The sequence below is a fragment of the Micromys minutus genome, assembly GCF_963924665.1.
Source record: "Micromys minutus genome assembly, chromosome: 29".
Taxonomy (NCBI): Eukaryota; Metazoa; Chordata; class Mammalia; order Rodentia; family Muridae; genus Micromys; species Micromys minutus.
Genome location: NC_137964.1, coordinates 23,180,751 through 23,302,646, shown reverse-complemented (window position 1 = coordinate 23,302,646; position 121,896 = coordinate 23,180,751). Strand labels below are relative to the sequence as shown.

Below are 121,896 nucleotides of genomic sequence, written 5' to 3'. Positions count from 1 at the left end.
CACATTTAAGACTTAAGTTCAGTTGCCAACATTAGCATGGTGGTTCAATTACCAGGGCACTAAACACCCTCTGTTGGACTCCTTCATAGCTACATATAGGTTAAATACTAACATCAAGGTAACAACTTGAAGAGAAAACAAAAAAAAAAAAAAACTTTAAAAATCTTAGAATAGCCAGGGTAGTGGTGGCAAATGCCTTTTGTCCCAGCACTTGAGAGGCAGGTAATTCTGAGTTTGAGGCCAGACAGGTGTATAGAGGAAGATCCAGGAAGGACAAGGCTACACACTGAGAAATATGTTTCTTGGAAAGGGGAGGGGAAGGAGATACTTTTATACTCTAATACTTACCATACAGTCCCTACTCAAAAACTGTCCTACACTGAAGTTACACTGAGGACACAAACTAGAGAGTCTTCACAATACACTAGAAGAAACAAAACAAACATAAAACTTTTGGGAATGCAAGAACTTTATTAAAAGTGCAATGAAACTTGTTAACAGCTTAAAAGATAGGGAAAACTAAGACACCTCCCCATCAAACCCAAGAACAACCACAAGAAGGGCTCTTTCTAGAAACTGTGGTGAGGAAGGTACGTTTATCTTCCTGTTTGACCTTCTTGGTGTTAACACTGGGTTCCACATCCAGGGTGATGGTCTTGCCTGTCAGGGTCTTCACAAAGATCTGCATCCCACCTCGGAGTCGAAGGACCAGGTGCAGGGTGGACTCTTTCTGGATGTTGTAGTCTGACAGGGTGCGGCCATCTTCCAGCTGCTTGCCTGCAAAGATCAGCCTCTGCTGGTCAGGGGGGATGCCCTCCTTGTCCTGGATCTTTGCCTTGACATTCTCAATGGTGTCACTGGGCTCGACCTCCAGGGTGATGGTCTTGCCTGTCAGGGTCTTCACAAAGATCTGCATCCCACCTCGGAGGCGAAGGACCAGGTGCAGGGTGGACTCTTTCTGGATGTTGTAGTCTGACAGGGTGCGGCCATCTTCCAGCTGCTTGCCTGCAAAGATCAGCCTCTGCTGGTCTGGGGGGATGCCCTCCTTGTCCTGGATCTTTGCCTTGACATTCTCAATGGTGTCACTGGGCTCGACCTCCAGGGTGATGGTCTTGCCTGTCAGGGTCTTCACAAAGATCTGCATCCCACCTCGGAGGCGAAGGACCAGGTGCAGGGTGGACTCTTTCTGGATGTTGTAGTCTGACAGGGTGCGGCCATCTTCCAGCTGCTTGCCTGCAAAGATCAGCCTCTGCTGGTCAGGGGGGATGCCCTCCTTGTCCTGGATCTTTGCCTTGACATTCTCAATGGTGTCACTGGGCTCGACCTCCAGGGTGATGGTCTTGCCTGTCAGGGTCTTCACAAAGATCTGCATCCCACCTCGGAGGCGAAGGACCAGGTGCAGGGTGGACTCTTTCTGGATGTTGTAGTCTGACAGGGTGCGGCCATCTTCCAGCTGCTTGCCTGCAAAGATCAGCCTCTGCTGGTCAGGGGGGATGCCCTCCTTGTCCTGGATCTTTGCCTTGACATTCTCAATGGTGTCACTGGGCTCGACCTCCAGGGTGATGGTCTTGCCTGTCAGGGTCTTCACAAAGATCTGCATCCCACCTCGGAGGCGAAGGACCAGGTGCAGGGTGGACTCTTTCTGGATGTTGTAGTCTGACAGGGTGCGGCCATCTTCCAGCTGCTTGCCTGCAAAAATCAGCCTCTGCTGGTCAGGGGGGATGCCTTCCTTGTCCTGGATCTTTGCCTTGACATTCTCAATGGTGTCACTGGGCTCAACCTCCAGGGTGATGGTCTTGCCTGTCAGGGTCTTCACAAAGATCTGCATCCCACCTCGGAGGCGAAGGACCAGGTGCAGGGTGGACTCTTTCTGGATGTTGTAGTCTGACAGGGTGCGGCCATCTTCCAGCTGCTTGCCTGCAAAGATCAGCCTCTGCTGGTCTGGGGGGATGCCCTCCTTGTCCTGGATCTTTGCCTTGACATTCTCAATGGTGTCACTGGGCTCGACCTCCAGGGTGATGGTCTTGCCTGTCAGGGTCTTCACAAAGATCTGCATCCCACCTCGGAGGCGAAGGACCAGGTGCAGGGTGGACTCTTTCTGGATGTTGTAGTCTGACAGGGTGCGGCCATCTTCCAGCTGCTTGCCTGCAAAGATCAGCCTCTGCTGGTCAGGGGGGATGCCCTCCTTGTCCTGGATCTTTGCCTTGACATTCTCAATGGTGTCACTGGGCTCGACCTCCAGGGTGATGGTCTTGCCTGTCAGGGTCTTCACAAAGATCTGCATCCCACCTCGGAGGCGAAGGACCAGGTGCAGGGTGGACTCTTTCTGGATGTTGTAGTCTGACAGGGTGCGGCCATCTTCCAGCTGCTTGCCTGCAAAGATCAGCCTCTGCTGGTCAGGGGGGATGCCTTCCTTGTCCTGGATCTTTGCCTTGACATTCTCAATGGTGTCACTGGGCTCGACCTCCAAGGTGATGGTCTTACCAGTTAAGGTTTTCACAAAGATCTGCATTGTCTATTACAAAAACACAGAACAAAATAGTACATAGGTCAGGAATGACACAAAGGTCTGTAGTGTTGTTCCAACACTAGATCTGTGAAGTGGATTGTAGTTTAGTCTAAATAGCAAATTCTAGCTACAGACTTACTGGATTTTACTCCCTAAATGTAGCAAAAAAAAGTATAATTTTTGACTCAACAAAGTTAAGAAACTTAGGCATAGCGGGCCTAGTTTGCATTACCAAGCTGGCAGGGTGGAGACTTCAGTACCCAGAAGCTGAAAGTCAGTTCTTATATGCACAGTTTGGACCAAATCTTGATCCTAGTTACCCCTTTGGAGGGTTAAAAGGAACCACTCTAAAAAAGTCAGAAACCACAGAACTTAAGGTGCAAAATAGGAAATCCGGGATTCAGGTCCAGACTTGTAAATATAGTCAGCTACTACTACAAAACTTAAGTCTGAGTCTGTGCCCATCTTTGTTCCCAGCACTGGGGATATGGAGGTGGGCAGATCTCTTGAAGGGACAGGTCAGCCAGAGACCATGAGATCCTGCCTCAACCCTCCTTCCCCTCAAAAGAACACCAAACTAATGTCTGAACAATTCATCTGGGGTGGTGGCACTGCCCTTGGATCTCATTCCATGGGTGGTAGAGGCAAAGGTTTTTCGACACCCTTTTCTAAATAGTTCCAGCAGCCATAGCTGTGCAATCTCAAAGCGAAAACAGTAAAAGAACTAATAAAACTCAAAGCAAGGCTCACTTTTCCTCTCTGGATTTCCGGTTTCTGTTTTCTGTGGAGAGGCTACCGGAGGCCGAGACCCAAACCCTGTCCTTCAACTGAGGGAAAGCTCAAGTCAGGGAAACGGCGTCACTATACGTTATGAGCCCACACACAATCCGCGACGTCATAGGGGCGGCAGCACGCCAGGCTGAACCGCCACCGTCCCCTTTCCTGTCACAGTCGCACTTCTGTATTCAGCAACGGAAGTACACCGGACCAACTGACCTCTCCCGCCACTCTAATCCCCACAACTCTCACATCAGAGGCTCCTACGGCGGGCTAACCGAACCCAGTTCCCAACCCACAGCTTCAGACGTCCCCGGCTTAACCGGCGGCAGCGGCCTCGTGGGCCTGCTTCCCCCCCACAACCTCGTCCAGCGCGTCAGGGCCGCGCGTCTTCCCCCTCCGGCTTCCACTTGGCCGCCATCTTGCCGCCGGGTCCTCGGCCCCAGGACAGCCGCGGTCCTCGCGGGCCACGGAAACCAAACGTCCGGGCCACGGGCAGTCTCTCGCCCCCTCCCGACTCCCACCCCCACAGGGTGTGGCGGCTTTCTCCTCACCAGCGGTCGTGGCAGCAATCCTCACAAAAGAGTAGAGACGGAACTCGCAGTCTCAACGGAACTAGCTCCCGCAGGCCGGGCGTCTCCTTATATAATCATCGGAAGCCCCGCCCCCCCCCTCAGGATCCCTCCGCGGAAATGCGGTTAGGGACTACTTTTTAATGCCGTATCCGGTCTCTGCAGCGGAAGCAACAGGCTAAAACCATCAAGATCCCTCATGGGGTCTTTGATTGTGGAGGACAGAGAGTGAGGGGCTTTGTGTGGCGGGGCAAGGCTGAGACCTTGTGCGACCCCGCGGAGGGATCATTGCCTATGACATGATCGGCGCAAAAGCACGGCTGGGATCACTGCATCCGGAGCGGACCTCGGCGCAGGCGCACTGTGGCTACGCCGCCCGGACCCCCACCAGCTGCGCCTGTCAGGGGTCCCCGTCGCCTCTTTCTGTTAGGGCGACCCAGGGTTTTGGATCAGGTCACACTGGGATCCCATTGGTGACCTGTCTCCTCAGTTCCCTCAACCCCAGCAGGTCACTGAGCCCAGCCCTCATTGCCTTGGCATGGTGACAGGGTGGATGACTCTGCAAATGTCCTAACAAGGGAAATAACGAAGGGTTTTTAGTAATTAAAAAAAAAAAAAAAAAAAAAAAGAGGGGGAAAATCTCTCCCCGATTTGGGAAAACGAATCTGAATTAGTCAAGGAAAGCAGGCAGCCCACATAGTTCTTGAAAACTGTTGACATTAGATCTGAAGCCCAGCAGAACTAGATCTTAGCAGATTCTTCCTAAGCTTGTTTATGCCTGGTGTCCTTGGATTCGGGAAGGTTCTGTTTTCTATGTGGTTGTCACTAAGGAAAGGTTAAAATATCAAAATGTTGTTCATATTTGGTTTTCATATTCTGAAACTGAATCCATCAAAGTCCTAATTTTTAAATATTTGTTGTTCAGACAGAGTTTCTCTGTGTAGCCCTGGCTGTCCTGGAATATGCTATGTAGACCAGGCTAGCCTCAAGTTTACAGAGATCTCTTTCTGCCTCTGCCTCCCAAGTGCTGGTCTACAAATCAAGTTCCAGAATAGTTAGGGCTACACAGTGAAACCTTGTCTTGAAAAAAACAAACCAAAACCAACCAAACAAACCCCCCCCCACAAAACCGAAAAAAAAATGTATGTGTGTGTGTATGTATATATAGTACAATGTTTCAGATTACAGCAAATTTACAAGATTCAAAATATTCAGGTTTTTGAAATGTAAGGCCTAAAACGTTAGAAAGTAAGAATTGAATCCCTGGGATGGAGAGATGGCTCAGCAGTAAGAGCAGGTCCTCTTCCAGAGTACAGTACCCAGAGTTCAGTACCCAGCAACCCTGTCAAGCATCTAGCTTACAAAGGCCTTTGACTAGCTAGCTTCAGGTGGGTGGGTCCAATGTCCCTAGGGGCACTCACATACATGTGGCATACACTTACACACACACACACACACACACACACATTATTAAATGCCTTTAATCTCAGCCTTTTATGAGATTATTTTGAGACAGAGTTTCCATATGTAGCCCTGGCTGCCCTGGGACTCATGACAGACATCAGGCTAGACTCTAACTTGCAGTGACCCTCCTGCCTCTCCCACCCACATACTGAGATTTCAGGCATGTCTGGCTCCCTGGTTAGGAATTCATAAGCATTCAAGATCAGAGGTATTGTTCTAAATCCACTTTAATTTCAGGTATTGTTCAGAATAGACTTTACTTTCTGTGATTTTTTTTTTTCTCTCCTATGTATTGAAGTCACGTGCTACTGTGACATTAAAATGTCATCCTGGGGGTTTCTGGGAAGCCTCGGAGGTTTCCAAGGTAGATTTCTGTGCAGGTCAGTTCTTTCTAGAATTCATACAAAAGTGTGAAGAAGTGAACAAAACACTGAAGTTGGTTCTAAAGTGATACTGGCTTCCAGCCGCACCAGGCTATATTTGGCTGTTGCTTTGCCTCAGCCTCGTGATTTCTTGGCTGAGTCACTAGCTCTGTGGCATCAGCTTTTTTCAGCGGCTAGAAGATTCAGGGCCAAGCAGCCTTGATTTCAGAAGTGGGGGAGGGTGAGGAAAAACAAAGCTTGAGGGCCGGACCTGGCCAAGGTTACCTTGAAAGGAAGAAATCATCAGGGTCTGGGGTAAGGAAGAAAGTAAGAAGTGTAAATGTGTAAGAGATACATGACCTAATTTCCCACAACCAGGAAAAAAATGCATTACATTATGAACATATCCTGAAACCCATTTTCATGTATCATTAACATATGCTACTTTCTGTCAAAGAAGAAAATATTTGAAAATTGACACATGGATTTCGTTTGGTTGGTTGGTTTGGTTTGAGACAGGTTTTCTGTGTAACCCTGGCTATTTTGGAACTGACCAGGCTGGGCCTTGAACTCACAGAGCTCCTTCTGCCTCTGTTTCCTGAGTGCTGCACTAAAGGTGGGGTGCCCCACCACCCCTGACTCCAGCCTCCCATTTTCAAATATATATGTTAAAATAGTCTTTGAGAATTTCATACATACGATGTATTTTTAATACCTCCCCACTTCCTGCAACTCTTTTTAGACACCCCTACCTAATCCCCCTCTTAATTTCACAACCAAACCATTTTTGTTTTGTTTTTAATTCTTTCTTTTTAATATTTATTTATTCACTTTACATCCCAATGTCAGCTCCTTGTTTTGTTTTTAATAACCCAGTGTGTTCTTACAACAGAGGTGACCTACTTCTAAAAGGCACAGGCAAGCAGGGACAGAGGAAATGGCTTCCCCTCAGAGCTGGCTGCTGCTCACCAGCATAGCAGCTTCCAGACAGGAGCCACCCAGCAAGTTTGTTACAACCCTTAAGTGTTAAGGAGGGGATAACATTAGTCACAGATGCCAGAGACACTCATAGACAAGTCATAGTGACAGGCACTTGCCACCCATATGGAATTCTGTGTCCTCAGATATCCCTTACAGAGAACCTAGGAGCAGATTAGTTGCAGTGGCTGGTTTCTTTTCTGAAAGGGACTCCAATGTCTCCATGTCCTACTTGGCCTCAGGGACTTAGGTATCAAGTCACAGCCCTAAAGTCCCAAACCTCCTGACCTAGAACGGGAAATGCTAGAATGTGCCAGAAGCCCTGTGACTCACTAGATTCCTCTTGCAGTTCGTTCCTCATCCAGATCCGTCCTTTGCAGGCTACCAAGGACGATTGCTTCAGAGTTGGCACCAATGGGGACAGAGAAAGAGCCCCAGCAACAGGGAGGGATTGGCTGAGGACGCCTACGTGTGATGGCCTGTTCAGGGCTAGGCCCCCAGCTGCGCGATGGGTGTGGGGGAGGGGTGGCTGCCGCCTACGTGTCCCTGCTGCTGGGTCATCTTGGTCGGAAGGTCACACCTGGTGTGTGACTGGATTCAGTGTAATAGGGGACGGGACAAAGCACAAGGGTTAGTTGGTGTTTTTCTCCTCAGAAGGAAGTGTACGGCCAGAATTCTGTTTTGTCACGGGTTATCCAACCAGAAAAGGTTACCAAGGCCAAGGGCAGGCCTCAGCTTGTAGAGCAAAGGGAGAAAAACAAGGTGCAATGTTCTGCTTCCTGTTTATGAACAAGCATTGAAAGGCTGGACTTGGCCCAGCCACGGCCCACCCTAAGATCAGACATTAGCTCTGTTTTCTTTTCTTTTTTCTTTTTGTCTACCCCCCCAACCTGCCCCAGAGATAAGGTTTCTTTGTGTGTAGCCCCCAAACAGATAAACAAGAATAACAAAAACCTGAACCCAAACCAAGTAATTCTTCCAATTTACCATAATTAGAAACAAGTAGATCCCAGGCTGGGCCCCGTGTGAGCTGAGGCTCACTGAATCCAGCCTTTCTACCCATGTTCATAAACAGGAAGTATTTTTCTAGGTTTGCTTTCCGACCTGAGGCCTGACCTTAGCCAGTAAAATCAAATACATAAATGAGATCCAATACAGTTAATAGCTTTTTTGTTGTTATTGCTGTAAAGGCTGGCTCTACAGAGATTATATTGCCTTTATATTTATTCGGATACTTTGTTAGAGCAACAGTGAACCACACTTAAGGCCTGATGCTGAAGATCTTGGGCGTGGCCTCCTTCCGGCACACTTCACACACACATTTTTATGTTAAAGGTACCCTACCTCTCGTACTTGTAATGGGCTTGACTAGGCCTTTAGCAACTGCAGCCCTGTCAGGGGCCCTCAGGAACCACATAGTCGACTCACTGAGGTTTCCTAGCAACCCTGTAGAGAAGATAACTTCAAATCCCACCTCAATTCTATTCCACCAACACAAAACAACAGCAAAAACAGCAGAGTCCTTACCCACATTCTGTGCACCCCAATACCACGAATAAAATAAGCCTATATTAATATCTTTTTTTCTGTCCCCCGCCACCCCAGGATGGGGAGTGGGGGTTCTTTGTGTAGCCCTGGCTCTCCTGGAACTCAGAGACCCACCAGCTTCTGGAATTTAAGGTGTTGGGATTAAAAATGTGCCCCACCACCCCACCACTGCCTGGCAAAAGTTAAAAAACGTGTGTGTGTGTGTGTGTGTGTGTGTGTGTGTGTGTGTGTATTATTGGGGGTGGTGCTGTGGGCTTCGTGTTATGACGTACATATGGAGGCTGAAGAACAACAGCGTAAAGGGGGATGAACTTGTAGGTACCATGGTATTCACTAAACCACTTCAATGTTCCTGTTTGTCTAGAGGTTTAATTCTTTTTGTTCTCTGTGTACGGGTGTTTGCCTGCATAGGCACGGTTATGCAGTGCCCAATAGAGGGAGCTTAGGAATTCAGTAGCACTGGATTATATATAATCTCGAGCTGCCCTGTGGGAGCTGGGAACCAAACTCTGGTCTTCTCTAAAAACCAAATATTTGTAGCTGTTGGGCCATTTCTCCAGACCCCTCTGCTCTCCTGAGGAAGAGTTTCATATCATGTAAGGGTCCGAAAATCGCTGAAGGAAGACCCTGGACTCAGATTGTATGCAAAGACAAAGAACATTTATTCTGCAGAAACACCCAGCATGTGAGGGACAGCCATCAGCATGTGGGGGACAGCCATCAGCATGTGGGAGACAGACATTCTCTAAAATGGAGACCCCAGGCAAAGTCACACAGGCCTTCTTAGAGGGAACTGGGGGAACTTTAGGTCATCTAAAATTCCATTGGTGGGTGCTAGAGGAGGTCACAGGTGATCAGTGGTCTGCATTCCTACGCCAGGAACTTTCAGACATGTCTGGACAGCGGTCTGTATCCCTCTGTCAGGAACATTTAACAGCAGGATGAAATAGGGCTGTCTAGCACAGATGGCCCATCCTGAGATTAGAGATTTCCCCATTTCTGTGGTTATCACAGGCTGTTCTTTGGGAGGGGGTTTTATGATCTCATTTTTGGGTTTTATGAGAGCCTGTGTCTTATGACTTGGATTCTGGGACTTAAGGTCTGTTCCTGAAGCTAGCGTCTTATGGCCTTTTTTGAAATCAGGTCTGGTTCTTAAAATGGAGACAAATGGGCTTTATGCTGCCCTTTCACTATACAGCTCAGGCTGATCACAGACTCCAGGTAATCCTCCTGCAGCAGTTTTCCAAGTGCTGGGATACAAAACTGAGCCATGACACCATCTTTCAGAACTGAAACCACCCAATTAAACATTTAGCTCACCCCTCTCCCAGTCCCTGCCATCTGTCCTTCTTCTTTCTACCATTCATGGACATCAAATAGATTATTTTACAGCGTAAAAAAAATATATACATGGGTTTTGGAAGCAGGGTTTCTGTATAGCCCTGGCTGTCCTTGAACTCTCTCTGTTTAAAGACCTGTGCCAGTGCTGCTGCTACCTCAGCCACCACCACCACTGCCACCACTGTCACCACTGCCACTGTCACTGTCACTACTGCTGCCATCACCACCTGGCACAGACATGCTTTTTAACTGCTGGATTTTATTTTAAGCTGGGAGAAGTGGTTCATGCCTGTATTTCTAGAATTTGGGAGGCTGAGCTATAATGATGAGTTCCAGGCCACTGTGAACTAAGAGATCTTGGAGACAGACAGACAGACAGACAGACAGAGAGACAGAGACAGACAAACAGAGAGCGAGACAGAGACAGACAGACAAGGAGAGAGAGAGAGAAAGAGACAGGGGCAAGTGGAGCTCAGAGTAGGGAGTAGGCCAGCCTGTTCTACAGGGCTACATAGAGAAACCCTATTGCAATAAAATAAAAAGAAATTAAGTAAAATAAAGGGGGAGGGGTGTGAGAACAGCATATAATGACACATGTGTGGATGTGCCTTCATGAAACCAGACAGTTCACATGCTAACCAAAAATATTAATTTAAAAATTATTTTACTGATTAAAAAATGCCCATTAGATGGGATAAACAAACTAAAGAATGGAAAGAAAGAAAGAAAGAATAGTTGCAAAGATTCATGCCTTCTGGAGAAACCTCACTCCTACCTAGCACTAGCCCTTGGCAATGATGGCCCCCCCTGGTGGTTTTCCTTGTCCTGACTATCCGTAAGGTGAAGACAAAGATAGAACAAAAGCAGGTCATTACTTTCCTGTCAGACTGGACAGTCCATTTTAAAAATAACCATCAACTTCTTTTAAACCTTGTTGACTTTAAAGAGACGGCATCTTCGTCAGTGAGTGAGCACTTTCATGCTGAGTCATGTCAGCCATCTTGTCTCAGAAATAAAAATTTTGCCACGGGCACTCAGGAGGCAAAGGCGGCTCTCTGAGCTTGAGGCTAGCCTGGTCTACACAGTGAGGTCCGGGCCAGGGCTAGAGTTGAGACCCTGTCTCAGATACGATAATAATAAGTCATAGAAATGGTTCAAGGAATATTGGAGTAAAAACCAAGTTAAAAAAAATGCCTGAAAGAAATCTGTTTTGCCCCACCACACACCGTGCGTGTCACACACACACACACACACACACACACACACTCACACCCAAAGACTGGTCGATCAGGATCACAGAGGGCTCTGGAGCCAAAGTGTGACATTGCTTTGCTCCCAGGGCAGGCTTTTTATAGAAAAAGTCAAGTTCAGACATCAAGAGGGTAGGGGCAGGAGCAGTATTATTGGCTAACTAGACAAAGTATTATCTGGTGAGGTATGTGAGGGGGTTATGGGTGGGAGGGTCTGGAGTACTAAGGTAACAGACCGTGAGAATCACAACCATAGCCTTATGACCTTTGATGAGAAAATTTCAGTGTCACCTATAAATGATCACTTCAGGGAAGTGGAGTCTGAGAACCTGATTTCACCTTTTGAGCAAAATGGAGCCGGAATATAAAGATGGCTGCCGTTATGTTAGTAAGAGCAAGCCTCAAGGCACACCTCCTTTCTGAGCACTTGTGAGGCAGAGAGGCAGGTGGATCCGTGCGAGTGCAAAACTAGTCGATTCTACAGTGAATTTCAAACCAGATGTAGCTGTATGGTGAAACCCTGTTTTGCAACAATAGCCAGTTAACATTCTGGCATTGATGTTGGAGGAGGAGGAGGAGGGGATGGGGGGAGGAAGAAGGAGGGGAGGAGGAGGAGGGGGAGGAGGAAGAGGAGGGGAGGAGGAAGGGGAAGAAGAGGTGGAGGGGGGAAGGGGAGGAGGAAGAGAAGAGGGAGCCAGGGATAATTAATTAATCACTGCTAGGAAGGTGCGTGGCGGACCGTGAGAGGAAGCCTCGTAAGGTCCAGCTAAGGCTAGAAGCCTCGGAGACCCTGCAGGGACAGTAGGAGCTTTGCCTACAACAGCAGGGACAGCGGCGGAGGTGGCGGAAGCAATACCCCCTCCCTGCTCTCACCTTTCCCCTTCCCACCAGTACGGGCCAGAGATCTCTGCGGATAGCCTCCGGTACACAGGCCCACGGGAAGGGAGGGTCCCTGTAGGTAACAGTTCTCCAGTGAATGCCGTTCAATAATCCAACCCATCCGGCCATCGGTCACCACTTTGCCTCGCTGCCGGTTCGCTCTCTTTTGACCGTTCCAGAGACGCACGTTTACATCTGTACAGGTTTCAGAGTAAGAATGAATGTAAAATTCTCAGTCCCAGGAGGTCGTCGCAATAGCGATGTCTTTTGTCTTTTCTGGCGATAGTCTGTCGCAAAAACAAAACAAAAAAAAAACAAATACAAAAAAGTGGAGATGCCGGGGATCGAACCCGGGGCCTCATACATGCAAAGCATGCGCTCTACCACTGAGCTACATCCCCTAACTGCTGTCTACAGCTTTAAAGAAGTCTCCCTATCTGTATCAATAACGTTTGCGGGGTTTTTTTGTTTGTTTGTTTGTTTGTTTGTTATTTTTCTCCATAGCTTTTCCTAAATTAAAATTGTGTGTATTTAAGGGGGACTTAAGAACTTAGCAACATAAATTCCCTCTCCTTTTAAATAAAAGTGTTCATTATTGCCTTGATATAAGGTAAACTTTTACCCGCTTCAAAGAACAAACAGAAAGTAAAATTAAATTTAAAAATACATAAATTCCCCAATAAACGAGGACGTGACCCCTGTGGTCCTCCCCCAGAATTCTCTGCTTCCTCAGACTTGAGACGCTTTCCAACTTCGGGGACTGAGTTTTTTTTTTTTTTTAAAGCTCGTTTGAAACCGCAACCCCCAGCACGCCTTCCCCACTTCTGGATTTTTCTGGATACGAAAATGGCCAGACAGTTTGAGACCTCGCCATCACGGCTTAAACTTGGAGCAAGAATGCAAACTTTTGTTTTTGTTTGTTTGTTGTTTTGACTGGAGGTCGTGAGGAGAGACCCTCAAGCCTCCGGGGCTGCACCCGGGGATTGCCTATCATTTCCAGTGTGGATGCTGTACCCTCAAATGACCCGCTCGCTACTCCTACCCAGTAGCGCGCTCACAGCAACTGGGGCCGGAGGTCGTCTGTGAGAATGCTGGGCCTAGCAGCTGACCTCTCTGAGCTTCGTGTGGAGCTTGGTGACAATCGACAGACCCAACCTGAGACCGTCAACAAGGACAGAACCTGTAGGCTCGAGCACGAGATGTGGCAGCAGTAGCAAAGGGTTGCTGCATCCTACACCGTCATGCCCCTGCCCCGTGAGTGAAGTCCCACAGCATCTTGCCTCTGGGTCTCAGGTCGTTGGAGGCTGCGTTGCTCACGTGGTATAGAGATGACCGGTGTGGTCCTTTTACGGGCTCTGAGGCCCAGGGAGAGAGCTTGGAACACGATTTTGGCAAGGCTGAAGCCGAGGTTGCTCCTGTTCCGCCCCGCGGCGTCTCTGCCCTCAGCGTGGAATGATGTTCCCAGTTCTTGTGATTAGTTTCTTGTTACTGACCACCAGTCTCTCTAAAGGGGACCACGAGGGGATAAATGGACGCAATGTTAGTGGCAATTCGGAAAGATGTGCAGTTGTGTGGGAAACGAGAAAATGTCCCAAATTCATAGCTATTAGGAAGGAGACCGCAGTGCGCGCCGCAGAGCGAGCCGGGTCGGGGTCTCCATCTTGTTACTGTGGGGACCAGGGAGGCGACAGTGACGTTCCTGCGATCTGCTACCTTGGTTGAGATCCTGTACAGCAGGCAGAATGTACTCGTGGGAGTTAAAGAATTTAAATACGTTGGAAGATAAATGAAAAAACAAAAAAAAAAAACCAAAAAAAACATACGAGTTGGTAACAAAAGTTAACTAGCCTCCCCGTCGGGGAATCGAACCCCGGTCTCCCGCGTGACAGGCGGGGATACTCACCACTATACTAACGAGGAAGAGAGCTGAGTAGGAGCTTGGCAAGAAGCTCCTTTAAGATTCTTTGAATTCCGTAACAAATTTGATTTGATCGAATCACGTTCTTGAAATGTCCCTTTCCTACTTAGGCGTTTATTTTGTCAGCTGGATTTAGACTGCAACATTAAGGACGCCATACATACACCAGCATACAACAAACATCTCAGAGACTAATTCGCGCATGAGCAGAAGGTGCGTATTTACTTTAGGGACACGTCCATTCACTCTTATAGGGAACAGGGTGGCAAATTTCTTGAGCCTTGTGCGTTTGTGTACGGTGGCTCCAGAATTTCATGTAGAAAGAAAACGAAAACATTTCAATAAATTGGAACTGAGTGGAGGAAAAGCAGAAGCTGCCGAAACCCGGGATCGAACCAGGGACCTTTAGATCTTCAGTCTAACGCTCTCCCAACTGAGCTATTTCGGCGGCTGCTAGCTCGTGCTCGGTTTGGTTCTCCTCCTTGTTGTTTCTAAGGCTTTGAGTGCTTGGCTTTTCTAAGTTTCGATACTTAGAAATTCATTTTCATTCTTTGTCTCATTTTGTAGTCAATGTGTTGCGGTCCCTGCGCACCCCCTAAGGCCACTATCTACGAAGGTCCTTCAGGAATCCCCGGGACCTTATTGCCCACTGCAACTTTATTTCGCATTTTCCCTATTAACTGGAAGGACACACCTAAGCTGCAGCCACTGCTGAAGGTCCCAGTCCTGACACCGCTCAGTAGATGCTTTATAAGTATTTGCTGAGCGAGTACCAAACGCTCCAATGAGCTCTTCTTGGCTCAGGGATCTCTGCTCCTTCTGTTCCCCACTCTACTCTCGGAGAAGGAACGGGGTCATTTCTGAATGCAGTCAGCTGTCGGGCGGTAACAGCAAATAATCCCTGCCGCGAGGTTCCGCCTGGGCAGGGCCACGCCTGATTCATATCCGGCCTCCAAGCGTGGTCTTCATATCTGTGCACACAGGCTCAGCGGCGAAGCATGGGGAAACAAAGCAGGCGACCAGAGGGGTGGACGCGGACTGCTTCCTTCTCTTAGGGGAGCAGGATGCGGAAGGCTTGTACTGGGGAGCAAGGGAAGGAAGCGAAGTCCCGGAGGTGGGTTGCTGAGAGCGTTGGAGCAGTGAGCTAGGGAGGCAGCCGCACGCGGGAGGGCTGGTGTGGTGGTCCAACCTGGAGCTGTAGTGTTTGGGCCATACCTGCAAGAGAGGACCTGGAAAAGTGACGCGGAGAGGGATCCGAAGGAGGAAGGAGGCTTGATGATGACCTTGTTCTGGGATGGCGGCGGGGGGCGGGGTGTGATGCCCAAACGTTGGCATGATGGTTTGGTGGAAAGTCGAAGTATCGTCACCTTTCCGCGTGCAAAATTTAGCAAACCAAAGTCCCCCAGTGTGTCTCAGCCCTGACGATATTTAATATGTCAGAATGTGATTTTAAAAGAATGGCTACAAGTTATCCTGCCTACAAGATGTGCAGGGACAAAGATGGAACAGAGATGTGAGGACGGCCAACGAATGGCTGACCCAAGTTGAGACCCATTCCATGGGTGAGAACCACTCCCGGACACTGTTAATGGTACTCTGCTATGTTTGGAGACAGGACCCTAGCATAACTGTTCTCTGAGAGGCTCCACCCAGCAGCAGATTGAAACGGATGCAGAGACCCACAGCCAAATGTTAGACAGAGAAGGGGAGTCTTGTGGAAGAGTTAGGGGAAGGATTGAGGAACCTGAGGGGAGACTCCACAAGAAGACCAACAGTCAAGTAACCTGGCCCCTTCCGGGCTCACAGGGACTGAACCACCAACCAAAGAATATACGTAGGCCAGACCTACCTACCCACCTATGTAGATGTGCGGCTTGGTCTTCATCTGGGTCTCCCAACAATTGGAGCGGAGGGCTGTTCCTGACTCTGTTGCCTGCCTGTGGGTCCGGTTCCCCTAACTGGACTGCCTTCTCTGGCCCTCAGTGGGAAAGAATGCCCCTAGTCCTGCAGTGACTTGATGTATTTGTTGGTATGGGGAGGGTGGGCAGAATCTTCCCTTTCTCTGAAAAGGGGAAGGAGGGAAGGGGAGAGGGGCTGTCCGAAGTGGGGGAATTGGGAAGATAGAAGAGACAGAACTGTAAAGTGAGTGAGTAAGTAAGTGAGTGAGTGAGTGAGTGAGTGAATGAATGAATGAATGAATATCTAGATAGATCTGTGCTGGAGAGATGGCTCAGCTGTTAGGAGCACCAGTTGATCTTTCTAGAGGTCCTGAGTTGATCTCCCACTAACCACATGGTGACTCACAACCATCTATGATATCTTAGAGGACCACATAAAATAAATCTTTTTTAAAAAGCTGTGTGTGGGGGGTGACTACAACCGTGTGGAGTCATTGGGATGGGTCCTTGGAGAAGGAGAGTTTGGGAGAGGAAATGTACGCGTGCACGCGTGCGCACACACACACACACACACACACACACACAGAGTCCCCAGTCCTGAAGGACTTCCCAGCTCTTGGGATTTTGTCATGGCTTGACAGCTGGAGCACACACCACATGGCCAGGCTACAGGATCCCTGCCTGCCCGCCCGCCCATTTTCCTGGACTGGACCCAGGCTGAGTTCAGTTACCACGTTTGGGGATGATGTAGAGAAAGCAGGAGGGCTTGATTCCTTCTGAAATGCAGTCCCTGTCTGAACCCCACCTCACATAGTCAATGTGCTAACACTCTACACCCAGAGTTTTTAAATGGTTAGTTTCAAACGGTCTTACTAAGTTAACTGCTCAGGACCGCCTTGACCTCAGTAGTAGTTCAGGCTAGCTCCCAGCCATCAACTCCAGGTTCAGGGGATCTCATTTCTCTGCTGACATTTACAAGCAGCAGGCACATCTGTAGTACACATACAAGCAGGCAAAACACTGCTATATATAAAACAATACGAATCTAAACTCAACAACAACAAAAACCAAAATAAAAAAACAATCAGTTTGGATACATAAAGTCTTGTCTCAAAACACAAACCCAAACCAAAATGGCAGTGGAGGACATAAAGTTCTGAACGCCACGCACTGGGAAGCTGAGGCAGGAGGATTGTTCCTGGAGTTGAAGGCCTGCTGGAGTTACAGGCTTACCAGGAATTAAACAAAACCCAGCGCCTGCTTGTATTTGGCTTTTAAAAATAAAGAAAGAAAATAGAAACCGATCTTCAGGGCAAAAATGGAATAAGGTGGTTAAGAAAAATGGGAGAAAATGGGGGAAGGGGGCCTCTTGGGGGAGGCTGCCCTGTCAGCCCGCAGGGGCGCATTCTTGGGAGTTTATATTAGCCAAATATCCATGGTCAGACAACCAGGGTGATCTGTATCAAATTCGTGAAAGTGGGGTGAAGATCTACTCCATGATGTCCTTTCAGAGCCTCTTGGACCCAACTCATGACGTCCTTAAAATACAAAACCTTGTGTGCAGCCTCCCCGTCGGGGAATCGAACCCCGGTCTCCCGCGTGACAGGCGGGGATACTCACCACTATACTAACGAGGACAAGCCATGCTTAACCCTAACCTGATAAGCTGCTATAGAAGGACTCAGGCAGCGACGGGCGCACGCGTCCTTCGCCTACGTTCTTTCTCTTTGGCTCTTAACCTCTCTTCTTCTTCTTCTTCTTCTTCTTTCTTTGAGACCTTAGTTTGTGACACCAACATTATAAATCGAAATTAAACAAAACAAGAAAAAGCCTTAGAACAGCAAGCATTTCATCTCCATTACCTAGTCTGGAAAACATGCATCTTCATCAGGGGATGTAGCTCAGTGGTAGAGCGCATGCTTTGCATGTATGAGGCCCCGGGTTCAATCCCCGGCATCTCCAAGTTTTATTCTGTTTTATTTTTTTGGGGTGGGGGAAGGGAAGGTCCTACGTGGCCGATCTGCCTAGTACCTGTGGCAGGAATCTAGTTTGTAAACCAACGTCCACAGTTTACTTGGAATAAGAAACACTGCATTTCCAAGGAGGTCCTTAACAGATGGCTCCTGAGCAACTATTGCGGTGTTATGTGCGCCCACTGAACACCTCATCTTTTCTGGAACTCAAATTTCAGCTGGAAGCTAACACTAGAAATCCCAGGGATGTTTTCATCTGGAAGTCAACACTAGCAATCCCAGGGATGTTCTATGTTGGACGCACCGAACTGCGGGGACTCTGACACCCAAGAGATGTGCAGGAACAGGAGCCGGAAGGCTCTTATTATCTGAGCGTGGAGCTGAGCTTTCATATGAAAGGGCCAGAAAGTAGCCCGGCGCCTGGACTTTAGTGGCTGGGAACAGAACTGGGTGGAACTGATGTTTGGAAGTCCCCAGAATGCCAGAGGGTAAGGACTTGGCACTACCGGCATGATTTTAAAGGTTTTTTTTTTTTTTTTTTTCTAGCGGTCACATGCTGTTCTGCAGACTGGCACTGGAGGTGCAGCGTGGTGGGGAGGGGGTGGGGCAGTTCTGGTAGATTCTGTAGGCATCTATGTAACATTGCCTAACTCGGGGGTCTTATTTGACCATTCCCCTTAGGTTTGTTCTGCTACTCTGAAGCTTGTCACCAAGGGATAGCACGCGTAAGGCCTGCGATTTTCCTCTACTTCGACGCCATGGATGCCTACACAGGAGTGCCATCGAGCTGGAAAACGTCTACTTAAACTGTTTGAAAGTTGAAGGATAGCTTAGTTTGTAGAATGCTTACCTAGAATGCATAACAGACAGTGGTGCCTAAGCCAGGCATGGATGTGCATGCCTGTCATTCCAGCACCTGAGGGGGTCGGGGCGTTGAGGCTAGCCTGGGCTATATGAGACCCTTTCTCATTTTCACACGTGGAGGTGCTCCTGGCTCTTTCTGCTCACCAGCCACAGGGATTGCCTTGATCCTTCACATTCTTCATCCCCATCAAGGATGAGGTTACGGCCCCAGTCTGAGGGTGAGGATGGTACCCTGGGCTATACAGCCTAGCCCTTCAAAGTGTACGAAAAACGATTGCTTTTTATTTCCTGCTTGATTGAGAGGGTGAGCGTCTCTCTGGTTACCAAAGCAGGCCTGTAAAACCACCTAGCATTGCTGAACGCTGGAGAAGGTTTGGAGAAGGATAGTTCATTCACTGATGTCAATTGCGGAGGCATGTATGAGGAGCAGATCTTCCAGCTGCCTCTCCAACAGCATCGGGGTATTCCTGGATAAAGCACAGTGATCCAAGGGAGGGATGCTCTGAAGTATCAGAGCTGCTAGCACACATCCCTTGCTGCTTAGAGGGTGGAGACAGGATCAGAGCACCAGGTTACCTGAGCCCCAGCTCCACCCAGGAGGTAGAGGCGGGATTATGAGTAGCTCCATAGTATGTTCGTAGACGATCTGGACTACAGGAGACCCTACATCAAAATACAAAACGATGAAGCAACGGCCTTTGAGATGGCTCACTGGATAAAGTGATCCAAGTTCAGTTCCCAGGACTTGAGAGACAGAGGCAGTCAATTCCAAGGAATCTGAGGTCACCCTTACCTACACAGAGTTCCAGACCCTGTCTCAAAAAAAAAAAAAAAAAAAAAAAAAAAAAAAAAAAAAACCAAACCCAGACTTCCTCATCTCATCGTTTTAAAACTACACTGGATTTCATAACACAATTTTCATTTTAATGTATTGGGCACGCACCCCCTCTCCACCTTCCTCTTTGCCTATTAACCCCTTTTGTTCCCCAGTTTTACTTTCATGCCATCCATCCAATATATGGTTTTATGTATTTATAGATTCGAGGATTCACAAATAAAAGAAAATATAGTATTTGCCTTCTTAGTGTGTTTGGGTATGTTACATTGGAGTCCTCTGGTAAATGCCCAGCAGTGCATTGTCTATTCTAGAGTTCTGAGGTGCCTCCATATTGATTTCCATAGTGCCTGGACTGGCTTCCATTCCCAGCACCCATATGTGTAAGGAATCCCTTTTTCCTAAATTATGCTGGAACTCAGAGGTCCGCCTACCTCCTGCTGCCTCCCAGCGCTGGGATTAAATGTATCCACCATCACATCTGGCTCATTTGTCATTTTTCTTGTAGAATGCCATTTTAATAGGGGTAAAATCGCATGTAGTTACAGATGGTTGTGAGCCACCATGTGGGAGCTGAGAACCAAAACTAGGTCCTCTGCAAAAGTGCTCTTAACTGCTGAGCTATCTTTCCAACCACTCATAGTTTTGATCGGTATTTCTCTGATGACTAGTAAGGTTGGGTTTGACTTTTAGTTACTTGCCAGTAGACAATGTGTGCGGTGCCTAGGCAGGCCAGAAGAGGGCACTGGAGTCTCTGGAACTGGAGTTATACTTGTTATTCGACATGTGGGTGCTGGGAATCAAATATGTCCTGGCTAAATATTTTTGTTGTTTTACTATTGGCCACTTCCACTTCATCTTTTGAAAACGATTTCATTGGCCATTTGGAGACTAGGTTGTTTAGGTTTTGAGTTTTTCTGTGTTTGTTTTTGTTGTTTTTCAAGACAGCCCTGACTGTCTTAGAACTCACTCTGTAGACCAAGAAAGATGGAAGCTGCTACCACCTCTGGGTTGGTTATTGAGTTTAAGATTTTTTTTTTTAAATAAAAAGCTTGATTTATTCTGCAAGACGACTCAAAAGTACTTCTGTCAAAAAAAAAAAAAAAAAAAAAAAAAAAAAAAAAAAAAAACCCCACAAAATACAGGTTTAAACCACCAGTGTAATATTTTAACTTAAAGGATAAAGGAACTAAACTGTGGAACCATGGTGCCTGCCCGGGTGCACTCAGCCTTGTGGATAGGTGATTCAGATCCTCCCGGGGATATCTGAGTACCTTCAGAAATCCCCAGGCTTGGATTCACTCACAGAAAGCAGACCTTGGGTTCTTAAAGATTAAAAGAAAAATATTTATTTTATGTATGAGTATAATGCCATTGTCTTCAGACGCACCAGAATTCCATTACAGATGGTTGTGGGCCACCATGTCGTTGCTGAAAACTGAACTCAGGACCTCTGGATGAGTAGTCAATGCTTCTAACCACTGAGCCATCTCACCAACCTGGTTTTTGAGTTATTTGTTGATTCAAACTTTTATTTATTGAGTAAAAATTAGGAGTGTGAGGATTCCCCTTGGTTTTCCAGTTTCACAGCTATAGACCATGGTGGGGCTGTGGGCATTGAGTTTCATAGTTTATCTGGAATCTTTTTGTACGGCAGCTTGTTCTATAGGGCAATATGAAGTGGAAACTTTAGTTCTTTGGAAAGTTAGTTATGTCAAATGCTGGGGCACACAGGTGAAAGGATGCTTGATGGAGTGTAAACATGACCCCACAGAGAGTGGGAGACATGCTCTGAGCATTGGTTTGCTCCACCGTGCTAATCTGAGCCATCATTGTGATAAAGACACGATTCTATTGGTTCGTCTTATATAGCATTGTTGAGCTCAACTTGAGAAACTCGACCAAGAACTGTGAACTGTGGCATCTTGCCTCTTCTGTAGCCTTGTCTCAAGGCCAGGATTTTCAAAATTAAAGTTGCCGTCTCATGCCAGTTGTCTGCCTGCCTACAGGACAGGTCTGCAGCTGCTGAAACGTATTTGGTGTTTACTACAGAACTGAACTGCTGCCAAGAAGATGGAGCTAACGCCCAAAGAACTATTGCTGAACAGGTCCACTTCCCCACATCCTACTAACTTTTCTCTTCCGCTACCTCTGCTGGGTGGTGGGCTAGGAGAGGTTGAGCCTTTACTGAAAGTAGGTTGCAAAAAAATGTATGCCTACAGCAAGGTCTCCCTCTTGGAGTTTCCCACATGCCACAATGATTGGAGTCAAACCCTTGTCTCTTCCAGTTGTCAATTTTCCTATTTCAAAGTCAGATATGGTGACGCTGGCCTGTCATCTCAGTGTTTAGGAGAGTCATGAGTTCAAGTCTAGCTTTTCAAATTTCTTATCATTTGCATCAGCAGCCAAGCTAAGCTCCTTGGGGACAGCTCAGGACTTAACGCTGAGACAAATCCGCTACAGGGAGCATCAGAAGACACAGGCCTGGAGAGGAAGCTGAACCTGTGAAGGGCTGTCAGACATGGGGCGTCTGACCCAGAGTTAGAGACATGGTCTGTTCTTGGTCCTGAAGGCCGCATACCAGGTAAGTTTTCTACCATTCTGAGCCTGGCCTGGGCCCAGCTTTTCACGTCCCATGCCCAAATCAAAACAAACTCATGGCAGACTGCCTGTCTTGTAGATATTCACACATGAGGTGGGCTGAGGGCATCACCCTAGTTCTGCTTTTATCAGCCACCTCATGGCCATGACAGAGTCTGGCTAAAAACTCATGGTAGAAACACCTGCTGTGGAACATGCTATGGTTGTTGAAGGGTGGCTTGGTACACACAGTCCTGGAAGTGCACGGGAAAGGTAAGCATGGGGGTTTCTCCACCTGATACATCTGGTGTCTGAAAAGACAAAGAACACGAGATGGACAGGCAGGTGTCCGGTGGACACCACCTGTTTAGGTCACACAGACCCGGCTACATGGAGACAAAGCAGAGTGTGGTTCAAAGCACATTATCTAGAGCATAAAGTCAGCCCACAGGGAGAAAGCATTTACTAAGCGTTAACTGAAAAGAGCTTGGCTTTGTCCCCAGGACTCTGTAACAAGTGGCCCAAGTGACAAATGATCTGCAGCAGCAGCATTTGCCATCACCCAGAGGTAGACAACTGGCTCCACTCTGCAGATGGACAGATGCAGCCTGACACCTGATGGTGCTGGTTCAGCCATGGGGATGACCACGGGGATAGTCAGGAAGAAAATCAGAAAACCATGTGAGGATGAACGTCCTGGAAACTGACAGGGTGACAGCTGCTCAGCATGGGAATGTTTGATGTGACAGACAAGCTGAAATGAAACTGCACGTCACAAACATTTACTCTTAACAAAGTCGTCCGAGACAGAGTCTTGCTGGACAGTGGTGACACACACCTCCAATCCCAGTACTCAAGGCAGGCAGAGGCAGGGGGATCTCTTGAGTTTGAGGCCAGCCTGGCCTACAGGCCTAGTTCCAGGATGGCCAGGATTACACAGAGAAACCCTGTCTTGAAAAACAAACAGAACATAGGCTTGCTGTATAGCTCAGGCTGGCCTTGCATTTGTGATCCTTACCAGCCAAGGCCACAGGTACACTGGCCATACCTGTGTACCTATTTAAAGACAGAACTTGATGTCTACTGATGCCAAAGCAGGACACTGGAAACCAGTCTCCACCTATGTGAAACAAAGCTCTGGGTCAATATCCATGCCTCAATTGGGGCCAACCTTTCAGGAAAGTCACGGGGTCACAGAATTCTGCAGGGCACCTGCTGACCAAGTTGCTTTGAGGCTGCACAGGTGCTCTGGGACAAGGGTCCACTTTCCTGTCCCAGTGTAGCTCTGTGCATCCACAGGGTCTAATGTCACCTGAAGAGTCTGTTTTAGATAGGGAGGAATGTGGAAGACAAACCATGTCTGTCTTCTTACAACAGACAGATAGAAGGCACTTCTGGTCAGTGTAGCTGCGAGCTTGGATCTAAATTGGGCCGAGGTAAGAAAGGGCTTCCAGAGCCACAGCATGCCTCCTGGTAACAGCCTAGGAGCTGGTTGGCTGTGCAGCTGGGTGGGTGGTCAACTGTCAGTGGTAGGGGGCCAGTTCTTCTCAACATCGCTGTGCATAGCCTTTGGGAGCCACTCACAGTATTCAGCCAGCAGGTCTGTGAGAAGAGGTGGCCAAGGTTAGAGTATGAGGCCAGGGGCTTGCTTGGTTAGACATACCACCACAGCCCATGGTCTGGTTAAGTCCTTTCACCGAGCAATGTTCCCCAACCCCAGCTGAGTCACACTCACATTTGGGGCTTTTCTTCCATGCAGCCAGCAGGGAATCACGGGAATCAACCTTCTGGGCCACAAGGGCTCTCAATAGGGTCTCTGTCCTGGGCTGCAGCCTGTAGATAGGGGATTGCTGACTCCACCCAGAACCGGGGATGGACAGATGATGAGACTTGTCACTCAGTCATAGGAAGCCTCGTGTATACAGTGGCAGTATGCAGCGTTCCCCAGCACCCCTCCCTACTCATGTCCACCCAGCCCCTTAAAGTACACAGATGTTCCTTATTACAGGGTACATTGGACTAGGTTGGGCCCTACCGTCAAAACTGGGTTCCATATAAGGAGGGGACACAGAAAAGCGGAGGTGGCAAGATTGGAATGATATAGTCACCAGGAGTGAGACAGGTAGAAGAGTCCTCAGTAGGGATGCAGGGTGAAATGCCCAAGGCCCACTGACAGCCACAAATTGAAGGAGGCTCCTGTGACTGTCATATCCCCAGCATACATGACTGACACAGTAGCCCCAGAGAAGCCTCTCTGCCACGGCCCATCTTGATATTTTAGGAATATACTCTTGTACCTGGCCCAAGTCTTCAGCATGGTGTTGGGGCTAGATAGCAGGCAGCTCTTAAATGAAGCCAGCTTTCGGAAGACCTGGCGAGAGAGCACAAGATGGCTGAAGGGGCCTGTAGTTCATGACACTTAGGAGACAGGCCACAGGTAGCCCAAGAACCTACCTGTCCCTCCAGCAGAAACCTCGCAAAGTACTTGTATCGGTCAAGGCCTTCAGGGAAGTCCACCTGGACGGCAGGGAGTGGCCAGCTCACACGGTCTGGGGGATGGGTGGGAACGTGTGATGAAGGGCAGTTGTTCTATCTATCTTCCCAAGCCCATCGGAAGGCAGGAGGGATAGGGTGACCCAGTCAGTCACATGCCCAAGTGGAGTGCATGAGCTGATGAGTCCAAGAAACTCAATGGCTGTAGGTGGTCAGGCCACCGAGGAAGTGGCCCCAACTCACAGAACACGCTGGCCCGGTGGCACAGCACCCGTCCTGACTCTGGACAGTAAGTGGGGGCTGGGTCCTCCAGGGGCGCGTCGAACTGGCAGTAGGAGGGCAGCAGGGAAGGGATCCACTGGATTTCCACGGTGGAGACACCTGAGGCCAGGAGAGGGCAGTCAGGCCTCACATGCTTCCCCAGACATGCTCCCACTCTACAGCCACCCTGTGGTCACTCTGCAGTACCTTTCATGTACATCTTGGTGGTCTCCACAATTTCCTGGTAGACCACAAACTCAGGCAACTCTCTGAAGAGTACAGAGCTGGGGTGGATAAAGACTGGGTCATCTAGAAGAGGGGTCTGCAGAAAGAGGTGGATGGAGGTTCAGGTCAGAGAAAAACCTGAGCTCTCGGGGCTCTTCAAGTCTACCCTTGAGGATCCAACCATTAAGCCAGAGAGCCAATGACCAGGAACTACCCAGGATGCATTGCTCTTTGGCCATCAGCAGAGCTGAAGCCAGGGGCTGAGAAGATGGCTCAGGGAATAAAACACTTGCCATGCCAGTCTAATGACCTCGGATGTCTGCCTGTGCATGTATGGCCGCCCTTCACTGAAACAGAGAGCTAGGGCCCAATGAGATGGCTCAGCAGATAAAAGCACCTGCCACTAAGCTTGGTAATGTGAGTTCAATACCTGGGACCCATATGGTAGAAGGAAATTCCTGAAATCTTCTGATTTCCCTACATGCACCACAGCAGCATACACAAACACACAAAATAAAACACAATCTCCATGTGGGCCTTGACCACTTCAGCACTTAGGAGGCTGAAGCAGGAGGATCAACCTATTTCAAAAGTAGCAGGTGTGGATGGACCCCAGAGATACAATTCTGGGGGAGGGAGGTAGCCCCAGCATACCAAGCACCAAGTGGGTCCCCCTGGTTAACTGGTTAGTACAAGAAGTCAGAGACACTGAGCAATGGGGAGGAATGTGGCTCAGGTTTCTCCAGAAATATCTCAAGTTGACCGTACTGATACTGGCTACACTAAACAGTGAAGCCAGGCGGTTGACCTTATGGTGTAAATGCAGCTCAAGAAAGTAGCCATGAAGCTGAGGGTGATATCCTATGCTCCAACAACCAACAATAGCCTTCACCTGTTCTTTGGTGGGAGCTTTCCCAGAGATTACGTGGTCAGTCACCAAGGGCAGGCCCATGTCCCACCTTGTAGGCGTTCTTCCACTTGGGGTCCAACAAGTCCTCACTCTGAACCCGGCGGGCTAGATGGTCACCCAGACCAGCTGCCATGATTTGCCGCAGGTAGGTCACCTGGCTCTCAGTAGGAGGCTGCATTTTGGGGTCCAGGAAGAGCCCAGCCTCGGGGCACACTGCATTGACTGGAAGGAAAGTGAGAAACGGTTGCAAAAGGTCTAGGTCAAAGGGAGGCTGACAGTCCTTCAGAAATCACCCAGCACTTGGGCCTCAACTACACAGTGCCTGTTTCTGATATAGAGGCCAACAGTGGCTCAGCCCAGAGCTTCTTCCAAGGCCAAAACCTAGAGTCCCATGCCAGCAAAGCCCAGCCAAGGGACAGCCACCCCAGGCTCTCATGGGATAGGACAGTTATAGGAACCTCAGCCCTGTCCATCCCCCTGCTGAAGTGGCTGAGGGGCCTGAGGGACAGCCTTCTAGGTGAGTGCTCAGGGGAACCTGTCTAAGAGCAATGGATGTTGACTTAGGGCTGAGTTCATCTTGGGCAGGCCAATGAGCAAGTGTGGAATCTCTATCACACCAAAGCCACATGGAGAGAGACAGGTAGCTGTCCACACTGTCACCTGGGCTATACCTGCGGTGGTCAGCTGGCCACGCAGGCGCCGGATCTCTAGCATGGCCTTGTAGCGCAGTCCGTTAGCTTGGCAGAACTGGGGCAAGCAGCCGGCGTACTCACAGGCTCCCACGGCACCTGTAGAGCAGGGTAGGGTGTTCTTACTGGTTGGCGCCAATCTGCTCCAAGATACCGACCGCCCTTCTTCATGCCCTAGAGGTGGCACTGACCCAGCAACACCATGAGGTCGCCAAGCTTCAGAGATGCCCCTTGCCCGGCCCAGGTCCTCTTCATCTGGGCCACACGGGCCCGACGGCCCTTCAGCTCTTCAAGCTCCTTTTCACTGGCGGCTGGTCTGTGGACACACATGGCCGGCTGGGCTTCAGCTCACTGCCCTCAGGGATCCTCACTCCTTTGCCCTTCCTTCAGATATGGCAGCTCTGGCTCCCCAGGCCACTACTAATAACAGAGAGCACGGAGGGCTCCGAGGGACAAGGCTGTCACTAACCCACCTGTCCAGCTCCTCAAACAGCTCACGCACAGTCATGGCAGCCACGATGGCAATGGTGTAGGGCAGGCAGCCGTGCTGCTGGCTCAGTGCCAGCATCTTGGCATAGCGGGGTGCCACGGGGAAGGTGGACATGGTCCTCCCCAGCGCAGTGATGGGGCAGCTCAGTTGTGACATCTGTAGCTTCTTCATTCTGGGGACAAGGAAGACAGCAGGTAAGAACCATGAAGCCTGGATTTAGAGGCACTTGGAGGCTCTGTGCTTGCTTGGGTCACCCTCCCCCTCCTACCTTTCCTGTTTTGGAGGTGCCTGCAAGGCCCCCAGGGCAATCAGCAGCTCCTCTGCGGCAACAAGGGCCTCCACAGACGGAGGTGTGGGGAACGGGAAGTTGATAACCTGGGCACAGGAAGGCACAGTGATGCAGAGAAACAGGCCCCATGAGGTCACACTAGCTGCAGCAGGTGCTGCTTCCTTGTCCCTTAGTCTGTTCCCAGGTCACTGGTCTCGCCAAATGGAACGTGGAGCCTGGGTGCCCAGGAAGTTGCCAAGACGTCTGTCTCCAGGTCCACGTGCTAGGATGATCTCAAATTAAACATACTGTGTGCCAGGGGCTATCCTTATCAACTAAAATCTAGATGTTTATAAGCAACAACATGCAAACCATCATGAAATATTTAGGAAAACAGGCATTATGCCTGAAAAATATAACTGGCCATGGGTGTCACAGGATGAACACCAAGTTCTCAGTGATGACCTAAAGTGATTTTTCTTGATTTTGAATCAGTTGTTTCTAACAATGAAAAAAAAAATCACTGGGGATTCCCACCCCTATAAAGGGACAGACATCTTCACTAGAGAAATGGGAGCAACAGCCTGTGCCACTGTGTGCAGTGAGGATACAGTCTTTTTATTTTAAGACCTTGCCAGGTATAAAAGTACACACCTTTAATCCCAGCAGGGAGGCAGCAGCAGGCAGATCTCTGTGAGTACACAGGGAGGTCCAGGACAACCACAGCTACACAGTGAGGCCCTGCCTCAAAATAGATCAGGCGAGAAAGACTCTGGCTGAAACTCATGTTTCAGTCTGGCCTTAAGCCGTAACAATCCTCCTGCTTCAGCCTTCCAGTTGTTGGGGGTATAGATGTGAGCATCTATGCCTAACTTAACCTCCAACTTCTGACCTTCCTATCTCTACCTCCTGTGTGTGTTTGGGTTTCAGGTGTGCACTCCACACCCAGTATATGTGGTGCTGGGTATTAAACTTAGGCCTTCCGGTGTACAAGGCAAGCATTCAACTGATCAAGCTACATCCCCAGCTAAGGGTGTATGTATATTTGTTTGTTAAAATTTTTTGCTGTTGTTGTTACTTTTTTTGTTTGTTTTGAGACAGGGTTTCTCTGTGTAGCCCTGGACCATGCTGGCCTTGAACTTTGAGATCTGCCTCCTCCTCCTGAGTGCTGGGATTAAAGGCATGCACCACCATTCCCTGGTTACACTCCCTACTTTTAAGGCTCTTTTATTTTACATTTATTTATTCTTATGTGTGTGTGGGTGCACACATGCCAAGGAGCAAGTGTGGAGGCCAGAGAACAGCGTGCAGCAGTTGGTTCTCCCCGTCTACCACGCGGTTCCTCCAAACTTAAGTCAGCAGGCGCCTTTACTAGCTGAGTCACCTCTCTGGACCAAGCAAGAGTCTTCATTTTTAACTTTTCTTTTGGGTTCTGGGACAGGACCAGGACTAGATGTGTTTTCAGCCTTTGGGTTCTGTAGCTCACTAGATATGTTCTTGAACAGAGACTGCCTCTTCCCTGCCTTGGTTTCCCTATCTGTTAAGTGGGTATCTGGTTGACAAGGGTTGGGGAACAACGTACAGCATAAGTGGAACCTCTTTACTGGACCATCCCATCCTAGAGTAGAGAGAAAAACCCCAACTCCATCGGAGGACCACACCAGTGAAGCCTGCATTCAGGAATCAGCAGGATCCGAGTGCCCACCAGTTGTGTGAGACCTGGCTATCCATGAGTCTGTCTCCCAGGGGACAGGCAAGCTGTCCTCATTAGCGACTGAAGGCCACCAGGGCACTTTCTGACTGATGGTCCCTCGGGATGCCACTCCAGCTCGTTTTTCCAGCAGGCACAGCTCTGGGGTGATGGAATGCGTCAGGCAGAGGATGGAACGGGAAAGGAGGTGGCTACGGCCAAGACTGACCTTCTCAATGTTGAGTGCTTTCATTTGCAGGATCAGGTCCTCCACTGGTCTGCGGGTTATCTCTGGAGGAGGAAACTGCTCAAAGTCCCCGAAAACCGCTGAGGAATACAACCTGGGAGGAGAGGAGAAGGGACCAGAAAGAAGAAAGTCACCAAGCTTCTGAGCCAACCATGCGTGGCACTCATCATCCCACCTCCAGCTACCCTGACTACATTCTGTTTTTTTTTTTTTTTTAAGTTTTTCATCCTATAAACTGAAGAGGTGTTGGAAGAACAGCAATAAAGCTACTCAAAGCAACAACCTTAGGAGAAAATACTGGCCAGGGACAAAACTACCATGGATCTAACTCTCAGACATCAGAACCCTCTCCTTCAAGCCATCAGCAAATGGACTGAGCCTAACTCAGGAGTGAGGACAGGCCCGAGTTTACAGTTCTGAGAAGGCAGAGGCAGGCGGGCAGTGCAGAAGGCAAGAGGTCAGACCCAAAGTCACCGACACCAGCGCTCGCCTCATGCTGCTGCAAACAGACGATGAGGCGAAGGTGTGAGAGGAGAGCCTGGGTACCTGGCTCATCCCTTGTAATTAAGCCTAGAACTCCACAGGGCCAAAGATGAGGCAGGGACACGTGTGTGCACAACAGGACAAAGGAACAACCACCTCCTTGTCCAGCAGAGATGGACAGTAATAATGTGACGGGGCGGTGGAGCCTGACAGATGGTCACAACTTATAGGGTGTCCTCAGGAAGTAACCACTCACAAGAGCACTGCCCTGATGGTGGGGACAGTGGCCCAGCTATGAAAGTATTTAGAACATGGACTACTTCTGAAGCAGCTGTTGACCGCCGGGCAAAGGCAGGGTAAAGCAGCCGGCAGTGTGGGGAGGGCTGTGGTGCTCCTGAGGACACACGGCCCACTCACTGCAGAGGGGCAACTGCAGTTCTGCTTCTCAACGCCCGTGATGCAGAGACAAGTGGCCTACCTATAGCAGTGGCCTGGCTCTGTCCGGCCTGCACGGCCAGCCCGTTGGTCGGCGGATGCTTGGGAGACCCAGGTGACACGGAAGGAGGACACGCCTGTGACGCGGTCATAGTATCGTTTTTTGACTTTCCCACAGTCCACCACATACTTGATACCAGGGATGGTGAGGGATGTTTCAGCCACATTGGTGGCCACAACGCACAGCCTCGTCCCCTCTGGAGGAGGTTTGAAGACCTGGGAAGTGGGAACAGGTAGGACAACACCTGAATCGGGGAAAATCTATGAGACAGTAGGGGACAGATTGCTGTCAGCTAGGCAAGGTCCACTGCTGCCCACCAAGCTCCAAGCACAAGCATCAAGAGTGGTTTCTATTATTTTCTCCACTATCAGGGGCTGGTTGAAGTAGATGGAAAAGTACCCAAGGCTTGACCCACCCCCATCTTAATGCTCTAAAGAGCTGTCCCATTACCTGTGCCTGCTTCTCAGGGGCCAGCAAAGAGTAGAGCGGGAGCACATGAAGGGGCAGCGAGGCATCTGGCTGCTCACCTGCAGTCAAGCAAAGGACAACAAAGTACAGGCTGAAGAGGTGCCACAGGTATAGACCTGCTTCTAGCTTCCCGGCTGCTCCCAAACCCCTCCCACCCCACACAAGTGAGAGGCTCTACTACCCAGCCCCAGGCTTAAGGGCTCTTGTATAGATATAGTACCAGGGAACTCCTGAAAGCTATTGCTGCTGCCTAGCATGGGCCTGTGATGCCCGCCACACAGCGGCATCCCTTGAGAGTAAGTTGGCCCCAGTCCCTATATGTGTCCAGGCAGTGTGGCAGGCTGTTACTTGTACAGAAAGAACCCCTTTTGGTCACAAAATCCAAAGAAGGCTCTCTTTCTAAAGATATGCAGTCTTATGCTGAGTTCAAGCCAGTATTCTGTACAGCTGAGACCTCAGGTGTGTGCTACCACACCTAGCCTAACCCAAAATGGATAGCAAGGAGTTGCTCATCAACATACTCAGGGGCCCTGAGGATCTAGACACCTTCTCTGTTGCATGAGGACTATGTCAGCCCAGGAAGGACCAGCCTGCGGATAGTGACCCCAGCACTACACTCAAGTATTAAGACCTTAGGAGACACAGCCACGAGAAAGAACCACCTCTGTGCTCACACACCAACAGGAGCCAGGATGTATTGGTCACATCCATGAGGACAGGACTTAGATTCCTCTGGTCCCAACGGCTAACAGGGCCTATCATGCAATAGGGGCTCAGCAGACCCACGCTGACAAAAAACAAGGGACCTGAGGGCAGAGCTCTGCCAGGCCACACCTTCATTTGCCTCATCGTCACCAAGGTCCAGATCCAGGTCAGAGCCCAGGGCCTCCTCTTCGTCATCCATCTCTGCCTCCCTGTCCTCATCGCCTTCGCCGGCTGGCAGCACAGAGTAATTGTCCAGGTTGATCTGGGGCAAGGCCTGAGGAGATGCCAACACCATAGGCTCAGGATGCATTGAACCAAGACACACACAGGAACATATGAGGTCAGGTCAACAAACAATGATCTTCTCTGCCTCATTCCTAATTAATAATTAGGGGAGGAGAGGGTGGCTGGATAGCGGCTGAGCAGTTAATAGCACTTGTTCTTACAGAGGACATGCGTTTGATTCCCAGCACCCACACAGCAATTCACAACCTTCTCTAATTCCAGTTCCAGAGGGTTTGACTCCCTCGTCTGACCTCCCCAGGCATGCACTTGGTGCACACACATAAACACAAACACTCATGTACATAAAATAAAATGAATCTGAAGAAATTTTCAAAATTTAGGTTTGAGTTAGGTGTGGTGGTGCACACCTTTATTCCCAGTGCTCTGGAGACAACGACAAATGGATCTCTGTGAGTTCAAAGCCAGCTTAGTCTACATAGGCCTGCCAGGATTACACAAGAACATTCTGTCTGAATAAGCATATAAATAAATAAATAAGAGCATGGGGGTCATCTCACAAGTTTAACAAGAGTTTAACAAGCTGCCTGGCCCACCTTAAGTGCAGAAGAGTAGAGGCCACCGAGAAGCCACTGACACTGCATCCAGCCATCAAGGTGCCTGGAGTGACCCCACTCCTGGCTGGCCCCTCAGCTTCAGACAGTAGATCTCCCTACTTCAGTGAGCACCTATGGCTCTATTTGTGCTCCAGGATCCTCTCAGGCAGACCCTGTGTTGTAAATTGTAATACGCACCCAACCTTGCAGCCTCTAAAATTGTAATCTACCAGGACTCTGTGCTGTGGGACAGGGCTGGACCAGTCTGACCCCAGAAACCCAACATGGCTCCCAGAGAGCTCATAAGGCTGGCAACTGGAGAGAGCAGGTCTCCACAGACTTCCACGTACCATGGCCTGGGCCTTCCTAGCCCTTGTCCGGGACTTCTTAAACCTCCGCATCCCTTCTGCTGAGTCCTCTTCCTTTTCTGTAAGGAGGAAGAGGGTGGGAAGAGACTCCTGTGGCCAACATAGGCAGCTGGCACTTCGTCTGTCACTCACAGCAAACATGCTGCAATGAGGAGCATACTGTTTTGGGGGCACAAGGGCACAGGCTCTCCTCAAGGACACTGAGGTGGAGGCTGACACCCCAGTCAGTGCACTAGTTCCCAGGCTCAGGGGTAGCAGGCTGAGCGCTCCAACAAAAAGCTATGGGTAGTTAGTTACCTTGTGGCTGGGAGCAACGAATGGGGAAGGCCTTCCTAAGCCGACGGCAAAGTGCATGCACCTCGGCCTGCCCTGTGAGGAACACCAGGATGCCGCCTGCAAAGAGAACCAAGTCAGTCACCTGACAGACTTATCCCTGCAAGCACCTGCTGAGGGGCTGGGAGGAGCTAGGACCCAGGGAAACAGGTTCTGGGTTGTTGAAAGCCCATTACCTGAGGCCAGCAAACTGGTGTGGGGCATCTAACAGCGAACCCAACAGGGCTTGCTACTCCTGGACTCTAACCAGAGGCCATCCATGCTTGCCCTTTTTAAGAGGATGTTTCCACACCTCACCTCTGCCTTAGATATGAAGGGGACTTGGGCTTAGCCTTAGGAAGTCGCTATGCTACTATGGTTTGACTGTTCCCTGTGCTGTCAGAGGGATGAAGGGCAAACCCACGTCCTCAGTGAGGGAGGGATGTGCCAGGCTCCTCAGGTCTCACCTGCAGGCAGCATCCGGTGGATCTTGCAGACCTTCCTGAAGCATTCACCACTGTAGTCATCCAATGGGGTCCGCTTGTTGAAATGTACTGTCACAGGGAACTGCCTAGACTCAACCTGTGACAAGTCCACAAAGTTATGGGAATGCCACAACCCAGAAGTCTGACTTCTGAATTAACCCCTAACACCCCAGTTCTCACATGTTAAGGTCAGGTCGAAGCTGGTTGGGGCTTACCGAAAACTTACCTTGATGACCGGAGGAGGTGTGGTGAAGAGCCGCTGGTTCTGGGTGAAGTCCTCTACCCGAAGCGTGGCAGACATGATGAGCAGCTTGAGGGGCAGGTGCCTCTGTGAAGACAGTGTGGAGACTCAGGCACAGCAAGGACACAGTGCGCATGGAATTATGGACCCTCAGCTCTGTGGTTTCATATAAGCAGCAAATGCACTCCTCAGGTTGCCTCCAGGGGAAATGAAACCCAGCCATGGGGAGCCTTTCTACTTGGGTTCTGCAGGTAACACAGGCTAGAGCCCTGATCATGAAGTCAGCTGAAGGGGCCATGGCAGGATTTCACCTTCATGAGACAGCCAAATAAAGGATGGGAAAAGGAAGGGCTCAACTGATGGCCTCCAGCCCACAATCCTGAATTGGCCTACTGCCTGCCACCTTGAGCAAGGGTGGTTCCAGGAGGGCAGGAATGACATGTCACCCTTTCCTGGTCACTGTCCATCCCCAGTGCCTTGAATGTGGCTGGGCACATGCACCCCCAGGACAACCACCTGTCCACTGAGCTGTCTGTTGAGGAACAGAAACAGGGCTGCTCATCAAGTCCCTTCAGATAGTACGTCCCCAAAACTGGCCCTTGCATCCACTGTCTGAGCACGGCTGGGAAGGAGCAGGCTTGGGGAGGGAGGAGGAAGCCTGGGGAGTAGAGAGCTCAACCCAGCAGTCTATGAACCGCAGAGTCTGACACTGAGAGTACCCTGCAGATGGCTCCAGCAAGGCCTGCTCAGTTTTAGCTTTCCGCCTGAGTCTCTAGGCTGTGGAGAGATCCCTCACTATGCATTGTACTGGACCAAGGCCCGTGAGTTAACAGGGACGGCACAGAATGATACAGCCTGGCAGTGGCAATGACTCATGCCCAGGGAGGCTGTGTCCTCTGGTACCCCTCTCAGCTCAAGCCCCCGACAAGGCGATTTTAGTATGCCGTCCCTGCACACTTCCCACACACCTTGGCACGGAGAGCCACAATTCGGGACAGGAGGCCGAGAAGGATGTCTGTGTAGACGCTCCGCTCATGGGCTTCGTCGATGATCACCACCTTGTATTTCAGCAGCAGGAAGTCCTGCGGAGGAGGGAGAGTTATACCAGAGTGCCACCAAGCCCCCACCATAGGCACTGAACCATGTGACCAAACCCCAGACTGCTTCCACTCCCTCAGCGGTCCTAGAGGCCCATGGGAGAAGCAGCAGGGCATCCTGCCTGCCTGCAGCTACTGTGCATGCCAGGGCTCAGGCTGCCATCGCAAGCTGCAAGCTCTCTTTATTCTTTGCTTTAAAAAACAAACAAACAAACAAAAAAAATTCCTGTCCTTTCTCCCTTAGTTGGACAGTCTCCCATTTATCCCAGGTTAGCTTTGAACTATGTGACCAAGAATGACCTTGAACTTATTCTCCTGACCTTACCTCCTTAAGTGCTTGAGTTACAAGCAGATTTTGTTTTGTTTTGTTTTGGGGTGTGTGTGTGTGTGTGTGTGTGTGTGTGTGTGTGTGCGCGCGTGCGCGCGCGCGTGTGTGTTGCTAGGGCTGGATCTCTTTGGACATGCTAGGAAAACTCCCTACCAACTGAGCTACATCCCCAGTCCCTCTAGCAAAACTGGCTATGCAAAGTAACTTTGCTTACTCATCCCATGGCTTCTCTGCTCACACAGACTCTGTGCGCTCCATCACTGACAATGTCTGCTTTATGATTCTATGAGGCACCACCATATGATCAAGTAACTGAGGTTTCAACACTGTATATGTTCAACACCACATGTGGCAGGAACACTGGTGATCACAACCAAGGTGGCATTCCACTCTCTACCCATGTCCTGTATGAGACCCAGACAGGCAACTGACCTTCTGGATCTCTTTGAGCAGTACACCATCCGTCATGAACTTGATCCTGGTTTCTTCTGTCACATTCCCTTCGTAGCGGATCTGGTAGGAGACAACCCTATGGGGAGAAGATTCATCTCAGGGCTATAGCAATGTCTCCAGAGCTATAGGTGGCTGGGGCTCTGGTTACATGGTCCCTTCAAGGGAGACAGGGGCAGACCCTCCCAGCCATGCCTATCCCAAGCACTGGTCTCTGGGGCCAAGGATAGAGAGAAGCTCCAGATTAAGGAAGCACATCACCAGGCACGCTGTAGATCTTGGACAGAGCATGGCTGAGCTCACTGGGAGACAAGCAGCTCTTTACTCCAGGAGCCATATATGCTGACAATATGGTAGAGATGCTACAGGGTTGGGCACAGGTGGCAGCCACTGACACCCTCAAGTACCTGGGGCTCGTTATCCTCTCTATTTACGGACATATAAAACTTTTACAATTAAAAAAGCCTAAAATTCAAGACTGTCAGGGAGGAGCTTGATAGCAGAGTGGCTGCCTAGTACACACAAGGCCCTGAATTCCATTCCCAGCCCCACGGCGTAAAGAAATTTAAGCCCCAGACAGAGGTTTCAGGATTGGAATTCTGTGCTTACATGGCCTCACCACACTGGCTCACTAACAGGCTGCCACATGCCTCTTATCACTATCAAGCCCCTATCCAGGAGCCCTGTCTTTCAGCAGGCACTGGGTGCCTGGCAACCCCTGCCTCAGGAGGTTAAGAGCTTGGACCATCGCTGGGAGGGAGGCAAATAACTCCCACCTGCACCCTCCTTCCAGCAAGCCTGCAAAGTTCCCTGTATCCCCAGGAGTTGGGCCCTCACCGATGTGACAGGTTCATCTCCTTGGCCACTCGCTGGGACATGGCTACAGCAGCCACTCGGCGGGGTTCTGTGACACCGATGATGCTGTCCTCACTGGGGAAAGAGACTCATTAGTCATGCCTGTCTGTCCTGGAGCCACCTACATATACTTGAACATCACTAGTCACTGAGGGTGAATCCCAGAGACCATGATTCAAACATGGCTTTCCCAGGTCAGTACGGCATAGCCACATGACAGCCAGGGGCAGCCCACATTGCGCAGCACTGATGGAGACCCAGCAGAACTTGGTACACAGCTGGGGCACATCTCCAAGGGCTACTATTGGAATGAGGACATTTCTTCTGGGGGAGGGTCTGAGCATGTCGTTCCCAGACAGTCTAAGTACACGAACTGGTAAGTCCAGAGAAAGCCTGAGCTCAGACAACAGGGACGACAAGTACACCTTGAAACGCTGACAGAGCTGGGGCCCCAGGAGAAGAGAATACTAGAATTCTGCATCACCTTGGCAACTCTTCTGCCAACTGGATTACCTTCGTGGTAATCAGAGTGCACAGAACCTGACAATACTACGAAACATATGACTCTATGTGCCTGGCACTGTGGTGCTTTTGTCGCTAAACCCATGTGACCACTGAGTTTACTGTCATCCCCATCTCTCACGTGACAATACACTAGAAAAAGCTGGAAATTTGTGTGAAGTCACACAGTGCACAAAGTAGAGCCAGAATTGGGTCTGCTGGAGCTAAGGCCCTTATGGCTCTTGGAACATCAGTGCTCAGTGTCCCCAGGGGGTAGAGGGACACCCCTGGCCCAGACCCACCTGCTGTAGCCTGCTTCGTAGAGAAACTGGGGCACCTGTGTAGTCTTCCCACTGCCAGTCTCGCCGCACACAATGACAATGGGGTGCTCAGCCACCGCCTCCATAATGGCTTGCTCTTCAGCGAGGATTGGGAGCTTGAGCCGCTCCTCCTGTGGGAGAAGAAGTTAGTACTAGAGAGACAGGCTGCAGAGAGCAGGCGAGGAGGTATCCCGCTCACACAGAGGCCATGCAGGGTGATACTGTCTAGGAGCACTGACTGCTGCTCATGCAGAGGACCTGACTTGGATTTCCAGCACCCACATGGCAGCTTACAACCACCTCGAGTTCAGTTTCAATGGAACCAATGCCTTCATCTGACCTCTGCAGGGATGCGTGTGGTGCACATGGTATACATATAGGCATGCAAAACACCCATGTACATACAACCATGCCCCCATTCCTAGAAGTGGAGACTGAGGCTCCTTTCCATCAAGAGCTCCCACTAACCCGTCTCTTTAACCACGGAGAGAAGAACAAACCTGCATTTCAGGGGTGCGGTTCACGGGGATGAATACGGCAGGCTTGGCCAGGGGTGGAGGTGGGACAGAAGCTGGTGTTTTGGAAGGTGCAGAGGTCCCAGACGGAAGGGGCTGCGGGGTGGGTGCAGGGTTCTTGATTCCAGAAGGAGCTGGTGGCAGATGCACTAGGTCTGTTCCTGTGCTGGCCTTCGGCTGATCAGCTGTGAGTTCCTCAGGCTCTGAATCTTCTGAAGACTCAGAGTCTTCCTCTGTTGATGATGACCTGTGGCGCTTTCGGTGAGCCCCGGAGAGGCTACTGACTTTCTCCTGGCCCTGGGCAGCAGGCTGGTCAGGCTTCCTCCTGGGAGAGCAGAGACTTGAGGCAGGGACGTTAGGACATCTGACATAGTTATGGGGGCCTCTCGCCAGAGGCCATTCCACGTCTACCTCAGGACCTCTGCACTGGCTGTTTCTACCTTGAGACACATTTCCACAGATTGTCACACTCAAGTGTCTGCTCAAAGTCACCTAACAGGGAGACTGTGTGTCACTGGGTTCAGTCCCAGCTGCTAGTCTTTTAAGTCCTAGATGGCCCCTTGTCTCTGCCTTACCCTTGGGTTCATTTTCTGGGTATAAATATATATGGCTAACAAACACCCGTGCTTTCCAAAGGGAAAGAAATATTCTACTCCTTGTTCTAGCTCATGTCCAGTGAGGCTGGGGCAGTGCACACTCACCCAACAGCAGTTCCCTGAACAGAGAAGTTGTGTGTGTGTGTGTGTGTGTGTGTGTGTGTGTGTACACATGTACGCACAGAGGCTGGTCTGGGGTGCAATGCCCAGCAGGAATGCCAGCCTGGGGTAGATTCAACTGTCAAGCTCAGGTGGGAAGTGGGCTTTCAATGTGAAGCCACTGAATTCCTGCTGTCACACAGAACAGCAAGGGGTGATTTTGTGGCAAGTGGGACCTTTGAGGTGCAAAATTAAGGTCATGACCGATGAGGAACTGACCTACTTGTGACATATAAGATGCCAGGCAGGTGCTCGGCTAGAGGACCATTCAGTATGGATAACCCTCCACTGCCCGCCCCTCCCCTTACAAGACAACATGAGGTATAAGCCCGCTCAGGCTCCGTGACTTACTCTTTGATATGATACATGCGGTCTCCGGTGCCTAGCTTGGCTGTGGTGTAGAACAGACTCATTTCGGCCTCTGACACTTGGACTTCACTCAGTTTCTGGAGCAGTTCGGCACGCTGGGAAAGGTATGAGGGCATTGGCTACCAGGCAGCTACTGACCACTGAACAGGTCCAAGGCCTTCTCCTGGGTAGGCCAGGCTTTCAGGGGATCTTAGCCTTGTTAAAAACAGACTTTAAACTGTAGGGCAAGAAGATGTCACCCAACAGCTATGAGGTGTTCTGAACACACAGGTTAGCTCTTCCTTCGCCATTAACATAACCTCGCATCACGGGCAACAGCTCTATATAGCACTGTGTGCTATAAACACTGGCTGTCCCAATGCACAGCAATCAGACTGAAAAAAGCAGGGTACCCACCGCTGTCTTCAGGATAGATATGATTTCTCATTTGGCCAGTCCCTAGGCTACCCACACGGCCACATGTTTCCTTTCACCCCTCGTGAGCTGTGGCAGTTTTGCCATGTACGTTTATGTTTTATATACACACCTCTTTCATGTCCATGATTTTTAGGCCAGCACACTCAGAGACTCGAAGGGATACCACACGTAGCTAGTGGCTGGCTACTGTGTCACTGGGTAGATAAGAAACACTCCCCTCCTTTCAGGAAGTTCTAGACAATCCTGCTGCAGAGATCACATGGAGGGAAAGACTCCCCTCCAGCCCCCTGATCTGGAGAGCTGGTGCAGACCAGCCACTGGAGGCGTACCTGGCTCTTCTTCTCCTTCTGCTCTAAGACCTTCTGTAGCACCTTCCTCTCCTTCTTCGTCAGGGGCTTCTTCTCTTTCTTTGATGGAGGCGGCGCCTTGGTCTTCTTCTTTCTCTTCCCCGGCAGCACCAATGCATTGCTGGCATCTACTCCTTTCAACACATCCTTGTCTGAAAAGACAGCCACCGTCTCACTTGGAGGCAAAAAGTCACAAGGTGTCCTCGATGCTTACTCATGACAAATATCAGATGAGGTCACCACCTCCTGTAGGTGGCCCATGTCACCTACCAACTCTGAGGGCTAAACAAGGGTCTGTGTGTCACAACTGTTAGCATTGCCAAGCTATGCCATTCTAGAGGTGCTGGGGGATATAGCTCAGGTGGGAGGGAACCTGGCTACCATGCTGGGGGTCCTAGGTTCCAACCCTAGCACCACATTAAAAAAAAGAAAAACTATGGCAGTATGGGACTTTAACCATTTGAGAGGGGACAGCAAGAGGACAGAAGTTCAGTCACCCCTGACTACACAGGCCAACCTGGGATACGTGGAACCCTGAAGAGTACTCAGAACTAGGGTACTGAGCTGTGGGCTGTGCCAGAGGGTGCCCCAAACCTAAGTCTCAGGAGCCAGAAAGACACTTGATTCTACTGGATCAGATCCCTATAGTTCTACTCTCCTCCCGAACCAGCCTGATCCTGACCATACCTTCCACTATTCCAACCAATACCGTCCTCCCTTCAGGACCCCAGGGAGCATCTGAGATGGAGACCTTTTCAGCACCCTCCTCCCAGCTCTCTTCCACTCCCCTCTCCTTCAGGGCTGGACTCCTCTCCGTGAGCAAAAACTTGACTCATCAGACTTAAATTAGTGCCATCTAGATACAAAAGTGTTTATGCACCCCCCCCCCAAACTTTCCCGTCCTGAGAAGCAACGTCAATAGCATGTACTTTTCCTTCAAACATCTGCAGGGACTCTCAAGTACTCACACGCCACATCTGGAGAACCTTCTCCGGCAGCCTGACCAATGCCCACCCTTGTCACCTTGGTGCTTAAGCAAAGGCTCAGTCAGTTAGCAAGTCCAGCCAGCTCACCTTGGGAACACACCAGCATCCAAACACTGGTCCAAGCATCAACTCCAGCCTCCCACCCCATCATCCCTCAATCCATAATGCTTTTCCTTAATGGCACAACCAATATGCCGTGATTACACATTACCCTCCATCTGTCCCTCTTCTGCTAGGTCTTCCATAGCCCCCCCACCCCCACACTCTATTAGAAGCTTGGGATTGAGGCAATGTCCTGCTCTGTAGCCCTATGTACAGGCTACATAGCCCAGCTGCCCTCAGATGCACATCTCTCCCTAGTGCTAGGTTTACAAGACTGTCTGCCTCTCTCAGATACACAGCCTTTTTGCTTGTTTGTTCTCACTGTGTAGGGTTACAGGAATGAACTATCATATTCAGCCATGCCTTCTCTTATAAAGTCCCAATCTATACAACCCCATAAACTCCGATGTCCCCTAGCCCCTGGGTTTCCCCTTTTATCTTCACCCAGGTCTCTTGAAGGTTTTGACATTTTACTATCCATGGGACGCCTTTCCCATCACACCACTCTCTCCCATCTTTGGTTCTATCACTGTGGTACCTATTCCCGTGCCTGCCATTACTCTACATATTTTATCGTTTCTCTGTGCTTGTCTGCTCCGGGTAAGCAGGCATGCCCGGAGTGCCAGGGTTTTCCATTTCCAGTTCTGTCACTACTCTCAAAGACCAGAACAGTGTCCCCGGTGCTTCTGTCACTACTCTCAAAGACCAGAACTAGTGTCCCCGCTAGCCCCAGCCTAGCGCACGGCTAACGGGCCTGGTCTGAAGCACCACATTTACGGGTCTCTGGGAAGGAGAGGAGTATAAAAGGCCTGGGAATGGATGCAATGAACTAATCTGCGCGCCATACTCCGAGCGGTACTCCCACGCCGCTGTAGAGAGAGGCTGTCACGCCCCCTGTTTGGGTCATGTGGAACCCGGCTCCCACTCCAGCGACCATCCCAGTCCTTGGCTTCTCACCCTCCAGCTCCAGCCGCACGGGAGGCGCTTCAGAGCCCTTGGCGGGCCGGGGGTCCGCCTGCAGCCGCCCTTTCACGTTGTAGCGGCGTCGCAGCTTCCCCATGGTTCCTCCGCCACGCGCGTGGCTCCCTCAGGCAAGCTCTCAGGGAACCCAAACCAAAGGGCAAGACTTCCGGGTTGCGCATGCGCAAGAGCAGCACCTCAGCAGCTGAGGGGCGGAGCTAGAGGCCCGACCTGCCGGAAAGGGTGGTCGTAGCGGAAAAGGCGGGCATGCTCTGTCTGTGGGTGGTCCCTATGTAAATAAGGGGGCCGGGCCTAGAAGTGCCTGAGGAGCCCGAGGTTTTAATCTAGCTCTTCTGCCAGATATAATCTAAGTACATTTAAATTGTATTTTAATTGTAATTGTGGGGGCTGGAGAGATGGCTCAGTGGTTAAGAGCACTGACTGCGCTTTCAGAGGTCCTGAGTTCAATTCCCAGCAACCACATGGTGGCTCACAACCATCTATAATGGGATCTGATGCCCTCTTTTGGTGTGTCTGAAGACAGCCAGTGTACTCATAAAATAAACAAATCTTTAAAAAAAATTGCAATTGTAATATTAACTTGGGGCTGGAGAGATGGCTCAGCCGTTAAGAGCAAATGGCACAACCGTTCCAGGTGATCCGTCGCCATCTTCTGGCCTCCATGGGAACTGCGCTAATGTGTATAATACACACATAAAAAATACAGACACACACAGACACACTCACACACTCACACAAGTAAAAATACAATAAACCACCGGGTGTGGGAGCACGTGCCTTTGATCCCAGCCAGTACTCAGAACGTAGAGGTAGGTAGATTTCTGTGAGCTCATGACCAGCCTGGTATGTGTATGTATGTATGTATGTATGTATATATATGTATATATATATATTTCCAGATCAGCCATAGCTACATAATAAGACCTTGACTCAAAAATAGGGGCTGGATGGCTTTAATCCCAGCACTCAGAAGGAAGGGGCAGGTGGATCTCAAAACAGAGCAAGTTCCAGGACCTCCAGGGATACACAAGAGAAACCCTGTCTCAAAAAAGCAAAAATAATAATAAATAAATAATAGGGAGCTGGAGAGATGGCTTAGTAGTTAAGAGCACTTGTTGTTCTTGCAGAGAAGCTGTTTCAGTTCCTAGCCCACACCCTACAGTGGCTCACAAGCATTCCAAACTCCAGAACCTTCTTCTGACCTTTGAGAGCACTAGATACACATATGCTGCATATAATAAATCACCATGGCATGCAGGCAAAGAAAGCAATCACACAGAAAAAGTATGAATTTACTAAACATATAAACTATAACTCTGCCCATAATACGAATGTCCCCTCTCTCCTCGTTTTGTTCATCTCTGTTTTCTGATAGCCCACAGGTCAGATGGATTTGTTCCACAGGAAAAAGTGTAAAATACTTCCACAGTAGGAACAGAAAACATTAAAAGAAGACATCTTCAAACGTGCTTTAAAACTCGCTCTGTCACTTGATCTGAGGCACAGTCGGAAGCATTGCTGAACCCTGTAATTATCTTGCAAATAGAGTAGTTATATTGTACCACATTTTTTTTTCTGTTTAAGAATGAATCTGAAGTGGGTGTGGCAGCACACTGAAATTCCAGATCTTGGAAGGTGGTAGCAGAAAGATAAGGTCAAAGGTGGCCTTGTCTACAGAGTAAAGGGCAGCTTGGCTAACCTGGAACCTTACCGCCAAAAGAAAGGAAAAGGAGAAAGAAAAAGGTAAAAAAGAAGAAGAAGAAGAAGAAGAAGAAGAAGAAGAAGGGGGTGGACAAGTTTGGGTTACATAACAAAACCCTGTCTTTGAGAAAAAAATTACAGGGTCCAATAAGATGGCTTAGTAGGTAATGACAATTGACTCTTAAGCCATAAGTTTGATCATGGATCACACACACACACACACACACACACACACACACACACACACACACACACAGGAAACTTAAGAGGCTTGGAGAGATGGAGAGATGGCTCAGTGGTTAAGAGCACTGACTGCTCTTCCAGACGTCCTGAATTCAATTCCCAGCAACCACATGGTGGCTCACAACCATCTACAATGGAATCCGATGTCCTCTCTTCTGGTGTGTCTGACAACTGCAGTGTACTCAAGTACACAAAATAAATAAATCTAAAAAAAAAAAAAAACTTCGTTCATTTTGGGAACAGGGTTTCAGTATGTAGCTGGGGTTGTCCTGCTACTCATAGAGATCTGCCTGCCTGTTTCCCACTGCTGAGGTTAAAGGTTTATGCTGTTGTTAAATCCTCCTACAATTTTAGCACAATGTGGTGGCACATGGCCTCAAACCCAGACCTTCCAGGACAGAGACATGCTGATCTCTGAGTTCCAGGCCTGCTGCAGCTACAAAGTGAGACTGTGTCTCAAAGGGGGAAAAAGTTTGACACATAAAAATATCAGTAAAAATATACAAAAAGACAACTCATGAAGAAGTAAATCAAGCCCCCAACAATCAAAACTTCTAGAATGCAGAGCAGGTTGAAAGTAATTTTCAATGTTTCTTTTGTGTGGCTGTTGCCAATTTGAACTCAGATTCGCATGCTTGCATAGCAAAAGATCTCACATAGGGAGGGACCTCAGCTTTGATTTCTCTCTTATGTGGTGTTAGGGCTGGACCCAGAGCCTTTGCACTTGTTCAGTGCATGTTCCCACTGTGCTGGGCCCTGACCTCAACGTTCTCTCTCTTTTCTATATTTATTTTTGTTTCACGAGACAGGTTTTCTCTGTGTAGCTTTGGCTGTCCTGAAACCCTCTGTGTAGACCTGGTTGGCCTCAAACTCAAGATCTGTGAGGCTCTGCCTCCCAAGTGCTGGGATTAAAGGAGTTGGCAACAACGACCTGGCTCCAATATTCTCTTTGGACTGGATCAGGATTTATCTTCCTGGTTGTCTTGTTCAACCAGACTCGGTTTGTTTAATTTAGGGTGTAGAGGATAGAGGAAAATTTATCTTCTGAAGGTTCCGTCCTGGAGTCTAGGAAATAGAGAATGTAAAGGGCACAGGAGAAAAGTGACCTGCCATAATGTGTGCACACAAGAGACCCACGGGACAAGACTGAAGAAGGGCCAGGCTGAATTGGGTGAAAGGTGAGCTGTGCTTGGCTGAAGAGAACACTGGTGTGAAGGTTGTCTTGCTGTCCAGATAAAGCTCCTCCTATGGGTAGTGAAAGTCTCTAGAGGGTTTGTTCACAGAGGAGCTGGGTTGGGACAAACTCCATCAGGAGTTTTCAGGAAATGGGCGGGTCCTAGATAGGATACTCAGAGGAAGCCTCTCCCTGCCTGCCAAGTTCCACACTGCTCTCTGTGAGAATAATCCGTAACTGTATGTGCCCGGATGGTATCTCCTAGATGTTTATTTATTAATTTATTTATTAATTTAATTTTTATGGTTCTGGAGCTTGAGCATAGGACCTTCCACACACTACGCAAGTTAAGTATCCTGCAGGTGGACTGCATCTCTGGTCCACTGAAAACAACGTTAATTCATCTTTATGAATGTTCTACCCACGTCAATGTACATGCACCACATGTGTGCCTGGTGTCCACAGAGGTCAGAAGAGGCTGTCAGTTCTGGTGGAGCTAGAGCTAACGGATGGCTGTAAGCCACCACTCGGGTGCTGGGAACTAAACCTGGGTCTCCAGCCCCTCTCCAGGTCTTAATTTCCTTTAAGAACTATTACTGTGGCAGGCTGTGCTGCACACGCCTTTCGTCCCTGCACTTGGAAGGCAGAGGCGGGAAGATCTCTGAGTTCAAGGCTGGCCTGGTCTGTAGAGTACGTTCTAGGACAGCCAGGGCTACACACAGAGAAGCCCTGTCTCAGAAAACAAAACAACAAAAACCCAAACAATTAACTAAATTGTTGTGTGCATGTGAAAGTCAAAGGAGCGTGTGATGTCAGTTTCTGCTTTTCACTACGTAGGTCCCAGGTATGGAAATCAGGCTGTCGGGCTTGGCAGCAATATCTTTACTTGATGAGCCACTTAGCAGCCCCTCTTTAAGTTTCTTTCTTTCTTTCTTTTCTTCCTTCCTTCCTGATTCTCTTTCTCAATCTCATTTTTCTTTTGAGACAGTGTTTTTTCCTATGTAGCCCTGGTTGTCCCAGACCTTACTCCATAGCCTAGTCAGGCCTTGACTTTATTCCTCCCTTCCTACCTCAGCATTTAGTGGCTGGAGTAACAGACCTGAACCATCCCTTAGCTTTTGATTATTATAAATTAAAAATGTTATATGATTTCTGCTCTCCCCTTGCCTGCTTCCAACCACTCAACTGTACCTCATTTAATTAATTAATTAATTATTAATTAATTTTCCCAGACAAGATATCTTTGTGTAGTCTTGGCTGTTCTGGAACTCACTCTGTAGACCAAGCCAGCCTGGAAATCAGAGAGCCACCTGTCTCTGCATCCTGGTGCTGGGATTAAAGGCCTGAACCACCGCCCAGCTCCTTCTCCTCCTCCTCCTCTTATTTGAAACAGTGTCCCACTGTTTAGGAAAGGCTGTACCAGGACTCGGTATAACTTAGGCTGGCTGTCAGTCTAGCCTTTCTCCCTTAGCTTCTCTAGGGATGGAATGCACAACTGATGCCCTGCCGGTAATACGATTATTGTGGCTCTTAAATCTTTCAAGTGCTTACACCTCGGGTCTTCTTGACTGTCATGGAGGTTCATATATAAGCCGCCCGGTAGTTTTTCCTGTAGGAAGCCCTGAATTGTGGATTGTAAATTCCTCTCATCCCTACACACCTGTAAATTTGAACTCTAGGCCTTGGCTCCTTTAAGTCCTTGTAGGTGACGCGGGGTATTTCCTGATACCAGAATTGTCTGGAGTGACCAACTCTAGACACCTTTCCCCTCCCAACCTCTTTTGACAAGTCCTGAGGAACACCCCTGATCCCATCAAATCCTTTATGCGGGACTGCACGAAGCTAAACCGCTGCTCCGGCTCTCCCTCCTCTCACATCATGTCCCATCGCCAAGCTTCTCCTCTCCAAGCACTTGATGGCTCCGAAATGCCATCAATGCAGGAGGGACCAGAGAAAGAAAGAAAACGCGTGCTTCCCGCGGCCTGCTTTTGGGGTGTGGGGAGGTGACACACACCTGCTCTTCGGTTTTTCAAACGCTTGCAAGGAACCGGTCCAGACCCGGAGAGAGCCTTTGCAAACCCGGCTTGCTCTGCAGAAGAATGCAGAAGAGTCGCTACTATCAGCTTCAGGGGTGCAGGGGAGGGGGGCCTCCCGGGGGCAGCGGGCGGGAGGCGGGGCTTAGTACGCGGGGCGGGGCGGGGCTGCAAGGCGGGGCGGGGCGACGGCGCGCCCACGCGGTGCGGCCCGGAGCCCTCGCTGGCCGTGTGCTCCGCCCTCTCCCCTTTTCAGCCCTGCGACCCTCCTCCCGTGGCCGAACATGGGCGCGCGCGCGTCCCAGGAGTCCCGGGCCCGGGCCCGGGTCGGGCTGCGGGTACTGCTGCCGGTTCTACTTCTGGCGTTGCTGCTGCTGGCGCTGGCGGCTCCTGGAGCGCAGGGGGCTCGGGGCCGCGGGGCTGCGGAAAAGAACAGCCACCGGCGCGCGACGAACAGCTTCTCCCAGAGCGTGAGCAGCCTCTTTGGAGAGGACAACGTGCGCGCGGCTCAGAAGGTGGGCGGCGCGCCCGCGGTCACCTTGCCGGGCCCGGAGACCGTTTGTGGGGGGGGGGGGCACCCGGGCTGGGGACGATCGCGGCCTGCTGCAGCCGGGACCGAGCGGGGCCCCCGGGAGCGCGTGACGCCCACGCGCTACCCTCCGCGTCTCAATGGTCGACCACTATGAGCCAAGCACTGGGGACGTCCGGGTCCCCGCGCGGCCCGGCCTCATGCATGGGCCTTCTGCCTTTCACCCCTTGCCTCGGAGATATCTGGGCCGAGTTCTCCTTTCCAGGGAGTGATGGGGTCTGAGCTATTGCTTTGGCAACCCGATAGCCTACTGTGTGTTTGGGGTGGGGATGGGGAACCTTTTGGTTTGGAGCTTTTGGTTTAGCTTGGGAGCCTAGGGTCTCCAGGACTAAGATGGGCCCCTCCACTAAGGAGCTTTCTCCCAGCTCCGCCGTGGCACCTACGTTAGTTACACCGTGCTGAGAAAAGAGAAGTCAAGATGCACGCGGTTCTTTTTGCCTTTCTCTCGTTTCCTTCCTGGTCTCTGGTCTCGGAGTTGTGGAGTCCAGAGAACTTTGGGTCCAAGTTGGGGCCGGATGAGGTTAGGCCGGTAACTTCACTTGGTGTGTGTGAGTGTGGAGTCCAGAGGTCAGCCTCCGGTATTCAACTTAAGGAGCCATCCACCTTTGTATTTTGAGACAAGTTATCTTATTGCCCGGAAGTTTGAAGATTAGGCCACGCTGGCTGGCCAGTGGGCCTCTGGGATCTTCCTACTCCAGTTCCTCAGCACCTGATTTCAGGTATTCTTGGAATTGTACTCGAGTCCTTATACTTGAACCCAGGTCCTCATGGTTCCACCGGAAGCTCTTTATCACCTGGGCTATACCTCCCCAGTCTCAGTGACTTTTAAATATTTTCTTTATATTGTTTATTTGTTGATTGAGTGCGCCTGTGTGCACATGTACGTACAAAATTCAGAAGACAGCTTTAAGGCATCTTTAAAGTTCTCTGCTTCGACCACTGTCGGTCTTGAGAATCTGGTCATCAAGCCTGGGGCAAGCACCTTTCATTTAAGGCAGAGCCATTTGCGGGTCCCTGGCTTCGAAGTTTTAAACCTCAGTTTCTCTTGCCTGTTAACTGGGGATGGAAATAGTTCTTTTATGTGTTGATGCCGCTGGTTCCTTCCTGGCCTCCGAATCCTGGCTCTCAAAGATTGTTCTTGTAGGCCAGGCTGTTCTCTAAATCAGAAGCAATCCACTTGCCTCTGCTTCCCAAGTGCTGCGATTAAAGGTGTATGCAGTCAATCCCGGCTGTATTTTTATTATGTATTGTGTATTTTTATTTATAAAGATTTACTTATTATCTGTACGGTGTTTTGCCTGCATGTGTGCCTGCAGGCCAGAAGAGGGCACCAGATCTCATTACAGATGGTTGTGAGCCACCAAGTGTTCGCTGGGATTGAACTCAGGACCTCTGGAAGAGCAGGCACTCTTAACCTTTGAGCCATCTCTCCATATTTTTAATTATGTGTATTTGTGTGGCTGTGTGTGATTATTCATGAGTGTGCAGTTGCCCACAGAAACCAGAAGAGGGTATTGGATGCCCCAGAGCTGGGAACCAAACCTGAATTTTTAACTACCAAGCCATCTTTCCAGCCTCCTTGGTGGTTTGAAAACTTATAACAAATATTCATGCACTAACTGCTCACTACTTTTATAGCAGCAGTAGTTTTGGATTCTGGGGACTGAACTCTCAATCTCCTGCAGGCTAAGCACTCAGGGTTGGGCTACCACTGGAGTCTTAGTCTACTTAATAATTTACAATGGATGAAGGAGTTATCACTCTACTACATAGCTGGCATTTGCTACTTTGTGGGTTCCTTCCTCTGTTCCACCCCTTTAACTTCTTTCCTTTCAACCCCCAACACTGGATGTTGTGTTTTATAATAGAGCCAGGATAGGCTTTACAGAGCAGGGTATGGTGGAGGTAGGAGGGGTGCCTCTGCTGGCTCATGCTGAGGTATCCCTTCCTCCTGAGGTACCAGCCATAGGACTCAATGGGTACGATGTAGAATCTAGTTTATTTAGGATTTGGGAAGAAAAGGAGAGGGGGAAGAAGAGAGGTGGGGGAGGGAGGAGGAAAGGTGGGTCAGGAACTTGGCTGGGGAGCCAGGCCTATCTGGCTGTTGCCAGGTAACTGTTGGGCGGAGCATAGAAGGAATGCCAATATTAGGGGAAAAAAGGATAGAGAAAAGGGTCTTCATTATCATTAGATCACTTCCTGCTGATTAGGGGCCTTGAGTTCCTTGGGGGCAAGTTTGATTTGATCTTTCAGGATATATAATTTCGTCTCCTCATCTCTTTGTCCACGGCTACTTGACAGATGGCAGCCAACAGTATCCAACCACCAACCAGCCACACACCTATCCGGGCTCTAGCATTTGAAAAGTCCCTAGACTTCCAGATATCACAGACTCACAGAAACTATCTGCGGCTGACTAAACCGCAACCCTGTTAGAGCACAAGGCGAATCATAGTCACCTGCTTCGGAGCAGCCCCATATCCCCACACCTAGGATTAAAACCAAAACATAACTCTGTGTTTTCTAAAGAAACCAAGATTCTCACTACATCATACTGGGCAATGGCCTTTCATATGTAAATATTTCCTGTCTCCCACTGAGCAAGTAAGTATTCAGTTCCTAGTATCTCCAACCCTCTCACACCCAACTCTCCAGATTCTTCTGCCCAAATGAGAGGCTCTCTTGCACACGTGCTCTCTCGCTCTCTCTCTCTCTCTCACACACACACACATGGGTCTCACTGTGTAGCCCTGGCTGGTTTCAAATTCAAACCTCTCTGCCTTATTCCCTCACTTAACCTAGAACCACTCTGGCAACAGCAATCCTCCTGTCTCCACTCTTACAGCGCTGTGGTTACGTGATACATGGCCATACCTGGCTTTTTAGGTGAATGCTGGGGATCGGAACTGAGGTCCTCATGCTTGCTTAGTGAACCTTTCCTAGGCTGGCTTTGAACTCCCAACCCTCCTAAGTGCTGGGTGTTGAGGCATGAGCCACTGTACCCAGCTCGTGGCATACTTAGGATTGATCCCAGGGCTTCTCCGTGAATAAAGGCAAGCACAGTACTAACATAGCTATAACTCTAGCTCCTTCTTTTTTTTTCTAGTTATGGTAATAAAATACACATCGATCCACAATTTCCTGTCTTCATTCAGCTCTGTAGCTGCAAGCATGGGGCAAGGGTTACACACCCATTGCTCCCAAAGGAAACTCAGTATAGACTAAGCAACTGCTGTATCCCCTGCAGCCAGGTACCTACCTGTTCGTCTCCATCTCCACAGATTTTCTTATTTGGGTTTTTCCATAAAGGGGACCAGACCCTGCTTGCCCTGTGAGTCCAGTCTCGGCAGCCTGCTCGGCTGCTTTTGAAGGGTTGCAGGGAGCGAAGGCTGCGTGTGATGGAGTCCACTGGGGTGTGTCCTTTAAGATGGGACCAAAGCAGGACCCTTGTGTGCAAACTCTTGTGTGTGTACACAGACAGCTTCTGCTATACATGTTAAAAGGGGACATGTTGCCAGGCTGTTCCTGTAATATACACCTATAATCCTGGCATTTGGGGAGGTGGAGGCAGGAGGATTGGTAGATGAAGGTCAGCCTCAGCTACACAGTGAGTTGAAGCCATCTTGGGCTACGAGATATCAAAAGGACTTTAAGAAGGGGATTATTATTATTTTGATTTTTTTTTTTTCAAGACAGGGTTGCTCTGTGTAGCCCAGGCTGGCCTCAAACTCTGAGAACCACTTGCCTCTGTCTCCAAGTGCTGGGATTAAAGTATACCGCCGCTGCCTGGCTACTTTTATTTGCGAGCGAGCTCCTGTGTGCGTGTGTACGTGCGTGTGTGCATGTGCGTGTGCGTGTGCGTGTGTGTGTGTGTGTGTGTGTGTGTGTGTGTGTGTGTAGGTGCCCTGAGCTGGAGTTGCAGGGAGTTGTGAGCTGCTTGATGTGGGTGCTGGGATCTGAACTCACGGCTTCTGCAAGAACAGCAAGTGCTTTACTGCTGAGCTACCTCTCCACCTTCCTCTTGAAATTTTAATGTGGAAAGATGTGACCAAGCTGTCCTCTAGGTGTGCTAGACTCCTTTCCTGATGTCCCATGAGCAGCTGTACCATGTAAACTCTGGTCCTGCCTTTCCTGGGGCCTTTTTTTTTTTTTTCCTTTGCTAATCTTCAGTTGAACAGTTAATTGGTCTGTTTCGTTTTTATGGAACCTTCCCCCTTGCTGCTTGCAGGGATGTAGTTTGAGGAAAAGAATGAACAGCTCCCTGGTCCTTTCTCTCCCACCCTACTCATTTGAGCAGCAGTATTGAAGGTCATTGAATCGCCTCCTGTATGAGCTGACAGAGGAGGCCTGGACACTCATGGTGACTCAACCACCAGATACAATGTCTCCTCTTCACATCTCTCTCTCTCTCTCTCTCTCTGTGTGTGTGTGTGTGTGTGTCTGTGTGTATGCCAGCCACAGTGTTTGTGTGATCGGAGATCAGAGGACAATTTGGGAGGGAGTCTCCATTTTTTTGTCAGGCATAGTGGCAAGTTCTTTTACCCACTGAGCTATCCCCCTGACTCTTCTCCTTTCTTTCTTCACTTCTGAAACACTGAAAAGTTGAAGGGATAGCGAACACCTTCAGCTGCCTTCATGTGCCGCTCAGATTTTCGGTTTTTCTACATGCGCACCACATACATACTTAATGAGGGTTTTTTTTTTTTTTTTTTAAGATTTATTTATTTTATGTATGTGGGTACACTGTCACTGTCTTCAGACACACCAGAAAAGGGCATCAGATCCCATTACAGATGGTTGTGAGCCACCGTGTGGTTGCTGGGAATTGAACTCAGGACCTCTGGAAGAGCAGTCAGTGCTCTTAACCACTGAGCCATCTCTCCAGCCCCCTGCTTTGTTTTTTAAACCATTTGAAATAAGACAAGAGATCTGCACAGTCTACAAACATCATCCCACCCAGGAAACTTGTATCTACTGTAATAATATTTTACAATATTCAAGTGGTATTCACATTTCCTTGTGTGTGCACGTGTGTGTGCACGTCTGTGTGTCTGTGTGCATGTGCATGTATGAGCATGCTCGCATCACTTGAACCATGCCTGTCGTCGTTCTTCGAGCAGTCTCCGCTTTTTTAAAAGATTTATTTTTAATAATGAGTGTATGTGTGGTTGTGTGGGAACTTGAGCAAGTGAGCGCACGCACATCAGGCCTTTGGATGGTAGAAAGGGGTGTCAGATCCCCTAGGAGTAAAGTATAGGGACATGGTGGAGGGGCTGAGGTGAAAAGCAGCCAGGCCACAGTAGTGCATGCCTGCAATCTCAGCAGCCAGGAGGCTGATGCAGGGGTGGTGTTGGGTGGAGCGTGGGTGCCACTGAGACAGGGGGGGGGGGACACATGAGACCTAACTTTAAAAAGAAATAAAGCCGGGCACGTTGGGAAATCCCAGCCCTGAATGGGTAAAAGCGGGAAAGTCAGGATTTGAAAGTTGCCCTTGAGAAGGTAAAGGCGCCTGCTGTGAACTGACTTTAATCCTGAGAACCCCATTCCCTGGGTGCTTCTCCCCCTAAGCACTTTTTATCTGATTATTTTTTCCGCCTGTTTTCTTTGGTGGCAACACCTCATTTCAGGGCAGCCTGCTCTCCTCCTCTGTTGGCCAGCCACATAGTTACTGTTCCATGTTGGTATCCACTGGCTCCGCCTCGGGGCTCTGGGCTTGCTGTCACACACCAGGAAGCCAGTACCCCATGTGTGCTCAGAACTAGAGAGTGCTGGTCTCACTGCTTTGAAGCCAGAAATCTGAGGTCATCTTTCTGGTAGGCTATGAATGTGCCTGCAGGGCTCTTCCCTCTCTGTGTGTCTCTGACATTAGCTCTTTTGTTTGTTTTTGTCCCCCCCCCACCCCAACCCAGGATTTCCCTGTGGTAGCCCTGGCTGTTCTAGAACTCACTCTGTAGACCCTGCTTGGCCTTGAACTCACAGAGATCCACCTGCCTCTTCCCCGTGTGCTGGTATCAAAGGTGTGAGCCACCACAGTCTGGCTTTTTTCTTTTTTTTCTAACAAGACCCAGGACCTCATGGGTGCTAGGCAAATATTCTACCGCTGAGCTACACCCACCCCCAACTGTTTTATTCTCAGGCTCTAACTAATGCATCCTAGTTGGCCTGGGACGAGTTCAGTAGCTCAAGGCAGGGTTTGAACTTTTGCAATCTTCCTGCCTGTTTGAGAACACAAAGGTCCTTGTGCTCATGGGTAAGCACTGGGGAAACCAGGCATGTTACACACATGTTCTTTTTGTATAACCTGTTTTGTGCCCAGAGGGCCGGGAATGGAGGTTGCTAACGTGTAGGGCCAGGCGATGCCTGCCTGTTTCCCCCCAAGCTACCACAACCAGGACCCCAATAGTCTAGATGATCTCTGCATTTTCTATATGGCCAGCGGTTTCCCCAGGCTCCCACAAACAGGACCAGAGGTGGTTGATAGCCCAGATGACTCCTGTGCCTTCTGTGTGACTGTATGAGGGAGACCACACCAGACGCTCCCCTAGGCCATTAAGAAAATAATAGCTCACACTTTTAGTCCCAGCACTCAGGAGGCAGAGGTAGGCCGATCTCTGTGATTTCAAGACCAGGCTGGTCTGCAAAGAAACCCTGTCTCAAAAAAAAAAAAAAAAAAAAAAAAAAAAAAGCAAACACGTGAAGCCCATCTTCATGGAAAGGAGTGACATGTACTTTGAGAATGATTTTGATGTAATTATCATGCCTCCTTGTACACATAGGATTGTTTTACACCAGGAAACCTCCCTTGCAAATTGCACTGTACTGAAATATGCCTAAAATAAACTTCGTGATGTCAGACTCTAGACGGTTGAATCAACCCCCGCTGCTGAGTTGTGCTGAACTGGGTTTCCTTCCTCTTGCCTCTTGTGGATCATGGGAACTTTAGCTTGTCACTCTGCCAGCCCTGGTGTGGGCAGAGACACTCCCCTTATCCCACCCCACACACCCTCCACACACCTGCCTCAGCCTCCTGAGTAGCTGGGATGACAAACCTGTCCCACTGACACACCTCTGCCCTATTAGACTTGGTCTTATTGTCAGCAAATGACTTCCTTAAAGGCCTGTTCAATGTCTTCAAACGTTCCCTCAGTGGGTGTCAGAGACTTCACATTCAAATTTAGGAGAACCCCATCAATTCCCTAAACCCTGAGTCTCCTCGTGTGTCTAGCTTTGCCAGAGGGACAGGCGTGTGACTGAAAGGGTGGGGACCTGCCCTGGCATGTCCTCTCCCTCCTGTCCAGTGTATAGCCCAAGGAAAGAACCTCTGGTTTGGATTTGCCCTCCCTGAAGCCTTGCCACCCTGTCGCTCACTGCTCTGACTAGACCAGGTGACCTAACGTGATGAGCCTCTTCAGCTTCCGGTGTTGTTGCATCCTCTCTTGGTCCCATTTCCCAGCTGGGAAAAACAAGGCTGGCTTTGAACTCACACAGTATACCCTGGAGCATTGAAATTAAAGGCGAACACCAGTATGCCTTGTTTTTCATGATTTTCTTTTTTAAGATTAGTTTTATTGTGTGTGTGTGTGTGTGTGCGCGCGCGCGCTAGGAAAACTTACATCCCTAGCCCTAGTTTTGAGTTATATGCTACGTGTATATAATATCACTGTTAAGGTTTCTTTTGCTGTGATGAAACACCATGACCAAAGCAACCTGGGAGGAAAGGGTTTATTTGACTTAGGCTTTCTTCTATTTTATTTTATGTTAGTACACTGAAGACCAGAAGAGGGCTTCAGATCTCATTACAGATGGTTGTGAGCCACCATGGGAATTGAACTCAGGACCTCTGGAAGAGCAGTCAATGCTCTTAACCACTAAGCCCTCTCTCCAGCCCTGAATTATGCTTTCATCATTAAAGAAAGTCAGGGCAGGAACTTAAACTGGGCAGGAACCTGGGGGCAGGAACCAATGCAGAGGCCATGGAGGAGTGCCACTTAACTGGCCTGTTTCCCATGGCTTGCTCAGCCTGCTTTGTGTAGAACCCAGGACCACCAGCCTAGGGATGGCACCACCCACAGTGGGCTGGACCCTCCCACATCAATCGCTAATTAAGAAAATGCCCTACAAGGTTTGCCTACAAGCTTAATCTTTGGGAGGCATTTTCTCCTTTGAGGGTCTGTCCCTCTCTGACGAAACCAGCTGTGCCAAGTTGACAGGAAACTAGGCAGCATTCAAGAGATAAGGAGAGGAGGCAGGAGCTCAAATTAGAGCATGGGCTCAGGCTTCATGGTCAGGTGGTCCTTTAGAGAACCAACTGCCCAGGGAAGCATCTTGAGTACAGAAACTCCCAGGCAGAGGAGCCAGACACCCTGACCAAGAGCCAGCAGAACGATAGGAGAAATGGTAAGTGCAGTTTGCCATTTGGCTACAGACTGCTTATGATATGAGGCAGCTCCTGTTTTTCTGTCGAGTCCTCTCCGGAACTCATACTTCAGAAACCGAGTGGCTTGGGGCGACAGTGAATTGGTTGATTCCTTACTGTCTTCTCATCCCTGCAGTTACTATCCAGGCTGACCGAGCGGTTTGTTCAGGGAGTGGACATGTTCTTAGAGACATTATGGAAAATTTGGATGGAGCTGTTAGAAGTCCTTGGGCTTGACGGTAGGTACGGGAATGCGCATACTCGGAATTTGGGTGGCGTGCTTTTGTTTTAAGGGGCAGTCTCTCTGTGTAGGGAGTCTCTGTGTCCCCCCCAGCTGAGAGTACGGGAGAGGGCTGAAGGTAGGGAGCATCACAGGGAGGAAGGAGCATTTTAGCTTCCATAGCTGAACCTGTGGTCTGTGAAACTTTAAAAGCTGTGGGGGTACCCAGGAAGTGGTGGAGCGCACCTTTAAACCTAGCACATTGGAGGCAGAAGCAGGTGGATCTCTGTGAGTTTGAGGCCAGCCTGATCTATATAGTAAGTTCCAGGATGGCCAGTGCTATTACAAAGACAAAAAAAAAGGTGGGCAGAGCCTACAGTGATGATGCTCTGGGCCACATGGAGCCCCCGGAAGCCAGAAGAAGGCAGAAGAGGCAGAGGCTCCTTAGAGCTCTCTCGCAGGTATGCTCAGGGCCATGTTTCAGCATAACCAGAGACACAGTCAGTAGAGAGAAAGGAGTGGAGGAGTCAGAGGACAGCAGGGCTTTGGCTGCACAGCCCTGGACTTGGACTTTTTGGCTTTTGGAACTGGGAGAGGAGATGAATCTCACCGTCTAATGATCATCAGCTACCTGGTGTGTGGGGGTTCAGTTGCAGCAGAGCCAGAAAACCGTTATAGCGGTGTAACAGGATCCCCTCAGAATCTGTTAGCCCTGGGCATCCTTTCTTTACAGATCGAGGACCAGGGTTCATGGTGGAGCCAGGCTGCACAGGCCGGGGCTCACACATCACCACAATTGTCTGCTCTTCACCACTGACCCCACTTCCAGCCTTGAATCACAGAGTTCAGCCTTTGAAAGGCCTCACACCAGGTCTTGGCTCCTTGCTACTCAGGTAGTGAAGAGAAGGTAGAGAGGTGGCCCTCAGAATGCTGTGTGTGAGGCACGCAGCCCCCTTGGGACCAAGCTGAGTCAACATATCACCAAACATTGCAACCGTGTGCAATCCTGCGAGGCTGCCTCAGCCATGACCTGCTGGGATTGTGCAACTCCGGGTTACCATCCCTGGGCAGGGAGTCCTGTGGAGAGAAAACCACATTGCAAGGAATTGCATGCAGCCCGGGCTGGGAAACAACAGAGCAAGATAGCTCAGGACCCTAGGCATCACTGCGGAAACTTGGCCAGCTGCGATCACCTGAGAGTGAATTACCTTGTTTCTGTGCTGTGAGTCTCCGTCTTGGTTTAACTAAGCTGCAGGGCACCCGAAGGCCTTTGGGAACCGTAACTCAAGCTCAGAACCAGGGCCATCTTCAAGGTGGCTGCTCCCAGCTCCCAAGCACTTTGTTCCCCATCAGTTTTTAGAGTATTAGTTATAGCGCAGATCGGTTTGCTAGCAGTGAGCTTTGAGGTATATAGAGACGCTCTACTGGTCTAGTTACTGAGTGACATTTACCCTGGCATGGTGGCTCATGCCTTTAATCCTCATACTCAGAGGCAAGCAGATCTCGGTGACTTCAAGACCAGCCTGGTCTACATGAGGACTCCCCATCCCACCTCAAAGTGGTGTAATCATTTTTACTGTTCGTCTTGCTGTTACTTTTGGTTTTGTGGTTGTAAATTTGCTTTGTTTTGGAGATGGCGCCCCCTTTGTGCCACACTAGCCTTAAACTCACTATGGTAGAACCAAGGGTGACCTTGAGCATCTGATCCTCCTGCCTCAGCTTCCTGAGTGCTGGGCTGACAGATGAGAGCCACTGTAACCATCCTGCGGGGACAGCTCCTTGTGGACATGAGGACTTGAGTTTGAACTCCAGCACCATTTTTATAAAAGTGGGTCTCTCTGTGCAGCCCTGACTGTCCTGGAACTCATCTGTAGATCAGGTTAGCCTCAAACTCACAAATCCATCTGCGGGTGTTAAAGGCGTGAGCTACCACTGCCCAGCGTGTAAAACTGTTTTTCGAGATTTATCATTTTTCTGCGTTAATGGGTGTTTTGTCTACATGCACATCTGTGCACCTCACGTCTGCAGAACCCAAGGATCTGTCTGACGTTCCCCTGCCTCTGGAGTTACAGGTAGTCGGGAACTACCACGCGCTTGCTGGAAATCAAACTGGGTGTCTTGCAGGAGTAGCCAGTGCTTTTAAATACTGAGCCGTCTCTCCAGCTCTATAAGAGCTGTTTGAAACTCATGAGGAGGCTAATAGTCCCGAGAGGCCACCTGTGCTTCCCGCAAGGATTTGCTTTATTTTGCTTCTGTGGTGTTGGGTTGTGACAGGAGCCTACCGGTTGGTTACCAGAGCTCAGCTGTCCTAGCTGCTTACAGAGAAGATCCTGACCATGTGGGAATAACTGACCCTGTCCTCTGTTTTTACAGTGTCCAACCTGTCACAGTACTTCAGCCCAGCCTCTGTGTCCAACAGCCCCGCCCGGGCCCTGGTGCTGGTTGGTGTGGTTCTCCTGGCCTACTGGTTCTTGTCCCTGACCTTGGGTTTCACCTTCAGCTTCCTCCACCTGGTGTTTGGCCGCTTCTTCTGGCTCGTGCGCGTCATCCTGTTCTCCATGTCCTGCGTGTATATCCTCCATAAGTACGAGGGCGACCCTGAGCACGCCGTGCTGCCGCTCTGCATCGTGGTGGCCATCTATTTCATGACGGGGCCCATGGGCTACTGGCGAGGCAGTCCTGGTGGCCTCTGCAGCCCCAGTGTAGAGGAGAAGCTGGAACACCTGGAGAACCAGGTGAGATTGCTCAACATCCGCCTCAACCGGGTGCTCGAGAACCTCGACCGCTCCAAGGACAAGTGAAGGTCAGCTGCCTGACCGTCCAACCAGCTAGTGACGTCAGAAGACAGCAAAAGAAGAGAAGAGCTGGCAACCCCACCAAACCCCAACCCTCCCAATAAACTGAGCAAAAATGCCAAGCCTGGTCTCTCCCACTGTGTCATCCTTAGGAGCCATCGGAGGAGAGAGAACTTAACGTCGCTTGCCAGTGGGAAAACATTTTTAAAACAACGGATCTACCCCTGTTAGCTGTGTAGTCAGATAAATTTATCTGTGCATAGAACATAAAGTTGATTTTTTTTTCCAAACATTTAATTACATCTTTTGTAAGGTTTTTAAATAAAGGCAGACAGAGTCAAGTTTATCAGTACTTTGAAGGAAGCACTTGACGTTTTAAGGAGGTTTAAATTGGCCGGTGGCTTGAGCAGTGTAACTTCGTCTTCCCAAATGTGACCTTTCTTTTATGTCTTTTGGGGTTGGTGGTGACCTGGTTAACAAGTGCTGTGTCTTGATATTGTGAACACTTAGGCTTCAGAGTTTCGGGTCCTAGGGACCCCGTGAGCTTGCTGTCCGTTGTGTTCCTTCATGTTTCTGTTTTGTATGGTGCTGGGGATGCTGAGCCCACCCCGACCCCTGACCATTATATTTCTGAATGAAGGTACCCATAGACGTCCTGAGTTCTCCTCTCTGGACTTCAATGTAGACTAACCCTAACCTTTCCAGAAAGAAAGTACGTGGATGGAGCTGCAAACTGTCTTTGGAGATTGATGCTAAGCCCTTCTGGGTGGGCCCTGAAGATCATTCCAGAATCCAGCTGAATTTCACATTCCCAGATAGCCACCTGGACCCTGATGGGGTTTGCTTTTTTGTTTTCTTTGCTTCTAATTACTCAGGACCACAGAAGAAAAAAGAACCGTTCATGGCCAGTAACACCCTTCGTTTCATTCCTTCTAGAACATTCATAGGCACAGGCAACCTTGAGATCGGAATTGTTTGTCCTGAAATTTCTATAATTGTGTGTTAAGTGCTTTTTAAGTCTGGGGTCCAGGGCATTGCTGTTCTAGCTGAAGCTCTGGGTGCAGAGACCTTTCTGCCAGCATTCTGTGGAAAGCAAGCTGGCTTTTGAAGGATAGGACTAGGGTCGCCTGTGAGGACTAAGTCCTTCCATGAACCCTGGAGCCGCTGAGTTCCTACTTCAGCTTGGCAGAGACACCTGTCGGCTCTCATGGCAGACCTTGGTGGAGGGACCCAGCTAATGCCAGCTCTGGTGCTGTGTGTCTCTGAAATTCTGTCTTTGGTATCTGCCACACAGATTTGGGTCTTTGAGGATGTTGCTAAGAGAGGGAGAGACCGCTGTTGTTGAGGGGACAGTGTGGGACTCTCACTTTCCTGAATTTCCTTCTGGAACTTGTACTGGGGAAATCTCTTCCCAAACATTGAAAACCCACAACTTGTGGTTTGAAACACTTTGATTATATTGTTTAGAGACAAATCTACTTGCAGCACAGGGTGTAAGTAGCCAGGGAAGGGGCATGCTGGTGGCTAATGTCGTCTTTCCTTCCAGATGTCCAGCCATATCATACTAAAGATTGATTTGCAGATGATGGCTAGGGGACAGTTGCTCTCTATAAAGCTGAACATTCTTGCTCTTGTCTTGGTTCCTCAGTGGCCACTGAGATGTTCTAGGTTGGGTCCTATACTGTCCACTGTAGCTGAGTGTGCAATCCATGTATTCAGGAGGTAGAGGCAGGAGGATTGCTGCTATTTTAAGGCCAGCCTGGTCTAAGTGGTATATTCCAGGCCAGTCAGGATTACATAGCAAAACCAAAAGCCGGGTATAGTAGCACAGGAGGTTCAGAGGCAGGCACATCTGAGTTTGAGGCCAGTCTGGTCTATATAGTGAATTCCAGGCCAGGCAGCATTATTTATTGAGGCCTTATCTCCAAACAATAGCAAGAAAAAAAGGTTAAAAAATCTGCAATATTTTTTTCCACCTGACCAAATGTAGACTCTAAAGCCAGTTTTATAGTTGAATATACGTGTATATGTACACGATATATATTCATGTATATACATACACAAGATGCCTTCATTTTAATTTTTACATTTAATTATGATTTTTTTTTGAGACAGGGTCTCATGTATTTAAGGCTGGCCTTGAACTTACTAAGTAGCTGAGACTGGCCTTAAACTTCTGATCCTCCTGACCCCACCCCCGGAGCACAGGAATGACAGCTGTAGAGACAACACTCCCATAGTATGCCAGCCTTGGGGTGAGCATGGTCTGTGCGTGTTAAGAGAGCACTTTATAGAATCCAGTCCTGGGATGCCTTCATTTAAGTGGAAGAATGTACGAACCACAGTAGAGTGTTACTTGAAATTCTAGTAGCTTTTTTGTTTTGAAAACCTCATGACGTTTGGTGTTTGATGCATGCATTTTACCTTGTCTGTTTTTTTTTTTTTTTTTTTTAAGGTAGGGTCTCCTCATAGCGCTGGCTGTCCTAGAACTCCTTGTGTAGACCAAGCTGCACTCTAACTCACAGAGACCCATCTGCCTCTGAATGCTAGTATTAAAGGCCTTGGGCCACCATGCCTAGCATTGTTTGGATGTAATCTCCCCCCCCCCCCGTAGTTAATTTTTTTTCTTTTTCTATCTTCATTCCATGGAAGTGTGCAGCTTCTTGCCCCCCCCCCCCCCCATTCCCCACCATCTCTTTTGTATGTGGAAAGATGTATTTTGGTTACCTTATGTCATGCCTTATCTTCAGGGCTGCGCACAACTCCTCCTTAACCCAATAACTTGATAAAGAAACGTTTTGATGGCAGCTGCTAGGCATCTATTATAATGAAGGGGCAGGCAATATGGCTCAGTGGGGAAAGGTGCTTGCCACCAAGCCTGAGTTTGATTCCTGGAACCAACTTGGTGAAAGAAGACAAGCCACTCCCACAGGTTTTCCTCTACACATGGGCTGTGGCTTCCCACCCCTCAGCCCCAATAAATACATTTTTTTTCTTGTTTTTTAGTGTAAGGATTTTAACTGTCTCAAAGTCACTGTTAATTCCTTGGTGGTCCTTTCTCACATTTGAGTACTTGTTTTTATTAAGGGCGGGATTGATGTTACATTGGCTGCCTCTGAAGTGTACTGGGCTTAACTTAGGGTATTTGGGTTGGTGATTTTTGGTGGTGGTGTTCTATTTTGATTTTTTTTTTAAACGTATATGGGTGTTTTGTCTGCTTGGATGTCTGTGTACCATGTATGTGCCTGGTGCCTGCAGAGGGGAGAAGAGGGTGTCAGATCTGTTGGAATTAGAGTGGCACTTGTCAGCTGCCTTGTGGATGCTGGAAATCAAAACCAAACCCAGGTTCTTTGGAAGAACAAGCCAGTGCTCTGGCCCTTGAGCAGTCTCTCCAGCCCTATGGTTTTGGGTTTATGAGATGGCATCTCTTGTATTCCTGGCTGGTCTCCAACAGGCTGTGTGGCAGAGAATGACCTTAAACTCCTGATACTGAGCCTTCCGAATGCTAGGATTAGAGACACTGCTTTGTGCAATGCTGGGGATGGAACCCAGGGCCTCCTGCATATTACATAAGCATTCTACCAAATTAGCCCCGTCCCAGCCTGTGGTCAGTGTTTATATAGTGATTTCATCCCTGTTCCGGTCGGGAGGCTGTTGGTAGAGCACGCAGACACCTTTCACAGACTCACTTTCCGTTGTCAGCATCTTCCACCCTCTGGGTCCTTTGTGGAGGCTTTGCCCTGTCCTTACTGGCAGAAGTGCAGAAAAGAGTGTCCTCGCTGCTGGCCCTGTGAATCATGATGGGGTCCTCTATTCATAAAAGTGATCCAGGGACAACCCTAAGAGGCAACCTGGAAATGAAGCTCAGCAGACCACGAGGCTAGGAGCTGAGCTGTAGATGTGTGGTCCGGACGGTGTGTCTTTTCTAGGCACCTCATGAGAACGTAAATAGTATGACCAGGAAGCCCTGTGGGCTTGCAGACCCAGAACTCGGTTGGGAGGTGGACAGGAAGGTGTTAAAAGCTATCCTGGCCCACATGGCAAGACCCTATCTCAGCAAACAAACTCAGCTGTTCAAGAGTCAGCACAGACTCTAACGAAGCAGGCTCTCCATCTTGTGGGTTAGCGGGCAGCTTGAAGCATTTCCCTTCTTCACCACCTCTGTTGCTTTGGTCTGTTCAGAGACCAGGTCTCTCTAGCCCAGGCTAGCCTCAATCTCGGGTGACCTGCTTGCCTCTGCCTCCAAGTACTGGGATTAAAGGTGTGCACCACCATGCCCAGAAAGCCAGCATTGTTGTGCCTGGTGCGCACCTGTAGCTACAAGGAATTTCCAAGGCGGACCCTCCCAGCACTTTTTTTTTTTTTTTTTTTTTAATTTTTCAAGTCCTGAGCTCTGACCCCAGCATGGAAGATGATTTTCAAAGCAACCTGTGACTATTCTGTAATGTCTTTTATGTACTTGGGCTCCTCGCTTGTGAATTGTTTGTATGTATATTTGGTTTTAGCCTTGCCACTGGACAAGTTCCAATATGTCCTGGCTGGCATCAGCAAGCTTCCGGCTGTTGCATCCTTCTGTGTTTTGCTCTTTGGTGGTCCCTCCATAGCTAGGACAGACAAGGAGAACCCGTCTTCCTGTCCTGGTGGCACATTCTTCCTGTCACCTGGACAGCTATGGCAGCTGATGGCAGGACTGACTTTGCTCCGCCCAATGTCTCTGCAGATTTTGAGCTTTCGCTGTTCTGTCAGTTTCTTGTCTGCATCTGTGATAAATCTCTGAATATCCTGCAATTAAATTAATTTCTCCGTGACAGTGATTAGTGTGCAGTTAAATACCCCATGAGGTAATTATTTCCCTGTTTTTAGCTGCAGATTTTTTTTTTTTTAAACCAATTGACTTCTTGACAGTTGACTTCCTGTTTTGTGTCTTGGCTTAGAAATTTTATATAGTATTTAGTTTGACACAATAGAAAGCCATTTCTTGTGAACATAGTGGGGTGTGTGCACACAGGCACACACGCAAACATTAGTTGGGAAGCTGATTCTACGAATATATAGGAAAAAAGCATCAGGCTTAGTTTTAGTTTTTTTTTTTTTTTTTTTTTTTTGCGAAGTGATGGATACATTCCTCTTATTAATCACTGGCTTGGTGTTAGAGGTCTTCATAGATCGACTTTAAGAATTGGATTAAAATATTGTGACCATTGCGGCTTAATAAATGTTTACTGTAATGTTGTTTGGACTCTTGGATGGATTTCTTCACCTCGGTTAAGCACTTGGGGTAACTTCCAGCATTAGAGAGTCATTTTATGTTTTTGGTTTTTGTTTTTATCTTAGGTGTATGACTGGTTTGCCTGCATGGATGTATGTATACCTTGTGTGTCTCTGGTGCCGCTGATGGTCAGAAGAGGGGGTCAGAGGCCCTGGAACTGCAGTTACAGAGCCATATGGATGCTGGGAAGTGAACCCAGGTCATCTATGAGAATAGCAAGAACTATTGAGCCATCTCTCCTGACTCAACGATTACTTGAAAAATATATATGTATGAATGTTTTGTCTGCATATGTTTTGGCACTATACACATGCAATGACTTCAGAGCCCAGAAGAGGACGTTGGATCTCATGGAGTTACAGATGAGAGATACTCTGTGGGTGCTAGGAATTGGGGTGCAATCTCTTCAGCACCATCCTTTTTATTTCTATTTATTTTCTTTATCGCTTTTAAAGATTTTATGTATTTCACGTATATGGGTACATTGCTGCTGTCTTCAGACACACCAGAAGAGCGTGCCAGATCTCATAGATGGTTGTGAGCCTCCATGTGGTTGCTGGGAAACTCAGGACCTATGGAAGAGCAGTCGGTGCTCAACAGGCTCTGACTGTGTAACCCTGGTTGTTCTGGAACTCACCGTGTAGACTAGGCTGCTCTTGAACTGACAGCGACCCATCTGCCTCTGCTTCCCCAGTCCTCGGATTAATGATATGTATCACAACTCCCGGCTATTTTAAAATTATTTTTGATTCATCTTTTTTTTAAAAAAAGATTTATTTATTTACTATATATAATAAGTATTCAGACACACCAGAAGAGGGCATCAGATCTCATTACAGATGGTTGTGAGCCACCATGTGGTTGCTGGGATTTGAACTCAGGACCTCAGGAAGACCAGTCAGTCAGTGTGCTCTTAACTACTGAACCGTCTCTCCAGCCCATTTTAAAGTTTTTTAAAAAAATTGTAGTGTGTGTGTGTGTGTGTGTGTGTGTGTGTGTGTGTGTTTGCTCACATGTTCGGACAGCAACAAAGTTCTGCTGAAGAGTCACAGAGAGGTTAGGGTAGAAACCACGGGGGCAAAGATAAGGATCCGATGTGAAGTATTTGGAAGCTACTAAGCATTAAGGGCCAAGACTCTAGTTGCTAAAAATCCTGGGGTGTGGTGGTGGCCTTGGTGGGCAGTGGAGGAAGGCTGGAGCTCTGGCTTCTGCCAGTTTTTGGCTTCAGCTAGTGGTGACAGCAGGCAGGTGGCACCCTGTAGCGCTGCAGGGATCAGTGCCTGTACCCTTAACCCAACATGTGCTCCAGAGTTAGCGTGCTTCTAGACAGTTGAGATTTTTCAGTCTTTGGGTGTACCTGGCCTTATACCTTGCAGGCCTACCAGGTATGAAGATTCTGAAGCTCTTCCTTGCAGCCAGTGCATTCGGCTCTCCTGTGGGAAGTCGGACTCCCTTAGCTCTTAACGTCTACCTTGCATCACAAGTTGCCAGTGGAGACCCTGGGGTCATACCCTTGGTCCCGAAGGCTTGTCCGATTTGTGCAACACTTCCAGAAACCAGAGCCTGCAGTCTCTTATTTTCTGCCTTCTTACTTCCTTATTCCCTTTGGTCACATGAGACCCCAAGTTTGATCCCTGGGACCCAGGTTGTGGAAGGAGAGAGCTGACTCCCCTAAGTTTGTCTTTCTGGTACACACGTACCCACCTATTTACCATATATGCATGGGAAGTGAATACAACAAAAATATATTATGTACACCTGCATGAAATTATCAAAGAAGAAATAAACAGGATTATAAACAGAAGTGCTTATAAACAACTTACCATTAACAGTAATACTGGTTTTTACATTTTGAGACGGTATCTTACTATGCAGCCTTGGCTGGCCTCAAACTCTGCTTCCTGAGCTCATGATTCAAAGCATGCACCACCACAAAATTGATGATTTAAAACAATTCTCTGGGGCTATAGATATGGTTCAGTGGTTAAGAGCATTGACTGTTCTTCCAGAGGTCCTGAGTTCAAATCCTAGCAACCACTTGGTAGCTCACAACCATCTGTAATGGGATCTGATGCCCTCTTCTGGTGTAGACACACCAGAAGACAGCCACACTGTACTTACATAAAATAAATACTTGCATATAATAAATATACTGTATCTGTCTTCAGATACACCAGAAGAGGGCATCAGATCCCATGGTTGTGAGCCACCAAATGGTTGCTGGGATTTGAACTCAGGACCTCTGGAAGAGCAATCAGTGCTCTTAACCACTAACCACTGAGCCATCTACACACACACCTCACAGACACCATGATGCCAGTGCCTTCTACCGGAAGAGGGCAATAAAATTTACCAAGTGTGTGAGTAAAGCCCTCAGTCACAGCCTTTACCCTGTGACCCTCTGAGCCTTGGGCACTCAAAGGAAGGGGATCACTAGACCAGAAGACTATCTCTTCACCTATCCTAGAAGCATCTCTTCATCTACCCTCAACAGGTAATGCTGAAGGGCCTACTGCCTGAAGTGACCCCACCTAGACCTTGGAAAAGTCGTTCATCCCTGCAGGATTTGTTTCAGAATTTTAATAAGCGGCCATCCTGTGATAGTCCACCATAACCAGAGTCACACTATCCCTAAGACCAGACAGTACGGGGTGGACATGGGCCACGGTCCCTGAAAATATTGACCTGTGGGTGAAATGCTTCCTGTGTTCTTGCTTTTGTGGGAGAAATGAAGGGAGAGATGCTGCAACAATGGGTTTCCAGGAAATCTGGTCACTCTGCTCCTCTGAGTGACAGCCAAGCACCCTGTCTCCATGTCTCCCTCAGCTCCCTCTGGCTGACCAGGCACTGTTAAAGGATTGTCTTTGTCAATAAAAGAGAAAGCCTAGAGTCCTAGAGGCTGAGACACAACCTCAGCAAACAGTGCCTGGTCCCTCTGGACCTGGTTGCCAAAAGCTCTCAGACCACCGTCCTGGAGGCTGGACAAAATCCCCGCCCCTTTTCATGCCAGGACGAAGTGTGGCATTCGGAGCTTTTTGCTAGTTGCATTTATTTATTTTTTGATAAGGTCTCACTTGGATAGCCAATGCTGGCTTCGTACTCATTGTACGAAGGAGATTGACCCCCACCCCCACCCAGCAATAGATTAAACAAGAAGGCTGTAAACCCTTCAGGTCTATTTTGTGTCAAGTACAAACACGTGTTTGTACTAGCTGGGATGGGGAAGGTGGAAGCCAGGGTACCTGCTTTCACTTGGGTTCACTTAAAGGGCCCCTGCTTTCACTTACCAAAGGGCCATGCAGAGGAGACAGTGGGTAAAAGCTGCCGTTGATATTCTACAGAGTCACCTCACCCTATTCCATTTGACACAGTCCCCTGCTCTGGTGACCCAACCCCACTCTACTTCAGGCCTCTGTCACTGTCCCCTGGACCATAATGTCAAGTTTTGGGCTGAGTGGGTTCCCTAGAATCCCCAGGTCCTCCATCCGTGGGCCTGCCCCATCTTAGCTCAGCATGCATACCTGAGTACGCAGATGTCTTAAACTTTTTTTTTTTTTTTTTTTTTTTTTTTGTCTGAGGATGCAGGTCAATGTGTACAGTGCTCACCTGGCATGCTGGAGGTGAGACAACCTCCCAGCACATGGAAGGTAGAGGCAGGAGGATCAGCCACATAGCTATTTTTCAGGCCAGCTTCCACTGCATGAGACCCTGTGTTTCGGAATAAATTTAAAAAATAAATATCTTGGTGGGAAGGGGAAATGTGATCAAAATATACTGTAAGAGAAAAAATTCTTATATAATGCAAATTTCGAGAAACAAAGTTTCTCCAAAAAAAATTTTTTTAAGATTTATTTATTTATGTTACATTTACACTGTCGATCTCTTCATGCATACCAGAACACATTACACATGGTCTGTGAGCCACCATGTGGTTGCTGGGAAATGAACTCAGAATCTCTGGAAGAGCAGTCAGTGCTCTTAACTGCTGAGCCATCTCTCCAGCCCCAAATAATTTTTTTTTAAAGAAAGCATTTTCTCAGAATCTCGGGCATTTACCCAGGGCTAGGGTCTAGGGTACCCAAGTTTCGGCTGTCAGGTTGTCAAGGTGAAAGCAGCGCCTAACCTTCCGGGTCTTTGGAGGCTCCGCCTCTCTGTTCTGCTCTGATTGGGCACGCCCTTACCGGGATCCCCTTCCGGATTGGCTGAGAGGCGCAGCCCACGCACCGGAATGTCATGTAATTGGCTGCCGTTCAGGCCGGCTCTTCGCGGCGCCGCGACCTGGGCTGATGTGGGGCCAGTCCCTCGCCAGCCAATCAACGCGCAAATCGCGTGTGGCGCGTGCCTATGCTCTGAATCCCTCCGCCGGGATGCGGCAGGGGCGTGGCTACTCCAACTTGGAAAAAAGTTCCTTGGGGATGGTGAGGTCCGCCGGGATCGAGCTTCCATTAGGGCTATAGAGTAACTCTTTTGCAAGCACCTGAGCAGTTTGCGGGAAGCCCTGGGTTCCAGCCCCGGCACCCCTAATACAAGAACGTCAATAAATATACACTTAAAAGAGAAATAAATAAGAGAGGCACCCCCTAAAACAAGCAGGTAAATAAAAGAAATTGTGTGTGTGTGTGTGTGTGTGTGTGTGTGTGTGTGTGTGTGTGTGTGTGTGTGAGAGAGAGAGAGAGAGAGAGAGAGAGAGAGAGAGAGAGAGGGACTCCCTAAAACAATCAAGTAAATAAACAATTAAAAGAAAGAAGAGAGGGAATTGTGGTGTATACTTGCTATATTTGCAAACCCAGCCCTGGGGAGTTGGAGGCAGGAGGATCAGAATTTCAATGTTATCCCGGGTGACATTGTAAGTCAAGGCCAACCTGAGCTACATGAGTCTGCATCTCAAGAGGATGCCAGTTAAAGGAAGATGGGTTGTAGCATCACAGGCCTATAATCATTACCTACCTACTTGTGAGGCAGAGGCAGGAAGTATACAAGTTCAAGCCTAGCTTGGGCTTCATAGCAAGTTCAGGGCCGGTCTGAGCAATTCAGGAAGAGCATACCTCTTCATTCATACCAGCAAGACAACAACAGCCACCACCGAACACAGACTGAAATGAGGGCCCCAGAGATGTGCTCCATGCTGGGTAAAGGGGCTTGCTGCCAAGATTGAGGACCAGAGATCAATTCCTAAGACCCACTTGACAGAAGGGGAGAACTGAGTCCTGAAAAGTTGTCTTCTGATTTCTGCTGTGGCACATGCGATGTACACCCTCATGCCCTAAAATAAATGTGTATGTTGGGGAGAGGGCAGGAGTTGTGGCGAACGCCTTACTCCCAGGTGCAAAGTGTGGATGACCGTAAATCAGGCACCCTGGCTCCTACACCCCTTCTTTTGACACAGATACCAGCAGATGACAATGGCGACTTTGAGTTGGTAAGGATCTTCTCTCTGGAGACTGCAACACAGAGAACTTTGAACTTACGTAAGACGAGAAAAACGCCAAGTGAACCCAGAGGGCGTGTGGTCACCCCATCCAGTCCACCTTGCTCACTCTGAACATGGGAGCCGTCTCAAGCAGGCTTCAAGTGACCTGACCCGCCTCCAGGCCCAGTTATCTGAGGGACAGTGGAGGCAGGAAGACCCCTGCCTTGGGATTAGTGTGGGAACCAGGGGGAGCGCTGCCAAGTAAGATGTCGATAAATAGGGACAGAGAGAAGATTTGAGAACAATTGTCTTAAGCTGATTGTGAGATTCACTGTCAACCTGGGTTGTATCGTGTGTTTACACCAGAACTTAATTTCAAAAAAATAAAATAAAATCTGAGAGGGAGAGATGGGTCAGTGCTTAAGAGCACACATTGTTCTTGCAGAGGATCTCAGGTGGATTCCCAGAGTCCTCATTAAGCAGTTCACAGGGGATCTGGCACCCCCTGGCCTCCTCATATAGACGCATGCAATTGCACATAAATAATAGTGAATATCTAGTTTTAAAGATTTATTTATTTAATGTATACGAGTACAGTGTCTTCAGACACACCTGTAGAGGGCATTAGATCCCATGACAGATGGTTGTGAGCCACCATGTGGTTGCTGGGATTTGAACTCAGGACCTCTAGAAGAGCAGCCAGTGCTCTTAACCACTGAGCCATTTCTCCAGCTCCAATTTGTACATACCATTTTTATTGTTCTTACCTTGCTAAAAATAAAACCTCTGAGACATTTGATGATTACTGGTCAGTTTATAATGTCATTAATATTTGTCTTAGGGTTTTTATCCTGCACAAAACATCATGACCAAGAAGCAAGTTGGGGAGGAAAGGGTTTACTCAGCTTAGCTATTCATCACCAAAGGAAGTCAGGACTGGAACCCAAGCAGATCAGGAAGCAGGAGCTGATGCAGAGGCCATGGAGGGATGTCACTTACTGGCTTGCTTCCCCTGGCTTGTTCAGCCTGCTTTCTTACAGAACCCAGATCTACCAGCCCAGGATGGCACCACCCACAATGGACTGGGCCCTTCCCCCTTGATCACTAATTGAGAAAATCCCTTACAGCTGGATCTCATGGAGGCATTTCCTCAACTGAGACTCCTTTCTCTGTGATAACTCCAGCTTGTGTCAAGTTGACACACAAAACCAGCCAGTACAACATTGAGTAGAGGGTAGGGAAGTCACCTATGCTCCATTATTCATTCCTGTTAGTGGACTTTGTTTGTTTGCCTGTTTTTTTTTTCAAGACAGGGTTTCTCTATGTAGCCTTGGCTGTCTTGGAATTCACTCTATAGATCAGGCTGGCCTGGAACTCAGAGACCCACCTGCCTCTGCCTCCCAAGTCCTGGGATTAAAGGCTTTTGAGACCACTGATCAGTTTGATAGTGGCATATATATATATATATATGTATATATATATATATATATATATATATATATAAAAAATTGTGTATTATATATTTATATAATATTTATTTATAAAGAATAAATTTATTTATTCTTTTATGTTATGAGCACACTGTTGCTGTCTTCAGACATACCAGAAGAGGGCATTAGATTCCATTACAGATGGTTGTGAGCCATCATGTAGTTGCTGGGAATTGAACTCAGGACCTCTGGAAGAGCAGTCAGTGCTCTTAACTGCTGAGCCATTTCTCCATTCTTTGGTGCACTTTCATGTGGGGCACACATGCCAATGCATACGTGTGGAGACAGAGGACAACATGTGGTAATTGATTCTCTCCTACCACATGGGTCCCAGGAACTGAACTTAGGTCACCAAGCTTGTTAGGAAGCACCTTTAACCTTCTGAGCCATCTTGGTGGCTTCCCCAACCTTTTAAAGGACTTTTTTCTTTTTTAGTTTTTAAATTTTACTTTCAGATTTATGTCCCTGGCCGCTATGCTGGAAGAGCTGCAGTGAGCAAGTGAGTTCCCTAGAGATGGCCCACTATCTTGCTCAGCCCCAGTGGGTGAGCTCTGGTGAGGCACAGGACTGCTTTCTGCTACTGCTGTGCTTTCTTATGTTTGTCATTGCCTCACTCCTCAGTCACTTGACTTGGTGTGAGTGGACACTGGGAGACCCTCCTGCCTATAGCCCGGTGTGACTACTCCTGGGTGATAGCCCACCCTATTGGGCATATCTTCTGCAGATCAACAGGAAGATAAGCTTTCATGGACTCATGCTGCTTAGAGGAATTAATAACTTTGCAAAGTTCCTGATATGATTCTAGTAATTTTAGTAAGAAAGCTTAAGGAAGAGGCTTTAGCAGTTTTGCCAGAAAGATGTAATAAAGTTAGATAAAGAATAGAATGTGCCTCTCCTCACAGAATAGTGAGTAAAGGCTGCATGATAAGGAACACAGTGAGCTTTCATGAGCTGCACTAAGAAGAGAAATAGGCTTGGGACAAATTTGTGACCAAGGAAAAACATTCTAGGATGAGGATGGTAGGTGTGCACTGTGATAGAGCCCCTGCTTTATCATGCAAAACTGCGGCTTTGAACTTATAATGAGCTTATAGAATGAAAGACTGCTTTGAACCTCTTATTGATATCCTTCTGTACCTCCCCTTTCGTTGTGACATTTTATCTATGAAGTAACTTTTTCTTACACAGAGAACCTTTTGCCTGAAAGCAGTAAAGTTGGTGTGGCCCTGTTCTGCTTTGCCCAGCGTGAATGTGTCTGACTGACATACTTCCTTCCCTTCCCTTCCCTTCCCTTCTCTTCCCTCTTTGGATCAGGAAGAGTTAATGAACTCTAAGCCTCTGCCCTGGCCAGGAGAGGCCTCTGAGCCAAAGAGAAAAGAGCCCAAGTAACTAAGCTTCTTTTCTTATTCCCCTGCTGCTTCCAGAGGGAATGAATTGCCCGAAGCCATCAACTTTTTGGCCCCAATCACTGACACCATTACCCCTTGGTACCTGGATGCTGAGTTGGACCTCAGCAGGTTTATACACATGAGCACTTTTCCTGCATATAGTGTATCTATACCATGAATGTGGCAAAAGGTAGTTGTGAACCACCATGTGGTTGCTGAGAACTGAACTCAGGACCTCTGGAAGAACAACCAGTGTTCTTAACCAGGGAGCCATCTCTGCCGAATCATCTCCCCAGCCCCGCCTGCATAGAGTTTAAGTGTATCACATGTGTGCAGGTACCCTCAGAGATAACAGGTGGTTGTGAGCCACCCGATCTAGGTGCTGGGAACTGAACCCGAGTTCCTCGTGAAGGGCAGTAAATGTTCTTAACTGATGACTGAGTGTGTGGATCTGAGAAGAAAGTTCTGGGGTTTGCTGGTACTGGGAAGGCCCTTCTGTGTTGAAAACCATCTGCATAGACATTTCTCTCTCTGGTGGCTCAGAGCTCAGCCTCCCATGAATCTTCTGGCTCCCCTGCCTGCCTAGTGTCACTCTTCCCTGCAGGAGTTCTCACTGTGTCTGTTGTGGCCTAGTTTCTAATCCTGTTTCTAATCCCCATGTCCCTGCTTGGTGATGGGAGGAGGTGGAAAAGATCTGTTTGATCTGAGTTGTTGAGTGCTGTTGCCTCAGGGCCTCTCTGGCTTGAAGGAGTTGGTTGGCACCTGCCTTGTTTACATAGCCCTTTGGGGTGCAGTGGGAGGGTGCAGCCACTCATCTCAGGAGGCAGGAAAGGAAGCCATCCCACAATGCACCTTGTTTTACTTATGGCCCAGTCTAGAGGGCTTACACTTTGCCTCAGCTCTGACTTGGCCCTGTATCAGAACCTTCTGTGCTGTGCCTCAGGAAAAAGGGCAGTTTTGAATCAGAGATTTGTTCTTGTCTAGTTTGGGCTCTGTGTTTGCCTCAAAGCACACAGCAGCTGGGTCTGCCATCCAAAACAGTTCAGTGCCCAACTCTTTGAGATCTGTAATATATCCACACACAGTATCCTGGCCTACAGGCTTATTGGCAGATAAAACACATACACACACACACACATGCACACACACAAACACAAACACACCCCAGTAGCTAGTAGCTGTATATATTTTTACCCAATAGGGCCTTTGTGTTCTGTACAACTTTAGTTCTTCTGGAAGATCTGTGGGCTGGATAGCTTCACTTCACTTCATACATGTGCCAGGTTACACTGTCCTGTTAGAAATGGTTTTCCATGAGCATAATTTTAAAAGCTCACCTCTAGTATGTTCTCCAACACACCTTTATTTTTATTTTTAATAGAGTCTTACTTGGTAGCCCAGGCTGGCAATGAAGAAACAGATGGCTGGTTCAGGGGGACGCACAATTAAGAAGTCGCCTTCTAGGGACTGGAGTGATGGCTCAGGGTTAAAAGTACACACTGCTCTTCCGAAGGTCCTGAGTTCAATTCCCAGCACCCACATAGCAGCTCACAACTGTCTTCTGATGTGCAGATACATATGTAGACAAAATACCCATATACATATAATACATAAATAAATCTTTTAAAAAGTCACCTTCTAGTTCTGTTACTTTGTGTGCTGTCCTGGGGATTGAACCCAGGGCCTAGCACATGCTAGGTAGGTGCTCTGCTCCTGAGGCAGGTCCCCAGTCCTTTTGTCTCATTTTACATTTTAAACCATTTTTTTGTATCAATAATATTTTTGAGACAGGGTTTCATATAGCCCAGGCTGGTCTTGAACTCCTGATCTTTATGCCTCTACCGCCCTAGAGCTTGGATTAGAGATGTGGATCATCACCCTGGGGTTCATGTGATGCTGGACATCCAACGCAGGCCTTCATGCATGTGAGTCAACCAATAGAGTCACATCTCCAGGTAATTTGCTGCCTTTCATGACTCCTCCCCTCTCCCTGGGCTAGGAAAGGTATATGATTGGAGCAAAAAGGGCCCGAGAGGCTCCTTCACACGCGCTGATGCTCCTGGATAGGTGGTCCTGGGTTGTATGTGTGTCTGGGGCATGTTGAGGAGGGATGGGTAGGACAGTGCCTGGCTATTCATGGTGTGATTTCCTTCTCTTTGGATCCTCTCACAGGGGTTAGAGGTGGCTGGGTAGGCAAGATGGAGGCTTTAACAGAGAATAAAGAGGCCGTCATTGGTTATCATTATCTTATACCATGAGGACTGGTTGGTATAGCTCCTAGCCAACAAGGCTTCCTCCTGTCCCCTGTATGCCATCTTACAGGGAGCAGCCACTCGGTTCTTTCCAAAGGAACGCCTCTCTCAGATGGTGGCTGTCTTGCCCTAGCTGGACCAGGGGTTTTGGAGACAGTGCAGACACACAGACCCTGTAGCAGGCATGTGACAGGGGTGTGTATGTGCTTGTCTCTGAGGGAGGCGATGCCTGTACAAGAGGGAAACCGCTTGTGTGCACCGTGCGCCCAGACTGAAGTGGGAATCTCTGTTGTGTGTTTGTGATGATTGACAGATGCAAACTGGTTAGCATCTGCTGGTCTGAGAGCTGGAAAGATGGCTTATTGGTTAAGAGCACTTGCTGTTCTTCCAGAGGACCTGGGTTTGATTCCCAGCATTGATGTCTGACAGCTCCCAACCATCTGTCACTCCAGCTCCAGGAGATCCGAATCCTCGTTCTGGTGTCACACACACACACACAAAGAGATACATATACATTCTTTTTTTTTTTTTTTTTTAAAGATCCGACGATAGAGGCAGGGAGTGCTTGGTAGGATTTCATTGGTCCTGAAGGCTGTGTCTGTGAGGCTGACGGGATTGCTGAGAGATCAAGTTTGGATAATAGGAGAACAGAGGGTCTCAGAACTTGTGTGTTGGTTGTTTTTCTTTTCTTTTTTTTTTTTAATCACCAAAGTGACACAAACTAGATTCATCTTGTAAGAGGGAATCTTAGCTGAGAAACTGCCTCTAGATGGGCCTGTGGCACGTCTGAGGGAGATGTCTTGAATACTGCTTATTTAAAAGGTACCACCACTGTCTGTAGGTGGTACCACCCCTGAGCACGTAGTCCTGGGTTGGATAAGAAAGCAGGGTTGGGTGGCGTTGGCACACATCTTTAATCCCAGTACTCAAGAGGCAGAGGCAGGTGGATTTCTGTGAATTTGAGCCAATCTGGTCTATAGACAAGTTCCAGGAAAGCCAGGACAATGTAGAGAACCCGTTTCCAAAAAGAAAAAAAAAAAAAAAAAAATCAGATTGCAACAGGCTGGGGAGCAAGGAACAAGTTTCTTAAAAAAAAAAAAAAAAACAAAAAAAAACAAACCTCTGTTCCTGCTTGAGTTTCTGCCCTGACTCCCTCAGCTATGGACTGTGACCTAGAACCATGAGCCAAATAGTCCGTTTCCTCCCCATGTTGCTTTCTGTTTATCACAGCAAACTGGAACAACAAACTCACAGAACCAACTCACGGTAGCGGGGGTTCACACTTGACAGCCCTTCCTATGCCCTCGTACCCACTGCCTGGAGCTGCTTGTCTCCAAATCACTACCTTTTCTTTTAACAGCCTCCATCTTGAATACTTGCTGTGTGTGTCCCGAGGAGGCTTACACTTTGGAAGCTTAATCCCCAGTGTTAGGAGGTGAGGCCGGGTGTGTAGGTCCTGAGGGCTCTACCTGTGTGAGCAGATTAGTGCTGGTTCTTAAGAGGCCTCAGGCTTGAGTTCTGCCTTCATGCCCCAGGTTTTCTCTTGCCCTTCGCCTCCCTCACAAACTGGGGGAAAGCAGGAAGAACCACACCAGAGGAAACATCTAGAATTTTTTTTTACACCTCAATTCTAGACCCATAAGAAATCACCCTTAGCCCAGAGGTGGCGGCTTATGAATTCTAGCATTTGGGAGGCAGTGGCAGGAGGATCTTTGAGTTCAAGACCAGCCTGGTCTACGGAAGGAGTTCCTGGACAGCCAGGGTTACAAAGAGAAACCCTGTCTCAAAAAAACAAACAAACAAACAAACAAACAAACAAACAAACAAAGCTAATATCTGCAATACAAGAAAACGGACCTGGGTTTGATCCCCAGAGCCTGTGTGGAAATAGTCAGGTTTGGTGGCACACATCTGTAATCTCAGCACTCGAGAGAGCAGAAAGAGACAGCTGGATCCCTGAGGCTCATTGGTTAACCACTCTAGTCTAATCGGCGAGCTCTGGACTGGTGAGAGAACCTGTCTTAAAAAAACAAAAAACAAACAAACAAACAAAAAAAAACCCCAAAAAAACATGAAAACAAAACCCAAGAAAGGCTGGGGAGATGGGTCAGTGGTTAAGAACATTGGCTGCTCTCTCATCTTCCAGAAGACCCGGGTTTGATTCCCAGCCACCCCCATGGTGGCTCACCACCATCTATAACTCATGTCTCAGTAATTATTTCTAAAATCCTCTTCTGGCTTCCTTGGGAACCAGGAATGCACAGGGTACACAAAGATATATTCAGGCAAAACACCCATACACATGAAACACACAAGCAACATACTGCCCTCCCCCCAACAAAACAAAACAAGGATGGAGCCTGGCATGAGGGCAGCACACAGTTTTAATCCCAACACTTGGAAGGCAGAAGAAGCAGATCTCTGTGGGTTCAAGGCCAGTCTGGTCTACATAGTGAATTCCAGGCTAGTGAAGCTACGAAAGGAGTAAGGAGGCCCTGTCTCACAAAAGAAAAGGAAACAAAACAAAAACCAAAGTGTCAACTGAGGAATGACACACTTGATTGATATCTGGCCTCCAAACACATGCATCTACCACAAAGAATGCACATACAGACATACATACACACACACACACACACACACATACAGAGAGAGAGAGAGAGAGAGAGAGAGAGAGAGAGAGAGAGAGAGAGAGAAGGAGGGAAAGAAAGTTAACTTTGTTTTCAGTTATTTTAGATACTGGATAGATAGCAAAGTACAAAATGGACTGAAAAGACTGTTAGCATCCAGAAGATTCTCACCGTTGTAGGATCTGAGCATGCTTTCTCTCTGCTGGAACCTTCTGATGGTCTTACCCAGATTTAAAGTCAGCATCTCTGATGCTCTCCGGGACCAGCTTAAGCTGCAACTGTTCCCTTCACTGACTGTCTTCTACTCCAAGGCTTTATAGTACCAAAGACCTGGGCCTTTTTAGAAAGTTGTTTGTGCACACCCCATAGGACACAGTATTCCTGCTTGGGTCCCTGGTTGCTCTCTGCTTGGAAACCTGCAAGATTTTCCAAAGCTTCTTCCAGTCACCTTCAAGCCAATGGGAGAAGTCACATGGAGCCACAGCCCTCTATTTTCTTTTAATTTTAACACAGGGCTTTTTAAAAGGTTGCCTGGGCTAGTCTTGAACTCACTCTGTAACAAGGATAATCTTGAAACCCGGTCTCTTCTACCTCTATCTCCTAAGTATTGGGATTATAAGGTTTTGCTTTGGGGTCCAGTCTGGAGTGGAATTTACCGTCATCCTCCTGCCTTGTCTCCAGAGTGCTCAGTTTCAGGCTTTCCCCCAGAATGTCCTGTGCTTAACGCTTTTGTTTTCGGTCCTGAGGATAGACTTGAGGTCTCACTCAGTATCTTTTGTTACATTATATACCCCACGTAGTATCCCTGTTACAGCATCCCTGTGAGTGAGCACACACACGACACGGACATTTTAGAGGTCTTCTTTCAGTATACGTTTTCTGCCTAAGACACCTTCGCAGCTCCTACAGTTACTGTAGGAAGAGCAAGTTAATTCTGAATAAATGAATGAATGAGGACAATAAAGAGGGCATCACCCGGTAAGTTCTGCAACAAGTGAGGGAGTGGAACCTGCTTAGCGCGCCTGCGCAGGCGAGCACTCTTTTTTGGCAGCAAGTGCACTATTCGTAGGCGCGGCTCGGCGCGGCGCGGCGGAGGGTTACAGAAGAGGGCGTGGCCTCAAACGGCATGGCCTTCTGGAGGCGTGGCGAAGCCTGCTGGGGGTGTGACCAGGCCGGATGTCCCACAGGCCGCGCCGGCGCTGGCTCAGTCTCGCGCTGTGGTTCGTCCGCGCCGTGCTGAGCTGCTCCACGCCTTGCGCTCTCCGCTGTCTCCAAAGCCAAAGCCCGGCAGTCCCGGCCACGCAGCTCCGCAACCATGTCCAAGCTGGCACGGCTCGAGCGCGAGGAGATCATGGAGTGCCAGGTGATGTGGGAGCCTGACAGCAAGAAGGACACGCAGATGGACCGCTTCCGGGCGGCCGTGGGTACCGCCTGCGGCCTGGCGCTTGGTGAGTGCGGGACACGCGGCTAGTGCACCCCGGTCACGGGCCTTCCCGGAAGCTGTTCCCTCCAGGGAGGACCGACCGCTCTAGGAAGGTCCCTTCAAACTGTTGGGATAAGCCTGTTAGATGGGTGGTTATCCGACCAGTGTCTCTGTCTTAGGGTTGTGGAAGTCCCCTACTTTGGGGGGGGGTACCCCTCCAGGGAGGTTTCTCCTTTTCCTTGCTTAGTTGCTGGCATGGTACCTTGATGAATGGTCCTGAGTTTGGGGGAGCCCCGTTGTCTTGGCGTCCCCCTCTAGAGAGGTCCCTTTTAGTTGTTGCCATGGGCCTGTCTGATGGATGGATGGATGGCCAGTGTCCCTGTCTTTGGGTTGGGGGACCCCTTTGGCTCTGGGCCCTCCTCTAGGAGGTGCTGATCTTCTGATGATGGATCCTTCACTGTTTGGGGAGCATCACCTCCTGTCGAGGCCCCCTATCTGCAGGTGAGTCTCACCCTCTGAAAGTGGCAAACGCCCTCTGGTTCCACGTATCTTTTGCTAGGGCTTTGCCTGCTTGGGAAATGGCTCCCGGCGTCTTGACTTTCAGCGTGTGGGGGCTTCTTTTTGGCCTTATTTGCAGTTCATGGGATTCATGTGACCTCATTTGCAGTTCTTCTTGAGTTCCTGGGACTCATGTGACAGGCTCACTCCATCTGCCTTTTGCTCGGGACCATCTTGAAATTTCAGGTCCCTGAAAAGGTCAGAGTTCACGCCTCCCTCCTTTAAAGTTATGGTAGAGTTCTTTCTTGGGTTTAAACTCCCAGCCCCCAAACAGATCCTGCTTCCAGCCACCACCCTGGTCTGTGTGATTATGGGTGGGGCAGAGGCCTCTTCAGGTGAACCCTTTGTCCATATGCCCTTCCCCCAGATCCATAGGGCTTGCTTAGTCCCTCTGCCTACTCTGTGCCCCCCCCCCCCTGGGTGTCCACCTAGGGTTTTCAGCTCACGTTGGTGCCTTTATTTTCACCTCTTTGACCCCTCTAACTGCAGGGACCCCCTCGTTTCCGTTGGCATCAAGGTCTGTTTTGCTCCCAGGATCTGTCTCAGGGGATCCTTCCTGAATCATCCCCCCCCCCCCCCACCTTGAGCATCAGTCCTCCTAGTCTCCTTCCCAGCGTTTCAGCAGCACTTGGCTATCCTGCTACCATCCCCTCTGCACGGTGTACCCCCTCCCCCGCACACCACCCAGGTCGTTGGTCGTTGCTGGCCTCCCTGGCTCTCTACAGTTCATTGTTGCACCTGCACACTGCTGCTGGAGAGCCGGGAGGTGGAAGTAGAGGGTCCCTTTTCTTCCCTAACAGAGCTCCACCCCTTCCCTCCCATCTCTCTCACCTGGAGGCCGATGCTTGTCTGGCCACCTGTAGGGCTTGCAGGCTGTGCTTGCTGGCCGGGTACTTGGTCAGTTTGTGGTTGTTGGGTAGGAGACCTTAACCCAGCTGGATCATTGTCGGACTTGCATCCATCTTTCCATCCTCCAGTCTCTCTGCCTGGATTCTGTCTCCTCTGCCAGCAAGGATGGAGCAGTGATGTGGTGTTCCTGTGGGCTTGGTAGGCCTGGCACTTCACTGCAAGGAGGGCAGCCCTTTGAAGAAGGCCAGGGCTTTCTCCAGAGAAAGAGCCACAGTAGCCTGTAACCCTGCTTGGACCTGGTTGAAGGGTGGAGCCAGGAACAAGTCCTCCAATCACCTCAGGCCTTGGTTTCCTCATCTATGAAATAAGTATAATGAGAGGACCTAGTGTACCTTGGGTGGCAGGTCCAGTCCTGAGCGCTGACCACTGGACACTGTCACTGGCTAGAGGTTTACTGAATAGCCCCTTATCCTTAATCTCTCTCCTTCAAGTCTCCAGCTGTTGGGTGGTCCAGGGTTGCTCTTTAGAAGCTCTGTTGACTATGTTGTGTTTAAAAGTTGGGAGGCTTACCAGCCTGTAGTGGCTCCCACTCAGGTGCTAAGGCAGAGGGATTGCTCTGAGTTCAAGGATCTTGTCTCAGAAAGAATGACTATAAAATAGAGCCGAGGGGCTGGATGTGGAAAGGCAGAGCCTGCCTGCCATCTGTGCAGTCCTCTTAGGCAGCAGCCACCGATGGTGGTCTCATGGCCCCTCCCTTAGCCCTTCCTCCATTTTCCTTCCTTCTCATCTGCCTGGCCCCGAAGTTTGGGCATCTTTCAGGTCTACCTCAAATGCTGTCTTTCCTCTGTATTATGTCCTTTCTCTCCCCGTATCCATGTGCTGTTTTTTTTAGGGCTTTTCTCCTGTCTTGCTGGTTCATGGATGCTGAGCATTCTTGTGTAGAGTTAGAGGGCCCCCCCCCACAATGGCTAATCTTGAACTCACTATACAAATCAAGCTGGCCTCAAGCTCCCAGAAAGCCACTTGCCTTTCTGTCTCTCAAGTGCTGGGGGTGAAGGGGAAAACAGGCATGCTCCACCACACTGGGCTAACCTTGAACTCATGACCCTCCTGCCTCTAACTCTTGAGTGCCAAGGTTGCAGTCATGCACCACACACCCCTTTCCTTTCAAACTAAGATTTTAAATGCTAGCACATTTTTCAGACTCTTAGTGGAGTGGTAAAATCTACGGAACCAAATGTGCCTGTGCTCACCCGGGCCTCCAGTTGCAGTCCCGGAGAGGATTTTTGGTTCACTCCATGATGTGGCAGAGTTAGGACACAGCAGTGAAAAAGTCTCCATACAAGGGCCTGGAGGTGCTGAGATACCCATGTGACCACCAATCAGTTCCCTAGGTTTGTGGGGCTGGCCACACCCCTCAGTGATGCTGTTGCTGGGTGCTCTTCTATTCTCTTAAAGTCCTACAGATTAAACCCAGGGTCTCCCAGCGTTGGGAGACAAGGCTCTACTAGCGAGCCACATTCCAATCCTTTCTCCCTCCTTCCTCCTTTCCTCCCTTCCTCCCCCTCCATATATATATATATATATAAAATTTGATTTTCCTGAAACTCACTATGTAGATTAGGTTAGCATCGAACTCAGAGTTCTTCCTGCCTCTGCCTCCTGAACTGTGGGGCTAAAGACGCGGCTGGCCAGGCAAGGTCTTAAAATTTGTTAAGCCTGGCTTGGAACTTGCTCGGTAGACCAGGCAGGTTTGGCTCTTTTGGTCTTCCTGCCTCAGCCTCCTGAGTAGCTGGAATTACAGACCTGAGCCACCAAGCCCAGCCTAAATCCACCTTTGTGTCCAGAGAAGATTTGTAGCATCTAGCCCATCTCCACAGCTTGGGAAATCTTTTGCATCCAGAGCTGGCCATTTGCAAGGACCCAGATGACTAAGCCTGAGGGAGGGAGAGGAGCTGTGGGGCCTGTTTAGCTAGTGTTGGTTCTCACAGGTGCATAAAGCTGTCTCACCAGTAGAACTGCCCAAGCCTTGTGCTGCCCTATACCTGCCTCGGTTAAAGCACCACCTACTACTGAATATTAACTCTCTTGCTGGCCGGCTGGATGAGGATGGGCTCAGTATATGCTAACGAGTAGATGTGTGATCTTCATGCAGATGCAGGGGTGACATCAGTGACAGATGCCTTTGGGTGCATTTACTTTGCAGGGCACTGTTCTGGGCACTTCCTAGGTCCTGACAGTGACCCCAGGATAAGCACCATCAGCTTCCTCATACAGAGGGAGAAACTGAGTCTCACATGAAGTCAGTACTGTCTGAGGTCACTTAGAGTGGCAGGAGTTGAATAGAGACAATTGAATATAGAAGGGTTTGTTTATTTTGTTTTGTTTTTGTCTGTTATCCTGGGCTGTCCTGAAACTCGCTCTATAGACTCAGATTCAGAGATCTGCCTGCCTCTGCCTCCTGAGTGCTGGCATCAAAGGCGTGCCACTGCACTGCTGCCACCACCAACTGGAGTATTTTTTATTTCTAATTATGTGTATTCCTATGGCCGTGTGTGGTTATGCTCTTGAGTGCAGTTGCTCACACAGAAGAGAGCATCGGAAGTCCTGGAACTGAAGTGAGCTGTCTGACCAGGGTGCTGAGAACCAAACTTGGGTCCTCACTAAAGCCATATGAAGCTTTAACTGCTGAGCTGACCTTCCTGCCTCCATTATGGCTCTTACGCAATATGTCCTGTTGGCTTTCACAATATCCCCATTCTTCAGACAAGAATGCCACTGCCAAGAGCTAGGGCCACTTGCCCCAGGCCATTTGCTCAGCGGTGGCATAGTGGGTCCCTGATCTGCAGCCAGAGTAAATTCTTCCACTGGTGAGGGAGGATCTGTAGCCACTTGACAACAGTTTGAGGTAACCCATGGGGGAAACTATGTCCCCCACAGAGTGGCAGAGTTGCCTGTCTGAGGTCCAGCAAAGTCAGCGCTGCCTCAAGCCTTACAAACTCCTGGGCCCTTAGTTTCCCTGCATGGTGCATCTCCTTTGTATATGCCCTTCCTGGGGCTTGGAGGAGCTTCTTGCTATTACCCAGATCCTTTCTTGGAGCCCAGAGCCGGAGAGTCCCACATCTGGCCCTTCTGTGGCTTTCCCACCTGTAAACTGACCGGCTCTGTATCTCCAGCTACTCTGCTTGAAGTCCGTACACCGCCCCCCCAAACCCCTCCCGCACTCAACTGTGGGCTCCTGGGTACTAAGCGCCTTAACCTCTGAGCTGTTAGCTCAGGTCCCACAGCTTTTAATTTAGCTGGGCAGGATCTGCAGAAGGGGATCTCTGCGATGGCTCTGGCTGTCTTGGAGTACACCGGTGCCTGCTGCGTTCTCCCTCTGGCCCCCAGACATGTCAGTCTTGCCAGGGTCTCTGAAAGCCTTGAGTTCTCGCGTTGATGAGTGTTGTTCCACCTACTTAGGTTACTCTTGGCCTGTTGAGAAATAACAGACATGCATAGCTTGTTTCAGACCAGGCCCTAGCCCTGCATCCCCTGAGGCAGGAGTCTGAGGGAGTGAGGTCTAGATTCCAGTGATGCCCTGCCCTTGCTTAAGAGAACCGGAGGCTTCTCTTGAGCCTGTGGGAACTGATGTGCATGGGAGTTAGGGTATCATCAGTGAATCTAGAAAACTCCCAGAATGCCTAAACCCGGCTCCATTTTGAAACTTCTCTTCTCTAGCAGTGCCTACCTGTCTCAGCCTCACGACTGACTGAGGAGATTTTGCCATTTGATGTTTTTTTCCCCCTCCTCTGATCCTAAGGATGGAACCAAGGGCCTTATAAATTCAAGTCCTCTACCACTGAGCACTGAGCTATATCCTGGGTCTCTCTTTACTCCTTATTTTGTGACAAGGTCTCAGTCAAGTTGCCCAGGCTGGCCTTGAACTTCTGATCTCCCAGCCAGCTTCTGGGGCAGCTGGAACTCTTGCCACCACACCAGGCCCATGTGACAGTTTTCAGTGAACTTAAATCCTGGTAAGAAAACCGGGAGGCAGCCTGGGCTGGAGGCATAGATGTTTAATCTCAGCACTTGGGAGTGAGAGACGGTGAGGTTCCCCTATGAGGTTGAGATCTAGACAGTGAGTTTGAGGCCAGCCAGAGCTACTGAGTGAGTCTCTGTCTCAAAAAGAGAGACAGAGAGGTAGAAGGACACATACACACACGAATTTTCTGAGTAGTTGGAGAGATAGCTCAGGAAGGAAGTCCCTGCTGCTAGAAGAGATGGCCTGAGTTTGATCCCTGGAATTAACAGAGTGGAGGGAGAGACTAGGTTCCTGGAAGTCATCCTCTGACCTCTACACATGTGCTGTGTATGTATACTCTCCGTTCCCAACCTTGCTCCAAATTATTTATATATTTTTCCTTCTTTATCTCTCTCTTTACCCCCTTTGTCTCCATCACCTCAATAAACCTCTTCCACATTAAAAAAGTATATATATACACACACACACACACACACACACACACACACACACACACACATATGTATGTATGTATAAAATCAGGGAGACTGAGAAGATGGCTCAGATGTATGCTCTGCAAGCATAAGGTCTTGAATTGGGTCCTAAGACCCACATAAAACAAGGCTGGGTGTTCCTGTAATCCTTGCTTTGGGGAAGTGGACACAAACAGATGGCTGGGGCTCACTGGCCAGCCAGTCTAACCCACTTAGCCAGCTGCAGGTCCCAGCAAGAGACCCTGTCTCTCTCTCTTAAAGATTTATTTATTTATTTATTATATATAAGTACACTGTTGCTGTCCTTAGACATTAGAAGAGGGCATCAGATCCCATTATAGATGGCTGTGAGCCACCATGTGGTTCCTGGCACCAGCATGGGGGCTGACAATTATCTGTCATTCCAGTTCCATGGAACCACACTCCCTTTTCTGACCTCCGTGGGTACCAGGCACACACGTTATACACAGACATACATCTGAGCAGAACATACATACATATAAACAAATCTTTAAAAAGAAAAAAAACCCAAAAAAATCCAGAGAAAAGGATAATGATCTGAGCAATGACCCCGAGGTTGACCTGTGACCTTCACATGTGTACACACACACACAAACACACAAAAATACTAAGCTGGGTGTAGAGGTACACTCTTGGAATTGTAGAGGGTTGGAGCAGGAAGATCAAGAATTTGAGGGTACCCTGGGCTGTTGAAATACACACACACACACACACACACACACACACACCATCATCATCATCTCACTGTGTTTCTTAGGGACTTCGGATGAAGGGTTTGTGCCATGAGGTTTAGCTCCTCCCAGTCATTCGGGGCATTAGAGTCACCGAGTCACTATTAGGCCTGTGGCTTCCCGCCAAGGGGCCACCCTTTGAGGCTAGGCTGAAGATTTGCTATTTTGCTTGTTTTTTTAAGGGAATTACAATGACTTATATCACTGGTCTGTCCAGTCGTATTCGGACTTCTGGGCTGAGTTCTGGAAGTTCAGTGGAATCGTCTACTCACGCATGTATGATGAGGTAAGTGAATCTGGCCACACCCTTGTCTCTTTCCACGGTTGTTTCTAAGTGAAATCTTGCTGAAGGAATACTGAATCATGCCTGCAAATCCCATGTGTGGACCAGCGCTATGGCTCAGTGATTAAAGGTGCTTGCTGCCAAGCCTGATGACCTGAGCTCAATCCCTGGGACCTACATGATAGAAAGAGAACCGACTCCTGCAGATTGTCCTCGGACCTTCTCATATGTGCCGTGGTACATCAACACCCCTTCCATGTACACATGCATACATGCAGACTTTGAAAATGTAAGGGGGTGGTGCCTGAGGAGGTGACTCAGATGTGAAGAGCATCAGCTGCTCTTCCAGAGGGCCTGGGTTCAACTCTCGGCACGCACACAGCAGCTCATAAGCATCTGTAGCTCCATTGCATGGGTATCCAATGTGGTCTTCGGGCTTCCACAGGCACTGTACGCATATGGTGGGTGCAAGCAGACATTCGTGCAAGCAGAACATACATATGAACTATAAAATAAGAAAAATTAAAAATAGTACACAGGAGATAGAAGCTGTAACAAGCTTGGAGCTTGTAGGAAGATCTTCCTACCAGCCTGGGCTATGTAGGAAGATCCTGTCTCAGATAACCCCAAACACCTTTCTCCTCACATTACACTGGTGTGAAATGTAGCGTGGGCGTGGCTTTGAAGTGTGCAGTCTGAGGTATAAGCATATCCATGTCATTGAGGTCTCTGAGGAGACTTTTCAGAGAGCTCTCAGCTCCTTTCGATGGTTGGTAAAATGATGCCCACGTCTGAAGCACGTTTCAGCAAGGCCTTCTGCAAGGCTGATAGGCCAGCACCCCTAGACAGAGCCTAAGGTTTCAGCACCACAGGAGAGGCAGAGTTATTTTTCCACAGAGTTGTGGGTTGTGTGTGATGGGGGCGGGGCCCCAGGCTTGCCTCTGCTTTTTGGTATGTCTGTGTGACAAGGCTCTCTGACAGATCTTTTCTTCTTTGACTTTTGTGCTGGGGATGAATGGGGGGGCAGTCTCTGGGATACTGACTAGGTGCTCTGCATTGGAGCTGCATCCCAGTTCCGGTTTCAGACATTGTATAACCCCTACCCCCACCTGAGACAGAGTTTCTCTGCGTAGCTCTGGCCGTTCCAGAACTCAGTCTGTAGACCAGGCTGGCCTTAAACTCATAGCGATCCACCTGTCTCTGTCTCCCAAATGCTGGGATTGAAGACCCACACCGCCACTCCAACTCCCTTCCTTCTTTTTGAGACAGGATTTCATGTAGCCCCTGCTGGCCTCAAACTCCTAATCCTCCTGCCTCCACTTCCCAGGTGCTGTAATAACAGGCCTGAACTTTCTACTTCTGGCCTGGGCATTTCCTCTACTTCCTCTTGTTAGGTTTTCAGTCATCTCTGTTGTAAGAACTTCTGGGATAGCTTCCCCAGGTGCAGGGCTGTGCTGTCTCCTCAGGTTGGTATATGCAGGACGTCACAGGCTCTGTGCTGAGCCTCTTGCTCCCTTCTGCTGTCCCTGTGCAGGTTGTGGACACATCCAAAGGAATCGCAGATGTCCCTGAGTGGTTCAGAGGCAGCCGCCTCAACTATGCAGAGAACCTCCTGCGGCACAAGGAAAATGACAGAGTCGCCCTTTACGTGGCCCGTGAGTCCCATGGGGGTCGTGGGTGGTGACTGTGTATGGCCCTGTGGATGTGGAGGGGCTCCTTGGAGGGTTCCAGCTGTGTGTCAGCATCCTGACACAACCGACACCTCTGCTGGGAGACCGAGAGGGCTGGTTGGAGACTGTCATCGTTTCCGTCATCTCCCTCTGACCCCCAACCACTGACAAGTTTCATTGTGAGGCCCTGGCTGTCCTGGAATTTACTCTGTAGACGAGGCTGGTCTCAAACTCACAGAGATCCTCCTGCCTCTGCTACCACTGGGATTCAAGGTGTGCGCTACCACTGCCCGGTCTGTTCGCATCGTTCCTGTGTGTGCAGTGCGTGTTTGTCCATGTTCGGGAGTGTGCAATAGTACATTTAAAAAAAAAAGATTTATTTTATGTGTGTGAGTACACTGTCACTGTCTTCAGGCACACCAGAAGAGGGCAACACATCCCACTGAGCCATCTCTTTAGCTTATCTGTGCACAGGTGCATGTGTGTGCCCCAGAGACAAGGGGACCCCTTGGGTCCCCACACTAGTTTGAGGTAGTTTGTGGAGGTGGATGTTCCAGATGGCTGCAAGCTCGCCTTGAGTAATAATACTCTCTGCTCTCTAGTCAGTCAGTCAGTCCGATCACCCCATAGGGAGTGGGTGGAGCCTCCTGGAGCTTTTGTAACTGAATGTTCTGTTTTTCAGACAGTGCCAACATCTTTTGTCAGGTGTTTGGCCCTAATGCTTCTGAAAAGAACCCAGTGTGCTAAGCTTTTTGCGGTTTCGCGCCTAGTGTCTGTCCTGGCCTGACAGTCAATTTTCTCTTTATCAAGTTTTTTTTTTTTTTTTTTTTTTTTTTTTGACTTAGTCAAAAGTGTTGCTAGGGGAAGGGTCAGATCCTTGGCTTGGCATAAGACTAAACGATCTTGAGTGAGGATTTTAGTTCAAGGCCCAGCTTCATGCTGTCGCTGTGTGACTTTAAGTAAGCTGCTCAACCTCTCTGGCTGTTTTCTGCACTGCCAAGTGGGACTGATGATAACACCAACTTTAGGGTTGTTGTTGGGTTGAGCTGGGCATTTGTGTGTGTGTGTGTGTGTGTGTGTGTGTGTGTGTGGGCCTCTCTGGAGGGACCAGGCCTGGGCTCTCGGAGCCTGCAGTCTTGTCTGACACACACATTGAGCGCAGCGCTCATGTCGGGTTTGGGTGTTGAACACCTTTTACTCCTTCCTCTCCTGGGTTCCTCACCCTATGGTGCAGTTCAGTCTGAGGCATCGGCTCAGGTGCCTGCCAGCCTCTCTCCTGCTCTTAACCCCTCATGTACCTGTTCTTCAGACCCAGACAGATGCAGGGACTGCAGTGGTACAGACAAGCGCTCTGCTCTGATGAGGTTGATAGTCTGGGGTGGGGGAGGGCTTAGTGCTTGGAAGAACAAATAAGACAGTCTAAGAGGAAGAGAAAGAAAATGGGGGGCTGAGGGGGACCGGCTTTAGACAGAGCTCCTGGTGCAGGCTGAGGCTCTGCTTTCTCTTTCTGAGAAGTCACTCCTGTCCCCATCTCTGGAGTCATGCTGCACGGCCTTGACATTCGGCATCAGCTTTTCTTTCTTTTCTTTTAGTTGGTGGGGGGAGGTGGTTCCTCTCCACAGGGTTTCTCCGTGTAGCCCAGGTTATCCTGGACTTGCTCTGTAGGCCAGCTGGCCTTGAACTTACAAAGATCCACTTGCCTCTGCCTCCCAAAAGTAGAGATTAAAGATGTGCACCACCATGAGTGTCTAAGTCTGTGTGTGCATCAGAGTCTTGGGAAGGCCACTCTGTTCCAGGCCCAGGGTTCTAGCCTCACGCCACCTTACCTTAGACCCATATAAACCTGCTTCACAGAGTATCTGGTGCTCCGTGAGCTCTTGCTTTCTCCCATTGCAAAATCCCAAACCACAGTGTCATGCCTGACGCTTAGGGAAAACCGAGGAACTGCTTCTCAGTGCTTGTGGTGCGGGCATCCGGGTGGGTACCGAGCCAAGGATGAGCCAACATTTATGGAAGCTCTGCTTTGAGTGGGCAGAGGAGGTGCTTCTGTCTCGGGCTCCCCTGTGTCTTCCCTTTAAGGCTGGAGCTTTGTTGAGCCATCTTTCTTCCCTCACGGCTTCAGAGTGGCAGATTCCCTGGCAGGGTTCTCCTACAAACCAGACAACCGTTCAGGTGCTGAGAAGCAAACACATCGAACTGAGCTTGCACTCTCCCCTGGCCTTCCCAAGTCCCAAGGCTGGCCTACATTTTCTCTGTTTTTTCTAAATGTGTTAGCTGCCCTCCCCCCTCCCTGCCGCTTGCCCCCAACAGATGTTGCCTGGCCATGCCCTGCTCACCCAGGCATCCACTACATTGCTCAGGTTTGTTTCTCTAAAGCCACAGGTACTTTAGTCTTCATGCTCCAGTGAGCGGCCAGCAGCCCTTCAGCCCCTCCAGGGCTTTGTCAGCACAGCAGACTTTGTGACTGACTGCTGCGGCCTGCTAGAAATGGCTGGGGTTGCAGACACAGGAGTGGCTGCAGGACCAGCCCAGCACCGTCTAAGAGAGACTGACTGGTAGGCTTATGTCCATCCTGCAAACATGGTGGACATCAAACGTGCCTCAGGGGATGAGGAGGCTCACTCACTGTGGAAAGGTGCCTTGCAGTTCTGAGCCAGAAGCACCTTGCCTCAAAGATGATGGTTGAAGGGCTGTCGCCTTCCCGAGGCCATTGTTTCTTCAAGGAGGACTCCAGTTCCTCCACAGACTAGTCGAGTTGCTGTGCAGGGTGACAGGTCACCTGACTATCTATCTTGGACAAATATTCCACCTCAGTTCTTTTGGCTTAGCTGGCTGACAGGGGCTGCCTAACCCAAAGGCTACCTGCAAAGGCCTCTCCTGGGGCACTCTTGAATTTTCACAGCAGGCTGCTGGCTCCCCTCAGTGGGCTGCAGGGGAGGTGCAGGATCTTGTTTTTGTGCTGAGGTAGTTCTCTCTTTCCCCTCTGAGCTCAGTCTGCCTGTCAGTTTTATTTCTACCTATAGTAGCTGTTCTCATCCTGGGAGTCACAACCCTTTCAAAGGCGTGGCGTACCAGATACTTATATTACGGTCCGAAACAGCAAAAGCACAGTAACCACAGCAATGAAGTGGCACTGAAAATAATTTTATCGTTGGCGGGGTGTGTGTGTGTGTGTGTGTGTCACCACAGCATGAAGAACCGTATTAGGAAGGCTCAGAACCTCTGACTTAGAGAGAGTGTCATTCACAAAATGGCTGTGGCTGGCCTGGAGCACGTAATTCTTCAGCCTCAGCCTCCTGAGGTGCTGGGATGACAGGCTTGTGGCACCAGGCCCAGCTGCTGTGACGTCTTTTATGACCAAGGCTCAGTGGTCACTCTATGGTCCCCACAATGATCCATTGGTCACCTTGGGTCACCTGTGAAGCTGGGAGGAGCAGTGTGAGGCACCTCTTCTGCCATTTTTAGGTCTTCTTCATGAATTGGTAAAAATTGGCATTGATGTTTTGACATAATTTCTTTGGTGAGGACTCTTGTGGGCCTTAGAGAGACCCTCATAGTGAGACCCTTGTAGTGAGGCCTCCGCCAGCAACAGTGTTCTCACTAGTTTTTGTTTGTTTGTTTGGGGGGGGGATGCTTAACAAGACCTTCCTATGAAGCCCAGGCTGGCCTAGCATTCCCTATGTAGACCAGGCTGGCTTCATACTTACAGGTCGGCTTGCCTCTGTTTCCTGAGTGCTGGGATTCAAGGCTTGCACCACCACTTCAGGCAACAGCTGTTGACATGCTGTCTCCATATTAGTTTCCTGGCTGCCATATTGTACACTCCATCTGTACAATGTGACTTCCAGGGCCGTGGGGTTCTCCCACCATGCCCCCATCATCCCACTCATCTGGTTATGTTCATCAGATTCCTCCTGGGGGGATCCTGCCTTGGGGTCAGAGCCTGGCTTCCACCCTTCCTGGTTCTGCCATAGCCACCCCAAGCTATGCCCAGGTCCCTTTGTCCTGGGCACCTCATCCTGATCTGTACTTGAGTGGTCCCTTGTTCTTTCCTCAGGGGAAGGCAGAGAGGAGATTGTGAAGGTAACTTTTGAAGAGCTGCGGCAGCAGGTGGCTCTATTTGCAGCCGCCATGAGGAAGATGGGTGTGAAGAAAGGGGACCGTGTGGTTGGTAAGGGCCCCTCCCCTCGCTCCTTATTCCCTTCCCTTCCCTTCCCTTCCCTTCCCTTCCCTTCCCTTCCCTTCCCTTCTTCCCTTCCCTTCTGTCCCCCCCCTCTTCCCTTCCCTTCCCTTCTTCCCTTCCCTTCTGTCCCCCTCTCTCTTCCCCTTTCCTTCCCTTCTTTGGTAAATACCTTTTAGTGCTGTGATCGTTCAATCCTTAAAACAAAAACTCAAGCCAAATCAAAACAAACCAATAACAAAGTGGCCCAGAAGGTTGAGAGACTTGAAACTCGAAAAAAAGTTTAGCCGTGTGTAGAATACACCACTGTATGACCATGCACACAGGTCAGGGCTGACACAGGGTGAATTACTGGTACACCCATCCTTTTAGAATTTGGGACGCTGAGGCAGGAGGATTTTTGGACCAGTTTCACAAGGAGATCATGTCTCAAAACAAAACCATTAGCAACATAAAAAAAAAGATAAAAAAACCAATAAACCATGAATCCCTTCTCTTATTGTTCTGGACGGGCCAGGGGTTGTGTTTCCACAGTAGAAAGGGGCAAGGATGTCCAGTAGTGGTCTGTGCAGTCGGTGGATTAGCAGAGATGCATGTAGGAGTTATCTCTGTTGCTGTGGGGGCAGCATGGAGGAGGGAGTGGACCCAGGCAGCAGACAGCCTGTGCAAAGGCCCTTTGGATGCTGGGAACAAGGTGTCTGTAGGAGCAAGGGCACTGTGACAGATGCCCAGGGGTGAGCTGTCATGGCTTTTTCCACCTCTACCTGCTCCTCTCCCCAGATGCTCAAAGCCTTATTTCTCATTTGCCCCCTCCCTACTTTTGACACAAGGCAGGGAAGGAGATGTGCAGAACCCTCAGGCAGTAGGAACGGGCAGAGGGGAGCCTCTTGACCTGGGAACTTGTTGTTCAGGAGGCACACTGGAGTCTGCTGGCCTCTAGGCCTGGATGTCTCTCCTGAATGTTCCTGCACACGATTTTCCCCTTAGGTGGCATCACACTTCCTGCTAAGAGCTCAGCCATCTTTCTGGGTCTCCTTTTGTCTTGAGTTCCACGATGTCTTGAGATCCTTTGGGGATCTGTCCTTCAGTTGGTGCCAGAAGGGTGTGCCCCATGTGAACCCTTCTTCCAGGGCAGCTTGGGGCTAGATCCCTGACCCTCAGTTGGACAGGGCCACAAGCCAGGGTGAAGCACTGAGCCTTTATGTGCTGTTTGTGGCAGGGTACGCTCTCCCAAAGGGCTCTGCCTGACAGCAGGTGCCAGCTTGTGTTTGAGAGGGCTGATCTGCAGCCACATCGTAGGGACCAGGCCCAGGGCTTGTCCTGGAGCTGTGCAGCTCCTTCATAGGCAGTGGGCTGGTCATAGGGGAGCACAGCTTGTGCTGGTTGGCAGGCCCCACCCTCTCGCCTGTGTTCTGTGTGTCCCCACTGTACCTGGCATCAGGGTGAGCCGACACTGACCACTCAGGCCACCCTGGCAATACTTGGACCCATCTCCAGTATCAGCCTGGCTTTTCTCTGTGAGCTCACGGCCTCTGATGTCATCTTGATGTTGTTTGTCTGCTCTGCAGCCCCCAGGGACAGGCTCTGCGTCTGTCCCTGAAGATAGGCCTTGTTTCCGTTCCTGGCCTGATCTGAGCTGTGGAAGGCCAAGTGTCCAGCTGAAGTCTGATGAATAGCTGTTAGGTGAATGTGTGTGAGGCTGGGCCAGCAGTCAGTCTGCTCAGAGTTTCATTTGTTTGTATCTTCAGACGGGCTCATTATGTGACCCAGGCTGGCCTGGAACTTTGGTCCTTCTGTGTGTATCACTGCATGCAGCCAGTGTGGGCTTTAAAAATTGAAACCTCACTTTTTTTTGTGTCCTTCTTGGTTTTTTGTAAGCTGTTGGGTTGTTGTTTTGTTTTGTTTTTGTTTTTTTTTTTAATCTTTAAAAATGGTTGATTGGGATGGAAAATGAATAAGGAAAAATTAAATCAATGAGAAAGATTTATTTATCTGTGTATTTTATGTATCTGAGTGCTCTGTCTTCATGCACACCAGAAGAGGGCATCAGATCCCATTGCAGATGATCATGAGCCACCCTGTGGTTGCTGGGAATTGAACTCAGGACCTCTGGAAGAGCATTCAAGTCCACTGAGCCATTTCTCCAGCCCCGCCAGCTTCACTCTTAAAAATCTGGCTACGCAGTGCCGAAACCTCTTCTCAGTTTTGCTTTTCATCCGTCCAGTTTGTTTTCCGGTGCTGGATTGGAACTCAGGGCCGATGCTTGGCAAGACTCCACCGTGGAGCCAGGGAGCCAGCCCTCACTTGCATTTTTTCAAATCAGTCTGCAGCAGCAGGTGTTTCTGAGAAGGGAAACACAGAGCCAGGGTTGCCGGGAGACCGTTGAAACCCTTTCTGGTACTGGGCTCTCCCTGGGGGGCTCAGGAGGAGGGTGGTACTGGCTCCAGTGGCCAGGGCTCTTCAGTCTGCCTGTCTCATGGTCAGTCGGCTTCCCTCGGCCCTGACTGTAGCTCCCTGTGAAGAGTCACTAAGTGTCAAATGACACGGGGACCTGCAGGGCCGAGGAGACTCATTAAACAGTTGACAAGTGGACAGCTGTTTTCTTTTGCTTGCAGTATGGTCCCCAAGGTAGGCCTGATGGCTTAGGAGGAGGGCTGGTTAGCTAGGGGCAGGGAGCCTGCTGGATTGCGCATTCCCCTGGGCAGTGAGTCTGGCCTCCCTTGGGTAGCCACAAGGAAGAGGCTCTTCGGTTCTGCTCACAGGCAAGTGAACACTTCTGCAGCGGGCCTTGTCACCTGCTGGACACCAGTGTACTCTTGTGGGGTTGAGGGGGACAGTGCCCGAGCCCTGCCCTCCGAGCGCCTGTGGACTATCGGGACACGTGTGTGCTTTGTGTGTCCAGACTGCCATTGTCTCTCTGGAGAAGGTCGCTTGTCCACGACCCTTTCCCCCAGAGCACCAGCATGCTCTGGTTTGTTGATGGTGGACCCTCTGACCACAGATGTTCTCTGCCTCCCTGCCGTGATGCCAGCCTCCCTGGTGATGGGGCCGCCGCTCATTCTGCCCCTGCGTGTGGGCATTCACCTGTCGTCTCTTGTTCCACTCACCTATATGCCAGCCAGCACGTTTCTTAGGCCAGTGGTTCTCAATCTGTGGGTTTCTGTCACTTTGGAGGTCAACAGCCCTTTCACAGGGGTCCCCTAAGATCATTAGAAAACAGCTACTTACAACAGTTATGTCGTGGCAATGAGAATAGTTTTATGGGCAGACATCACCACAGAATGAGGGACTGTATTAAAGGGTGGCAGCATTGGGAAGGTGTTTTAGGGTAGATGGGCAGGCTGAAAGGCATTCAGCAAAACAAAACAAAGCCCTTGCCTTCACCTGAGAACCCCAGGTTAAATACACAAGGTCCGGCTCAAACAGTGTTCCCAGCAAAGGAGAAGCCCTACTGTGCTTAGCTTAAAGAAGGCCGGCCTCCCTGAGGAAGTGCCGTGCGATTTAAGAGCTGAAAGGCAGGTGTGTTCTGAGTGTGGAAGAATGGTGGATGTGTCACTGTGCTGTAGCACAACAGCTTGTGCAAAGGCCCTGGGGCAGGAGAAGCTCAGAACACTTGCACTGAATGAAGTTAGCGGGGAGAGGGAGAAGAGCAGGGAAGGGTAGAGTTGTCTGTTGAGGCCTTAGGGGTCGTTCTGGCTCAAGGGTAGAAAATGGATTAGTGAGGTACGGCGAGTGGATTGTTGGCCGGTATTTCTGCTTCTCAGATACTTTAGCCCCCCCTCCCCACCACTGGGAAACTTCTGGAAGTCTGTTGCTTTGATTCCTCCAACCCAAGCCTTTCTCTGCTCCCTCCCACAGGTTATCTGCCCAACAGTGCGCATGCCGTGGAGGCCATGCTGGCTGCTGCCAGTATCGGAGCCATATGGAGTTCCACCTCACCAGACTTTGGTGTGAATGTGAGTTGGGGTCCCGATGGAGGGATGCCACAGGTTCAAAGAGTGGCCCTGGTGGGGTGGGACTCTCTGACCCTTGGAGCTTCTGGCTGTCTGAGCAGAGCTGCCAGTGTCTCCCAGGGCGGCCATAAGACGAGGGACTGCAAGTAGTCGGATGTTGTCGTTGGTGCCTGGGATTGAACAGTTGAGCACGTGGCCTCACGCATCCTCATACTGAACAAGGATGCGGTTTGGGTTAATTGAACTTAGTTTTTTCTTTTTTCAGACAAAGTCGTACTCAGTAGCTCAGATTGCCCTTGAGTTTGAGGCAATCCTTCTGCCTTAGTTCTAGGATTACAGCCATAAGCCACCTCACCTGACTTGGACCTTGTTTTTAAGTGTACAAACTGGTTCTCGTTTCCTTCTTCAAAGTCCTGCCTGGTGGTTCTTGCTTCTCAGTTATCGGGTGTTGTGTGTTGTTTAGCGGTGGTGTGTGTGTGTATGTGTGTTTATCAGGTGGCTTGTATAGCAATTAGTGTCATGCAGGCTTTGGGACTCTGAGGTTCCTGAATGTCTGTTCTGATCTTCTTGAGTTGGGCTCTCGGAGGAACCGTGCTACTCTGGGTGTGTCTAGAGAGGCCCAGGCTGCTGAGTGCTGTAGCAGCCAAGGAAGGCCTGCTTTGGCCATAATCGTTGGACCAGTGGGGCCATGGACATCATGGACTTACAAGTGCCAGGAGAATGTTGACTTTAGGAGGACATGTGGTGTCCATGCCGGGCTGTTTCACACGGGGTCCGTGCCAGCTGTTTCACGTGGTATCACGTGGGGTCCATGCCAGCTGTTTCACGTGGGGTCCATGCCAGGCTGTTTCACATGGTTTCACGTGGGGGGGTCCATGCCAGCTGTTTCACACGGGGTCCGTGCCAGCTGCTGTCCTGGGGTCAGCTGCTTCTGGGTCAGCTGGTGTGTCCAGCAGCTGAGGGTTGGTCTGGGTGCATGGGCTGAGTCTGGACTGTGCACCCTGCCTTACTTTTTAGGGGTGAACATAGAAACTCACATCTGCTTTAAAGGGTGTTCTCTTGGCAAAGGCTTTTGAGGTATCAACTCATCTTCCCACAGAGGAGAGTGGGGATTGCACAGGGCCTCTCACTTGGGTCCATAGCCCAGTGGGCTGAGGTGATGCCTGTGTCCCTTTCCCCACCTATTGGCGCTTCCTGTGCTCTTTCCCGTGCCTAACTCCCAGGCTGAAGGGGACCAACAAGGCTTGGCCTAGGCTGAACTCCACAGGTGGCTCCCAGACTTAGGATCTTCTGTGGGGTTGTATGAGCTACTTGGGGCCCTTGAAGTCCCCATGGGAGGTTCTAACAAGGTGGCCCTGGGTGTCCTCATGGAAGGTTTTAAAAAGGTGGCCCTGGGTACTGTTCTGCTTGGGTCCTTCAGGAAGTGGCCAGAGTAGGGAGACAGAAAGGCCTTTGGCATGAGACTGCCCACCTGAGGTCCAGGGCCTGAGATGGGGACCACAGTGCAGCTCTGGGTACTGGGAGGACAGATGCAGGGGGCCTGTGTGGTTGGAATTCTCTTAACTGTGGGGTTAGTAAGTATTGGCTCTTGCTCACCAGGAGGGAGAGTTGTCATCAGTGCTGGGATGGCCTGTGGGACCGTGGACCTGAGGTAGAACTCTAGAATTGGCCATCAGATGGTAGGAACGGGGTGGCATGGCACCCTTCAGTGGGCCTGCAACTCCAGAGGATTGGTTTTCAGTTAGGGGCTTCCTGGCTTACTGTCTTGCAGTCTGGAGTGCCAGCTGCAGGCTGCTGGCTGGGCGTATAAAGCTTGTTTGCTGTCATGGACACTAGAGGGCAGTAGGGCTCCACTGTTTCCTCCATTCTGCAGGGCCTTGGCTGGACCTCAGGTCTGACCAGAGAAGATGGCTGCCTTCCTGTTGGGATGCTGTGCTTAGCCGCTCAGTGTCAGACTCTAGGGAGGCTCTCCTTTCATCGGTCCTCTCCCTTGTCTTTTACAGGAGGCCAGTCTAGAGCTGCCTGGCCAGGGACCTGGCCGCCAAATCTTGGGACAGATAAATGACAGCTTCTTGAGATGCTTCAGGAGCAGCCTCTTGCTTGCTGACCCCTGGACCTTTGTCCTCAGGCAGGCCCACTGTTCATTCCACATCTGTTCTCTGTGAACTGTGTCCTGGGATAGACCCAAAGTCATTGAAGCTGCTGTTTAGACTGCCTGCCCAGCACTGACCACCCTTGTTCAGGGTGAAAACCAGCTGGAAGGAGGTTCTGGAATGGGGAAAGGAACTGGGACTGGTCAGAGGCACAGCCACGGGCGCATGCCCTGAGCTCTGCCTTTCCCTGAAGAGGGAGTGTGTCTTGTCTTAGACTTTCAATAACCCCTTCAGTTTATATATATATATATATATATATATATATATATATATATATATATATTCTTATATCAAATTATATATATTATGTATATAATTTTTGAGATATATATTTATGTATAAAAATGTTGAAGCAGATGTGACCACTGTTTCTTTGTGTAGCCCTGGCTGTCCTGGAGTTACAGGCTGGCCTCTAACTTAAACTACTTGCCTCTGCCTCCTAAGTGCTGGGATTAAAGGCCTGTGCCACTGTGCCCAGATAAGTGCCAGCCATGTACTTTCTGAAGCCTGCAATGGAGTGGGAATGTCTTTCCCATTTCCTTGAGTGTCTTCAGCTGTCAATCACGCAGGACCTCCTCCTGGTGGGCTCAGTCCCAGATCCACATGGACCCTGGCACATAGCCCCAAGCTGGTCTCAGGCTCACTGTGTAGTTGAGGATGACCTTGAACTTCTGATCCTAACAGTACCTCTCTGGGATTACGGGTGTGTCACACTGCACCTGGTTTTATGGAGTGTGGGGGGTATGAATCCCAGGGCTTCGAATACTCTAGGTTAGCAATCTTATCGTCTGAGCCACATCCTCGTTCCTGGTGGGATTTTTTGTGTTGTTGTTTTGTTTTGAGACAGGAATTTTATACTAGGGTGGGGCCCAGGCAGGTGGATTTACTGTCACAGTGACCAGGAGTCCTTTAGGGCTGTGCCCCTGGCTGTGGTGCTCCAGGGAGGGCAGGCACGTGATGCTGGGGACTGCTTTGGTCTGCCTATCACTGCCCCTGTCCCAGCTGCTGCCCGCCGTGTGCTCTATGTAGCTCACACGTGCGGGCTTGTGGGCCATCAGCCCACAGGAGGTGACCCATCCAGTGCCATACTTGCCAACCACTTCGGGCCTTTTCTGTTTCCTTCTGAGCTGCTGGTGGTTTTAGAGACATCATGGCGGCCACCCTCTAAGACCCACGTGCTTAGGGCTCCGCCTGCAGCCTGTTGCCCTCGTTCTTACAACACACTTGGGCTGCTCTAGAGCAGAACTAGGACAAGCACTGCCGTCACTCTGGGTGGCCATCTGTGTAACTTCACAGGGGCCATGGCTTCAACACCTGACTGGTTGCTAAGCACTGGCTCAGGTCAGACCCACAATGGTGGGTTCACTGTAGCGCAAGGCAGTTTGCACAGCTCTGTGGAGCTCGGCGGGCTGGCTGCTCACAAGCTCCAAGCTCTTTACCTCACCTGCTGGCTCCGGGAACTTCAGCTGCGGTCTGTAGACTCTGATGTGGAAACGCTCGCTGGCTTTGCAGTCAGGGTACTGTCAGCAAGACGGAGGGGGTCTCTGTGGTGTCTGAGCCTTAGGCCTCTGGTTGCTGGATCTTCCTTATGGCTACCTGGGAATGGAGATGGTCCTCCAAGGTGGAGGCCCCGCACGGGCTGGCACTCTCCCAGGCTGGCTCCTTCTCAGCCTCTCTGGCCTTGAGCTTTAAAGGAAACTTAACCTTCCTTCTATCTGGCCACCATCCCTGGCCCCATGCCTCGATATGGGGTTCCCTTCTAAGTGCTAATGTGGGTCTACCAGGGCACCTCAGCACCCACCTCCGTCTTACTATTTTGTGTTTCTCTAACAGAGCAGCCTATGGGCAGGGAGCCCTGGTCCTAGCATCAGACTATAATCCCAGTTGAGCCACTGGCTTCTTGACATCGTCTGCTCGAAGTTCTTAACTCAGTCCTTCCTCTCAGTGGTATTCCTCAAGACTAGTGCGGCACACCTTAAACAGTTGAACTCCAAGGTCCTAAGTTCAATTCCCGTGACTCGAAACCATATGTAACAGGATCCGATGCCCTCTTCTGGTGTGTCACAGGTTAAGACCTTAACCCTTAGAGGTGTGGACATGCCTGCAGGTTGAGAACTTCCAACATTGTTCTGTGTTTTTACAGACATTTATTTTCCCTTCCCACCCTCCTCCATTTTTGTTCTAGTCTCAGGTACGGAGCAGGTGCGGAGTGTCTTTGAGCGCTTCTTATAGCACAGAATAGGAGAGGCTCTGGGTCTATGCTGCCGGTGTTCAGGAGACCTGTAGTATCGGGGCACCCGTTGTCGATGGGGTGGATGAGGCTGGAAGGAGACAGGTGCAGGGTACCATAGTTACTGCACCTAGGCCCTGGGTGCTCAAAAGGAAGAGTTGGAGGGGAATCAGATTTATTTAAGGATACAGGATGGAGAATGCTTTCATCCCAGGAGCCCTGTCCTGGGGGGAGCTTGGATGCAAAAGGGACTTCTTTTTTCCACGTTTTTTTTTTTTTTTTTTCTCTCTTTTTCTTTTAGCTGTCTTCAGACACTGTTGTGAGCTACCACATGATTGCTGGGAACTCAGGACTTCTGTGCTCTTCACCACTGAGCCATCTCTCCAGCCCCAAGGGGGACTTTCATAGCAGGGGAAAAGAGTGGGGCAAGAAGGCTGGGTCTTCTTTACTCTGAGGGGAGTCTCCCTTTCCCTTTGCTCCGACCAGAGCACCACAGAGGGGTTCTGTGGGCTCCCAGGGCTGAGAGCGCCTCACAGAGAAGGTTAGACTCACAGTTGCACACTTGTGTTCACGGGTGGGCAGGTGGTGATGGTCCCTTACTTGAGGTGATAGCCACTCTGGAGGGTGCTGTGTGAGTAAGGGCCAGGGGTCCTGACTTTCCTCCCAGTTAGATTTGGCAAGAATTTTATTTTATTGTGAAGAGATAAGTTTTACCAGTGAAACCTACCTGTCTAATTCTTTCCTATTGGTTTTAGTTTTAATTTTTTTGTTTTGTTTTGTTTTTATTTTTATTTTTATTTTTTTTTTTTGTGAGAGGGTTTCTCTGTAGCTTTAGCTGTCCTGAAACTTAGTCTGTAGACCAGGCTGGCCTCAAACTCACAAAGATCCTCCTGCCTCTGTCTCAGGGTTAGTGCTGGGATTAAAGAAGTACACCACTGTGCCCGAACTCTCTTCTCCGTCGTCGTCATCTTCCTCTTCCTCCTCCTCCTCTTCTTCCTCTACTGCTGCTGCTGCTGCTGCTACTACTACTACTAATTGTGTGTATGTGTGCATGTGTGTGTGTGCACGCGCGCATGACACAGCACATAGGTGGCGATCAGAGGACAACTTTGTGGAGTCACTTCTGTCCTTCCTCTTCTACATGGGTTCCAGGGACTAAAGTCCGCTGTCAGGCTCATACCACCCGTATGTCCCTCTATCCTCTCTGAGCCATCTCAGCAGCCAGTCTGGTTGTTTTCTCACTGTGAGCCCAGCCTGACCTTGAACTCTCTAACTCACGATCCTCTGCCTTAGCTGCGTGCTGGGCTGACGAGTGAGCAGCAAGAGCCCTGCACCTTTCGTCTCTCCTCTGCACACCCTCCTTTAGAGTTGGAACCAGAAGCAACAGAACCTGCAGTTGTTTCCCTGTGGCTTTCTGGTTTTGTTCATATTTTGGGAGAGTGGGGACCCTCGTGGGTTCCCTGGCAAACACATGGGAGGTGGAATCGGACCCTCTGCCTGTGTGGATTGGGAAAAGGAAAGCATTGAGGTGAACTGAGTCTCAGAACCTTTAACTCGGAGGTGATCAGGTGTTAGGATGCATCAAAACTCCAGGAGGGCGTAGGAGATGCTGCTATAGAGGGTGGGTGAGGGAACCCCACATAGAGCTGTCCCTCCCTCCTTTAGATTCCTGCTGAGCCAGCACCTCTCTGCTGAGAGTCTCCCAGGGAGCTCTGGAAACATTGCAGGAGCCGCTAATTAGTCACACTTAGGGCCCTAATTAACCTAATGATCCTCTGCAGGTGGCTGGGCCTGCAGCCATGTGGGGACCCTATCTGTGATGTGTGCTGTCACTGTGGGTATCTCTGAGCAGCTGCTTGGCAGAAGCACAGAGGGGTGAGGGGTGGAGCTTCCTGAGCTAAGATTCCCCCCCCTGCCCCACCTGCCTTGCCTGCCTCCCTGGCAGTGATGACGGCCTCCTTGCCACTCCTGGGTAGGGTAGGGGGCTGAGGAAGTCTGCCTCGGTGTTTTGATCTGTTCCCCTTGGGAGTGCAGCAGAGGTGTCTCAAGGCTGTGTCTGTCCACGTTAATTTGTACAGGAGGTAGGGAAGGGCTACCCTTTGTTGGCTGTGGATTCCCTGTGTGTGGTACACAGTTCTGTGGGTAAGCTTGCTTTGCCAAGCAGGCCCCCCCCCCCCCAGCAGTACACATGCTTACAGGAGAATGTGAACACTTTCAGGAGGATGCAGACTCCTTCTGCATCAAGGTTTCAGAGAACCTTGCACCCCTCTAGGAGGCAGTCAGCATAGGTTTGTGGAGGGCAGTGTAGGATGCCTTCTGAGCAATGAGGACCTCTGCTAGGGGAGCTGAACCTTTACTGTTTTAGGACATGCGTCTGATCCTTCCTTGCTGTGGCTACCGATTTCTACATGTGGATGGAGTTTGTATGGACTGCCTGCATTAGCTGCAGGTGCTGGGGACAGATGGCAGTGCTCAGCCCTGGCACTGACATCTCTCCTGCGTATACAGTCTGTGATGACCCGTCCTCTCATTTTCAGGGTGTCCTGGACCGGTTTTCTCAAATTCAGCCGAAACTTATCTTCTCGGTGGAGGCCGTGGTTTACAACGGCAAGGAGCATGGCCACCTGGAGAAGCTGCAGCGAGTTGTGAAAGGTACTTGGGGTCCTGCCCCGGGTGAGTGTGCACAGAAACGGGACTCTGGGTGTACATGCATGTGTATGAAGAGAGAGGGGTTGTCCCAGGAGTCCTGTGGGCCCCAACCACCCAGTCCCGCCCCCAGATTGTGCTGGGCACATGTGCAGACAACAGCTGGGGGCCTGACCTTGTCCCACCCCTCCTTCAGGACTGCCTGACCTGCAGCGAGTGGTGCTGATCCCCTATGTCCTCCCAAGGGAGAAGATAGATATTTCCAAGATCCCCAACAGGTGAGGAGCCACCCCACCCCCACCCCACACCTCCCAGACTAGGTCCTGTATATCTGAGGTGGGGAAGCCATTAGCTAAAAGCCTCAATGGGGTATGGAGCGCGAGAGGCCTGCACGGTGAGTCTCTCCAGACCATTCCTGTCTTGTGGTCTGGGAGGGCTCCAGGCATGGCTTCCTGGACAGGGCAGAGTAGGCTGATGTTACATAACTTGTGTGCACAGGCATGCTCACACATGTCATCAGTGTGTCACTCTCAGGTTTGTTCCTACATGTGGATGCTGTGTGGATGGACATGTATGTGGCTAGTGTATGCAGCTGACCTGAATCTGTGGACATCACCAACTACAGATGGCAAACATTTGGACAACTGAGCATGTGTAGACCTTATGGGGAAGGGACACTGCTTAAACAGCATTGCTACTGTGTGTCCTATGGAGGTGACCTAAGGCTAGGAGCGTGTGCTGATACTGTTGCCTTTTACATACAGGCCAAGCCCCTGCAGGTTTTGGTCCTTACAGGGCTGGGGTGGGGTGTGGGTGTTGATGCCGCATCCCCCCAGGACACTGGGGAACGATGCTGTTTGTTTCTGGCTGCCGATGACTTCTCCTTGCTTTTCCAGCATTGGGGGGGGGGAGGTGGGGGCATGTGGTCATAGCTCCAGGGGAAAAGGAGTCGCTGTTCCAGGTTGTCAGATTTCTGGAATACAGGAGGAGTCTTTAGTCAAAGATTTAGTGGGTGGGTGGGGATTAAAATATTTGCATAAAAGTCTTATAAGGTGGGAGGCGATGCAAAGATTTGAATTCTTAACACTAAACTGGAGTTTTAGTATTTGGTAGAAAAGACTCCCATTTGATATTTCTTAACACTGCTGACTGGCCTTGGGGACCCTTGCTTCTTCCTGGGAGGAGTGCTGAGAGCAATGTGCCGTTTAGCAAGGCCTGGCTGCTAGAGTCTCCCCAGCTTGGGTTCTGATCCCAGCTGGGTGGCCCTGTGACCGTCATTCACCCGGCTCAGCTCTCAGCATCCTCCAAATTCGGATGGTACATCCCTCTGTGACTTAAATAGCTCAGTGCTGGTGCAAGTTTGCAGTTAGCTGTGGTTAGCCGTGTGTCCCTTGAAGCCACCCACAACCATGGCAGTGTGAGTCCACAGTGACCCTTTCTAGGTGTTTGGGCCCGTGGACCCAGGCACCTTGCTGACCTGGTAACTTGTAGTCAGACGGTGGATCTTCCGCATTCCACCTTAGAATTAGCCCTAGATGGAGGCCATGAGGCAGAGATGAGGAGAGCAAGGGCTCATTTCTGTTTATCCATTACTGATATAAAGTGAGGGAGCCAGGAGAACCGAATAAGCCAGTTGCTTTTGCTCTGTATGACATGGGATCCCCTCAGCAGAGCCCAGGCACCAGGCACTGCCCTTGTTTCCTCAAGATTGCTGGCTGTCACAGAAGAACCGCAAGGGTGGACTGTCGGTCTAGAGAGTGCAGGACAGAGCCACCCAGTTTCCCCCCTTCATTTTTAGAAGAGAAACAAAAGCAACGGTTATTTACTGTGATTTGCAGAGCCTTTGAAAGAAAGGGCTTTTCTCTGTGGGAAGTGTCCATTAGACTGGCACTTCATAGAGCAGGGCTGCGGAGGAGGTGCGCGTGGGGGTGCGGCTGTCAGAATCACTTTGAATGTCTTTTTTTTTTTTTTTTTAAGGCTGTCCCCTGTCCCTGGTCTCTGAGGCACGTCTTCTCATGCCAGGTGGGGCGGGTTTTGGTGTCACAGCATCAGCAAATTGTTCGGTTTAATGACATCCCACTTCCTTGCTTAGAAGAGAGAGCTTGATTTGTCAGAAAATGGAGACCCGCTGTTCCTGTTTGTTCCGTGGTTCTGGGCCACCCATTTCTGGTGGCTTCTGGTGGCTGTGGGCTGTGAGGCAGGGCAGGTTTGGGTTAGTTGTCTTTACTCTGGGTCAGCTGTTCCTACATGGCTGCTGTAGGCCCCGGGATGTAATAAATGAGGGCGACACAGATTCGCTTGTGGTAGCTCTGGGCTGGTGGCCTTGCCTTCCCGACGCTGCCTTTCTGCCTCTGCTCCAGGGTGCAGAAGCCTCAGGTTCAGGAGTGGGGCAGGCACTCCTGTTCCTGGCTGCTGTCAGGAAGGTGAAGTGTGAACAAGGAAGTGGGATGTCGGTAAAGCTGGCCCCCAGGTCCCGGGGTCTGTGGACAGTGAGCCGATAGGTGTGCCATGAGCTAGTCTTCCCAGCAATGTAGCATGGTATTGATTCTGTGTGTGTGTGCGTGTGTGTGTGTGTGTGTGTGTGCGCATGTGTGTGCACGCGTGTGCGTGTGTTGTCTCTAAAAGCCAACCCTTGACCCAAGCAACTCCAGGGCCAAATCTTCAAGTTCTGTGACTTCCCCTTTAGCCGTCTTGAATTTGGGAGCCTGACTTTTCCCTTTCTCAGGCACAGGGCTTCCTTCCGTACCCCCTCAGTATCCTTGGATACCAGGCAAGCCAGCACTCCGGGCTCTTGTGGTAGATGTGGCGGGATCTTGGTCCGTATCTAGCTGGGGGCAGAATCAGCAGAGCTATTCTGGCATCCTGGAATGTTCACTGTTGGTTTCCCATGTTCCCGCCTACAGTGTGTTCCTGGATGATTTCCTGGCAAGTGGGACAGGGGCGCAGGCGCCACAGCTCGAGTTTGAACAGCTGCCCTTCAGCCACCCTCTGTTCATCATGTTCTCCTCGGGCACGACAGGAGCGCCCAAGTGCATGGTACACTCTGCTGGGGTAGGTGTCTTGCTTCCGCTGGGCTGACAGGCATTTCACTAGTCCCTTCTGCAGAGTTCCCAGGGTGCTGCTTTTCTCGAAATGAGATGCCTGGGGGAGACGTGGGGCTGTGCCCAGGGCCATGGAGCAACACTGTGGCCCTGGGCTGTGCTGGCTGTGATAGGCCGGAGGTGGTGTGGAGCATGCGGAATGCAGGATGCACCCGAGGAGCCAGCAGGTTGTGGGGCCCAAAGGGGATTGTGAGTTCAGAGGGATGGGCTGCTGTCATTTTCAAAAGGCAAGCAGAAAAGAGGACGGACTGTGCCAGCGCATCTGGTTTGCAAAGGATGTGACCAGGGAATAGTGTGTGTGTGTGTGTGTGTGTGTGTGTGTGTGTGTGTATGTGTGTGTGTGTGTGTGTGTGTGTGTGTATGGTCTATGGACTCGAGCAGGAGCAGGGTGGCCTTTGAAACTTACATGGGACTGTAGGTTGTGGTCAGAAAACACTCGAAAACCACGAGGTTATGATAAAAGCCTGTTTCGCTCAGAGCTTCCTGTGCTGTGAGATTAGAAGCTCATGTGAGGGAAACCTGCTTTCTAGGGGTGGGAAGTGAAGACCGAGTCAATTAGCTTCTGAACACAGCCTCCATCCTTGCCTGGTCAGGGACTTTGGTCACATGTCCTCAGGTGGCCTCTCAAGAAGCACCTAGGCTTTAATCTGTGACTCACGTGCCACCATTCTGCCTGGTGCATTTAAGGACAGATAGGAAGGCCACGTTTTCTCTGTTCCCACCTCGCCCTTGTATGTCCAGCTAACTAAGCATCTTACCTGGTTTTGAGAGCTGTCCCCCAGCCCCCATTTGTTGTTATTGTTATGTGAGGCAAGGTCTGACTGGCCTGGATGGGCCTTGAACGTGGCAATCCTCCTGCCTCATCCTCCCGAACACTGGCATCACTGGCGTGTGTTCCTACTCACAGTGGAGAGTTCTTGCCTTGAAGATAAGTGATCGTGGACCAGGAGAGAGGGGAGTGTCGTCTTGGTGTGTGCGGGTCAGAGGTCATTACTGACTTATTGCTTGGGTTCCTGTGTTCATGAGAGGGTTTTTGAAAACAGTGTTCCATTCCTTCTTTGAACTCACTCAGGGCCAGGGCTGCAGCTCAGTCTGGTATCTGCCCAGCACATGGGTTCCATTCCCTGTACTGAAAGAAAAAAAAAAAAAAAAAAAAGAAACTCTTGTTTGAGACCCAGGGACCCACACTACTGTGTCCTGTGTCACCTCCCTGTCGGAAGGCAGTCAGCCTGGCCCTTAACAGTCAAAGGCCAACCGAGGGTATGAACCTGAAGGAGAAAGGCATTGCCTTCTCTTGAGCTTAGAACCTGAGGGTGACAAGCAGGTACCAGTGTGACCCTAGTGGGGACTCTCACTCCTGCTGCAGATCCACAGTGAGCGGAAGGAGAAGAGCCCCCTCTTGGGAGATGGTTTCTATTCAACCTTGTGTTTGTTACTTCTCTGTGCCTGCGGTAAAATACCCCATCGAAAAGCAGCTTAGAGGAGAAACTCCCCACTTGGGAGCCAGGAAGTGGAAAACAGGAAGTGGGGCCAGACTTTAAAACCTGACCTCCACACTTCTTGCAGGAAAACTCAGGCTCCTGAAGGTTCTGTAACTTCCCAAACAGTGCCACCTGCTGGAGGCTGTGTGTTCACACACACACACACACACACACACACACACACACACACACACACACACACACACATATGCCTATGGGGGCATTTGTTACTCAAATGACAGCAGCCTTTATGGACGCCCCTCTTGGACTGGCTTGTTCATTGACTTCTCTTGAGTGTGAGCAAGTGACATGTGGGGTCTTGTGCCAGCCCCGTGGCTTTTCTGTAGCCTGGGAGCCTCTCTGTGAACCCGGTGCTCATAGCTTGTGGGCTTGGCCCAGACAGTGAGCTGATCATTCTAGGGCCATTAAAGGGTGACATCCCCAGCCTGTCCTCAGGATCTCAGAGGGGATCTAGAATAGAGGCAGGAAAACTATGCTTGAGAGTGAAGTGATGGGCAGTGGGAACTCCCTGTACTAGCTGAACTCAGTTCTGGGGAGGAAGTGCCCCTCCCCCACCACTTCCTGCTAGTCGCCATGGGAACCTCTGGGAATGCCCATGAGCAGGGTAGGGGGCTGCTGAGCTGCCTTGGGGAAGCAGGCTGGGAGAGGAGGGTATTTCCTGGACAGTGTTTTGTGGATTGGACCCTGGGAATATTTGCTATTGTACTAAAACTATCACTTGGAGGTTGGGTGGGAGGTGTCCTTGTGGGTCCCCTCGTCGTGGTGTCCCTGAGCTCTGTGTTTAGAGATCTTTTCCCAGGAGGAGCCCAAGGACAGGGACACAAATACTGTTGGCTGGTGAGCTCTCTCTCATCTCACTGTGAAGTTGGTGTGTCCCTCATGGTGTTCCTGATGGGTTGGGCACTGAGAGCTCGTAGGCGGGTGGGGTGTACTGGGGTTTTCTGATTGACACTAAGGTGTCAGATGGCATCAAAGTTGGCCCACAGAGCCAGAGAACGCCTGCTGGGTTTCTCAGGGAAGGGGAGATGGGCCATGTGTCTGTCTCACCCGAGTCTCGCCCTCCCTCCTGCAGGGCACCCTCATCCAGCACCTGAAGGAGCACGTGCTACATGGTAACATGACAAGCAGTGACATCCTGCTCTACTACACCACGGTGTGTCCTGCGGCCTCCTGCTGCCCCTCCGGGCTGCGGTACTGGGGATGGCAGATGGGTGTGGTCTCTACCTGCCATTGGCTCAGAGCAGCATGGGGGTGCTGCCACTAACCCAGAGCTTGGGTTGGGAGTTGGGGTGTTCCTGTCCAGTCTAGAGAGGTTCCAGAAGGATCTGGCAGTGTCTCCTGGGTGGCATACCTGTACTATTCATGTTTCTGTTTTCAATGCCTAGGACTGAGGTAGCGTCTAGCTGAATTGTCCAGGCTATTTGGAGCTTGACCCTGTAGCCGGGCTAGCATTGGCCTCTTGACTCCCTGCCATGCAGCTTCCCAAATCCTGGGATCGCAGGCATGCGCCACCACACCCTCACTAGCTGTTTATCTCCCTCTCCCAGTACTGACCCTAGGTGCTAGGTGACACACAACCCCCCACAACAAGTTTGCCCAGGCTTCTAAGAGAGGTGTGTCTTTTGTTCCTCTGGCTCATGTAGGGGAGTGCAGGTGCCCCCTTTGCCCTCCACATTGGAGGGTTCCTGCTGAACCTTGCCTTCCTTATGCCCCCTTTTGTGTTTTGCTCCCCTGCACCACCAGAGATGGAGAAGTAGTTACTGGGCCTGGGTCAGTCATTTTCTTTTAAAACACTTCTTTGGCCAGGCGGTAGTAGCACCTGCCTTTGATCCCAGCACCCGGGAGGCAGAGGCAGGTGGATATCTGAGTTGGAGGCCAGCCTAGTCTAGTCTTCAGAGTAAGTTCCAGGACAGCCAGGGTTATAACAGAGAAACCCTGTGTTGAAAAACCAAAACCAAAAAGTGATTTGTTTGTTTCTTTTAGACTGGGTTATACAGTGTAGTTAAAGCTAGTCCCAAACTTACAGTTCTTCAGCCCCCTCTCCCGGCTGCCCCCTAGTGCTAGGATTCCAGGCCTGCACCTCTGCGTGGCTTACCTGGTCTCCCTGTGTGTGGCAGGTCGGCTGGATGATGTGGAACTGGATGGTGTCAGCCCTGGCCACAGGAGCATCCTTGGTCCTGTATGATGGCTCCCCGCTGGTTCCAACACCCAGCGTGTTGTGGGACCTTGTGGACAGGATAGGGTAGGTACCTGGGTCCTTCTCAGCTGACAACAGCAAGCTGTCATTTTTGTCACTGGGGGATGCTTAGCATCAGACAGAGCTGATGCCCCCTTCTGTCTCTGAGTGCTCGTTCTGCTTGGGCCCTGGAGGGTTCTGGAAGCAGAGGGGATGGAGCACAGGACAGGTCCCACCCTCAGTGCTGATGCTTGTGGAGTGGGCAGGACACAGTACAGAACAATGTCTGGTAGCTGGGGGTGATGAAAATGTCATCTCTAGAGACCCCTAGACACCTGTGCTGCCAGCACTGGGTGGATGAACCCCTCACCAGTGATGGAGGCTCAGACTTGGTGCCAGGAATACTGCCAGGAGCTCTGCCATGCTCAGTCACCAGCCGCAGCCACCATGGTAGAAGCAGAAGGAGCTGCCAGTGGCTTCTTTTGGCTGTTGCAGGTTTTCTCTTTTGTTTTTTTGTTTTGTTTTTTTTTTTTTGTTTTTTGTTTTTGAGATGGGGATTAAATGCCAGAATTAAAGGCTTGGACCAACACTGCACATCTTTTTTTAAAAAATAAACATTTAAAAATAACAATTATTTTGTATGCGGGTATGTGCATGCTGTAGTGTGCAAGTGGAGGTCAGAGGACAACTCTTTGGAGTTGAGTTTTCTCCTTCTACCATGTAGGTTGTGGGGATTCGAACTCAGGTCGTCAGGCTTGGTGGCAATCACCTTTACCCACTGAGCTGGCCCATTACTGGTGTTTTAAAATCTTGAGCCATCACATCCCTTGGTACCTGCTAGCCAGGCTTCAGCAAAGAAACTGGTTTTGGCATGGTGGGGTGGGTGTAGGAGGGAGTGGGGAAAGCTGCTGGAAGGAGTGTGGAGAGGGAAGTGACTGTCCTCGGGGCCCTGAGCTCCAGTGCAGCTTGCGATACATGTGCATGAGATTATGTTTACATACATGTTCATCTACTCAAGGAAAGTACTCGTGTGCATGAAATCTATACATGCATGTGTGCATGTGGGCGTGAACTGCAGCTGTGCACTTGCATGCATGTGAAGCCCATGTGCTCATAGACCTGTGGGTTGGTTCCATGCAGGATATATGTGCTGAATCTGCACCCCAGTACTGAGACCTGTTTCTTGCCAGGTAGCACCTGTACTCTGGTGCCTGTCGCCCAACATGGCGGGTGTGGCCTGGTCGCTAGGCGGGGACTGCAGCCCTCAATGCCGACTCAGCCGGCATTGGCAGTGAAGCAGAGGTGTGGGGTGGATGGGCAGTGGGTAGGATCTCAGCCAGTACTGAGACTAAAGCAAGGGTCAGTACACTCAGAAACCCTGTTGTTGGGGGCCAGCAGGATGTCTTGGTGCTGGCGGGTGGAGGTGGAACACTTTAATCCCAGCACTTGGGAGGCAGAAGCAGGCAGATCTCTGTGAGCTTAAGGTTACAGGCCAGCCTGGTTTGCAGAGTGAGTTTCAGGACAGCCAGGGCAACACAGAGAGACCTTGTCTCAAAAATAAATAAATAAATAAATAAATAAATAAATAAATAAATAAATAAATAAATCTCAAAACAAACAAACAAACAAATAAATAAATGTCTTCGTGGATAAAGCTACATGCTGTCACCATTGCCTGATAATCTTGAGTTCAATTCCTGGGACCTAATGGTAAAGGAGAGAACAGACTCCTGCAAGTTGTCTTCTGCCTCTACACGTGTGCTCTTCTCTCTACAACAAACTAAATAACAGAAAAACATTTAAAAAAAAAAAAAGAAAGAAAAAGAAGAAGGGCCGGAGAGATGGCTCAGTGGTTAAGAGCACTGACTGCTCTTCCAGAGGTCCTGAGTTCAGTTCCCAGCAACCACATGGTGGCTCACAACTATCTGTCATGGGACCTGATGCCCTCTTCTGGTGTGTCTGAAGACAGCTACAGTGTACTCACATACATAAAATAAATAATTCCTGAAGAAGGAAGAGGAGGAACCCATTTTTTTTGAAGCCAGAGGCACTGGTCAGAATCAGGAAGCTGACAACATCCTTAGGATCTCAAGTTCTGTATACATGCACACAGCTAGGAACAAACCTTTAGACTGTGGTTATCATGTCCTAATTGGCTGCACAGCACATCTCAGGCTCTTAACTTCCAGGCTCAGACCAGACCCTCTAAGGGTGGTTTTTCTTATGGAGGTGAGCTCATAGAGAGAAAGTTCTGGTCAAAGATGGGGTCAGAGTTCTGTGGTCTCTCTCTTGGGACATAGGGCAGTCGCCCATCTGCAAGGGCCGTGTGGCAGTAGGACAGCCCTCATGAGGAGTGGCCTTTGTCTCACTGGAGAGAGTCAGTCATGTCTCACCGTCCTCAGGGTCTGTTCCATGAGGATCCCTGCTGGACCTGGATGCCAGGCTGGCGACAGGGCCGAGCTGTCTGGGATCGGAAGTGGGAAGCGGGAGTGGGAGGCTATTGCTGGAGTCTGTGACTGATGGTAGGAAGCTTTGGGGACTTGAGGATGCTTTCTCTCTCACCCGTGTCATAGTATCACCATCCTGGGAACGGGAGCCAAGTGGCTGTCGGTGCTGGAGGAGAAGGACATGAAGCCAGGTGAGTGGCTCCTCAGTCCCTGTCCCCAGAACCACCCATCCCCTCAGGAACCGGAATCTATTCTGGCTGAGTCCTACATGTGAGTTTGGCTGAGGGCATTGGGCTTGGCTTCATCTCTGGTCATTTTTGCCCCCAGTGGAAACTCACAACCTTCACACGCTCCACACGATCCTGTCTACCGGCTCGCCACTGAAAGCCCAGAGCTACGAGTATGTGTACAAATGTATCAAGAGCACCGTGCTCCTTGGCTCCATCTCAGGTAGGGCCATCGACAGTGGCTGCCGGAGGAATGGGCAAATAGGAAGGGAAGTGTGGGATGACCCTTGGAAGCCATGGTTTAGGGGGTGCATTTAGATACTTTGTGAGGGGAGCAGGGTGCCTACTTGGACTAGACACCTCCTCTGGACTCCTGACAGCGCGTCCACAGTGTCCTGACCGCTGTGATCCATCTGAGTTTGCTGTGTGCCTCGGTGTGTGTGTGTGTGTGTGTGTGTGTGTGTGCATGTGCCTGTGTGGTGTGCATCCGTGTGTGTAGTGTAGTGAATACGCCTGTGTGAGGTGTGTGTCGTGCTTATGTGCCCATGGAGGAGGGAGGGGAAGGTGTGTGGTGTGTGAGTGCCTTCAGGGGAGGCCTCTGTTTCCCTGTCTAAGTCTTGGGCTTTCATGTGACCAGCTGAGAGCATTTAGGCGGGGAGGCTCAGTCAGAGAGGATGTCACCAGGCAACAGGGACAGAGGGAGGGCTGGGGTCCAGTCTGGGACACTGCCGCTTCTCTGTGCAAGGAAGCCGGGACTGTCATGCGTGTGTCTGTGGCAGGGTTGGTGCCTGCCCAGGCAACTCTGCGTCTTGCTGACAGAGCCCAAAGGGGGTCCTCTCCCTGAGGGTCGCCTGTCCTCTGCTGTTGCTTGCAGGTGGCACTGATATCATCTCCTGCTTCATGGGCCAGAACTCATCTATTCCTGTGTACAAGGGTGAGATCCAAGCCCGGAACCTCGGCATGGCCGTGGAAGCCTGGGACGAGGAAGGTGACTGGGCTCCCTGACCCTTCTGGGATGTGAGGAGGGAGAAACACATGTGCAGTTGTGCCCCTGGCTTGTCATGGTTCTTCAACCACCTAAGCGGGGAGTGATCACTCTCCCCTGGGGAACAGTGTCCTTTCCCATGAGTGGGTTTTACACTCAGAGGCTCCGTGACCCGGACTTCAGAGACACAGGTGCTAAGACGAGTGCCAAGCTGTGAGAGCAGGTTGTAGGCGGGTTTGCAGTTCTGCAAACTCTCGCCTGCCTGTGCGCAGCAAAGCTGTGTCCCCAAGTAGGAGCACAAGGAAGGGAGTGTGTGGTGGGACCGTGCTCATGAGTGCACCAGGCTCAGTGTTCTCCCGTCTGCCAGGGAAGGCCGTCTGGGGGGTGAGTGGCGAGCTGGTGTGCACCAAGCCCATCCCCTGCCAGCCCACGCACTTCTGGAATGATGAGAACGGCAGCAAGTACAGGAAGGCTTATTTCTCCAAATTCCCAGGTAGGCGGGAGCCGGCTGGCGCCACGCCGTGCCTGGCTGGGGCAAGGACGCGCTCCACCACCTCCTCGGGGGTCGATCTCAACCCACCCCTGCACTCAGGGCCTCCAGACACCAGCTGTGCCGAGAGCCACACAAGCCCCTGGGAGGGGGACTGAGGGCTGCCCACCCTGCCCGCTCTCCGCTCAGGGCTTGTTCAGTGAAAGTGGCAGTTGGGGGAGGGGCTCTGGAGACAGTGGAGGGTGACCTATAGAGGACCTTCCTATCCATGGCCCTGATTCCCCTGCCTTGGTGACGGACACTGTTTACACACTCAGTCCCCACAGGGCTTGTTGGTTTTGTGTAAATTATATGTGTACATTCACATGTGCTGAGGTCACAAGCGTGTGTCACCATACTTAAGCAGTCCCCTGTCTCATCTTTCCTTGGCCTCAGTGCTCAGCCACACGCTGCCTGTTCCTAGACTTTTGAAATCTGTGGCCAGGGTCCCCTCCCTTCTGTCCCTGCCTCGTGTGTCTGTCTAGGTGTGTCCCAGCCCACCCCGAGTGTGACCAGTCTGTTCTGCCTTTCTTGAAGGTGTCTGGGCACACGGTGACTACTGCAGGATCAACCCCAAGACAGGAGGCATCATCATGCTGGGCCGAAGGTAAGGTGACTTCTTGCCCCTCCCTCTGGAGGCTCAGGGGACATGTCCTGTGAAGTGAGAGAGGAGAGGGCAGCAGGTGGCAGTTGGGTGCAGGGGGAGGAGCCTGCCAAGAGAATTGGAGCACTGCCACATCCTTTAGCCGTGCCCTTCTTGTGTCTGCAGTGATGGCACCCTCAACCCCAATGGCGTACGCTTCGGCAGCTCCGAGATCTACAACATCGGTTCGTACGCCTCTCCTCTGCTGCTCTCATTCAGGTCCGGGGTGGTCCCACAGGACCAGGACCCTGGTTGCTAAAGAGACGAGTGAGGGTGGACATCTGTGTAGCAGGATGAGGGCTGGTCTCCATGCATGCGTCCTCTCTTCCAGAACATGTCTGGCCACACTGTGGCACCTCCTAAGACCTCAGAAAGGGTAAAGGTCACTTGGCTTTGGCCGTCTTTCAGGTTTCACCTTTGCAGCAAGATTAAAGCATTGGTCAATCCTATCTCTGCCTTCTGGGCAAGGATACAGAGGCACAGAGAGGGTGTGTGAAGGCTAAAGGCCACACAGCACCATGCAGGATACCAGCTGCATACCTGTGAAGGACTCTCAAAGCTTTTGGCCTAGGGACTTAGTTCTGGCCCAGGTCCCAAAGCCACCCTTCTTGGGAGGTGGCCTCCTTTGCCATGCTGAGATCTGGGCCCCAGGTAGTGCTAGGTCAGTGTTGCTGGGTGAGACTCAAACTCGGTTCCTTCTTTCTGTGCCTGGCCCCTTTCTCCCTGTCAGTGGCATCTTACTACATATGTATGCTGTGTGCCCTCACCTGGGCATCCCCCAGTTCCAGGTGCAGCTGTACTACAGCCCAGGTGGCCTGGTGGCCTTCCCTTCTGACAGGTGACTTTAGCATGGTGGCCTGTGGAGAGCTTCGTGCAAAGCTATTTTTCTTCCTGCTTCCACAGTGGAAGCCTTCGATGAGGTGGAGGACAGCCTGTGTGTGCCGCAGTACAACAGGGATGGCGAGGAGCGGGTAATCCTGTTTCTGAAGATGGCATCTGGGCACACTTTCCAGCCAGACCTTGTGAAGCGCATCCGTGATGCCATCCGCCTTGGCCTGTCTGCTCGCCATGTGCCCAGCCTCATCCTGGAGACCCAAGGCATCCCAGTACGTCGTGTCTCACCTGGGCCTATGAGAGCCTGGGTGGCTGCAGCTTGCTCTTGCTTCTATATGGGTACCACGTTGCTTAGCAACCGCCTTCTCTCTCTCTCTCTCTCTCTCTCTCTCTCTCTCTCTCTCTCTCTCTCTCTCTCTCTCTCTCTCATAACAGACAGCATTCCCAGCAGCTTCTGTGGGATGGCTTATTGGGGCTGATGGCCTGGGTGTGCCCTGCAGACAGCTGTGGGGATGTGAACTCTGAAGGGAGCTGCAGGTGTATGTGTGTTGGGGTTTGTGGGGTCTAGGGAAGGGGCCTCTGAAGGCTCCCCATTCTGGGCTAGTCATTTGGAGTTGGGGAGCAGGGGCATGCGTGTACACAATTATTCATCCTTACTATGAGACTGTCGTTCCATGCTTGGGGGCTGCTGCTCGGTAGGTGATGGGTGGGAACACGGCTTCTGGCCTGGGGCTCCCTGAGCACACCTGGAGTTGGAGACGGACTCAGCTGAGCTGGCTGAGAAGTCCTGGAGTGTGCTCACGGTAGCTAGGCCACCGATCTTAAGTACCAGGACCAACCTGGGTGGCTGCCCTCTGCCTGGTCCTGGCCACCAAGGGGTAGGGAGGCAGAGAGCTTGAGGTGCACACTGTGGGTGTGCGAGTGAATGTGTGCGAGTGTGGGTGAGTGTATGAGTGAGTAGCCTGGGCCTCCTGACACCCCTCGACTCAGAGACAGGTCTGTTTTTTACAACTGCCTCACATCTGAAGAAAGCAGATGGATAGGAACCATCTGTCAGAGGAAGTGGCACCTGTGGCGGATGTGGTGCCACTCTGGACAAGGACCATGTGGCCCCTGGTGTGCCCACTCCAGGGTACCTGCATGTGTGCCTGGAGCAGTGCATTGGAGGTGCTCATATGCTCATGGGGTCGTGCGGCAGATTCTGTGGACGGTGTCAGTGCCGCTTGGGCTGTCCTCTCCAAAGGGTTCCCTCGTGTCTGCAGATGCAGTGGCTCATGTTCAAAGCCATTGCATGTCTGGTTTTATGGCTCTTTTTGGAAGAGAGTTGAGGCTGCTCTGCCACCCCCAGTTCAAACACTCCTCTCTGTGTTTTCTTTGCCTGGCCCACAGTACACACTCAATGGCAAGAAGGTGGAGGTGGCCGTGAAGCAGGTGATGGCTGGGAGGACTGTGGAGCACCGGGGAGCCTTCTCCAACCCCGAGACCCTGGACCTGTACCGGGACATCCCTGAGCTGCAGGACTTCTGAACCAACAGCTCGCACTCTGTCCAGCTGTGCATGTGATGGAACCTTAGGGACACTTTAAAGACAGTGGCTGCTCCAGGTGGCCCTGGCACGTGCACTCCACGGGCTCGGAAGCAGCTTTCCTGTTTTGGAGTCATTGGGGGGGGACCAGTTCTCCAGAGCTCCAGGATGTGCCTGGCTTTCAGAGACCAAAAGGGTACATTGAGGCTTGTCTTGGCCCTGCTGCTATAGGTCAGCGCACAGCCTTGCAGGTGCAGGGCTGGTGACACTTGGTGACAGCACACTGGAGGAGCGATGTGGCCTTCAGCCTCACGGGCCCGCTGTTCCATCTCGCTCTATGAAGGTGAAGTCTTACCTGTACTCTGTCTGTGACTGTACTGTCTTCTCAAGAGCTGACTGAAGTCAGGGCACCTGGCCCAGCGTGCCTGTCACCTCACAGCTGGCTGTTGGGAGGCCTGGGCTGACGGCTCCTGTACTGTCCACCAAGGCCAGAACACCATTCTCGGTAGTTGTGGGTGAATCATCCAGACAGCCAAGAGCTCTCTGCTGTGGCAAGTACCCTCTGCTGGCGAGTGTCCCTGACTGTGTGGGTCTTAACAGCACAAGTGTTGGAGTGGGTCCAGCGTTTTTAATGTTAATTGAGGATCTTGTGTCTGGAGGCACCTGAGTCCCTGGGTGTCTACCCCAGGTTACCACTTAGCTGGGTGCTGGGCCGTGTGACCCTGGAGTCCTCCGGGGGTGGAGCAGCCAGGCCTCAGAGGGAAATCCCGTGCTCCCTTCTTATAGTTCTTGGGCTCCTTCTGCTGTGACTGTTCTCTGCATTTGTAAATGAAGTCTCAGGCTTTGGCTGCCAGGACTCAATGGTGCTTCTCAGCTGGCACATGGAATATGTCATAAGTCCCGGTAATTGCTTTTATATATATATATATATTTTTTTTTTTTTAAAAAAACTGAGCACAACATACAACCTTTTAAAAAACTGTCCTGGATTTTAAGTCTATAAGGGGAAAGTGCTATGAAGAATTTTATGGAATAAATCTGTGCCACGCACACCTGTACATGCGCAGTACACTCGTGTTTCTCTGAGGCGTTCAGACCTCCATGTTTGGCTGGCCGAACCAATGATGGCTCGGTACAAGTTGTATGATGGTGTTTTCTGGGCTCTGGGTGTTTAGCGTTGTCCTAGTCTGTTAAGCCAGTGTCTTGGGCCTCCTCACACCCTGGGCCTCCCTGACTCCTGAAGCTGGATCACAGGGCGCTTTATCACGGGAGTCTCCCTAGATTTTGCCAGCTAGCTACAGACCCCAGTTCAGCCCTACATGCCCTTCCTATTAGAGAGAGCGGGGTGGCAGTCCCAATCGTCAGGATACAGGATCATCCAGCCCCCCACCTGCCCCTTCCCGCCCCCCTCCCCCGCCGTGTGCCATGTTCCATCATCCCTGGTGTGGTTGTCTTATCTGCTGTCTGGTGGTATTGTCTGGCTTGTTCCCACCAAGCTTTCCATCCCTGTTCCCGCAGGAAGAGAAGTGAGGGAAGCCCGGCCTCATATGCCTCTGTCAACCAAGTGACGTCTTTCCTGGGATGTGTCAGTCAAGCTGCCTGAGCCTAATGGCTGTGCCGCAGGGGAGCTTGGGGGACTTAGCACTGAGAGGACCTTTTGCAGTTTCCCATGGGTCATAGTAGGGACTTGAAGCCACCAGCAGCTCCTGGTTCAGGAGCGAGAGCCCAAGGTGGCCCCATGAGTGTGTACAGGGCTGGCTCCTAGAGGTTCTACAAGAGTCCCTTCTTGTTATTAGGGGTGTCTCCTTCCTCTAAAGCCTTGGTGGGCTCTCATCCCATTTGTAGTATCTTGGACCCCGGCCATTCCTGTGGCCACTTGTTTTCTCTCCTTTGCTATGCGCTAGGGCAGGTCTTAAGAGTGAGTATGACCAGCGGGTGGAGAGATGGCTCAGTGTTAAGAGCACTGACTACTCTTCCAGAGGTCCTCAGTTCAAATCCCAGCAACCACATGGTGGCTCAAAACCATTTGTCATGGAATCTGATGCCCTCTTCTGATGGGTCTGAAGACAGCTCCAGTGTACTCATACAAATAGAGTAAAAAAAAAAAAAAAAAGACTTTATTTTTTAATGTTTTACCTCATATATATATGTGAATCACATGCATGAAGTACCCACAGAGGCCAGAAGAGGGCATCGGATGTCTTAGTACCAGAGTTCAGGATGGTGAGAAGCCATCTTGTGGGTCCTGGGGATAACAGCCTGTAGTACCCTTAACTGCAGAGGCAAACAACTGTGCCAGTCTCACCTTTGTGAGAACCCAGGTTCTTACAAATTCTGCATCCCACCCGCCATTGTTTTCTTACACAGACTTGGCAGGGACTCAGGGTGTGACAGTTCTGTGAGGTCTGCTTTCCTTTATGGTTGACCTTGCAAATTAAATTTGGGGGTCAGCCCCTCTGCTTGTCTGGGGACTGACCAGCATGTTAGGGTGCCATGGGCTAGGGAGTTATGAACTGGGATTTCTGGCTAGGCAGCCACTTGTCCCACCTACCTGCCCCCTTTCATCCTGGTAGCTCCCTACAGAGGTCTATGATAGATGGCTACTGTTCATGGTGGCTCTGCTGGACACTCCGTCAAAGTGACAGTGTCATTTTAAATGTTCTGTCTTCAGACCCCAGCTTTATTTTTAGCCAGCCTTCTCTGAGGTGGAGCCACCCAGAAGTTCCAGGCTTGCCTCTCATCCTAAAGACTGGGGAGGACCAACCAGTACAGTCAGAAATCTCAGACCCTTGTCCAGATGATGGCCTGTCAGGTCCCCTGCATTAATCAGAAGAAACTCTCATGATTCTTGGACACAGAAACCCTGAAGGAGTCGAGCCATGGTCAGCTGTATGTCTTTGAGATGGGGTCCTCATGCAGCTCAGACTGGCTTCTATATAGCTGAGGGTGTTTGTGAACTCCCGATGCTCCTAACTCCATGGTTAGTTTTATGCAGTGACAGAATTTGGGACCTGTGAGTCTAGGCAAGTACTCTACCAACTGAGGACCAGGTGGGCATCGTTCCGAGTCTCCTGGCCTTCCCAGATCCCAAGACAACCGCTATGGCTCTAGTCACAGAGCTTATGTTCAAAGGACAAAGAAGTGAGACATGGTCCAGCATCTGCACTCTTTGGGGAGGGGGCAGTCCTTAGGTAGTGTCTGGTCCAGAAATAGATCTGCAATGGATTCTGGGAAAATCATTTAGCTTTCCTACCCTGGATGAGAAAGGAGGAGGGAGCCGGAAAGGTGTTCAAGGCTGAACTTGGCTGTGCATGAACAGCAGCTTTGGGCTGGCCAAGGATGCCTCAAGAGGGTTCCGACTCCTCTGTGACAGGCACAGGGCTGGCTGAGCCACTTCCGGCCCTGCCTGGGTGGCTGCCACCTTCACCCTGGAGGTGGGCGACATTAAAAATCGGAAGCTAGTCTTTATGCAAATGCACACCCCACTTTGTCTTAAGATTTAATTTTTCTATGAATTATTCCATTTTCCTCCCCCTCCCCCTTCCCTGTGGAAGAAATCAAGACACCCGGCAGCCAGTCAGAGGAATTTTCCAGTCTTCCTGCTTGGTGTATCTTTCCAGGCCAGGACCCCTCTAGTCCCAGGAAATAGTCACCGGGACGGTACACATCAAACTTACAAGCCATCTATACATGAGTCAGACCACACAGGAGAGAAGATGCAGGAGGAGAGCAGGCTACGAATGGTAGAGGAACAGCTGGGTGGTCAGTCCGGGGTACCAGCCATGTGTGATCTGAAGGAAGGGTACTCTAGGCAGAGGGGGACAGTTGGTGCGAAGGCTATGGGGACCTCTTCCAGGACCAATGCTAGGGATCTAGGTACCATTTCTCAATAACCATCCATTGTGTGGCATCTTGACCTGGAGGCTCCTGGGTCCTATCTTCCCTTCCACTCTCCAAGCCATCAGCAGACACTGTTCCTTGGCCACTTCTGGTGTGTCTGAAGACAGTGACACTGTACTCACACGCATAAAGTAAATACATCTTAAAAAGAAACAAAACAAAAAACTTAAGCTTCGCCCTGCCACTCAAACCCCGCCCCTCCCCGCCCCCTTCTGTTTACTCTTCTGTATCTCATTTTCTTAGAGCTTCCTCATCCATGTGACCACCTAAGGAATTCCCTGTGATCCTGGGCGGGTCTCTGGGGCAGAACAAGGAGCGACTGAGTGAGTGTTCAGGGAAGACCACCTTGCGCATGCCTCATGCCTTCTTGGAAACCTCAGCAGTTGTTACGTAACTGGCTGCCTGTAGACCTGTCTGCAACAGTTCCTCCAGTGGGTTATATTTGGTGTTTACAGCCTCTCTTTTTCCCTCCTGGGAGTTCTCTTGAGAGCTCAGGGAATCAGCCTTGACTTCTAGAGTCTCCTGCCGTGGTCCAAGAGGCCCCGGGGGACCTGGAGACCCTGGCCTTGGCTGCATCCCGGCAGCTTGGGCACAGGCTGGTGGGGAAGGGGAGGTTTGTCCTGCCAATCACAAGTGGGTAGGGGAACAAGGGCCAGAGTGGTAGAGAGCAATCGAAGGGCCAAGCTGCGTTATCTCAATCCGCCGACTGGACCCCTCCAAGCCTCAGCATCCTTGTTTGTAGAACAGGGATGGATCAACACTCCTTTGTGTTAGTCACTGAGTCGAAGCACTCCTGGTGAGTGTTCAAGCTACACCTCCTAATAGTGCCACTCCCTATGGCCAAGCATCCAAACACATACATCTATAGGGGCCATTTCTATTCAAAGTGTTACATCTGGCTTCCCTGGGAATCTCCATAGCCTCTGTCAGTCCTCAAATCTCACAGGGCTCCGTGGGCAAAGCTCTTTACAGATGGGCCTGAAGAACAGACGGGACACAGGTGGAGTTGGAGAGGGGAGAGGGTGGAGTAGAAATGATGTAACTAAAGCATTCATTATGAAATTGTGTGTGTGTCTCCAAGATGGCCATGGTAGTCACACCTCTCACCCTAGTACATGAGCAGCTGAAGCAGGCGGATCAGGAGTTTCAGACTGACCTACCTTAGAAAACCCGACTCAAAGAAACCAAACCAGATCCAGCAAAACCAACGTTTTCCTGAGGTGGAGGAAGACCACTGGATGATAAAGGAGAGTCTGGGGATGTCAGGGGTTGAGAGAGGGCCTAGGGTGGTTAGAGGGAGGGAGGGAGGGAGAGAAGGAGAGAGAGAGAGAGAGAGAGAGAGAGAGAGAGAGAGAGAGAGAGAGAGAGAGAGAGAGAGAGAGAGACTGGAGTCTGGGGATGGTCAGGAGCAGAAAGAGACAGACAGAGAGTCTGGGATAGCTAGGGGCTGAGAGAGGGTCTGGGGTGGTTGGGATGAGAGAGGGCCTGGGGTAGTCAGGCCCTGATGGAGAGCCTGAGGGTATCCAGATCTCTGTTTAAACTTCCCTTGTACCATTCGGTTGATGTAGAGTAAAGCAAGCCCTAGCTTCCTCTGCTAAGTAAAGCACTCTAACTTACAGGGGATCTGATGCCCCCTTCTGGCCATTATGGCTACTGCATTCATCTGCGCTTCCTGTGCCCTCCCTCATCCCTCCTCGAGTACCACACACTATGTAAATAAAAAATCTTAAAATCCTGGGACTAATAAAATAAATTAGACCCAGGGAAGGTCTAATTAGGGAAT

General features: G+C 50.1%; 4 protein-coding genes across 5 annotated transcripts; 2 read left to right on the top strand and 2 right to left on the bottom strand.

Annotated features, from left to right (window-relative positions):
• Positions 1 to 451: 451 nt before the first annotated feature.
• UBC (ubiquitin C) lies at positions 452 to 3,977 on the bottom strand. The gene is made up of 2 exons (XM_080941257.1): positions 3,841 to 3,977; positions 452 to 2,515 (listed from the first exon to the last, which is right to left on the bottom strand). Exon 2 carries the CDS (start codon positions 2,510 to 2,512, stop codon positions 536 to 538), a length of 1,977 nt encoding a protein of 658 aa, XP_080797383.1. The 5' UTR covers positions 2,513 to 2,515; positions 3,841 to 3,977; the 3' UTR covers positions 452 to 535.
• An 18,537-nt stretch (positions 3,978 to 22,514) lies between these two features.
• Positions 22,515 to 41,556, bottom strand: DHX37 (DEAH-box helicase 37). The gene is made up of 27 exons (XM_080941365.1): positions 41,418 to 41,556; positions 39,355 to 39,524; positions 38,591 to 38,703; positions 37,470 to 37,809; positions 36,952 to 37,100; positions 36,131 to 36,223; positions 35,276 to 35,372; positions 34,387 to 34,500; positions 33,404 to 33,505; positions 33,160 to 33,274; positions 32,678 to 32,773; positions 32,363 to 32,439; positions 31,303 to 31,447; positions 30,451 to 30,527; positions 29,983 to 30,215; positions 29,004 to 29,115; positions 27,085 to 27,191; positions 26,800 to 26,988; positions 26,518 to 26,642; positions 26,309 to 26,425; positions 25,687 to 25,859; positions 24,710 to 24,824; positions 24,485 to 24,622; positions 24,203 to 24,297; positions 24,046 to 24,119; positions 23,484 to 23,581; positions 22,515 to 23,350 (listed from the first exon to the last, which is right to left on the bottom strand). Exons 1-27 carry the CDS (start codon positions 41,518 to 41,520, stop codon positions 23,265 to 23,267), a joined length of 3,453 nt encoding a protein of 1,150 aa, XP_080797491.1. The 5' UTR covers positions 41,521 to 41,556; the 3' UTR covers positions 22,515 to 23,264.
• A 5,309-nt stretch (positions 41,557 to 46,865) lies between these two features.
• Positions 46,866 to 59,032, top strand: BRI3BP (BRI3 binding protein). Of its 2 annotated transcripts, XM_080941469.1 has the most exons (4): positions 46,866 to 47,107; positions 55,734 to 55,840; positions 56,188 to 56,278; positions 58,191 to 58,439. In XM_080941469.1, the coding sequence occupies exons 1-4, from the start codon at positions 46,877 to 46,879 to the stop codon at positions 58,296 to 58,298; spliced, it is 537 nt and encodes a 178-aa protein (XP_080797595.1). In that variant the 5' UTR covers positions 46,866 to 46,876; the 3' UTR covers positions 58,299 to 58,439. The 2 variants fall into 2 exon arrangements, with proteins under 2 accessions (XP_080797595.1, XP_080797594.1); XM_080941468.1 differs by lacking the exon at positions 56,188 to 56,278 and having other exon boundaries at positions 55,734 to 55,836; positions 58,191 to 59,032.
• Positions 59,033 to 78,242: 19,210 nt separating this feature from the next.
• Positions 78,243 to 117,282, top strand: AACS (acetoacetyl-CoA synthetase). Its single transcript, XM_080940450.1, has 18 exons — positions 78,243 to 78,499; positions 85,313 to 85,416; positions 86,948 to 87,068; positions 91,141 to 91,254; positions 95,122 to 95,219; positions 102,137 to 102,251; positions 102,442 to 102,523; positions 105,149 to 105,296; positions 107,921 to 108,001; positions 108,966 to 109,090; positions 111,598 to 111,662; positions 111,799 to 111,921; positions 112,573 to 112,686; positions 113,051 to 113,176; positions 113,750 to 113,819; positions 113,982 to 114,040; positions 114,759 to 114,961; positions 116,079 to 117,282. Exons 1-18 carry the CDS (start codon positions 78,367 to 78,369, stop codon positions 116,214 to 116,216), a joined length of 2,019 nt encoding a protein of 672 aa, XP_080796576.1. The 5' UTR covers positions 78,243 to 78,366; the 3' UTR covers positions 116,217 to 117,282.
• The last annotated feature ends 4,614 nt before the right edge of the window (positions 117,283 to 121,896 follow it).

Bases quoted from the DNA above. Each gene is read 5' to 3' on its own strand.
- DHX37 (XM_080941365.1), bottom strand. From the start codon at position 41,520: ATGGGGAAGCTGCGACGCCGCTACAACGTGAAAGGGCGGCTGCAGGCG. The intron at 24,825-25,686 runs GTGGGACATGGG...CTCTTTCTGCAG, and splicing joins AGTGGAAGAACGCCTACAAG to ACCCCTCTTCTAGATGACCC. The intron at 24,298-24,484 runs GTGAGTTGGGGC...CCCATCCCCCAG, and splicing joins CCACCGGGCCAGCGTGTTCT to ACCGTGTGAGCTGGCCACTC.
- UBC (XM_080941257.1), bottom strand. From the start codon at position 2,512: ATGCAGATCTTTGTGAAAACCTTAACTGGTAAGACCATCACCTTGGAG.
- BRI3BP (XM_080941468.1), top strand. From the start codon at position 46,877: ATGGGCGCGCGCGCGTCCCAGGAGTCCCGGGCCCGGGCCCGGGTCGGG. The intron at 47,108-55,733 runs GTGGGCGGCGCG...TCATCCCTGCAG, and splicing joins ACGTGCGCGCGGCTCAGAAG to TTACTATCCAGGCTGACCGA. The intron at 55,837-58,190 runs GTAGGTACGGGA...CTGTTTTTACAG, and splicing joins AGAAGTCCTTGGGCTTGACG to TGTCCAACCTGTCACAGTAC.
- AACS (XM_080940450.1), top strand. From the start codon at position 78,367: ATGTCCAAGCTGGCACGGCTCGAGCGCGAGGAGATCATGGAGTGCCAG. The intron at 95,220-102,136 runs GTGAGTTGGGGT...TCTCATTTTCAG, and splicing joins CACCAGACTTTGGTGTGAAT to GGTGTCCTGGACCGGTTTTC. The intron at 111,663-111,798 runs GTGAGTGGCTCC...TTTTGCCCCCAG, and splicing joins GGAGAAGGACATGAAGCCAG to TGGAAACTCACAACCTTCAC.